General features: G+C 44.0%; 5 protein-coding genes across 6 annotated transcripts; all 5 read left to right on the forward strand.

The window, feature by feature from the left end:
* Window positions 1-269: 269 nt before the first annotated feature.
* Window positions 270-40,917, forward strand: ehd4 (EH-domain containing 4). Its single transcript, XM_061743210.1, has 8 exons — window positions 270-655; window positions 12,364-12,540; window positions 19,116-19,213; window positions 30,452-30,618; window positions 30,687-30,820; window positions 30,895-31,006; window positions 33,373-33,537; window positions 39,438-40,917. Exons 1-8 carry the CDS (start codon window positions 426-428, stop codon window positions 39,993-39,995), a joined length of 1,641 nt encoding a protein of 546 aa, XP_061599194.1. The 5' UTR covers window positions 270-425; the 3' UTR covers window positions 39,996-40,917.
* Window positions 40,918-44,098: 3,181 nt separating this feature from the next.
* Window positions 44,099-58,281, forward strand: LOC133462070 (amino acid transporter heavy chain SLC3A2-like). Its single transcript, XM_061743186.1, has 8 exons — window positions 44,099-44,608; window positions 50,317-50,507; window positions 50,703-50,876; window positions 51,145-51,242; window positions 53,929-54,071; window positions 55,584-55,899; window positions 56,090-56,149; window positions 57,513-58,281. The coding sequence occupies exons 1-8, from the start codon at window positions 44,232-44,234 to the stop codon at window positions 57,849-57,851; spliced, it is 1,698 nt and encodes a 565-aa protein (XP_061599170.1). The 5' UTR covers window positions 44,099-44,231; the 3' UTR covers window positions 57,852-58,281.
* A 1,092-nt stretch (window positions 58,282-59,373) lies between these two features.
* zgc:109986 (uncharacterized protein LOC553566 homolog) lies at window positions 59,374-70,836 on the forward strand. Its single transcript, XM_061743707.1, has 8 exons — window positions 59,374-59,553; window positions 62,696-62,817; window positions 66,517-66,655; window positions 67,783-67,904; window positions 69,421-69,531; window positions 69,604-69,710; window positions 69,790-69,880; window positions 70,354-70,836. The coding sequence occupies exons 1-8, from the start codon at window positions 59,457-59,459 to the stop codon at window positions 70,465-70,467; spliced, it is 903 nt and encodes a 300-aa protein (XP_061599691.1). The 5' UTR covers window positions 59,374-59,456; the 3' UTR covers window positions 70,468-70,836.
* A 1,654-nt stretch (window positions 70,837-72,490) lies between these two features.
* Window positions 72,491-106,032, forward strand: baz1a (bromodomain adjacent to zinc finger domain, 1A). Of its 2 annotated transcripts, none has more exons than XM_061742954.1 (30): window positions 72,491-72,620; window positions 72,855-72,977; window positions 81,003-81,281; window positions 83,490-83,639; window positions 84,476-84,577; window positions 85,148-85,235; window positions 85,316-85,438; window positions 88,037-88,279; window positions 88,357-88,452; window positions 89,638-89,776; window positions 90,068-90,199; window positions 93,614-93,934; window positions 94,162-94,327; window positions 94,745-94,846; window positions 95,131-95,204; window positions 95,363-95,466; window positions 95,768-95,994; window positions 98,361-98,578; window positions 98,654-98,772; window positions 98,854-98,984; window positions 99,091-99,233; window positions 99,763-99,834; window positions 99,948-100,033; window positions 100,126-100,290; window positions 102,619-102,821; window positions 102,896-103,009; window positions 103,084-103,217; window positions 103,404-103,588; window positions 103,840-103,927; window positions 104,268-106,032. In XM_061742954.1, exons 2-30 carry the CDS (start codon window positions 72,865-72,867, stop codon window positions 104,441-104,443), a joined length of 4,293 nt encoding a protein of 1,430 aa, XP_061598938.1. In that variant the 5' UTR covers window positions 72,491-72,620; window positions 72,855-72,864; the 3' UTR covers window positions 104,444-106,032. The 2 variants fall into 2 exon arrangements, with proteins under 2 accessions (XP_061598938.1, XP_061598939.1); XM_061742955.1 differs by having other exon boundaries at window positions 98,854-98,972.
* A 1,909-nt stretch (window positions 106,033-107,941) lies between these two features.
* Window positions 107,942-117,002, forward strand: cfl2 (cofilin 2 (muscle)). Its single transcript, XM_061743533.1, has 4 exons — window positions 107,942-108,056; window positions 112,705-113,012; window positions 115,861-115,937; window positions 116,038-117,002. Exons 1-4 carry the CDS (start codon window positions 108,054-108,056, stop codon window positions 116,148-116,150), a joined length of 501 nt encoding a protein of 166 aa, XP_061599517.1. The 5' UTR covers window positions 107,942-108,053; the 3' UTR covers window positions 116,151-117,002.
* Window positions 117,003-126,772: the final 9,770 nt, after the last annotated feature.

Genomic DNA, 126,772 nt, shown 5'->3' on the forward strand with positions numbered 1-126,772 from the left:
GGCTCTGTGACGTCTAGAACTGCGGTTCAGATCTGCTGCTCAGATCTGCTGCCTCCGGGTCTGCAGCCATACCCTTCTCACCCTAGGGGCCACGCAGGAGCAGATCTCCACACATCTGTCAGTCAGAAAGTTAAATAACCTTAAAAAAAAGGAGAAAAAAGGTCTGTCAGAAACATGATCCCGCACTTCCACACGCACACCTCCCAGACAGCCCAGGTCCGCCGGGGGGCCGCGGGGGCCGCGGGGGCAGGGCGGGGCCTGCAGGTGCCCACCTCAGCGAGCAAACACCCGCACAGGAGCAGCAGTGTGTCCGCGGCGCTCCGCAGCACCAGAACACGCCTCCATCCCTCCCTCCGACCCAGCCAGCGTCCACGGAGTGTGGAAACACCGAAACAGGGAAGTCGGAGCGGCGGGGATCAGCAGAAATGTTCAGCTGGGTGAAGCAGGAGCAGGGAGGACGCAACAAGGAGGGAGAGATGTACCAGACGGTGACGGAGGGCCTGCAGTCGCTCTACAGCAGGAAGCTGCTGCCGCTGGAGGAGACCTACCTCTTCCATGACTTCCACTCCCCGGCCCTGGAGCCGGCCGACTTCCAGAGCAAGCCCATGGTGCTGCTGGTGGGCCAGTACTCCACCGGGAAGACCACCTTCATCAGGTAGGTCGGGGTGGGGACGCAGAGCCTACGGCGTAGGGTACGGCGTACGGTCTGCGTTGGTGTAACGCAGAACCAAAAATCAGCCTTTAGACGCGCATCGCTCCCAGATCAGGGAAAACATGGCATTTCTTTTCATCCCATGGGTAGAAAGTCTGAAATGTGGAAAGCTTTTCTACTTTATGTGACGCATTTGGAAACGATTTCCAGGAAGATTTTTAACTGTGAATCTGTCAAAGGAGGCTTCACTGAACTTTAGTAGCCTAAGATCTCTTTTTGTCTGAATGACATCATTGGGACCTTTTCCATATGATCTCTGACCTTGTGACGATCATGTCTGGACCTCTCACTGGAGAATATGTGCTGACAGAGCTTAAAGGGGACATACCATGAAAATGAATATATGTTCTGTACCTCAAAGCATATATTTTGGTGTCTGGAGCGACTATTAAATCAAAACCCCAGGATCCCCAAATCGGAACCCAGGAAGACTAGAGGCACATTTGTGTGCTTCTAATGGGGATCCTTAAAAAAACTAAACTAAACTAAAACGGTGATGAAACTCCCCCCTCGGACTTTGGTGTGGCCAGTCTGAGCCCGTAGGTCCACCAGTGGTTCAGATTTTAATGGTAGTGTGACATCACAGACCCAGCCTCCCCAGATCATGTCTCTTTTCATCTGAAATGGGTAACTGAAAGCTGTGACATCAGTTTCAAATCGTGCAAACTCCTCAGAAGAGGGCTGGGTTAGATCAAGAGTCTGACTCCACCCCCTAACAACAGTTGCTATGGAAGGAAACAGTCATCCCCTTCTGTGTGTAAACCTGTGCAAGCAGAACTGGATAAACGCTTGCTGCATTCTAACCTATGCTAATTAAAATTACTTTTAAAGTCTTTGTAATCAAATCAGACCAAACATTCTTATTGCAAATGTCATTACAAAAATGGGTGCTGGCAGAGCTGAATGGAGAATTAGCAGAGGTCTAGTCAGACCTGCGACCGCTCGGCCTGCTGGTCCACTTCCGCCAGCAGCTGGCTGAGTGACCGTGAATCTCCACTAGCTCTCGTTTCAGACTTTGCTGGTTAGTGTTAGTCAGCTTAGAACAGTCCTCAAATGATCTGAAGCAACTTAAATGGAGAATCCAGCTGCTAAATCTGGTAGAAACCGATGAGTCCAGCTGATATCCTCGGGTTAGTCCTGGCTAGCAAGCTTCCAAAGCTAGCAGAGATAGCTCCTTTGCAAGCCTTTTGTCCCAAAACTTTCCAGGCAACCAAAACTAGTCAGCACCAGACTGTAAACAGGTTTATTTCTGCTGTAAAGTTGGACGTTTTAGCATGAAGGTCAATGGAGGTTAACTCACTGTTGTATCCGATCCCTAGTGGCCAGTGGAGGCACTGCAGGGGTAGATCCACTCCCCTAGTGGTCAGGAGAGGAGCTGCAGTTATAGATCTAGTTATCTGGACCCTAGGGGTCAGTGGAGGAACTGCACTTTTCTGTAACTCAGGCGGGTCTTAAGCAGGAGGTTCCCTCTGTAAAATCAGACAGATAGTATCAACACATCATAAATTTCACAGAGCAATCCATGTTTGGTTTCCGAGCCGAGCTTAAGAACAGCCCTCGTTCCACGAGTCGCATCGTCTTCCTGCCGAGTCCAGAGGAGAGAACCGACACAAAACCACAAAAGGAGTATTAGCCAACCACATTATTTCAGTTTTCATATATTTACTGACAGTAAAAGTTCAGCAGTGACTAAAGTCACTTTCACATCACGTCGTCATGTAATAAATCAGCTGACAGCTGTCATACATTATCATGCTGGTGTAGTCATGAACTCATGTGGGCTAAATGCTGCATGGCAGATGTTCCGGCCTCAACGTTGGTGTCATATGGTCAACATTCATTATCTCCGTCGTTGCTATGATTCCGTGTCAGCAGCCTCCCGACTGGAGGTGAAATAACCATTCATGACGTGCACTGACACTTTATGGTCTAAGTGTGTGTTTGCACAGCTGGATGTACCTGGTTATAACCTTTTTAGCTTCACTGCACACCTTTAATATGGCTCTGATGCACTGTTGTGTAGGGAAGATCCCAGATTAGTGTTGCCTCTCATTATATTAACAGTAAACCAATTACATGTAACTCTTTAACACGTGTGTTTCCATTAAAAACCCTTGAAGGAACTCTGCTCCTCCAGGTGAGGACTGAGTGAAACTTCAGGTCTGGTGTGGTGGGACTGAGGGTTTTCTGCTTCTCTGAAGCTCTGAAGCTGAGGCTCCTCCCTCTCCTCAGAGGTTCTGGCTCTAAACTGTCAGCATGAAGCAGAACAACACCTGCCATAACTGAATGACTACAAACCAGACTTTCAGAAACTCAGAGACAGATGATATTTGCTGAACCTTCTACTCCAATATACAAACCACAGTCCTGGAGTCTTATTAGACCCCAGTTTGGTTTCTGCACCGCGGAATGTGGGAAATGAAGAATCCTGACGTTTAAAGTTGACTCAACACCTCCCAAAACTCTGAATGATTAGATAAGCAACTTCTTAACTTATCTTACAAAGGCATACACAGAAAAAAGAAAAACGTATCTTTTGGATGTAGGATGGGACAGAACCGGCTCAAACCCATGACCGGTGTCTCCTGTCAGGACCAGAACTTTTACAAACATGAAACAGTTGACATTCACGTGGGGATCCTGAACATCCCATCTTTAAAGACTTCCCGGTCAGGATCCCACACTGAAACTACTTGTTTAGTAACCTTTGTTCTTTCTCCAAAACACGTTTAAAACGAGTCACCGTCAAACTTTCAATAAGGAAACACGTCTGCTAACATTATGTAACACTACACATCACGTTATCTTCTTGTTAACTGCCTTTAGTCTAAATTATGGCTAAAATGCCTCTGTTGTCTTTTGATTTTGATTTTCCATTACTAATGAAATGAGTGCTAGTTTCTGCTGGCATTGAATTAACAACATCAGAAGAAGAGAGAGCAGCTGCATCTGCAACTCTGAAAACTGGCCCTGACAGCTGTTTCAACAACAGGACACATCTACTAACATTATCCACAGCTTCGAAGCTGTGGCAGATTACTTCTGAATCCTCCATGTCCAGCAGAGATCTTCTTTCATTAGACCTCATTAAAACCAAAAGCAACCCACAATTACAGAAAAAGTGCAGTCCCTCCACTAAGGTCTGGATCCAGACCTGCAGTTCCTCTACTGACCACCAGGGTCAGGATCCAACAGTGAGTTCATCTCCACTGACCTCCATGTTAAAACGTCCAACTTTACAGCAGAAATAAACATATTTACAGTCTGGAATAAGAACAGATTTGGTCTCCACAGTTAGACTCCACGGCCATGACAACTGTACAGGGGAGAATGTTTATAAACCTCATCAGTTAATATTATATAAAGCCACAAATGTATGCATATAGAGGGGTGTGGTCTTCTGATTGACAGGTAGAATTGGTTGGTCAGACTGTGGCTCATGTCTGGCTAGTGGTGAATGGATGCATTGGATTGGATTGCGCTCCAGCAGTCCTCGTTTCAGATGTCACCACCAGGATATTTGTTAGTGGTTCACGACTAGGAGCTGAGAGCAGGTGGGCGTGTCCGGGTCAGCTGACAGACACGTTGGTGCTGCTCGTTCTTGGATTAACCCGTTGTGGTTGGACAGGGTCAACTCCTGACAAGACCATGTCATTGGTCTCATCATAAAGTGTGTGAGTCTACCGCTTAGTGTTTTTTTTATTTATTTATTTTTTCATGAACTAGTTACAACATCAGTGTGAGATAACTAATAGGTTTACGGGTCTGCAGTCGTTCCATGTCTGTGCTCCGCAGGAAGAAGTGAACCATGATGTTGGACTGAGTTCAGCGAGTTCCAGCTGCAGCTCAGCAGGCGACGCTCATGTCTGCTGAGGCGTGCGCGTGTGTGTGTGGGCGCGCATGCGGGTGAGCGTGTGCACTTCAGGACAAAAATTCCAATATTTTGGCATCAAACAAGACCAGCAGATCTGATCTACAATCAGCTGCCTCAAGCGTGTGTGTGTGTGTGTGTGTGTGTGTGTGTGCCTTTGTTTTACATAGACTCTTTTCTCCATTATAGGCCATATAAACCTCCCAGTTATATAAAATAGTCAATTTTCTCCTTCTGACGAGGGTTTCTTTTTTTTTTCTTTGCACGATCACCTGGCTAGAGTGGAGGTCCAGAGGAGCCCAGGGAAGCTCCAGAACCATGTGTCCTTCACTTGAGTAGGAATGGGAATCGAGAACTGGTTTTTGTTCAGAACCGGTTCCCACTGTTTCAATTCCTGTTTCCCAAAACAACGATTTTTGCAAACGATTCCATTTTCGATTCCAGTAGGCATGAAGGATGTCATCATGCACGTTGCTATGCAACGTACATAAGCCAGCAGTCAATAGTAAACATGGCGCCCAAGCGATACAAACACTCAAAAGAGTTTACATTTCAGTAAAAAAGACGACAACAGGGCAACTTGTAATACTTGCCAAGTACAAACATACAGAAATATTTGCAAACATAATACAATAACAATCAGTGAATGTCGCGTTTTCGATCTGCTCTGGACTGACATCAGTAATGGTAACTAATTAACTAACGAACGCTGCCCATCATATTAGTGCCATTTGCCTCATTGTTGTCCTTTTTTTCCAAAGGAAGTGGAATCCAAAATGGAATCGGAATTGTAAAAATCAATTCCCATCCCTACTCTCGAGTCTGGTAAAGGTTCTCCATAGGCTGGCGCTCATGTGCTTCCAGTCTACCGTGGTGTACCGTGGTGTACCGTGGTGTACCGTGGTGTACCGTGGTGTACCGTGGTGTACCGTGGTGTACCGTGGTGTACCGTGGTGTACCGTGGTGTACCGTGGTCTACGGCCAGGTCCCTCTCTGTTTTGGGGGGCTTTAGAGAACTCCATATGGGCAGGAGCGGACTCCGCCCATCTACAGTCAGTCCAAATGGGCCGAGCAAACAGTCATGTGTGTTGGTTGGAGCATGCCGTCTGTACCTCATGGTATGCAAAGAATAAAGTCTTGGACAAAATCAGGAGGTCCCAGATCGGTTTGGAATCCGAATCTAAGATGGCTGTTCTCCGTGTAAACAAGTGAGAGATCTGCTTTTATGCATTTTATTGATACCACTTGATGTGTCCTTGTCATTACACAAGAAATACTTGGATGCATAAAGCACCGAATGGTGAACCTTTATTTATTGTTAATGTTGTTTTTAAGTATAGCTCGGCTTCCAGTGCCAGCAGGTTGAGATGAAATAAAACACAAAATGTAGACTTTAAGAGGTCATACGTCTTGTAGTTTGCCAATGAGGCTGTCTGTCTACCTGGAGGGATTATTCATGTCCATTTTTGTTGGCAAAAGCTTGATGTGAACAGATAGTTTAGCAGCTTTAAGAAAGATTCCTCAGCCAGGAATCCAGCCTCTGGATCCAGGTTTGATAATGTTGTAAGATGGTTGATCCTGTCAAGAACCGTGCTTGGAATGGAGATCAATAAACTGAAAAAAGAAAAAAACCTAAGCAGAGGAGGGAAACATGGGCCGCTCGGTGGCTCATATACTGAGACTACAGTCCTCCTGCAGTGGTCGCAGGTTCGAATCCCGGCCTGCGCACCTTTGCTGCATGTCATCCCCATTCTCTCTTTACCCCTTTCCTGTCCGCATCTTGAATAAAGGGCCACTAGAGCCCAAAAAAATCTTTAAAAAAAAAGAAGAGGGAAACATGAATTTAGGTGGAGTTCAGTTTATTTTGCAGGTTTAATATAGGATATATTTGCTGCGTTAGGGGTTTGAGAGGACAAGACAGACATTATTCCAGGGATACCTGTTACGAGACAATAATGAGAACACAGAGCATCATGGGAGACCCCAGCAGTCTAGGCTGATATCAGCATAACTAAGTCTAAACAAAAAAGAACTAACAGAGAAGAACCCAGGTGAATCCGAACCAGGATCTGCTGCCAAGCACGGGAACAGTCGTGATGGAAGAAAACAAATCCTAGGTTGGAGGGGCTGGAGAAAGTAAAACCTGCCGGGAATCAGGAATAAGAAACAAAACTCAATGAATGAAGAGAAAACCACATTAACCAATAAAACAGGAAGTAAAACAGGACAGAAGTCAAATACAGAAATGATGATAATGAGACGCATGGCTAGCCTGGAGACAGAATAAACACAACACACAGATAAAAATAGTAGTCTCTGCTGTACGACAGTGACTTGTTGGTGTCTGAAGGCAGCATTCCTTTTCATTTTTTATTAGCTGAGAATACTTTTGTTGTGAGCGGGAGAGAACGACGCAATGGACCAAACGGGTGTAAGGAGGAGCCCTCTGGAGCTGCCAGGAATGTCCATATTTCTTCCTTTCGTGAACATCTTCTATGATCTGATAAACACTAGCAGCTGCAAACAAAAGGACATCTGTTTTTCTCGTGCAGGATTCTTATTTTTATTTTCATTTTTTTTTGCATGTGGACTTTGGAGATTTGCATGTGCAGCTGGATTTTCTCAGGGTGATGCAGCAGGGAGGCCCGTGAACTCATTTTAAATGTTGTTTTAGTGGCGTTTAATCGTCCCATGTGCAGTCGCTGCTCAGTGAACCCTCCCACAACAACCAGTCACAGTGGTCTGGTAGTAAAATGAATAACACAACAAAGCATATTTTCTTTGAAGTGAGAATGATTATGGTCTGTTAGGTCTTTATTCACAGCTCAGAAGTTAACACAGAGCTACTGTAAGTAGCTATTACAATGAGAGTTATCATTGGCTGTGGTAATCAAAAGACCACTCTAATTGTGTCTAAAGTTTTTTATGTAGTAATTGTACCTGTTGAGGTACATAAAATACCCCCGCATACAGTTTCTGGATCCCGATCCTAGTGGTCGGTAGAGGAACCGCAGCTCAGGATCCAGGCCCTGGTGGTCATTGGATGAACTCCAGGTCTGCATCCGGACCCTAGTGTGTTTTGTTTAAAGGGGACATATTATGGCATTTAATGTATATTTTAAACAGGCCTTGAATGTCTTAAAAACAATCTAAAGCTTGTTTTTTCTACATAAATCAGAAATTCAGTCTCTGGGCCATGTTTTTATTTTTTCCGCTTCTAAAGCCTTTTTCTGTGCTTCATTTTCAGGGCGGGGGGGGCTATGATAATGAGGCTCTGCGCTGATTGGCTGCTTGAATGACGTGTAGCAGGGGAGGAGACAAAGCGTCGCTCCGGGGAGAATAGCAGCGGCTGCGTAGCAAAGCGTGTCCACGGTTCTGCGTTAAATCGACACGTACCCTACGCCGTAGGCTCTGCGTTGGTGTAACGTGGAACCATAAATCAGCCTTTTGTCACCTCGTCTTCAAACGGGAAGATTGAATTTAATTCTAAACAGGTACACCACGGTTATTTACTCCAATTCCTCATCATTTCACTTCTTATGTTACAAGACAAATGAATCATGTTAACTGTAAAGAAATCACAACACTGAATTTTCACAAATGGCAACTTTATTGTTAAAATATATAAATAAAATGTATGCACTATTGCTGGCTCAAGGAAGGACTGCGCGTCTTCTGAAGGTGTCTGAACAGCTCCAGGTGCTTGAAAGATCTGAAACCACTGAAGAAAAATGTATTACGGTACTAATAGAGCCCCGAGCCCGGACCCTCCGGGTTCGGAGCTCCGGGTTCGGAGCTCCGAACCCGGAGCTCCTCGACGGTCCGGTCCGTGAGCTGCTCCGGAGCTAAGCTAAATACTTAGCCCATGCAAAGATCATACAAATATAAATAACATAAAAAAAAAAGGAACTTACCGCTGACTCGTGTGCAGTTGCCGGGTCCGTGCTGTGGGAACTGATTCTTTTATGAGGGTAATGCGTATGATTTGGTTTGCATTTCTACTCTCCCTCGCTGTTCAAACAGCCACCGCTTCTAAACAATGGAGGAGCTCGAGCCGGCGGAGAGAGCTGGTTGTGGGCGTGGTTTCAGCAGCGGAGGCCGAACCTCTGCGCCTCTGGTGACGTCACCCTAGGCGCAGATTCTAATCGGCTCAAAAAAAATCACGTAACACTGGGGGATTCTGTCGGGGGGGGTCACAGACCTTGCAGAAATTCATGGGATTTCGTCTCCCCTGTGCTGGCAGGGTGAGGGGAGACCACTTTATATATGTTAAAACAAGAAAAAACGTGTTTTTCATAGTATGTCCCCTTTAAATTTTAAATCATGCTTTTTATTTATGTCTTAATGTCTTGGTAAAGCACTTTGAACAACCTTGTTGTTTAATTGTGCTGTAGAAATAAACTGGCCTTGCCTTGCCTAGTGGTCAGTAGAGGAACTGGATCCAACCTTTGCCACTTCCAGGGTGGTGTCAGTTTAATAATTGTGATGTAGCTCTTTGGATCCTTTGTTTGCAATACCGGTAGTTCTTATTCTGGGAGGTTGGAGGACGTTGGGGGCTGAGAGGGTTTTAGATGTGCAACAATTTATCGAGATGTCTGTGCTACCTTTTCCAACCCTGATGAGTATATATATCTTAAGTAACTACAAGAAAGGTGTACTTAATTTTAAAAAAGCCACTTACCTGTGCATTGTGCATAAACTTGCATGACTCGCCTAATGCGTCAACATGACAAGTTTCAAACTGTAGCCGGAGGGAAAAATCCTTGTGCGTCTCAGGCTCACATAAAACTTGAGGACATGAAACCGGCTCAGCAGCTCCAGACGGAGTGAACAACCACCCAGCGGTAGTTTTCCACCCAACGCTGTTGTTGCTTCTTTGATGTTCATGCCATCCTGAGAGGAAGGAAGTGAAAGGACAGAAAGTCAGCAGCTTTCTTCGTTCTTTTCCTTCCTCTCACACTGTTATTTCACAAGGAAAAGTGTGTGAGACGTTGATGAGGTCAGTGGTGGGGAGGGGGAAGAAGACATGTTCTTTAAAGTGTGTCAAACTGACACAGAGCCTCAGGTATACTGTTCGTTTGGCTTCATCCGTGATATATGGAAAAAATACAGAAAAAATTTAAAAGGAAAAGAAATATGTATCTATGTATCTGTATATGTAATATATATATATGTATATATATGTTCAGTCTCTGTATGATTTGGTTCGCATTGGCGGCAGTAAGTCAGATTTGTTGGGAACCACAGGATTTCATCTCTGCTTTTTGCAGATGATGTTGTCCTGTTGGGTTCATCAAACCGGGACCTTCAGCATGTGCTGGGGAGGTTTTCAGCCAAGTGCAACGAGGCTGGGATGAGAATCAGCACCTCCAAAACCGAGGCCATGGTTCTCGACCGGAAAAGGTTGGCGTGCCTTCTCCGGGTGGGTGGAGAAGTCCTGCCTCAAATGCAGGAGTTTAAGTATCTCTTGTTCACGAGCGAGGGAATGGTGAAGCGTGAGATTGACAGATGGATCGGTGCAGCGTCCGCAGTTATGCAGTCGGTGTACTGGACCGTCGTGGTTAAGAAGGAGCTGAGTCGAAAGGCAAAGCTCTTGATTTACTATCAGTTCCCACCCTCACCTATGGTCATGAACTTTGGGTAGTGACCGAAAGGATACGTTTGCGGATACATGCGGCCGCGAAGAGTTTCCTCCGCAGGGTGGCTGGACGCTCCCTTAGAGATAGGGTGAGGAGTTCGGTCACCCGGGAGGAGCTCGGAGTCGAGCCGCTGCTCCTTCACATTGAGAGGAGTCAGCTGAGGTGGCTTGGGCATCTGTATCGGATGCCTCCTGGACACCTCCCTGGTGAGGTGTTCCAGGCATGTCCCACCGGGAGGAGACCCCGGGGAAGACCCAGGACAAGCTGGAGAGATTATGTCTCTCGGCTGGCTATCCATGGTTATCAGTGCCTTGGTGTCTTCTTGTTTAGACTGTGTTACAGTTTTTTTTTCTTGTCTGAACAAAAAAGTCCCATCTGCAGCAGGTTCAAAACTGCTGCGAGGTTGTTGTCCGACACCAACAGAAGGGCTCATATTACTCCGATTCTCAAAGCCCTCCATTGTCTCTCAGTCACATTTCGGATCAATTTTAAAATCTTGTTGCTGACCTTCAGAGCCTTGCATGGTCAGGCTCCCTCCTACATCTTGGCTTGTTGTGTCCCTACACCCCCTCTCGGAGGCTGAGGTCACTGGACCAGAACCTCCTGATGGTCCCTCGTACCCGTTTCAGGACCCGAGGAGACTGCTCTTTCCAGGCTGTTGCTCCCAGGGTTCTGGGATGAGTTTCCCCTCTCCCTACGTTCCTTGGACTCTGCTGATGCTTTTAAAAGTAATCTCTAAACCCACTTGTTCCTCCAAGCATTTTAACTACGGCAGAATAGGGGTTGTTTTATGACGATGAAGTTATTTTAATTATTAATCTTATTTCTTCTCTGTGAATGTAATTTTCGGAATAATTTATTCTTATTGTATTTGTATTTTATTGCTCTTGTGTGAAGCACTTTGTGACATCTGTCTGCGAAAGTGTTATATAAATAAACCTTTTACTAACTTACTTTTAACCGGTCTGCAACACATCATTACTTCTCCAAGTAACACATCAGGGCTTGTTTATGTGGATGTTGACAAGACCAACCACAGCTCACCTTTCTAAGGATCTTTACCAACTGTAACATCTAACCTATAGGCTTTGAAACAAGAAACTCTGAAAGAGGGATGTACTTGGTCAGTTTATTTATATGTTTATTGTTTTGCACCGCAGGTCTGCATGACAGTGATGAAGGAGTGCGATTATCTTTTCGTGTTTTCTGACCCACCTCTAACCTCGGCCTCCAGGATACAGTGCTGGATACCTTCCTGTTTTTCTTTTGTTCTGACTTGTACCTCTGGGAGGAAGTCGTGGTTATTGGATACAACTCTGCGAGCGTGTAGGACAGATATTCTGGAATCACTTTTATCTGGAGATCAAACTCTAGAGTTTGTTGCTGTGGTTCCTCCATCTTTCCCTTTGATTTTATAAATACTGTGGTTTGTCACCTGATGAATCCTTTTAATATTTTATGAGGCCACTCACAGAACATTCATCCACATCTGCATCACCCATGCACACCACAACCTTGCATAATCAGCATTCCACCGTAACATAACACCATATTACCGACATTACTCTAATTCTATATTGCTAACTCACTCCAACAACTCGCATCCCACCGCTTATCCATCTGCCGACTCAAAACTGGAACTTTCTTTAATTTCTCTGAGCATTTAATGATATGATATTGGGGTGAATATGCCGAGACATCCACTTCTGGGAAGATGAAAGTTTTCCACTGGTAAATAATCATTCTCGCTACAGTAAATGGATCTCCAGCTTGTGTGGAAATGGTTTTATAACTTTATCCAGGTTGATGTGCAGGAATAATTCCTTTTCTAAGACCATTGGCTGTTTGTTTTTTTATGTAATGTATCATGGTTTCATGTGTGGTTGTTCATGCAAAGATGAATTTACCTCATTTTAAGACCTGGACTAGGTTACTTTTCATGTCCTTGTACATAAAACTTTATAGAAGGGGAAAAAGGATATTATTTCTGGTCCACATGGCAGTTATTGTGATGTGGTGTATGACCAGTATGGGTTTCAGGACAACGCAGCCTGTGATGTGGTTGTTTCAGTGAAAATAGGTTTGAGTCGAAATGTAATGTGACATGGTGAGGGAACTAAGTCTGTCCATGTTTACCTCAGGTACCTGTTGGAGCAGGATTTTCCTGGGATGCGCATCGGTCCAGAGCCGACCACTGATGGCTTCATCGCGGTGATGCACGGTGAAAACGAGGGGGTTGTCCCTGGCAACGCCCTGGTGGTGGACCCCAAGAAACCCTTCAGGAAACTCAACGCATTTGGAAACTCCTTCCTGAACAGGTAAAAGCACACAGCGTCTAAGGCTGGTTTCTCAGCTGCTTTACAGCTGCAGAAGATGGCCAAAGAGGGGTGAACAAAACATCTTTAGAGCTCCACCCAACCCTCAAAACCAATGAACCTTTAAGCTGATTGAGATAATTCTGTTTAGTTGCAGCCTCTGCCATGTTTGATTAATTTCTGCTGTTGTAATACTATTTCTTCAGTATCACACTCACTCCAGTGTGATGGCTGTGGGTGATACTTCTACTTACCCAGGAACCAGAGCTCCATATGTGGATAATCCAGGTGCCATGAAGTAAAAATCCTGTCCAGCAGTTGTTCCAACCAATCACCCCACAATCAGCCCTGTGGGGGCTAAAAGCTTGAAATTTACAGGTGTATGAACTGGTGACTGCTGGGAAATGGATGATTTTTGCTGATCGATTGGTAATTGGGTGATAACTACTGATGGTTCCGTGGTTTGATGGTAATATGTAGAAGAGTTTCCCATCCATGAACGCATCGGGGTGTCACCATTACCGGATGTTCATCACTGTGAGCGCAGAATACCCCAATAATCAGTTTGTAGAACCGGTAAGGTGAAAATATGTCTTGAAGGAATAGCAACAAAAATGTTTGGAGTAATAAAACTGGACATAGTTCAACACAATTTAGTTCGTTATAATGCCAGATCTGATTCTTGAGATTCATAATTAGAAATAAAACAATTTTTTCCCTGCAAAATGCCCTTTTAAAACATAGGTAGTTAGGCTGCAGATGTTCAGCTAAGTGATGAGGTGCAACGCTTTCAGCTCCAGACAGAGCTGCTCATCCAGTCCTCTTCAGTCTACTTCTACTTCACAACAGTTCTTTCAAGCCACTTGAAACATAAAGCACTCAAGCTTTTCAAAGTTTATAAAGTTAAAGGACAATGGTTTCAACATGTTGCCAACTCCATATTACCCACATAATGCTTGTGCCACCTAGCTCAGTCCAACAACTCAGGCGCCACCGTTTCTTGACCTGCTGACTCAAAACAGGAAGTTGCTTCCTGTGCTGGCCTGGATTCAGTTTGTAATATTTATGTGGTATTGAACGGCACACAGATGTAAACACTCACAGATAACAAAAGCTTTATTTTTTGAAAAATGATTTCCAGTACGTAAATGGGAACGTCTTCTCTTACAACAGCAGAACTCTGCTGAGCTTGTCTAAGGTTGTGAACCTGAGAAGCTAAAAACAAAGCTAGTAGAGCACACGACCTCCAGCCTTGGCTATATTTAATTGTTTATGTGGATGTATGTGGTTAATTATAGTTCTTAAATGACACATATTGTGCTTTTCCCAACTTTCAAAAGATCAGAATCATCTTAAATCGTAATATAACCCGTTTTCAGGTTGTCCCGTTGTTATTTTAAGAGGTGCATGACTGATTAAGCAATAAATAATAGTTTTGAAAAGTTGCTCTTGTAAAAATGCCTCTCTGCTTCTGCAGTCACTAGTTGCATCTGGAGGTTGGGGATCTAAACCCCAAACCAGCTCAAGCATTGTGTGGGGTCAGCCCGCCCCCCCCCCAGATTCATTTACAGTAGATCAGAGAGATTAAAAACACCAGAGTGAGCAGGGAGCAGCGTAACAATCAAAGGAAAATGACCATTGTGGTTCTGATCACTATGAACAGCATCAAAACTGGAGAATATGGGACCTTTTTAAAACCCAACGGGTAGGACAGACTGCTGAGACAGTAGAAATGAGAATCAGCTGGTGGTCTAAATCGGACTCGACCAAAACAATTGTGATCAGTGCGCCATTTAGTAAGAAGAGGTTTTCTGAATGTGAACCATGATGACGATAGAAGGCTGGCGATGAGTAAATGATATTTACACATACATTGTTTTGGGGCTGTTCAGTTATGTGGGCAACTAACACATAAGTCCCCAGACCAGGCCTCCTCCCAGTTGGACATGTCTGAAACACTATTGGAGCCTCTCATATCCTCCCATAATGTCTAAAATCATAGAATTGATTAGATGGTCTATCAACGAAATTGACCACATTTTCTTGATGCGAAGACAGGGCAGAAGGGAGCCCTCTTGCCTCGACGGGATGTTTGCTGCTGGATACACGGAGTCCTGGGTGAAGTGAAGGGTCATGTGTCTGTCCACACTGTCGGTCGAGGATGCTGAAGATGCCTACATAGTTGGATTTTTGATTCCTGCTTTTTGGAACTGGCGGTTACCTGACATATTGAAAAATTCGGAAAATGTCAACAGCTATTCTGGCCCTTTAAAGGCTGCCTAAGATGTGATAAGATGTGCGATCAACACCCAGACTGAATCACAAACTGGACGCGATTCTTGAACAGAATCTCAGGCTAGCTGCGGTTTCTGAACTCAATGGCAGGATGGAAAAGACCTTGGAGAAGTTGGAAGCTCGGCTTGGCGGAAAGTGACCACAAATTCAGCTCTTTGGAGTCGCCATGGAGATGAAACAGAGACTTTGAGGCAGATGGGAAAATAACTGGAGTCGGCCTGACCCAAATACAATTGTTGATACTTCAATTTTGCCTTGACAGATCTGGCCCTGGCAGGATGCTCTAGTCACAATCCCCCCCACCCCGAATGTTATGCTAACAACATGCTCTGTTCCCACCAGCCCTCCCCTCATGACACCTGTGGAACTGATCAGGACCAAACGAGACGGGCTGATAACATTCCATCACTATCAGGGTATATGAAAGAACTGAACTGAAAAGAGGACACAGACTGACCCGTACACACACACACACACACACACACACACACACACACACACACACACACACACACACACACACACACACACACACACACACACACACACACACACACACACACACACACACACACACGTTCACAACTATTAACACACCCCAGTTGAACCATTCTCCACATCCCTTACCCAGGAAACAAATTCTATTGTAAAATGACTAATACAGGAATGTCATCATCATCAAAGAGCTTGTTAACCATCTGAACCACCTCAGCTGTCTGTCTCCTCTGGTTGTGGAGGAGCAGGGACTCAACTCTCCTGGATGAGTAAACTTCCCCCATCTCTCAGGGAGAATCCAGCCACCCTGCAGAGGAAACTCATATCACCCGCTTGTATCCTCCTTCTGATTCTTTCAGCCACTACCCACAGTTCCATAGGTGAGGGTCGGGACATAGATCCGCTAGTAAATGGAGAGTCTTGCCTTTCAGCTCAACTCTCTGTTCACCACTACACACCAGAACAGAGTCAACATTACTGTATAGACACTAATCCATCTGCAGATCTGCTGCTCCACTCTTCTCTCGTGAACAAGACACTGATATACTTAAACACCTCCACCTGAGGCAGCACTTCACTCCTGACCTGGAGAGGACGTCCCACCCTTTTCTGACTGAGAACCCAGGTCTCACATGTGGAGAGATGAAGGTCCCTGCAGATGCTTTAGTTGTAGTAAAGTAACACCAGCACATCAGTTCTCCGTGGGCGCAGCCCTAAAGAATCATGGCAAAACAATGACTTAGAAAGGCCAGTTGTTCTATTTTCCTGCAGTGATAAAATATCAAAACAGTGATGAAAGTTTTCTGGCAAGTTATTGTTAGTCTGAAAGGTGACCTTGCTCTCTTTTTGTCATTTTAGCCTCTGTACATAGAAAGGTCCTGGCACCTCCTCCCTCTCCTGTCACTGCTTTCCTCAAAACATTTTCAACAGGGGAAGTGACTCCTGTGACCCCACGCGACATATAAACACACACTGAGAGGTGTCAGATTCCAGAAGAATCAGTTTGTACTGGGAGTTTAAATTTAGCCCAAAAACTAACCCGGATCCACACATTTCCTCAGTCCGCTGAGGAAGTGGAGGGACAGTCGCCTCACTGACTCTGTTATTATCTGTACCTGAAGCACTCCTGAATCTGGAAGTCCATCTTGTCCCAATGTGGCGTAGAAACCTTCCACAATAAGTTATTGTTTCCAGTGGGAAGTGTGTGTGCGTCACCACGTGTCAGCTCACTACCTTTTGTTTAGTCCTGCCGCCAATCCGAGATTCCGTTGCACCCAAACGATTTATTGTGGTCTGTCGACTGAGGGAGGTCTCACGATCCCCTCAGTGCAGCCTAGCAGAATTATTTTCTCTGTGCTTATGCAACAAAAATGATAGTTATCTGTAAAACTACACGGTGAAGACATGAAGTATAACACGATAAAGGGATGGCGTAAATACAAATTTGATCAAAGTTAAAGGGGACCTATTATGTCATCTAATACCTATTTTAAACAGGCCTTGAATGTCTTAAAAACAAGCTTTTGATTGTTTTTGCAAAATAAATTAGAAATTCAGCCTCTGAGGCATGTCTTAATCTTCCCATTCTCTAACCTCCTTATCTATGCGGGATTCTGAGTGGGCGGGGAGGCTATGATAATGAGGCACTGTGCTGATTGGCTGCCTGAATGACGCGATACACCGCTATGAAAAAATGGCGGAAGCTCCGGCCGGCGGAGTTAGTTGTGGGCGTGGTTTCACGCATCGGAGGCCAACCTCTGTAAATCGCATTTTGGTTAGGTAACAAAAATGTGCAGAATCTGAACGGCTCGTAGAAGCCACATCACACTGGATGGCTCATCCGGGCGGCTGTACAGACACTGCAGAATTTGGTTGCTTTCCTCCTTCTCTGAGTTGGCAGGCTGAGGGGAGACCACTTTATATATGTTAAAGCAAGAAAAAACATGTTTTTCATAATAGGTCCCCTTTAAGACCGGCAAGCCAGAAGAGCCACAAAAGGACAATATTTTGTATTGAGCGCTTATAAAAAGAAATAGTTAGATCTAAATAACACCAGTCTTGAAACAGTACTGGCTTTGGTTTTCTAGCCTGAGATGAAAAAATATTGATGTTTGTGTAAAATCATTCAAACTAATTTCAGTTTTCTTTATTTATATAACACTAATTCACAACAGAAGTATTATCTAGGGACTTTACACAGTCCAGATAAATACAGTCATTTCGTTTTGAAACAGGATAATGCCAATTCCTAAAGTTAAAATATTCTGGCTAAGGAAACTTGAATTCAATTCCCCATCCTGAGCACAAATGAGGTGACAGTGGAGAGAAAGAACTCCCATTTAGCCTCAAGAAACATCCATCAGAACCAGACTCCAACATAATGACTTTTGTCATATCAGCACTAAGAACAATTTTGAAGAAAGTAAGATTCAGAGAGAAAGTCAGCGTGAACCTCAGGTGGGCAATGACCCACAACAAAAAGAAATGGTTTTGGTGATTTCAACACTGAACAAGAGAAACTGAGGGTCAGACACTCGAGAGTTGTGACTAATTCTGGGCAAAGGGCTGATTGATAAAACGGAACGGTAGACGATTGACCCTAACCTCCTCCTGTGCTTCAAGGAGAGTGGAAATTCAAATAGCAAAAAGGCATTTCACTCCTTACACCAGTGCAGGGCCCACTAGAGCACACAGAAAATAGAGGATTTACGATGCCTGATGTAATTCAATTTAGTTCAATTTTATTAATTTAGCACCTATTATAACACAAGTTGTCTGTAGAATCTTTCCAGAGACCCAGAACATGACCCTCGAGCAATTATTATATAAATATAAATATAAACATAAAAAATGGCAAGTAAAAACTCCCTTAGTGGGAGAAAAACCTTAAGCCAAACAGTGGCAGGAAAAACTCCCCTTTTTGGAGGGAAGAAACCTTGAGGAGGACCTGGATCATAAGGGGGGACCCTGGAGGGGGGGGCTGCAGGTCAGGATGTTAGCAGATATCCAACAAACATCCATACAGGCAGGTGGAAGCAGCAGTGGGATGATCAGAGGGGGGACTGCAGGTCAGCATGCAGCTCCTGAAGCTCTGGCCTGCAAACATGTACAGAAGAGAAAAGGAGGGGAGGGGAGGGGGGCAAGAACAATGGAGAACAATGCTGCTGATGAAATACTTATAATTAATAACAAACCCAGATGGTTCTCAGCCACAGCCAGCATAAAATAACTCTCTTGCCATGCATGATGCACACTCTTATATGATGCACTCTCTCAGTCTCTTATGTATTTGCTTTTATATTTTATATTTGTATTGTATTGCACCAATCACCACAACAAATTCCTTGTGTGTGTTTAACAAATTTGGCAATAAACCTTTTTCTGGTTCTGATTCTGATCAATATGAATGGGGATCAATACTGAAGATCATGTGACCTTTAAACTTTTCTTTTTATTTGCGTAGCAGTCACACCGATGGGCTATAGAAACACAACTTTGTTTAAGTCTGTTTCTTGAAAACAAGATGAAGTGGCTGAAACTGCTACTGGAGCAGATTAAAACTTACACACTCAGTTCTTTTTTTTTTTTTTTCCTAATGAAGTCTAAAGAATAATTGAAATCCACATGTGCTGTGGTGTCCTGTTCTGAGATGAACAGAATTGTACTGAACAAACAGAAAAGCTTTAGGTTTATTATGTTTTCCAGCCGTGCCATCATCTTGATATCTTTTCACGTTGAAGTATGATGAATAAAGATGAATAAAATGTGGTTCATATTCGTGTGTTCAGGTTCATCTGCTCTCAGATGCCCAACCAGGTTCTTCAGAGCATCAGCATCATCGACACTCCTGGAATCCTCTCTGGAGAGAAGCAGCGGATAAGCAGAGGTAAAAACTCAGACCTTGCATTTTCTCTAAAGATTCTGGTCAGATGTCACCTTCACAAACAACATTTTTACTGATGACATGATCTAGTTCCCATCTTTTACGTCCTTCTTTGTCCCCCATCTGTTTCCTGTCATGAATCACTGCTGCATATCTGAAACCAGAGGCTTCATAAATGCAGATCTGAAACCAGAGACAGTTATTGTCAATATCAGCCAAAGTCAATACCCATCCTGACAAGGACAAACAATTGTAAATGTCATGTCAGTAATGTAGCGAATCTGTATGTAGTAATATGTTTAAACTCAGACAAAAAATTCTCCCGAGCAGTAATTTATGAGTCTGAATTTTGCCTGTAAGATAAATTATTTTAAACTGAAATTGAGTTTCATTTCACAAGAAATTGCGTTTCCGCTGCTACGAGTGAGTCAATTCTGCTGAAGCTGTTGCAAGATTTCCAGCTGAAAATGTTTACCAGTGTGGGGACATTTCTCACATTTTGAGTAAAAATAAGCCATTTAATACAGAGCTTTGCATCAAAAATTAAATACAAACCCATAACATCAGTTGAAAAACAAAGTAACACTTTGAGTAACTTTTTAAAACTTGGGACTGTTTCCCAAGGCTGTAATGACACATCTGTGACATGTTTTCGTCCAAGTACCACAGAGATGCAGTACATTGTCCAGGATGGATGAGGATGGATGGTTGGATTTGATCAGAATGGACATAACCTATATATAACCCTACCAAACCTAAAACAGCTAGTCTGTGGAAACTGAGGTAGAGTGGGCGTGTCCCAACCAGCTTTCATGCTTGGCTGTTCTGTCCATTATCTCATTACTGGATTAACTGGTTTGGTAGAGTCAGCTCTTGCTGAGATGGACTCCACCAGGGCTTCCCAGTAGGGCTTCAGCAGTTTTCATGAACCTACCAGGAGCATCACAGGTATTTCCAGGTCTAACAGAGTGGTGACTGGACTAACTTCAGGTTTAGAAGATCCTGGCGGGACATTGAGGTCACATGTAAATACATGGCTCTTTGTTGTATAGGTGACATAAATGACCTCCCCTCTGAATTAAAATCAACATGGTGCATATGTGTGATCATCTAGTGTACTCCAGTCCAGGGATTGAATGAACTTGCTCCTGCAGTTGAGCTTTGACCCAGTTTCCTTCAGCCCTAATATTTGATGGTGCTGCAGAGAGATGCCTCTCTTCGGTGTTGCTCCTTTGTTGAGTCAGCCTGGATGAATGACGGCATTGCTCGAATGTCTCTGCTGGGCGGGTGGAGGGAAGAATGGACTGAGGGAAATGCGGGATCTCTGTCCATCTGGAAGCTTTTAGAGCTTCTCAGCCCAGCTGAAACTCTTGAAAATGTGTGAAAGGCCAGCTGAGATCAGCATCACTGTCAGATGCTGAGAACTCTGTGAGCTCATCCCTGTTTCAGCAGTTGTCTTTGAACTCCATATGATGTTTGTGTGTCCTGCAGCTGTCCTGCATGGGACGTTCGTCTTTGTTCTGTTGAGCTGCTCTAGAGATTCGTGACAAGAATGTGCAGTGGTGAGGAAAAGATGTGAATCCTCTGGAACGAGCTGCTCTTCTGCATGTGTGTCTGTTATTGTGACTTAGATGAAGATCACATCACACTTTATGGCAATAAAGTGTGATGTGATCTTCATCTGAGTCACAATAACACACACACGATGTGTTTAAACTGAAAATGTAAACCTCCGTCTTTACTGAACACACCCATTAAATGCTTACATTCCTATGGGATAAAGTACGTGAACCTTTGGAGTAACCGGCCGGTTGAAGCTCCTTCAGCAGCAGCAACTTCAACACGAAGGATCTCTACATCAAAGCTGCTCAATGTTTGGGAGGAATTCGGGATCATTCCTCTTTCCAGAACTGTTTCAGAGCTTCAGACCACCGGACATGATCCTGGAGGAGATTTTGGTAACGTTGGGAATTCATTTTCTGCTCCATGATGGGAACGGATCCAGACCTTGAAGCAGAGAAGCAAGTTATTTGTATGACGTACTAGCAGATTAGCTGGATTGAAAAAATGTACTCGGCCCTCGCTACACAGTCCTAACCTGATGGCTGAAGCCGTTGCTCTGGCGTTCTGACCATACTAGGAAATTCTGTCCTATTTGACCGAGAGCTGATGTTGGGAAAAACCTCCCCAGAAAAGCTTTCTCAGCTGCATGAAGAACGTCCCTGTTGTGCCTCATGCGGTTCCGGTCATGTCCTGTTCACTCAGGTCTACTAACTAGCCTCTAGGAAGTAATCACGGAGGACGGCTGTAGTATCAGTCCCGCGTGAAAATGCAGACTTCATTCATCTGGTATGAATGCACAGCGCTAAACACAGCCACTGGGGGGGTGTCGTTTTGAAAAAGTGCAGGTCCCATGTTAACGGGGCTTTATATGAGACCTGGTCACCTATATGGTGTATATGGCCACCTTTAAAGACTGCTGCAGGTAATCTCGCTTCTGCAAGACGGACAGGATTCATGTTAAAACACGCTGGGCGGGGGTGGGGGTGGGGGTGGGGGTGGGGGTCGGGGTGCAGCAGCTGCAGTTTCATGAGCCCTGGTGCATGTGTGAACTAAAACACATGCGCAGCAGAAAACCCAGATCATGGTTGTGGGTGCAAACGCGGGCTTTTTGAAATCCTTTCTATTATATAGTAATGTTTTGTACACAAGTTTAGCAAAAGAAGCAATTGTTGAACCTGCAACAAACGCTGAAGGATAGATGTCAGATAAATATGTCATTGTTTTAATTTGGGTGGATTGCGATTGCGAGCTGTGTGCTGCATGGAGGCCGTGGTAGGCAGTGCCTGCAGCTCGTCAGCAGGGTGGAGCTCCTGTTTGCCCTCTGGCTCTGCTCCAGAGTGTTGAGACGGATCTCCTGCCACCTTGATGTCAAGGTGGAGTCTCCATGAATTTGCAGTGTGGGGTCAACATTTACTTCCTCCTGCTGACTTTCGGAGGACTCTGTGGAGCGACCTCTATGAAGACAAGCCAGGTCCATACAGAAACAGATCCCTGCTGAAGATTCTTATAATCAGAAAATGTGGGAAAGATTTGGAAATTGCAAATAAAATGGAAGAAATGTCACAATTATTATGTTTACTTTTAGTTTTCAAGGTGATACAACCCAAGGTTATCCATTATTTATAGCTCATACCTAAGTGGCAGAGGTGTCGATGATGCCCTTTATCATCGACACTGTTCACAAAACACTCAGAGCTTCTCAACACATCGGTCAGGCTCCTATTTTCAGACTTTTCCTCCCCCTCTGGCACTTTGCAACCCTACATCCTTGCAGAAAGACTACGTGAGCAGTCATTTCAGACTCTGGTTCTTGGGCTTTCTGACTAACAGAACTCAGCATGTCTGGATTAACAGCAACCTCTCTGATATCCTCACCACCTCCCCAGACTCCCCGCAGGGTTGCATGCTTTCCCTGCTGTTATTCCTACTTGAAACCGACGGGTGCAGCTCCCCACGACCTCACAGGCACCTGGTGAAATTGCTGACGACACAGTTCTCCTGTCCCTCCTGTCCGGCTCTTGCCTGCATCACAGACCTGCTCTGCAGCAGTTTCTGGAGTGGTGTGACACTTCCCGTCTGAAATTGAGTGTCAGCAAAACTAAGGAGATAGTGGTAACCCGCTCCAGCAGCCGAAGGGGACTAGTGGCGGCTGGGAAAGTGCCACCAGAGATTGTACCTGCTCGAGAAACTGATCTCCTTTTCTGTCAGCAGGAACGTCTTACTAATATTCTGCTACACATTCTTTTAAGGTGTTTTATCTTTCTCCCTATGCTGCTGGTACCACTCCATAAACCTGTAGGACAGGAACCACCTGCACAACACTGTGAAGGTGTGTTCTTGGATGATTGTACTTCCTGCAGCCTGGAAGACCAGGAGAAGGAGGGCGACCTGTATCCACAATGCTGTTCTCCTGAGCTCTAAGGATACTATTGCCTTTAGTGGCTCCACAGCAGCTGCTCGTAATGTTACTGGTGTTGTGCAACAACGGAGTGCTGGTTCAGTTATTAGAGAGTTATAATATACTTGTTTTACGATAGTTAATATTAATAATGAAGATGACTTATCAAAATGAGTGATCAAAATGAATACATAAAAATGGGGCACCACCTGATTTATCAGGAAATAATAACTACACATGTTATTTATATGCCTGCCACACTGTTGCCAGGGGTGGCGCTATAGAGTAACAGAAGGAAGGAGTCCGAGCAAAGGCCTTTGAAACCAGCAGCTGTGACAAATACATATAAAATAAACACAAACAACTTCTCTCATTCAAATGAAAGTGTTATAAGATAATGAAACAACACTTGGGATAAAGTTCTGAAACCAAAACTACACATAAACAACAATTAACTAAATATTAAATACAAACTTCAGATCATCTACGTGTGTGTGTGCGTACGTACGCGTGTGTGCATAAGAGAGAAGAGGACTTAGGAGAAAGAGAGAGAGAGAAAGGGGGGAGCCTGTTCTTTATAGCCCAGCCTGGGCTGCAATAAATAGGCAGGGGCCCCTCCTGTGTTTTGGGGTCTATGCCCAATGAGGGTGCTATTTCTTATCGCCGAGGGGCCACAAATGCAAAGCCCGCTGGCTGTGAGTCATTATGGATGTTCCTTTGTTTCAAACCATGTTATCAGCTGTAAGAAATCGAGGCTTGCCTCAGAGTTAAGCCTGAATTAAGGTTCTGTGTTAAACCAACGCAGAGCCTACGCCGTTGCCGTGACGCCGTCGTGAACCCTTCAGACTTCTCCGTCACTCCATTTCGCCACGGTGCAATACCCCCCCAGAGCGCTAGTTGATACTTTGTTTAGCTTCCGGCTTTTCCGGTCACAGTGAATCAAAGAGATAAGGACAACTATTGTGCAAAAAAACAAAACAAAAAAAATCACACACACGCAAAGAAAAGAGCGCTGAAAAGTTCACGACTGCTTCACGAACCGGAACCGGAAATGCGTTGCTACCAAGCAAACCAATAACAGCCCTCTCGGCCTGCGTTGGGTCTTCATCGATTTAACGTGGAACCATAATTCAGGCTTTAGGCCTCAGAATTGAAATTAAGTCTTCCCATGTTCAACACAGGGCTGTGGCCCAACACTGGCATTAGGCGGGCCACTGGACATAACCTGCTTCTTTCACCCACCCACTTTTGTTTTTTTTTTCTCCCCTCTTGCCCTTTTTATAGTGCCACTCTTTGCCCACTTAATTTAGTTGTCAGTTTGCCCCATTCTTCCTGCAATAACATTTTAAGGTGTACAACAGTATGCAGGCATCATGCATTGCCAGATTTTTGGTTTCAAAACTCTATTTTTGCTGAGGACAGCTCAGGACAGCGTGCGGGTCAGGATTGCAGACAGGTCGGCACTGCAGGCAGGTCATGACTGCAGACAGGTCAGGACCACGAATCCTCTTCTTCTGCAGGCATCTATGTGTTTGTAATGTGATGTACAGTAAGATGTGGTATGCAGTGAGGTTGGTGACACTTTTTCCAACCTGAAATAAGGGTCATGAATAAATGAGGGTGTTGGTACAGACAACAGTTCAAGTTACTCCAAAGGCTTCAGGTGTTGGCTTCAGTTGCTTCTCATTTTCGTCCCTGGAGGCCTGATGCTGAGCAGTAAATACAACAGGGAGGTTTCCTGCATGTCTGAGACTTGTGACAGTCCACGGTAAACACACGTAAGGGACGGAAAACAGGAGTCCTGCAGGTTTAAAAAAGGAAAAAGAAGGAAATTCCAGTGATATGAGCTGCAGCTGGTTCTACGACACGGTAAACCATTACTTCACATGTTCCACTTCCTTTAAAAAGGGAAACGCCTTCTGTCTAACAATACTACTTCCCCTGCAGGGCAGTAAAATACCTCTTTCACCAAGTCAGAGGTCGCCCTTGACATGAGATGCTGAGGCTTTTTAAAAACGTATTTAAGTACATGCTGGAAGTCTAAACGTGGCCCAGGTCCTCCTTTTCCACTCACAGTGGAAGACGTAAACATTTTCAACCCATTCCACTGATATAATCATCACCCCAAATAGCATCTGTTTCCAGCCTCTTAAGTTCGAGGATTTCCTGCTTTTATTACATTATTGGTTGCTTTGACTAAAGCCGGACGACATCACTTCAACATGTTTGCTGCCTCACATCACAAAATCAAAGCAAAAATGGAATGAGATATCAAAAATTCAAAAATATTGCCTGATAAAATAAAAAATTGTATTCAGTACTCCACAATAATAATAATAATAAAAATAATAATGATGATGATGATGATGCCGATCATGCATTTAGTTTATGCTTCAACATCAAACCGACAGCGTGTGTTCACTGCAGTGCATCTCCAAAGATGTTACTGTTGGTCCTGTGTACCCGACAAAACTGATTGATCGGCTTGTGAGTTTCCCACGACAACGTCTTTGTCATTTTCAAGCAAGCAACAAGATATCTTTAGTTTCTACTCTCTGCAGAGAAATAAAGGAAGTACAAGTAGCTGTGAATTTAGCTAATTATCTTGACTTTGTCTGAGTTGGGGTTGTAGATGCTGTCGAGCTCTGCAGCTCTGAACTACGATGACAAATTTACAGCAGTGAGGCTGCAGCCCAGACCTCAGGACCCAGAGCTCAGGACCCAGAGCTCAGAGCTTCAACTCCACAAACCTGACGGAGTGCTGTCTTGGCTGAACGTCTCCGTTCGTGTTCAGTTTCCACATATGAGCTCAGTCTTGCCCGTTTCACAACCACACCCACACCGCCCTCCCAGATCCTTTACACAACTCTCACACACACACACAGTTTAAAGGCATAGACCAGCAAATATGCCCTCAGTGCTCTTTCTGGGGCTGCAAATCATTTACAAAGCTGTCTACACCCAAAAAAACAACGTTGACATGTGTGTCTCCCCTCAGAGCTCTCATTATCCCAGATTCCAGTCTGAAACACTCTCCCAGCTCTGAAAGTCCACCAGTTTCAGAATCCACTAGTTTGTCGGTTTCTGCTCTGTAAAGCTTGTTCCCTTGTTCAGAAACTTTAGTTTTTAAAGGTACACTACGTGATCCTACCACTTCAGACCAGACGGGGGCAGCATATAAAGATGAGGTGTAAAACACAGCCAAGTGCACAGTAACCCCTCTCCCCAAAATGCCAGTCAACGAATCAGATTCTGTGTTCACAAGAGTAAATCTAGAAAGACTTTGCAATAAGCGCTTACATACTGGCGTTCTGCAACATGTCCATAAAAGTCAGCCACCAATTTACTATACACAATAATACTACGTTGACTCCTACATACTGGCCCAAGGGAGAATGTGTGTCCTTACATACAACCGGCGGTAGGAACCCAAGTGCGACTTGGCGTAGTGTGTGTGAAACGAGAGGGATAGAAGGTGTTTAGTTTATTGTGCTCATATTAATAATACGGTACTTTCTTTTTAAAAACAGCGGAGAAGAAGATGTTGTCAGCCTTGTTCATGTGGTTACGGTCCTTTTATCAGGGGCATGTGAAAGCATGCATGCACAATTGCGCAAGAAAGGCACGTGGGAAAAAGGTGTGTGGCGCTGTGATGTGTGGAGAAGTTAACCGCGAAGGTTTGAACAGTGTAACGGGACAGATTCAGCTGCACATCCAGCATCGGCACAGTAGATTAAAAACATGGTGGCTCCTATTGCTGGACGTGTCTGGGTCTTCCTCACCAGCTGCTGTTTCATCTGTGAGCGGTTTTTACCCACGAGCGCTCTCATGCCTGGAGCGACGTGCGGCTTTCTGTTCAAACCACGTTCCGGAAAGGCATGAGATTAGATCACCTCTGTAACCAAATTGGTTTTTCGTGCATATGATTGGCAGTAAATGTGATTGGTTCCTGAGGTCACATGACTTCATTGGGCCAGAAGTCCTATGGACTCCTGAAGAACTTAGTATTGCCTTAAAAGCCCTCAGATATGACATATGCACAGTTGACTGACGCATTGACATCTCATTATCAGCCCAGGTCCTTGCTCACTGGAGAGAGACTTTGTTTTCAAGACAGTGATGAGAGCGACGGACAGTCAGTAACCGAGTACTTAGTTACCTACTTATGGACAATCAAACGATTGTGAGTATGGAGATCCCTTGGATGAAGCTTTAACACACCGTTTTGATGCTGGGCTAGCCTATTAATTCAAAGAAAACTGCTGGCAGAAGAACAGCTAACATTTTCCAGAGCATGGGAAGTAGCATTAGCAATGGAAATGGCATCCAAAAATACCCATAATATTGGGAAAATCACCAAATGCAGCTCTGAATTAAGTTTCTAAATCCAAGTTTAGAAACAAAGGAAAACAGCAGTTTAAAAGAGGAAATGGGAGTACAAGCCAGAATGCTGAATGGGAAGTGGAACAGTGAGCAGCGATGCCACCTTTGTGGGGGAGGGAGGCGCTCGCCCCGGGAGGGAGAAATGCCATGGCTGCTCCAAGACGGGACATATTTCCAGAGCATGTCGGACTAAGAAACAGATCGCCAAAGCTTAGTATGTGCAGGCCGAGGATCAGAGAGTAGCCAGAGAAGATGACCCTTCAGGAGCATTTACAGTCTACATCCAGGGGGGTGGAGGCATTCAAATTCATGTGAAAGTGACTTATGAGGACATTAGCATTGTTGTGGGTGAAAAAAAAGTTTCTAATACCTCTGTAGAAACACGTTTTAACCACTAGGTGACTGCTCTACCCGAATAAGAGTGAAATAATATAATAGCACTCTTAAATAAAGTCTTGGCAGTATGGCTCGAATTAGTGGATTATTTTATTATCTTTTGCATACAAAAGGATCAATATGGGCGGTGCCCTGTCAGAGTCTGGCAGAGGAATTATCTATATTTCGCAGAGAAGGACAGGCAGTACTAACAGTCCTTCCAAGGGGTTGGAATCTCTCCACATGACTTCCACAACATCAGGTCGCAACCTCTTGGTTGCACATGGTCCTCCAGAAGGCAAGGCCGGTTTATTTGTGTAGCACAGTTCAACATCAAGGTGATTTACAGTTACATTAAAACATCACACAGTTGAGATAAAAAAGCAATAGAATAAAACAAAACAGGATTTACAGGACTTGAACCGGAGGGACTCCAGCCCAATCAGGATTCAGCAGTTTAGCAGAAGCCGTTTCTGTCCAAAACCGCTGGTCCCACCGCATCACCCAACCTGTAATGGTGCCGCTGAGAGGGCTGTGCAGATATTGAAGTGTATAGCAAGTCCTAGATGCAAATGGAAGAGAAATGGACTGCCGTTACACACATACGGCCCAGTGACATTCATTGTCTGGGAAGGGGACTGTCCATGTCAACCACATGCTGTGGGAAAGACAAGAACCCATGCACACTATTTGAGGACAGGAACTGGACACCAGTTGCTCCACCAGTACTTGAGCCAGCATCGCCCAGTGGAGAGCAACCGTCGGATAACGCCTCCGGACTCACCTACAAACCCGAGATGACAAATAACACACCTTGTGTTTACATAAACTAACGCACGTTAAACACACGACAATAGTGGGATCTAATCTAAAAATGCCTGCAGAGATGTGCTCAAAGAGACTGAATTATGAGTTAATATGAGTTCAGGGGGACTATTGTTATGTGAAGAAGACCTAGTACATTTTAGTGAATGTTTGGAGTTAAGATAGGTTTAAAGGATAGACTTGGATTCTCATGTGTGGGATAAGCAGTAATGTGATTGGTTCCTGCAGTCGCACGACTCGGTGTAACGAGAGTCCCGGAGTGGACGGTGAGGGTGTGTGCTGATCAACCAAAAGGCATGAAAAGGAGAGACTGGTCACATCCACACAGGTCCAACTGGGATGTTAACAAGCATGATCTTAATTTCATTCTGATCAGATTTGACCATCCATCTTCATTTTTGTCTCACTACCAAAGCAACGTTTGAGGTGAGTGCTGCTGAAATAAGGACTGGTGGAGATCTGATCCAGGACCAGCGGAACCCCAATGGGCCAATGCTCAGCGTTCTCACATGACATGCAGTTAGGCAACTAACTCAGTAGATGCTGTTAGAGGTAGCAGTCTTCAGCAATGATGCATAACAAGTGAGAACAATTACCAACATAGTGTCACAACCAGCTCTGGGTCGTCCTTGTAGGATCCAGGAAGCGAGTCTGGGCTGCAGAGAGCAGAAGGGACCTGAAAACGAATAGAAAACCAGTTGCTTACTAGTGTCTCCCGGGACATCAGCTCATTCCCTGCTCTCTCATTGGCTGGAGCTGACATGAACTCCGTATGTGGTGAACAGTTTGCTCTCAGCCAGCTTAGCTTCCTTTTCTTTATTGAATATGTGAAGGTGGACTGGTGTCTGCAGCGAAGTGAAGTTGCACTACATGATGCGCCAATCAACCGTCCTCATGCGTATTCTCTGAGGCTCTTCCATCCCCACACGGGTCTTTGTGTTATAGCATCTAAATATGGATTCATTTGCTACTAGGGCTGTTCGATTAATCGATTTTAAATCGTAATCGCGATTAGGTAATTAGAACGATGTTAAAACGTGAAACTCGTAAAATCGATTTTTCACTTTTTTTTTTTTTTCCTTATCTGCACACATATTAATGATTGATACCATATTAATGATTGATGGAAATACCTCTCAATACCTGCGACAAGTGCCCCATCAGAGAGGCTCTTTAGTGTAGGAGGGGGTGTTGTAACATGCCACCGGGCATCCCTCAAGCCAGATGCGGTAGACCGGCTCGTGTTCCTTGCAAAAAACTTGCAAATGTGAATAGCAAATGTAATGACTGACATTACACACCTCTACCTCCTTCATGGGTTGCATTATTATTTAGCATGCAAAGACCCAGTTTAGTTTAATTAGAACATGTCTAATGCACTTTATTCATTCATTTTTGGTTTAATAAGAGCAAAGTTTGCACTTAAAGCCCAATGGGGCAAATGTTCAATAAAAAATCAGCATATTTGAAATCATTTCTTTGCCTTTTGTCAATTCACAAAATAATCGTAATCGAAAATCGGATTTTGAGAGAAAAAAATCGAGATTTTATTTTTGGGCAAAATCGAACAGCCCTATTTGGTACTGTCATGGCAGCTTTATATGAAAAGGTGTTTAATGTGGCAGGTGTTACGTGTTGACACCACCACCACGGGCTCAGAGCTCCCTGCTGCTTCTCACCTGTCCCTCCATCACCAGGTTATGACTTTGCGGAGGTACTGCGCTGGTTCGGCGAGCGGGTGGACCGGATCATCCTGCTGTTTGACGCCCACAAACTGGACATCTCTGATGAGTTCTCCGAGGCCATCAGAGCGCTGAAGGGACAAGACGACAAGATCCGGGTGGTCCTGAACAAGGCTGACCAGGTGAGGTGCGGCTGCTGACACCAAGCTCTGCTCACCTGGGTCTCTCTAACCTCCCCACTCGTGCTCAGGTGGACACCCAGCAGTTGATGAGAGTCTATGGCGCCCTCATGTGGTCACTGGGGAAGGTGATCAATACTCCGGAGGTGGTGAGGGTTTACCTGGGCTCCTTCTGGGCCAAACCGCTGCAGAACACCGAGAACAGGTCAGTCATTCACGCTTTTATTATCTTCTTTCATCAATTACTTGCTTTATTCCATCCTTGATCGTCCTGTTCAGGCGCCTGTTTGAGGCGGAGTCCCAGGACCTGTTTCGGGACATCCAGAGTCTTCCCAGGAATGCTGCGCTCCGTAAACTCAACGACCTCATTAAGAGAGCGAGGCTGGCCAAGGTGAGACAGGAAGTCACATGTTGTGGCTGGAGTTGACTTTCAGACCCTCAGGAAACCCAGGAATGTCGACGCATGTGTGACTGAGCATCTAAAATAAACACACATCTCTAATGCTGTCGGGCAGTAGTTAGTACCCCAATTTTCCATTCAGTTTTTTATGTAAGCGAAGGTAAACTTTATGTGATTGTAGTCGGTCAAAGTATGACCCAAATACAAACTCTGACGCACAAACACAACGTTTTCACTGTCATTTACTTAAAAGGAAAAAAAGGAAAAAAAAGGCTATAAGGGGGGAAAGTACCCCAGTACTGCTTCCATAGGATGTACGTGATGAGTTTGAGCCAGGTGCTGCCAATCAACATTGAGGAACTGATCATCAGCTGGTGTTCAGACCCCAGAAAAGCAGATTATTTAGGTGTGTGGACACCTGGGCAGCTCTCAGTCAGGGGACCATGAACTCCTCTGTAGATCAGTCTTCTAGGGACAAATGTGGGGACATCTGACTGACAGATAAAGGCTGAAACTGACAAAACACAGAAGCAAATCTGAATGAATAAAAATAAAAGAATCCAGGTTCTGGGATGACCTGGTCCAACTCCAGACCTGAACCTGGTCCAACTCCAGACCTGAACCTGGTCCAACTCCAGACCTGAACCTGGCTGAGATGCTGTGGTGGGACCCTCAGAGAACTGTGTAGACCTGCAGTCCCTCGGCTGGATTAGACCCGTACCTGTCATGTGTCGTGGGGTGATTCAGCATGTCTCAGCAGAATGTTGCGGGGAGGATCATGAAGTGATGCTCCTGTTGCTCTCATCTTGTTCAGCTGATCCGAGTTTCAGAGCTTCAGAGAAAACTTCAGCCTGGAAGTTGACCTTACTTCTGCTCTCTTAGATGTCCTGCTCTCCTGTTGAGCTCTTCTTCTTGCCTCCACGCATCTTCTGTGTGCATGAGGGACTTCTGCTTTCAGATTGTTGTGAAACCGCTCAATCAAAGCTTCCAGACAGAAGACGCGATGCTGACTTTGCTGCCACTGTCACTTTGGAGAGTAGGAACTTCTGCATCAGATTCAGTTTCTGTGAGTTTCTGGCTCTGTTGCTGCTCTTTCAACAAGAGACGCGATGCTGACTTTGCTGCCCCTGTTACTTTGCTTCCTCGCATCTCGTTGAGAGAGACTAGACATTCCTCTTTTCACAGTCTCCAGCACAGATCCGGCATTCTGCATCAGCTTCAATTTATGTTAGTGGGGAAGGTGGCTCACTTGGTAGAGCGTTTGCACATGAACCTGAAGGTCAGCGGTTCGAACCCTAGTTCCTCCTGTGTCCACCAAAGTGTCCTTGGGCAAGACACTGAAACTCCCGGTTGCTCCCGGTTGTCAGGCCAGCGCCGGATATTAAACCGGACTGGACTGAAAATACTGACGCCCTCTACAGGAAGGGTTAAGGTGGTCTGTATTTTCTGGGCCAACTGAGGTCCTTCAACATCTGCCGTACCATGCTGCAGAAGTTTCTTATGAGTGTGTGGTGGCCAGTGCCATCCCCTATGCTGCTGTGTGCTGGGGCAGCAGACCGAGGGTTGAAAGAAGCCATTAGACTTAACAACCTCATCCGTAAAGCCACGTTGTGGGAGAGGGGCTGGACTCTCTGACATCAGTGTCGGAGGGAAGGATGTTGTCCAGAATAAGCGCTGTGACGAAAGAATTTCCCACAAGGGACAAATAAAATCTATTCAATGCATTTCAATGAAATGCTAACGGCAGGAACTGGTACTCTGTCATTACCTCTTGCTGTTGTTTTCTTTCCCCTTCACATGTTGAAGGTTTCCCAGTAAGACAGACTGGAGGAGACGTGTGAAGGGGGGATGTTACTGCTGAGTCCTCCAGGCTCTGCAGTGCAGCTTCAACCAGATGAGTATGATTGTCAGGATCAGAGATGATGCCGTCCCGTCTGTTTTCAGCTTCCCATCTTATCTCCAAAGAGTCCTTTATTTTTGCTCTATATGGCGATGTCTATGATTCATCCGTAAAACAAACGTTAATATCACACTTTGCTAAACATGTTTTTTACCACCAGTTCTTTTTGGATGTTTAGGGATCAGTGATGTTTTGTGTATTATGACACGCTGCGGGGTACTGAGGCAGGTTGTTTCATGTCATGGTGATGGTTGAGGTGTGTGGGGGGGGGTTGGGTTGGGTTAGGCTGAACGAAACGAACAGACGTCAATGCAAAGTACTCATAAAGATAGCTGCACAAACCATATCACAACTGCATCTCCAGGAGGTGGAGGTGGAGGTGGAGAACCAGTGTGGTCAGCTGTGTCCCCAGGTGGTGTTTCAAAGGGCTGATATCCTTGGTGTTGTCTCTCCGCAGGTGCACGCTTACATCATCAGCTACCTGAAGAAGGAGATGCCCTCTCTCTTTGGGCGGGAAAAGAAGAAGGAGGAGTTGATCATGAGGCTGCCGGAGATCTACTGCATCCTGCAGAGGGAGCACCACATCAGCCCCGGAGACTTCCCCAACGTCACCAAGATGCAGGTACGATGAACTGGGCGAGCGTCTGAACACAAGAGTTGGTCAGCATGTGGCTACTTTAGCTGCAATTTAACACCAAACTACCTGGCACACAAGATCTATGGCCTCGTGGACAAGAGGTGTGGCGCACAGAAAATGTGTATACGCCACTTTCCACGCACACGTCGGGATGTTCAAAGATCCACTTTGCTTGGACCTACCAGTCCTTAGGAGAGATTTTATCAGACTAAATGTGAAGTCATAGGAATTGGCATTATGTGTAATCATGAGCTAAGTCAGCTAAGCTAAAACAACAAGTGTTTCAGCTTCCAGGCCTGTTACTTTCATTTGCAACATGGCGCTGTGCAGCACCAGGAAACGAGGCACAAGGAGTGCTCTTCAGAAACCCGTGGAGAACCTCATGCAGTTAATCCAATCATTTCACAGACATATGCTTTGATTAATAATCTTTATGTTTTGGTTTGGCCTGGAAACAAATGGTGGATGCTGGCTTCAACATAGCTCTTTCACTGAACAGGATAAGCATGTCCAGAGGCTTCAACCCTCATGTTGGTGGTTCAGGTTTGAGTCCTGCCCTGGGACCCTTCCTCTTTACCCCATCTCCTGTTAGATTACTGTCAAAAAAGACCGCTAGAGCCACAACAATGAATAAATACATAAACATACCAGAATCTTCAAACAATGGCACACACTTCACTTGTAAATGACCCCCCTGCTGATACAACATACAAACACTGAGATCTGAGAGAGAAGTGTTTTTGGGGAATTACATCTCTTCAGAGACGGAGAAAGAACAGTGTGTGACACTAAAGGATGAATTGTTTTCCTGACGTCAGGCAGGCGCTTTAACAGTCGGGACAGGATGACCTGAGCTGCAGCTGCTCTGTGCGTGCGTGCATGTTTTCCCAAGATCAACTTACATTTGTCAGATTATTGGTAAGAGTTGGATGTTGAAGATGTTTCGGTCCCTGGTGAGATATGTGCACAACTACATGCACAAAATGTCCTGAGAAGGACTTTAAAGTCCATTGTTAACAATCTCAGAAATGTTGGTATGTTAAAGCAGCACCAGCATGGAGTGTGTGAGGACCTGGACACGCCTGCTGCCATGTCTAGAGAGGGCGTTAGTCTTTCTGCAGGAAGTGCTAGGAACTTTCAATGAGCAGCCTTAAAAGCTGACTGGAAGACACTCAACTCAATTCATTAAGCTGTTATTTTAGTTTGGCTGACTTAATTACGTTAACTTAAAATGATAACTAACTCAACTTAAATTCATTCTGATCAAATCTCTCATTTCAGATGTAAATGCCAAAAATGACACCCTAAACTAGTCCTGTCAGAGCTGAAAAGAGCTCCAGTGGGACCCATGGTTGCTTAGTCGCTGAGCCCATTAGCATCCACCTGCGGATATAAGAGGCCTTGACAACCAAGCAGTTATTCAATCTGATCACACTTCGCCGCGCTCAGCTGCTCAGTGGTTGGTTGTCTGGTTGTAAGAGTCCAAAATGGTTCAAGGAAACCGGAGGACCCAGGTCCTACAAGAGGTAGAAGCTGATGAGCTAGCAGTAGTCTATGTGGCTGCTTACCTCTGGTTAGGACTTCAACCAGGGGCTGCCTTCCTAAGGTTCACCACCCAACCCTTCCAGAACAACCCAGATCTGGTCACGTTGGCCTCTTCAATACACTTAACAAGGCAGATGATCTGTAATATCTATATATATATTCTCTATTTCTGCTTTATAGTTGGACAATTGAACATGATTGTCAAGGGTGATAGACTCACTGTTGGATCCAGACTGCACATGTTCTTTTCTTCAGACGTGGAAGTTGCATGGAGCTGCTTGAGCTCTGCATGACTTTCTTTTCTCTCTGGGGCAATCGGCAATCCAGCTGTGGTTCAGCACTTTTGTAAAAACAGAAAGTTAATGTACTGAACTTTAGCCACAGATGGTGAGACGTGTGAATCTGAATGTCCAAGAGCGTCCAAGTGCATAACCGCAGTGAATGCAGTGGTGTTGTAGTGGATTATTTAGTGCTCAGTGCTGTTTGGTGGGAGGTGGTGTGATGGAGGCCACAGCTCTCGGGGAAAAAGCTGTTCCTCAGTCTGCTGGTTCGTGATTTGATGATCCTTCCTTCTTTAGCTAGATGGGAGGGGGACAAACATTGTGTGGCCTGGGTGGGTGGGGTCTTTAATAACCTCCTCCTTGTGTGGCCGGCGAGCATAGAGGGTTTTCCAGTCAGTTGTATTCAGCAGACCAGAGGTCTGCACCCACAGCACCGAAGGGCCAGTTGAAACCATCACAGTTGCCCTCCCAAATGTATCTGTCACATCAGTGTATAAACCCTCCAAAGTCCGTTCCTCAACTCTGAACTGCCAGACAAATCAGTCAACAGTGAATATGTTGAGTTGATTTTTTTTTTTTCCTTTTTTTGTTAAATGAGTTATGTTTCCAAGAATGTCGGTACCATGTGGAATCAGAAATATCTGGACAACAGCATCAAAAATGATTTTTTTCAAACTCATCTTTATTTCTAGCAAAATACTGTCCTTGAATTTTGAGTTCTTAAAAGTTTTTTAAATACGCAACAGAAACTCACACACTTACACACACACACAAACACCACACACGTGTGTTTCAGTCCAGCTGCAGACAGCAGGAACTGGGGTTGTAGTCTCTTGACAACAAATATGTCTCAGTTCATCTCGGTTCATCTGTGATTCTTAAAAAAAAAACGGACAAAAGGACAACAAACTAGAGAATGTTGTGGTGTTGACTCTGCCCTTAATCTGTTCCTGTCCTCTATCGCCCCCTGTCAGCAGACCTGCAGTAAATCACAGCTGGTGTTAGATTTATACCTTTTCTTTTTCCTCCAAGAACTTTGTGAAAGCAGCGATCCGCAGCAGAGGTGCAGAAGGAATACATGTTTGAACCGTTAATAAACAACTGAAGTTGCAGTAGTGAAGATGAAGAGAATGCAGAGAGTTGTTTGATCTTTAGGAAGACGTGTAATGCTAAAATATTTTTACATGTTTGAAATTCATCTGTTTGACCATCATTCCTGCTCAGTCCTAGAAGAAGAAAGAATGGCCACTGTTATGTTTTTATTTCGGGCCCGTTTACTGAGGACCACTTGAGAATGCCCCTTGGTGAATTTCATTCTTCTTTTGGTTCTCTGGGATCAACGTCTCTCCATCAGTAGCCACTGGGGGCAGTATATTATATATTTAACATTAATAAGTGAATGTCCTCATAGATGGCAGCAGCCTGGTACATCAGAAAAAACCCTCACATGAGTGATTAAGAAAATTCACCTCTCTTACGTCCCGTGGTAAATAGTGTGTGTGTGTGTGTGTGTGTGCGTGTGTGCGTGTGTGCGCATGCGCGTGTGTGTGTGTGTGTGTGTGTGTGTGTGTGTGTGTGTGTGTGTGTGCGTGTGTGCGCATGCGCGTGTGTGTGTGTGTGTGTGTGTGTGTGAGTGTGTGTGTGTGTGTGTGTGTGTGTGTGTGTGTGTGTGTGTGTGTGTGTGTGTGTGTGTGTGTGTGTGTGTGTGTGTGTGCTTGTGTGTGTGTGTGTGTGTGTGTGTGTGTGCTTGTGTGTGTGTGTGTGCTGCTTTACAAAATGAGGAAGAAGACACCACTCAGTGCCAGTGGGTCAGCTGTAGTTGGTGAAACAACCTGCACTTCCCTTGAGTGGAGTGTGTGTGGCTTTGGGTATGGTAAGGCCCTTGTTTTTGGTTAGTTATGTTAATCATTGTGTTCTTGTTTACAGGTTTGGGTTTTGGTGTTCCTCTGGGCTCCGCTTGTTTTAGTTAAACCTAAATAAACCACAATTGTCTTCACGTGTCAGTTCTCCTGGCATCATTTCCTCAAATCCGGGTCACATTCTTGTTACTTCGTAAAGGTCGCCATCACATACCAGCTATCCATAGAAACAACTCTGTGTTTGTTTTGATCAAATAAGCCTGACTGCACTTGGCACCACTCAGGAGTCGGTCGGCCTCCAGAATGTCAGCATCACCCAAGAACTTGGTTCTGTTTAGCAGCGTTATCTATTCAGAAATAGCAGATACTAACAACAGAAGTGTCACATCCTGCTGTAATTTCATGATGTGACTGTTGCATGATGGAGCTCCCATTGAGCATAGTAGTAAAATGTTGTCTAGATGTCTCCTTCATCACCAGTAAACCTCAGTTTCAACCTCACAAACTGCCCTGCTGTCAGTTATTGAGTCACTACGGGCTGCGAGATCTGCTGGTCTATCGTCAGTCCTCATACTGCTTGACCTGTCTGCTGCCTTTGACACACTCCACACTCTCAAATCTTGCTATTTCAGGATCTGTCCTCTTGTGGTTCATGTCTTACCTCGCAGGAAGATCCTTCAGAGTATCATGGCAAGAACGAGTGTGCAGATTGCATGAGCTGGCAACAGGGGTGCCACAGGGGTCGGTGCTTGGCCCTCTTCTATTTTCACCATACACCATAGGTGAAATCATGAGGAAAATCAGACCCAACCTGACAGAACATACAACCCAGGTCTTGGTTCAGGCTCTAGTCATGTCATGCTTTGACTACTGTAATTGCTTGTTGGTCGGCCTTCCTGCGTGCTCAGTCCATTGTTCCCCGATGGTGGAACGACCTACCAAACTCCGTCCGATCTGCAGGGTCTGTACCTACTTTTAACCGCAAGCTAAACTCTCAGCTCTTCTGCATCTAGTAAACTTCTCTGCTCATCAGAATTAGTTAGAAGATCCAGTTCTTTGCAGGACTCAGCACTGAGTAACCTGCATGCACTTATGACAAGATGATCGTATGTTGGTGTCTTTTTAAGATGCAGCTTTCTTGTATAAAGGGAATTTTGAGTTGGGCGGGAAGGGAACACAAAAAAAAAACCTGCACTAGCATGGCAGCACCTGTGTCCAACTGGACTCACAGCAGTCTGACCAGCACTTACCCAGCTGGACCCCGCTGGATTTCTTGCTTGTGTTGTTCCGTCAGTAGTAGTGGTAGTAGTGGTGGTGGTGGCCTTAAGGGCATCCAGCTCCCCTTTGGTCTCATCTGTCCAGGGGATATATGTTTCAGAGGTCTCATGGGTTGTTCAGATGTATCTCGATAAACTGTTTCCATGTTTTCTTCGTTTTTTGTGGGGATTGGGGGAAAGAAGGTAACACGCTTTTTTCCTGGAAACTCCTCCAAACTAACTTGCTCCATCTTTCAGTTGTGCTGTCGTGGACTTGGAAAGTGCTCGTGAGGCCTGTAGGTTCTCAGGTGTAGCTCTAGGTGTTTGCACGGCCTGATCTTGCTATTGTGGTAACACACACCTGAACGCTCCAGGCCAGCAGACTTTCAAAACAAATGTTTTTATACAGATCTGCACACCTGCTTATGATCAAGTGATCAGTGATGATGATTAGCAGCAGCCGATCGATATGTGCAGACTAAGGTCTGGCAGGAGTGGGTGGGGCTCCTGTCTAGAACAGTCTGTTCATTTGTTCAATAGTGATGGTTCATCTGGGCAAAAAAATCTGACTGATTATGACTTGATTGGCCAGTTTCAGCAACCATCTGATCAGTTGGGTGTTTTTGTGCCACTCGTGGCAAAGTAGGGGGACAGGAAACAGCTAGAGAGACGGGGGAAACACGCAGCAAAGAGCATTAGGCTGGGAATGTGCAGGAACCTGCACTGCCTCCAAGAGGGCAGTGGCCTCCCAACCCACGAGCTACCAAGGGGCCCCATCAGGGTTTTAGTTGAATAATATACAGTAATTGTGAAACTGATTCTGAAATGGTTAATTTGAACAGCAGTAAAGACTTTAACTGGATTAGTTATTAGGTAAAGACGGATCTGTACATGTAAAACGGCTGAATCTGCTGTGCTGAGCCGTTTCTCTTCTTCTCCTGCAGGACATGCTGCAGCACTACGACTTCAGCAAATTCCCATCCCTGAAGGTGAAGCTGATCGAGTCCGTGGATAAGATGCTGGCTACAAAGATTGCGGTTCTGATGTCGATGATCCGGGAGGAAGAGTCTAAGCAGCCTCCGGCCATGGTGTCGGGCGGCGCCTTCGAGGGCTCCCAGGACGGGCCGTTCGGTCAGGGCTACGGCGAGGGCATCAGCGCCGGGGCTGACGCCGAGGACTGGATCGTATGCCGAGATAAGCACCGCTATGATGAGATCTTCTACACGCTGATGCCCGTCAATGGGAAGATAACCGGCGTCAACGCCAAGAAGGAGATGATGAATTCGCGACTGCCCAACACCGTGCTGGGAAAGATCTGGAAACTGGCCGACTGCGATCGGGATGGCATGCTGGACGATGAGGAGTTCGCGTTGGCCCAGCACCTCATAAAGATCAAACTGGAGGGCTACGAGCTGCCCACCGAGCTGCCCCTCCATCTTATTCCTCCGGGCCACCGCAAAAACCCCACGGCAGAGTCCCTATACAACCACATGGAGGACTAGAAGAGACTGGTAGAGCTGGGAAGATGTCTAGATGTAGAAACCCAGCACTGGTCAAGAAGGACGGTCAAAAATCCAACTTTTATCATCAGAAGAGTTTAGTTACTCAGCTTTGTAGCTGCAGCAAAGACACGAAAGAAGAAAAGCAACAAACTCTGGTTTTGTTTGGACTCTTATTTTGAAAAGTCCTCTTTATCTTCTGGAAAATACTTTGTGCCTTAACCTTTCTTGATATATGCCTTTGGATAAAAGTTGAGGTTTTTATGTGTGAGGTTTATTCATATCCCTGCTCTGATAACAGACATTAGATCTCCTGAAAGTCTGTTCTAGTCATGTAAAGACGAACACGCACATTAGTGTTTAATTCAATGACTTTATTAACGTCTTAAGTAGCATTGTTGACATTCCTTAGTGCTTTAATAGAAAACTTGCCAAAGAAACAAAAGATTGACATTTGTCCTTTTTTCAATCATTGTATGCATTTTATGCCAATATATCACAAATCCCTCACGTACTTCTGTTGGTCATCCTTAATCTTGAAAGGATTTTTTCTTCTTTTTAATTTCAATATGCACTGATATTAAACAGAGAAGCCTTGAAACCCCTGTGTCATTGACATGGAAACCCAGGTTTGATGTATGTCCACCTTCTGTGTTCATTTATGTGTTGATTTCTTTGCCTCACATCATAAATTCATGTTTGAAGCAGTCAGAGCTCAAAAATCCATCAACATCCACCATTCAACCTTATAAATTGCCTTTTATTAATAGGGATATATGAAAAACTGAAATAAAGCTGGTTATAAAGTAAGAATGTCCCAGGAAATAGTGGAACTGGAACCAGCAAATGATTCTGTATAAAATGGCTGAACTTGTTAATCAATTAAATGAAAACGTATGTGATTAAAGTATTTCTGATCATCTAATCATTATTACAGCACAGTTTTGACTGATTATTCAGTTGTTATCACTGATGGTTTCAGAAATATGATGTGAAAAAACCCAGAAAATAAATGCACTCTGATCTTCATCTCAGTCACAATAATCAGCAAACATAACGTCTTTACCTGATAATTCCCAGGTAAATACTTGGTTCTTGTGTATTTATTGAACCATGATTCAACCATGATTGTTTATTACAACAGAAGTTGTATTCAGTATCTTTCCAGAGACCCAGAACATGACCCCCAAGTATTTATTACATAAACATAAACAATGGCAGGTAAAAACTCCGCTGGTGGGAGAAACACCTTTAGTGGCAAGGAAAAACTGCCCTTTAGGAGGGAAGAAACCTTCATCAGGACCTGGATCATAAAGGGGGGGCCTTCCTGCCAAAGGCCAGCTGGACAAAGCAGGAAAAGAGAGAACAGACAGAGAGAATGAAGAACAGAGAAAGGAGAGACACAGACACAATGGCTAACTGCACTATAGGGATGACTATATAAGCAGATGTAGACGGCAGACACTGAGGTGGCCAGAGGGGGGGCAGGCCAGGATGTCAGCAAGCATATAGCAGACATCCACACAGACAGGTGGAAGTAAGCAGTGGGATGATCAGAGGGTGGACTGCAGGTCAGCATGCAGCTCCTGAAGCTCTGGCCTACAAACATGCACAGAAGAGAAAAGGAGGGGGCAGACCAGCACAACAAACTACAAGAATGATGGACAAAAATGATGGTTATGAGATACTTCTAATTAATAACTGAGAAAGGAAAGAGAAGGAGGGTGATGGGCACCGATGTTGGTGTCCCCATGCAGCGTAGCTCTATAGCAGCAATTCTAGGATGAAGCTGTTTCAGACCAGCTGCTCTAGTCTGGTCCTGCAGCTGCAGCTGCTGGCCCATTAGACACATTAGAGTTTACACTAACTAGAGGTTTACTAAACAGAAACTTTTTAAGTATTAAAAGTTAATATCTGTGAGTCTGATTTGAGAGTCTGATCTGATCAATTCTTTGTGTGTGACACTTTCTCAGACTGCAGGCTTCACTTGAATGAAACACTTCAGCTGGTGGACAGAACCCCCTCAAGTGATCCTGGAGGACATCTTGGTAATCCTGGACTTTGATTTTCCCTCTATGATGACAGGTGTTTCAGGCCTGAATCATGAACCTCCCTCCCCCATGCTTCACCATTGGAAGGACATTTTAAGGTTGATAACTTGTGTTCCTTCATCAGCATACATAGTGCTGAATCTTCTGTTTCATCTGTCCATGAGATATTTTGCTAGTAAAGTATTGGAGTACCAAGTTGTTCTTTATCATCTCCATATCCCATGAAGATCCTGTCAGTTCAGAGTATGTATGGTATGGTAGACTCAACAGATATGTTTCCAGTTGCAGTGATGTCTTCAGGACTTGAGCTGTTCCTCGCGAGTTCTTCTTGACCTCACTGAGGATTCTGTGTTGTGTCTTTCGAGTCATCTTGGCTGGATGTCCACTTCTAGGAAGAGTAGCTACACACCTAGACTGTCTTCAATTCTGAACCATTTCTCTAATTGTGGACTGATGGATGTCTAAATTGGGTATTTTTATAAAATATTCTAGTGAACGAAAACAAAACGGCACTGCAGGTAAACACCTGAACAGTCACGGCTGTCTTCAGCCTCCAGTTTCTGGCACTTTCAATATTATGAAGCCTCTCATCTGGCTTGGAAAGACCTCAGTGTTTCCTTGGAGTATCTGGATGAGGTGGCTGGGAGGGAGGTAGCTACTGTTAGCAATAAAAATTCAAAATAACGCTGAATCCAGTATTTAGCTGATACAAACAGGGTAGCCACGTGTCAGGCAATAAGATGTGCTTGCCTGACTTTCTGTTACTAAAGTCAAAAAGAACTGTTATAAAGAATAAAAGTTGCAGAGTTTTTACTTTGTTGATGCCAGCAGCCATGCTGCGTTCTGAAGTCGGAGGATGATTTTCACAAGATCATCCTAAATATCCAGTACTGCGGAGGAATAAAACAAACTGTTGGAGTATGGATGAGTCAGGATTTAACGGTGAAAATCTTAATTACGTCTCAGATGTGTCTGTGTTGTGATCCCAAAAGCATTTCTAGCTAATTCTGAGTTTTCTCTCACAACTTCATAAATATGAAGGGAATTATTATTTTCTCCTCTTCATAGGGGTGTGGTAACATAGTGGTTACAGAGGTGGGCTTGGGTCTGGAGGCTCCCCTGAGCAAGGCCACTAACCCCCAACTGCTCCCTGGACACCAGAAACATGGCAATCCTAGTCTACCTAGTGATGCTTTAAAAGCAGAGGACTCGTCTCAATGTGTTCCAGGCAGAGGTGTCAAGTAACGAAGTACAAATACTTCGTTACCTTATTTAAGTAGAAATTTTGGTTATCTATACTTCACTGGAGTAATTATTTTTCAGACGACTTTTTACTTTTACTCCTTACATTTTCACGCAATTATCTGTACTTTTTACTCCTTACATTTTAAAAAAAGCCTCGGTACTCTATTTCATTTCGGCCTTTAAAAAAAAACTATCCAGTTAAATTGCTTCATCCGGATAGAGTGAATTTGGTTGTGGTTGTGGCACAGATGTTCTTGTCTAGTTTTGTTCTTACATCCGTTGCCCTCAGATTCCTGCAACTAAACTTGGATGTACATTCCAATAAAGGTAACATGCCTCTGAAGTATGTTTTTGCACCATTACAATACTTATAGGCAACTAGTCATCATATCTTCTGCTCTCTGAAACACATGTTAATGCTCAATAGTACACATATATGGTTCTTTAATATATTTGCATTATACTAAGATGCATTCATTTTCAATGGCTTTTGTCCATAATGGCTTTTGTCCCCGTTACATGACTTTTACTTTTATACTTTAAGTAGTTTTGAAACCAGTACTTTTATATTTTTATTTGAGTAAAAAACTTGAGTTGATACTTCAACTTCTACAGGAGTATTTTTAAACTCTAGTATCTATACTTCTACCTGAGTAAGGAATGTGAATACTTTTGACACCTCTGCACAAATTTGTCCTGTGTAACAGATTAATGCATGGTCATAGACTATATGTGATCTTAAATGGGTCACACCCACACCCCCCACTCCACCGCTACGGCGTTAGGACCTCGACACTCATATGTCCGACGGCATTTAAAGGCAGCATTTTACCGCAGTGGCATCAGCATCACAGACAGAGCCAGCGCATCCACGCTGCACACGGACCGCGTCCACACACAGTCCGGGGTCTGGATCAGGTCTAGGGCAAGAACAGGGGCAGGTATGAACACGGAGGAGACACGCGTGGAGATGAAGGATGCTGAGAACGGGATTGCTCAGCCGCAGCCGCCCGTGGATGAGGCCGGGGACGCGGACCCGCCCGCGGACCCCGCAGACCCCGCGGACCCCGCGCCGGCCGCCCCGGATGCTGATGCCACGGAGGCCGATGTGAGCGAGGGGGATCTGGACCAGGAGGAGCAGGAGAAGCAGCCGATGGCCGCGGACGGCGTGGAGGCCGGGGCCGCCGAGACGAACGGCGCCATGAAGCTGAAGATGCTGGATGATGAGGAGGAGGAGGAGGAGGAGGAGCGGGAGCAGGTGGCGGTGAAATTCACCGGCCTGAGCAAGGAGGAGCTGCTGCGGGTGGCAGGCACCCCGGGGTGAGTGGGGGCTCACCACAATAGCATGCAGCAACATCTCAAATAAGGTTATCCAACCTCTTTCAGCAGATGAGGCGAGTAGGGTGCACTAGTCTCGTGTTTTTTTCCTATTACTCCTAATGACTGGAATTCTTGCCCGGTAAATTCTGTACCGTTATCAGACCGTATGTATTTAACTAGGGGTGGGATCAGTAGCCTACTGGAGTTCAGGGAGGATGAGGGGGGATGGCACCCCCCCCCTGAAATAAAAACGGTCAACATCATCCCCCCTGTAAAACTGCCATCCTCCCTTTCTATCCCTTATGTCATTTCATCAATGAATGTGGTATTACTGCTATTTCAACATTTAGAGTCATCACCAGAAAAATAACACCATAAAATAACTTATTTGACAATTTTCACCTGTTTCAAGTACATTTTCACTTAAAATAAGTAGGAAAATCTGCCAGTGGGACAATATTTATCTTCTTATTACAAGCAAACAAATCTTGTTCCACTGGCAGATTTTTCTACTTATTCCAGTGATGAGTCTTGTTTTAAGTGTAATGAGATTTGTTTACTAAAATGAGACATTTTAACTAGAAATAAGACAAATATTCTTGTTAAGATTTTTTGTTTTTCAGTGATCCATTTTACTTATCCTGTGAAGGACAGAGGCATATTGATAAGTTCAGAAAACTGTTATTTATTGTTGTGTTTTGATGTATTTGATGTAAGCCCAGTGGATATTTAAAGCTTACAGAAGGCTGCATTTAACTGCTGCTATGTCATTCCTGCAGTATTTCTGCAGGTGTTTTGGTCAGTGCTATTATTTGTAATATATTATATTATTTGTAATCAGCACAAATTATCTGTCCCCATATGATACAATCCACCATCCCCCCTGATTTTTTTTTACAACTCGAGTACTGGGTGGGATGATACGGGTAACTCACGATTCAATAACGATAATATCACGATACACGCTATCTACAATATTCAATAAATTGTAAGAAAATTTCATCAACGATATATCACGATATATGTGACTGAAAAAGAAAAAGTACCCATAAAAAGGAAAACATCTGTAGTTATGCATTTATTCAATGCCAAAACTTCATACAATGTACAAAGAAAGTGCATTTGTATAGTGCCTCACTGCCTCCTAGGCTTGTAAATGTAAACACTGTACAGCTGGACAAATTAAAGTGCATGAACATTAATAACATGTTTTATATAAACCGGGACAGTGCACTGCTTTGTTTCTAATACTGAAAAGTCAGTAAGCAACTTAATTTTGCATAGTACCTCACTGCCTCATAGTCTTGTAAATGTAAACACTGTACAGCTGGACAAATTAAAGTGCATGAACAATAGTGCGGTGACAACCGCGTAAATCCATTGTGTGTGTTGTAATAAAATATCGATATTTGCCGTCAGTTTATCGATTATTTATTGCGACAGAGAGCGCAACAATATATTTCAATATCAATTTTTTTTCCCCACCACTACATTTAATCTTTCCATATGGAGCTACATCTGCTATGAATTTTTCTGGAGCTTTTCTCGTGTCACTTTTTGCTTTGATAAAGTATGGAAAAATCATGCCACTGTAGTCAGTAAATGCTATTGCATATCTGTACCCATCCTTGTCTGCTGGTTCTATAGGGCCGCATAAATCTGTGTGTACTAGCTCTAGTATAGCTGTAGCTTGAGCGTCTGCCTGCCTGTTTCTTGTTTGTGTAAATTTACCCTGTATGCATATTTCACAGCTTTGACTGGACTTGTCATTTTTCCCTTTTATGGACATCCCTTCAACCAACTTTTCCAATTTTGCAACATCATCAAAATTACAATGACCAAGTATCTTATGCCATGTTTGTATGTCATGACAACCACACCCTTTCTCAACATTTTCATCATCAAGGTAATCAGAATCAGAATCAGAATCAGAAAAGGGTTTATTGCCAAGTTTTCACACGAGGAAATTGTTATGGGGATTGGTGCAACACAATACAAATATAAAAAACAAATATATAAGAGATAAAATAAAATGACATGTATAAACAATAATAGAAAGTATAAACAGTGAAATAAAATGTAGACCGGAAATGTACAAAATGAGGTTTTAAAGTGCCGGGTGAGTCTGTACAAAAGTGACTTAGGAACTTAGGATAGGTAAAAAGTATAGACAGAAATGTACAATGAGGTTTATAAAGTGCCGGATATGAGTCTGTGCAAAAGTTACGGGATTGGAGTTTTTACGTTAATGTAACGTAGAGTGGGATGGGGGGGCAGTCCGTGGTAGTCGGGGAGGGGGGGACCGGGGCCTTGTTGATGAGGAAGGCTGCAGACGGGAAAAAACTGTTCTTGTGGCGTGAGGTTTTGGTCCTGATGGACCGCAGCCTCCTGCCAGAGGGAAGAGTCTGGAACAGTTTGTGTCCGGGGTGAGAGGGATCTGCTGCAATCTTTCCTGCACGCTTCAGGGTCCTGGAGGCGTGCAGGTCCTGGAGAGATGGGAGATTGCAGCCAATCACCTTCTCTGCAGAGCGGATGATACGCTGCAGCCTGCTCCTGTCCTTCACAGTGGCAGCAGCATACCAGATGGTGATGGAGGAGGTGAGGATGGACTCAATGATGGCCGTGTAAAACTGCACCATCATTGTCTTTGGCAGGTTGAATTTCTTCAGCTGCCGCAGGAAGTACATCCTCTGCTGGGCTTTTTTGGTGAGGGAGGTGATGTTCAGCTCCCACTTGAGGTCCTGGGATATGATGGTCCCCAGGAAGCGGTGGGACTCCACAGTGTCTGCTGGGGAGTCACACAGGGTGAGGGGGGCAGGTGGGGCTGCGTTCCTCCTGTAGTCCACTATCATCTCCACTGTCTTTAGAGCGTTGAGCTCTAGGTTGTTCTGACCGCACCAGGTCACCAGCTGGTCCACCTCCCACCTGTAGGCGGACTCATCACCATCAGAGATGAGTCCAATGAGGGTGGTGTCATCCGCAAACTTCAGGAGCTTGACGGACTGATGACTGGAGGTGCAGCTGTTTGTGTACAGGGAGAAGAGTAGAGGAGAGAGAACGCAGCCTTGAGGGGATCCGGTGCTGATGGTCGGAGGGTCAGAGACATGTTTCCCCAGCTTCACCCACTGCTTCCTGTCAGACAGGAAGTCAGTGATCCACCTGCAGGTGGAGTCAGGCACGTTCAGCTGGGAGAGCTTGTCCTGGAGCAGAGATGGGATGATCGTATTAATACAGCCTACCATACACATCCATTTTGAACTTGGTACCATCTTTGTGGACCAGCCAGTCATCACCGTTCTTGAAGTGGACCTCAGCTCCGTTGTCGCTGCTTTGACCGAAAAGATGTTCCGTGGAAACGATGGGATGTAGAGCGCTTGCTTGAGCGACGTTTTCACCTGTCGTCCGTCAGTGTCCAGCAAGTAAACCTCAGCGTCTCCCTTCATTTTGGCCATTTCGCTCACTTTGGTGCCGTCGGCTAGCTCGATCACGTGTCCCTCAGGTTTGAATCTCTTGCCGATTTTCGTGAACTTTGTGGCGTTGTTGATCATGTGTGATGTGGCGCCGCGGTCGACCATGAGACCCTTCTTGTTTCCATGTCGTGTGGGGCAGTCATTCAGCTTGAAACAGAAGGATGTTGATGCTGCATCCTTCTCTCCATCAGCTTTCCTCACATGGTCACCGCCTCGACCTCGACTGCGCCCTCTTCCACGTGGTGGCATGCTCCATCTGCGATCCTCTCTCCTCCTTTGAGTTTCATCAGCCCTGGACATGTGTCCTTTTTTACCGCACGTGTAGCACTCGACATCTGCTAGGGCCATTTTCTTTTGTCTCGTCCTCTCCCACGGGACCACGTTGCACTGCTCTTTATTACACTTTCTGCATTCACGTCACCCTTTCCATATTTTTCAGTACTCTCATAACTTCACAGTTTGGTTTTAAACTCACTGAATGTTAAAACGTAATTTGCCTGTGTAACGTGCACGACAAATGGCTTGTATGAGTCAGGTAGTCCTTTAACAACCATGGCTATCTGAAGCCCATCACTAATCTGTTCGTCTGCTCTCCTCAATGACGTGAATATATTCTCTGCCCTAATAATATATTCAGTGAATGTTTCATCACTAGCCTTATAGAGTGAGGACAGTTTACAGTACAAACTCACAACGCGTGGCTTGTCTTTCCCTGCGTAGTGCTCGCAGAGCATCTCCAGTGGTCTTCTTCCATTACGTTTGGCGTCTCTCATCACCAAAGACAAACTCTTGTCGTCTAGACATTGCACCAGCCTCTCCATATGCCTCTCCATTCTTTGTCTCATCTTCATTTAGAGCATCTTCGTCATCCTCCGCAATATCCGGATCCTCCGCAATTACATCTCTGAGGCCACGCAGCTCCATGTGCGCAAGAAATCTAGTTTCCCAGAGTGTGTAACTTTTTTCATCACCGTCGAATAAAAGTCTCAACCACCTATGTCCTGCATGACTGGGCCCATAACCTGTAGCAGTAGACATTTCTGCACCAGTCTTGCGTTTTAGCAGTCACCAGAGATGGTTAAATAGATTACCTTCACGGACAAAAAGGCTTAACACACGTCTTCTTTCTTGGTCGAGAGAATCCAGAACTTTCGAGAACTTTCTCTCAGACCGTTTATTCTTGCGCATTCTCAGGACAACAGTGCGCACAGGCACGTTATGATGTCATCCCATCATGTACTTAGTTAGACCAACATGGCTTTGCAACTGGTAAATTATCAAATATACTTAAAACCAACCATGCTCCAGTTTAAAGTGAGAAAATTAACATCACCAAACATCAGTTTAGCAGTCACTGCTGCTAGCACACAAACCTTTCTGACACTGTTTGGACTGTAACACCCTGGTTCCTCTACTGACCACCAGGGTCTGGATCCAGACCTGCAGTTCCTCTACTGACCACCAGGGTCTGGATCCAGACCTGCAGTTCCTCTACTGACCACCAGGGTCTGGATCCAGACCTGCAGTTTCTCTACTGACCACCAGGGTCTGGATCCAGACCTGCAGTTCCTCTACTGACCACCAGGGTCTGGATCCAGACCTGCAGTTTCTCTACTGACCACCAGGGTCTGGATCCAGACCTGCAGTTCCTCTACTGACCACCAGGGTCTGGATCCAGACCTGCAGTTCCTCTACTGACCACCAGGGTCTGGATCCAGACCTTCAGTTCCTCTACTGACCACCAGGGTCTGGATCCAACAGTAAGTGACTCTCCATCAACCCCCATATTAAAATGGCCAGTAGAGGAAGTGCAGCCTTTCAAACTTCCTGATTAGATGTCGCTACAGACGTTAAAGTGTTGGCGATTGCTTCCTTCTGAGTTCTTGCAACCGTGAAGGAAGTTAAACATCTCCAGATGAATATTATGCTGTTTCTGCCAGTCAGCCAGGTCTATAAATAATTTACAAATTTTATATCAATAATTTCCCAGTCCTGGGATCAATAAAGTACATCTTTATCTTTATCTTTAAAGCCTAGGCAGTCATTGTGGTGGGTTACGACTGTTGGCAGGGGATATCTCTTGTTGTGTTGTAGTGAACCAGATAAACATGTAAACAGTTGTTTAATAACTGTTTTCTACAGTTTAATATTCTTTTGAACTTGGGAGGTTTTGGGGGTTCTTTTCAACGCAAGGGACCTGTAAAGCTGTTAATACAGCCTTCATGTTCTGTCTCTCAGCTGGGTAAGGACTCGCTGGGCTCTCCTGCTGGTGTTCTGGCTGGGCTGGCTGGGAATGCTGGGAGGGGCCGTCCTCATCCTCCTGCAGGTTCCTCCCTGCAAGGAGCTGCCTGCCACCAGATGGTGGAATTCTGGACCCCTGTTCCAGATTGAATGCAACCAAACCTCCGGTGACACGCACTACCTGAAAGGTGGGCTCATCCATCCATCCATGCATCCATCCATCCATCCATCCATCCATCCATCCATCCATCCATCCATCCATCCATCCATCCATCCATCCATCCACCAACACACATACATACACATAGTAGTAGTATTATAAAAAACACAGCTCTCTTGTTGTTTTGCATTCATGAATCCTCATCTGTTATTTCTCCCACCAGGTCTGGAGCAGAAGGTGGACAGTCTGTATAAAATGAAGGTGAAAGGTTTGGTGGTTGGACCGATTCACGTGGCTCCCCCCGATGAAGCCATGAGTCTGAGGTTGGAGGAGATTTCACCTGAGGCTGGAAACCTGGATCAGTTCAGAAGTTTCACCCGGGCAGCTCACAAAAGGGGTGAAGAAAGATGCAAATTAAACAGAAAAATGAATATATGCTGCTTCGTAACTGTCAAACATGTCATGTTGAATCCAAGCTTTTTCTCTGAAACATGGTTAAGCTTTTAAAGTTGGATTTTAAAGCCACATTTCAAATTTTGTATCAGAACAATTTCAAAATAATTATTTTCCTCATCATTATGAATATACTGTAATAGGTAAATGTCTGTATTTTTTATTATACATGGTAAGTGTACTGTTTCCTGACGTTTCTCTTACCTTTGCAGGTATTTCAGTGGTTCTGGATCTGACTCCAAACTACCTGGGATCATCTGGACCTTGGTTCTCCACCGTCAGTATGACAAACGTAGCAGAGAGACTGAAGGTACGGACTCTGTCACTGCTCTGAGTATCCATGAGAAAGCTGAGGCAAACACCTGAGTCAGAGCTGAATCTACAGACATTAAGAAGATCAAATCAAATCAATCTTTATTTATATAGCGCTTTTCATGCATATATAAAAATGCAACACAAAGTGCTTTACATAAAACGTTAAACAAACAGAACTTATTATTGCCTACTAAAACAAGCATAAGAAAAACTTAAGACCATAAGACCTGGGTTAAAACAAGAAGAACAGCTAGTAAAACAAGGGTATACGATAAAAAGTCAAAAAAGGAATCAGCTAAAAGCCAAATTAAAAAGGTGAGTCTTGAGCCTGCTTTTAAAAGCATCAACAGTCTCTGCGGCCCTGAGGTTGTCCGTCAGGCCGTTCCAGATGATGATGTGTAGAAGATCTACACATCATCATCTTGATAGTTGATCATATGTTTTGTTGTGTTGCTGACCATGCTAACAGGCTGCTCCAACGTGGACCTGCTAGAGCAACCAGCAGCAGCTGCCTTCACCTCTGGCTGATGGCAGCTGACTGGTCAGGCGCTTGGCTGCTCTGTCTGGGCCACCTTTGTCTCTGGACCCTTCCAAGTTGGTCTGGACTTGAGCCAACGGTTAACCAACTGCAGCCGGTCCTGAAAGACAAGAGCTTGGCCAGAGCGCCAACATTTCTCATGTTATATGTTGTCTTTGAAACCAAAACAGTGAAACATTAGATAACATCACTGGTTGTCATGAACAAAGCTAAAGGCTCAGTTATGGTTCTGCGTCAAAACGACGCCGTGCACACGCCGTCGCCTTGACGCCGTCGCCATGACGCCGTTGTGAACCCTTCGGACTTGTCACTCCATTTCGCCGCGGTGCAGTACCCCCCGTGACCGCTAATTCGCGATCTTTTCCTGAATGGTTTATCCGACTTTTTCCGGTCACAGTGAATCAAAGAGATAAGGACAACTATTGTGCAAAAAAACAAAACAAAAAAAAAATCACACATACACGAAGAAAAGAGCGCTGAAAGTTCGCGACTGCTTCAAACTGGAAACCGGAAATGCGTTGCTAATATCGATTATGAGTTTGCTTTGTTAGGAAAAATGCCAAAAGAGATAGTTAAAACTGAGGATAAGTACCTTATAAGAATTTTAAGAATAACAGCTCTTAAACTCATAACAAAAAACTGGCTTCAGAAATCAAGTCCAGTTTTAGAGAAATGGCGAGACCTAATGGAACAAGTAAAAGAAATGGAGCAGTTAACATGTAAAATCAGAGGAAATCTTGGGATGAGACACATGCTGTGGGCTAAGTGGGAGAGCTATATAAAAAATGGGGGTAAAATGCTAAGATAGCATAAGACATGAAGAGATCTAAATGCACCTAAAAGCTTACTACTCTTAATACTGAGGCGGTCAATGGATTATTTGACGGATATGGAGGAGTATAATAATAATAATAATAATAATAATAATAATATGGAGGAGTCAACAACTGAACGGGGAGCACTTAATGTTTTTTTTTTTTGTTTTTTTTTGTTTTTTTTTTCTCTTTAACTTAATTTAATTTAATTTATTTATTTTTATTTATTTATTTATTTTTATTATTATCTTTTTATCTTTGGAGGTACTGTTATGTGCTTGTTTGCTTACTTGCTCTCATGGAGCGTCTCTCTCCCTCTAGCTGTATTGTGTTCATGAAATAAGAATGGAAATAAGGATTTGTGAAAATAGGAATTTTGGCTAATACATAAAAGAGTGAAGTGTAAGGGATGTATAGGGGAGGGAGGTAACAGGGGGGTTAGAAGGTATTTAAAGGCATGTTAGGCCTCTCTTTGCTTTGTTTGTGTTTGTTGTTTAGATATGTCCTTTTAATTTTTTTTTTTTTTTTTTCTTTTTTTCTTCGTGTATATGTTGAGGTTGGTGTCTGTCTTATGTCTATATATGTATATTAGTTGTTGTTTTTTTTGTTGTTATACTGAACGTCACTATGGTGTGGCACATTATAGAAAAATAAAGTACAAAAAAAAAGGAAATGCGTTGCTACCAAGCGAACCAATCACAGCCCTCTCGGTCTGCGTTTGGTCTGCGTCGCGTTGTTACAATTTTTGGGAGGTGCACGTCAGTGACGGCGTCAGTGACGGCGTGTGGTCTGCGTCGACGCGTACCACACGCCGTAGGCACGGTGTCGTTTTGACGCAGAACCATAACTCAGCCTTAAAAAGGCTGATTTATGGTAACTGAGCTAGAGTGGGCGGGGTCCAACAGTTTTCAGACCTGCTTGTCCCGCCCCTTTATAACATGATGCCGTGCAGAAAAATGAAAAAGAAGCTTCCAAACTCACACTTCAGGAAACTTGTAGGTGACATCACAGGAGGTGTATCCAGTTATTTTTCTACAGTGTGTGGGCACACCTCCTGTGAAGTCACCCCTCTCCCTCGCCCCCTTACACCAGCTACTATGAGCAGAGCTGTAAAGACGTGGTTGAACAGGGGGCTGTTGTCCTGTATCTCTTTGGGATTTTGGCCCAAAAAATGACAGACTTTCATAAACACCTCAGGAAATAGTATAATTTGAAGAATAAATAAAAATGAATGTCTCTTTTAGAGCTCTTAGCATCAGCTGCTGCAAAAACATGTCAAAACAGTAAGAAAGTAAACTCTACAGTGAAATGTCTCCGTGTCCTGTCAGTCTGCTCTGGTGTTCTGGCTGGAGGAAGACGTGGACGGCATCCAGCTGTCGGGGGTGGAGCATGTGGCGGCCCTGGTCCCTTCCCTGTGGTCCGACATTCGAGCCATCATCCAGAATGGGACAGACAAGTATCCAAACAAGAGGTCAGAGCCATAACTGAATGATTCATCTTGTGAACGCGCCACAGAAACAAAGACATGTTTCCCCAGAGCTGTGGAACGAGTACGAGTATGAATGTTTCCTCACCAAACACAAGATTGACTGAAATGTTGTGAATCTAAAACTCAAGAGGAAGTTGTGAAGCTGAGGCTAGTTATGCTAGTTTTAGAGCTATTTGAGGGGTAATGGATGGTGATACAGTTGGTAACATTTCAAGAAAAAGGCTACGATTTCTGAAATTTGCAAAAGAAAAAGCTTTCACAAAACAGTTCATATCTAATAAAGGATTTAAGTGTTTAGAAGTGTTTACGTAGGCTGCTCTAAAGCAGACATGTTGTTTCAGCTCTGCTGGCGCTTTCTTTGATCTTTTCCTGAGACAGATGTTGGAGATCTTGAGACATGAATGCAGGACTCAACCTGGCCAGCCATTCACATTCACCTCACAAAAAGCTCTATCTGGGGTAATTGGTCTGGTTCTCCTCTCAAGAGCTGCCTTTCCACCGGTGCAGAACGTACCAGACCAATCACAACAGCGAGGGGGCAGGCTTTGTGTGATGAATCATACAGGAGTTCAAAACAACCAAGACGGCTGCAGAATCACTAATAACAGCTTGGATCAACTAGTTTTAACTGTAAAATCAACAGTTATTCAGTAGGGGGCCGGCTCTGCTGCAGACCTCCTGGAAGATACTAGTCTTACATCAAATGCTTACTTTTCCTGATGTCTTTTCTGGATGTATATCCAATGGTGTCCAGGGACAGTTTCTCCTGCTGCAAAACAAGCCCAGACATCATCCTTCCACCACCATGGCTGACAGTTTGTATGAGGTTTTTGAGGTGAAGAAGATTTCTGCTCCGCTTAGTTTTCTCCAAACATGATTCTGGACATGAAGACCAAACATCTCCACTTTGGTCTCATCTGTCCAGAAGACATCGTTCCAGAAGTCTGCTGGTTTGTTCAGATGCAGTTTTGTGAGGACTGTACGAGTACCTTGTCGTGGTAAACTTGCTGGGACGTCCACTCATGAGGCTGACAAGTGTCGAGAATGTTTCCTCATCGTGAATAATCTTTGTAGAACATGAAACTGTAAATATTCTGGATATTATTTTTTATAACCCTTTCTGGATTAATGTGCAGCAGGAGCTGCTTGTCTGAGACCATTGCTGATGTTTTTCCCTTTTGGCACTGTTTTAACAACCACCTGAATGCTTGGCTAGAGATCTGCACACGTGCTGATGATGATGATTCGTAGATTGTGGCTGGAACTTCACTCCCATGTAAGCAGTCAGGTGAAACTTAGGATTCAGTTTTTCCCCTTCAGGCTTCATTTTTGTAGGTCACTGACATTTGCTTCACTTCTTCTCAGTTTTCCTGTATGTATTCAGAGTCTGTGCTTCTGAGTTTAAAAAGATCCCAGATATTAAAACCATAAATGTCTTTCATTTCCATTTTAGATTTTTATAAATAAAGTCAATCCTCTGTGGATGTCTTCCAGAGTCCTGATCGGTGTGACGGACAGCTCCTCCGCTGAGAATGTGTCTGCCATCCTCTCCTCAACCGGAGTGGACCTGCTGATCTCCAATCTCGTCTCCATCAAGTCCATCCTGGGTGATCCTGTAGAACTGGCTCAGGCCGTTCAGCTCTTGTACTCGTCCCACGGCCAGTCCCAGCTGGCCTGGAACCTGGGCCTGCAGCCCTCTGACCTCCCGCTGGAGAGCCGCTCTCTGATGAGAGCGGTCCAGCTGCTGCTGATGACACTGCCTGGGACGCCCGTGCTTCGTGATGGAAGAGGGATGTGCCCGATGAACCTTGTGAGTCCTGATGTTAGAGAGCATCAACAGAAAGGAATCTCATGTTGATGTTCTCCACTAACCAACAGATGGTTCTGAAAATTGTTTTATATGAAGCAACATCAGCAGTTCAATGGGAACTCGTATTAAATCTGCCTTGTTGTTTTTTCTTTTTTGACATGTTTTTTTTTTTTTACCATTTCAATCAAAGGTGAGCGAACTTCCCATGAAGAGCTGGAACTCTGAGCAGGAGCTGAATGAAACTACGACGGTAAACGTCATCATCATCAACAACCTAAATATGAAATAATCATCTCACATTCATTCTGATCAAGTCTGTCCAAACATCCTTGTTTCTGTTGCTGCGGTCTGAAATGAGTGCTGTCACAGCTGAAACCAGGACTAGCAGACCTGAAACCAGGACTAGTAGACCTGAAACCAGGACTAGTAGATCTGAAACCAGGACTATCAGATCTGAAACCAGGACTAGTAGACCTGAAACCAGGACTATCAGATCTGAAACCCCCCATACTGGGGGTCCGTGGGGATCAGTCTGGATCAGTCTGTCAGAGGCGACTTCATAGAAGGACAGAGTTCCAGCAGGAACGTGCACGTACACTGCTGCTCTGCCAGAGAATGAAGATGAAGATGAGGAGATGATGGATGTTTCTCTGTTATTGTGGCATTTTTAGCCTTTTTAGCAGGGCGAGCCGTTACATTCGACGTGACCGCCCGACCGCCAGCCGGCGGTGAAGCCGGGAGCGGCAGGGGCCCTCCGATGTCAGGCCGCGGGAGGAGCTGGGGGGGAGGGGGGGGTTACACTGGGACACTCTGAGCCGAGGAGGACCCGTGGGAAGTGGACACGGGGGCTGGAAGCAGAGTGCGTGCATGGGACGGAGGGGGGCGTGGGCGGGACTTAAAATGAAGGCATCTGATTGGTTCTTTCCCCCCCCTGCCAATCCTCTGGTCCTCTGACCAATCCGTTTCATTCGGCCCGCAAAAAACAGATTGGGCAGAGTTTTTACATGATTAAAGCTGTCAGAGAGGTCAGATTTTTTTCTTTCCTTTTTCTGAACACATTATTCACTTGTTACTCTCAGGATGGAAGGACCATTTCACCCAGTATAACAATATATGTTTTTGAATACGATCACAGACTATACCTTTAAGTCACTGTTGGATCCAGACCTTAGTGGTCAGTAGAGGAGCTGCAGGTCTAGTGACCTGGATTGGGTCAGATTAACAAAACAGAACAAGTTTCTTGGTGTTTGGGGCTGAATCTTAGCAAAGCAGCTTGCAGCTTCTCTTCTCCCTGGTTGAAGGCTAACAAGCCAGAGATAACGAGAGAACACCGGCTGGACTTCCTCTAAATATCACAGAAGATTCGTCCAGTTCTCTCTGTGGTCATGTGCCTTCTTCTTCTATTCAATGATGAAACAATAACACCGAACAGCATTATGCGCACCTTGCGCCGTCGCTACACAGACATGCAAATTGCAGGGATTATCCTCACAAGCTCATTTGCACTTGAGGACCACATTGTTTGAACTTATGAAAACTTCCAACTCACATGTCTGGGAGTGGAGGGCTTTCTGTCCGTTGGGTATACTGACGTTTCCTCTCTCTGTTTGCAGGAGGACCAAATGTCATGTAATGACTTTTTCCAGACTGTGAGCAAACTTCGGGGTAAAGAGCGTTCCTTGCTATACGGAGACTTCATGTTCCTCCACAACTCATCATCCTCCCTGGTGTACCTGCGCGTCTGGGATCAGAGCGAGCGGTACCTGGTGGCCTTCAACCTAAAGGGGAAGGAGACGGTGCTGCAGCTGAGTGATAAGGCCCTGCCACGTCAGGCCTCCGTCACCCTCAGCACCACCAGTGGCGTACTGCCTAAAGAAAGGACTGTGGACCTGAGGGACCTGCACCTGGGTCCAGAACAGGCTGCACTCATCAAGTTTCCCTACAGCGGATAAAGAAGATTCACACAGTTCAGATTCGGTTTCTTCTCCTGTCTGATCAAAAGTTAAAGTCCTGGTTTTGGTGTAGTAGTCATATTTCTGTGTAATGTGAAGTAAAACACTGTCGTGGATGAGGTGAAATGAATAGCAGAAAATACTAAATCCACTCACTTTCCCAAACTACTATTAATGATCACAGGTTCTGGTTGGTAACAGTGAAAACATGGTTGTGGTGTGTGTTCTTATCCCAGTTCTCCCAGTCCTTCTGGTGTGCGATGTGAATGTAAATATTGTCTCTTGCATTCTGTTAAAATGAGAGAAAATAAAAACATGGTAAAGCAAAATTAAAGAAACATCTGATTGTTCTGAGGGAAATCATGGAAGACTGTCTGCAGTTCTGGTATCAGAGGACAAGATGGTGCTGTAAATGGTCCAGGAGCAAAAAGATTACATGGCCACATGCAGTTAGGTGAAGAACTTATCTTTGCAAGGGTCCAAAGAGCTCCAGTACACTCGTATGGCCAGGAAGTGAACAAAATTGTAGTTTCTCTACTGACCACTAGGGTCTGGATCCAGAGCTGCAGCTCCTCTACTGACTACTAGGGTCACTGCATGTTAAAATGCCCAACTTTACAGCAAAAATAAACATATTTACAGTGTGGAACAAAATATTTTTAGTTTCTATTAATACACTTCACATCCATGACAACTGTTCAGGGGAATTGTGTGTACCTCACCAGCTGAAATTATTTTAAACCATATGTGCATAATTACGGTTGTGGTCTTTTGAATGGCAGCCAGCTATGGTTCATGGCTAGTTGCCATGACTTTAACTACTTAAACCCATCCCAGTATCTACTGTACCTCTGTTGGATACCTGCTGACATCCAGACCTGCCTTAACCCTTTTACTTACAACCCACCATGATGGGTTGTGGGTTGGTCTGGAAGGATCTAAGGATTTAGTGGTTAAAGTGATCTGATTTTACATACAGTCTATGGTTTTAGACTATAGCCCCTTTCACACAGAGATTCCGCAATATTGGTGTAAAGAAGTCCTGCCAATACGCCGCCTTTGTTGGTTCACACAGAACCATACAACGCCGGCATAACGCCGCTCCCGTCTGTAAATTCACACAGCATGCCGGCGTTCCGCAATCAGAGGCGTGACGACAGCGTCAGTCCGACCGTCATGTCAGCGGCATGCCGGCTGTGTCATTCACACAGACCCCGTTTCGTCTCTGTGACGGCTCTGTGACTACCTCCGCTGCCGGCTTATTGGTGGGGCCACTTGGCCCCCCCATTCCGCCTCCGTGACTTTCACACAGAACAGCGAGGCGGCTTAAAGGCGCAACGTTCCCGCCTCGAACTGGCTGTGTGAAAGGGGCTTATGACACCCGAACAAACCCCCTGTTAATAGGGCCTGCAGGAGCTGGAAGCGGCCTGACTGGCTGTGAAACCTTGTCCGTCCAGCAGATGGCGGCAGAGCAGCTCTGGTGATGCAGGCTGCAGCAAAACCGGAGAAGAAGAAAAGCTCCGCTCTCAAAACAGACCAGTCTGTGGACACGTGTGGTCTGTCCATCGGAACCGGGTCGGGTTTTCCTAGTTTTATTGGTCCATCATGGACTTCGACAGAGCGAGGTCGGAGCTGCAGGAGCTGCTGAGCAGAGTGAAGCCGGCGGAGCTGCCGAAGCTGCTGGACTGGATGAGGAACTCAGGTAAACACACCTGCAGGACGGGCACACGTGCGTCACAGCTGGATTACAGCTGTTACTGTTAAGAGCTGTGACAGCTGGATTACAGCTGTGACACAGCTGGATTACAGCTGTTACTGTCAAGAGCTGTGACAGCTGGATTACAGTTGTGTGACAGCTGGATTACAGCTGTTACAGCTGTTACAGGTAGGACATAGCCGGGTAAAGTAAAGTAAAGCCTTTTCATTTCATGACTTTTCTGAATGAACTATGATTTTTCAGTCATAGTTCATCCAGCATACAACGAGATTGGGTTTGCTCTCCATTTGGTGCATTGGAATAAGATACAATAACATTTAATAGCAGGATAGAAAACAATAATACAATTTATATTAAGTAAAAATAGCAAATGTATATATACAATTTGTGTGGGGCACACGATTTCCCAGGACTGTACAAGTGAGTTTATTTGTTGTGGTCTTGTGGGACTTGTGGCTCTGACCAGGGGTGTGAGCGGAGCGGAGTGGGGTGTGGGATGGGTCTCTCTGACCATGTCCATCGCTCTGCTGAGGTAGCAGAGCCGGTGTCTGCCAAAAAGTGATTGCCTGCCAGAATCTGATTTCTCCCCTGAAAATGGGTCTTTTTACCTGCCAAAAATTGATTGAAGGTCAAATACAGTTAATGAAAGGTTGTTTCTACCTAAATATGATTTGATCTCATTCTTGACCTTCATAATATAAACACTTGAGCTCACAGGATTGCTTTTAACTCTTTTAAAGGACCATTACAACACAAAATAGGGATTTTCACCTGCCAAAAATTGATTGAAGGCCAAATATAGTTGTTTCTGCCTAAATATGACTTGACCTCATTCTTGAGCTTCATAATCTGAAAATCTGACATTTTTTGCCAGACCAGAAATCAGATTCTGGCAGGCAATCACTTTTTGGCACGACACCGGTGTTCTGAGATTTCTTCCTACCCATAATTTTTTCCTACTCGAGTTGACTGCGCATGCGTATAGCCGCAACTTCAGACATCAGAAGGCCATAATATCCTGCTACCTGATCGCCGCGGAAGAGAGAAGGTTAGTTTCTTGTATTTTAATACTTTGTATGGACAGTATTTAATGCATATACGTTTGAGGGACAAATCAAATGCATGTCTTTATGCCTGTGTGTGAGTGAATGTGCTTTTCCAGCTGTATTAAACAGCTGGAAAAGTTATTCAGTTTTGTGCCAAAAGCAGTGATGGAAATCAACAGGTAGAGCAGGAAATGGACAGACCACCAAAGGTTAACTGCAGCATCCAGCAAGAAGGTTTGATTGATTTTATTTATTATAATTTTTTGCTACGGTAGGAGAAAATTTTAGGTAGGAAGAAATCTCAGAACACCGGCCATGTCCCCCAGGCAGGGGAGGGAGCCGCCAGTGGTCTCCTGGGTAGCGTTGATCCATCTCTGCAGCGTTGTCCTGTCCGCTGCAGAGCATCCAGCGCACCCCACTGGGATTCTCTAGACCCAATATATGCTCTCTACGTGGCTCTGTCGAGGGTCACCAGCAGCTTCTCCTCCAGGTGGGTTTTCCTGAATACTCCCAGGAAGTGGAGATGCTGCTGGGCTTTGTTCACCATCACTGGTGTTGACGGTCCAGGAGAGGTTGTCAGAAGTCTGGATGAGTGGACCTTGTCAACACAAGCCCCGTTGATGAGAAGCAGGGGCTGATCCATGCTGCATTTGCAGAAGTCCAGTATGAGTTATTTTGTTTTTGTGGTGTTTAGTTTCAGGTTGTTGTCAGAAACAACACTGAGAGTACTTAACCTAATCTCTGTAGGCCGACTCATCTCCTGAGATGAGCTCAACCACGGTGGTATTATCAGCAAACTTGATGATGGAGTTGGAGCGATGGGATGGTGTTTTGGGAGAAATCTCAAATAGGTTCTAGAGTGGTCGGCTGTACCCAAAATGAATCACACACACACTCGCCTTTGCTATAAGATATGAATACATTTATTAGCAAAAAAGCAAGCATTACATAGAAGACATCCACAAAACTACCCGTTCTAGGATAAGTGTCGAATTACCCCCCACAACTCGGCAGTACACACAATATCACTCGTTTGCCAGGGTGACGCGACAAGCTATCCCCCGCAAAACAGTGGCAATCAACACAGTTTCAATCATCACACACAGGTGAAAGGGTTAAACAGGCCTTCTTACCTCGACACGGGACTGGAGAGCCAAGGCAGTCCGGTTTTGAATAAGCCAAGGAAAAACCCAACGCCGGGCGTTTTGCCAGTACCCACGGCCGACTCTGGCTATACTTCCGGTTTCCCTGTCTTTTATACCTTTCCCTCAGTACCTTGCGGAGGGGGGGAAAAGGCCTATTCGCCCCCCCCGTCCGCAAGCTCTCAAAACAAGTTTCGGCTCCCACGGGACCCAAAATCCCGTGCGAACCAGGCTCTTTCTCACAGAAAAACAGGCATTTGCTATGATAAACAGCAGGTGCGCGGCTAACTAAAAACTAAGGCCGTGTTTTGAGAATCTAGGGCATCTTCAGGACACAAAACTTATTTTTTCTCACTTCAGATGGTCACATGTCATGTCATGTGTGTACAAGGAGTCCAGTAAGCGACTCAGTACACAACCTTGTGGGGAGCCCGTGCTGTAAGTTAGGATGGGGGAGTAGTGTGGTCCGTATCTCACAGATTGTGGTCGTTCTGTGAGAAAGTCTTGTATTCCCTGCAGATGGGTGTGGGAGAGTTTTTTTGATCAGCATATCCTGGGTGGTGTTAAAGGCTGAGCTGGAGTTGATGAATAGCATCCTCACGTAGCTTAGACTGCGTTTTGTGCGTCCTCTGAAACAGAAAGTATAAAATGTAACCCCCCCAACAATGGGGAAGGTGTTTGCCTTGAAGCTTGTTGCAGGTGATTGTTGATCACCAAGACAATGTCAATGAGATTATTTTCCTTTTTCCAGTCACGTCGACTTTCTCTCATCTCAGATCGTAAACGTGAAATATGTCTGATATTTATCGTTCCTGCACCACAGCCGATGAGAGCGAGCAGACGAATAGCCACACAAGCTGCATGTGTGTACGTTTATAGCTATATAACATGACAGTGGACGTCACACAATCTGACGCAATTGTGCATCTCCTCTTCCAGACGACCTGGATCACCTCCTGGTGGACAACAAGAAGGTGATTCTAGAGAGCATTGCAGACGACCTCAGAGCCAGACTTCCTCTTAACGCCATGCTGCCCTCTGAGACTGCGGCCCATCACAAGGTACTGTAAAGTACTGTCTTCAAACACTACACAGCGCTACATGGGATAGCTCAGTATTACTTCCTGCATTCAAGTTCTACTCCTCTCAGGCTCCATACTGCTTGGTGGTGGTAGTGCACCATTTTAGATGTTTGGCAAATGCCAATAGATAAAAGAAGAAGAAAAATGAGGAAAAACTAAGTGCATTGACGACAACATGGAAGGAGCAGAGACGGTTGCTGCGTTTCTATTTGCATATACTCAAAGGCAGTGGCGGGTGGTGCATCTCACACTTAGGCCTTCAGTGATGTCCAACTTAGTCAATAAAAACCTGCTGTATTTATAACACCAGGACTGGAGAGTAGTTAGAAACACACTGAAGCACTACTAGGCACGACCTCAGTCGTGTACAAAATGGGCTGTTATCCGGCACATTTTAAAAATCAACAAACCCGCATCAGCAATTAAAAAATATATGGTATGCCTCTGTGAAAACGTAAAAATGAAAGGGTCTTGGGCCGCTCCGTGGCGCAGTGGGTTAAGCAAACGGCTCATATACTGAGGCTACAGTCCTCCTGCAGCGGCCGCAGGTTTGAATCCCGGCCTGTGCACCTTTGCTGCATGTCATCCCCATTCTCTCTCTCTCTACCCCCTTCCTTTTTTTTTTTTTTTAAACTTTATTTTTAAAGATTTTTACATTTTTGACATTACAAGTAAAATGTAACAATTGCATAAAAATAAAAGCAAAGCAAAATAAAAGAAAGAAAAATAACAAAAGTGCACAGATTGTAACAACAGGTCAGGTCGGTGAGCCACTCTGAAATCAACAGTAAAGGAAAAGCCACATGGCAAGCATTGGAAGTGCACCTCCATCAAAAGTCCCAAACATAAAGTCCCCGGCCATCAGCTACACATACATTCTCTACCCCCTTCCTGTCTGCAATTTGAATAAAGGGCCACACTGAGCCACAAAAAATCTAAAGGGTCTTTAAAATTATCTTTAAAAAAAGTTTTATTAAGCATTTAAGCTTTAACATGATTGTACAATAAATTGCAAAATCGCAGTGTAATATCAGGAAGACACTAATAAGATGGCCATACTTTGGCGACAGCGACACAATAAACAAGTCTCTTTGTGAAAAAACTTTTTCATGTCAAAACGTGACATATCGCGGCTTCTGAGACCTGTTGCTTTGAATACAATCACACAGCTGCACCAATGAGCCAGATTATTTACATACACTGCAGAAGGGCAACATTTTTTTGTTCCATATTCCGTATATTTGTCATTTTAGTTCGTTATTATGGATTTGATATGAACAAAATAAATTATAAAAACATTAAACGTGGGGGAAAAACTTTTTTTGCACTCACCAAAATGGCTGTGTCCCCCAAAACAAAGGTGAGTGAGTCAAAGCTGAGAAGAGAAGACCGTCTCCCAAAGAGGTCGTTTAGATCAGGGGTTCCCAACCTTTTTTGTGCCGAGGACCAGCAGAAGTATAAACAAAAAGCTCAGGGACCGGTTGACAATTTATGTCAATTTTAATAAACATTTTAGAAAAAAACAATGCATTTTAAAATGCAGGCTATCATTGTTTTACTAACTTTACAATGGTTTCAGGTGCATATATTTATCCACCAACAGGTGGCGACTCATTTTACGAAAATAACAGCCTATTTCAATTGCCAGACAGCTGCAACACTTTGCCAGCTGCTTTTTCCCCCAAAAGTTCGAGGCAGATGTCTTTTGCAGCGGGCTGTATTAGCTCCTCTCCAATTGTAAAGGGCTTTTTAGCTTTTGCAATCCGGTGAGCAACGAGATATGAAGCCCTCGTTGCAGCGACGTTAGCTGATGTTGTGGCCTTTAAAACTTGCTTCTGCAAATCTAACTCACGTTTTTTCCTTTCGAAAAAATCCACTGGTTTGTCTTTGAGAGAAGGATGTTTTGTATTTAGGTGTCTTTGAAGCTTGGATGGGTTCATTGCTTCGTTGGCGAGCGTTTCTCCACATAAAATACATAGTGGGTTTGGCGCCTCCAAATCGCCAATTGCAACAAATCCGTATTTTATATACATAATGTCGTACTTGCGATTAAAGCTTTTGCTTTTCTTTTTGGTAGGATTTTCCACCTGTTCATCACTATTTCCAGGGGCGAAAATCCTGTTTCATAGTTGGGGGGGACAATAAACAGTAAAATTTTAGAGAATAAATCCAGGGGGGGACAAGGAATAAAAGTTTTAGCCTTCCTTTAATACAGCATTTTGACATTTTCAACTTTATCTCGCAAACAGGCAGAAGACCTTTCTTAGAGTAATACAAAACAATGGTATTAGGTGGAAGGTGGCAATAATACAGCACATCTGACAAAATACACTGCAAAAACCCAAAATCTTGAGAAGAATATTTGTCTTATTTCTAGTAAAAATCTCATTACACTTAAAACAAGACTCATCACTGGAAAAAACAACAATTTTCACCTGTTTCAAGTAGATTTTCACTTGAAATAAGTAGAAAAATCTGCCAGTGGAACAAGATTGTTTTGCTTGTAATAAGAAGATATTAGTGTTGATGTGTGTGTGTGTGACAGACGTGTGTATGGGGCGTTAATGAAAATACGGGACAAACCAATTCCGTATTTTACGGGACGGGTGGCAACCCTACTTGCAAGTGTTCTTTTTATTCGCCGTATCCAGGCTAAAATGCTCCCGAACTTTTGAAGTTTTGTTACCCGCAGCTGCGCTGGGACGCAAAAAAAAAAGAAAGAAAAAAAGGCTGCGCTGAGACGTCCTGCAGCGCGGCTGTCGGCAGAGATTGTATGAGGTGAAGTGAAGTAAGATGCCTCACTCCATTGGGAAAAAAAATGTCTGGTGACAATTGCCGACAATTTTGATTATCCCTTTTTTGTCGACAACGTCGGCGAATCGTTGCAGCCCTAATTATGATCAGAACACAAGCCATTCCACGGCCCGGTAGTAACGGCTCTACGGACCGGTACCGGTCCGGGGACCGGGGGTTGGGAATCACGGGTTTAGATGACTGCATGTCACTTCCTAACTGCAGCACATGCACTCAGCACAGACTAAATACCTTACCAAGCAGTTTCTCTGTCACGGAAACCGCAGTGGCTGGGATGTGTTTCAGCCCCACAGAGGTTCCAGGGCAGCTCCTGGTTGACGTGAGGCCTCTAGACCGGCATTAATGGAAACACGCCTCCACCTTTCAAAGGAAACCTTACTGTTTTTGTCTGAGCTGCATTTTTCTGTCAGCTATAATTGTAAATTACTTTTCAGATTCATATTTTATCTTCTCAGAATTAAGGGAATCAATGTTTTTGCATGGATGCTTTTATTAATACACTGTTGGCCATGAAGTTCTTTTATTGATATGTTTGTTATCTTCTTATGAAATGAGTCTTAATAAAAAAAAGAGTGAAGTTTCTGAAAAACACAATCTAACGTTATGGGTAATTAAAGGGACCCTGTGTAACATACCACTCTAGACCTGATGGAGAGCAGAATGTCATTTATTTAACAATTTATTGAGTTTTTAAAGCATTTTAGTAACTGCTTAGATTTAAGATCATATTTTAAGACTATTCTTTACATAACTGATCTCCAGGTTATTCAGGATCTGGATCAAGGGCTGCAGTTGAGACTCAGGGATTGTATGTGTTAGGTGCAGAAAGACAAAGATCTTCAAGTTTTTTTTTCTGTGGTTCAGATGCAGCAGCTGGCCAAGGCAACGGTCCACGTGGACAGCTTCCTGTACAGCGACGATCAGGTGGACGCTCTGTGTGAAGAGGGGTCCATGAGCAGAACCTACTGCCTCAGCTGTGGATCCGTCAAGACCGCACCTCTGGGTGGGAGCACATTTCTGCCATGACTTCTGCAGACACAAGCAAACTGAAACATGTACAGTACTTGTTTAGCTTCAGGATCAGAACTTGAACCCAATAACAGCGGAGGAACAGAGATGATTAGCAAGTCACAGAATAATTATATTTACTTACTTAGACTTATGTCTGAAATATTTGGACCAAACATATTTCAGTTAGTCTTACTTGACCAGAAATGTTCTGAAGAAGTTTGGTATGGGTGCCAGTCTGCAGAAATGCTACAATGAAAACAAGAGAATGTAATTAACAGAGAGGGGAGGGGCACAATCAGCGCTTACAAACTATTGTTCTGTGACATTTTCATAAAATGGGTCACCACTTTTACTCCGTGGCCCTTAAATACTGGCCCAAGGAAGAGAGGAAAATGAAACCGGCGTGTGACTCCACTAGTGGGCATGAAACGAGATGGAAGGGGCCAATCACATTCATTGTGCTCATATTGATAATAATCTTCTTTTTTTTAAACAGTGGAGGAGAAGCTGCTGTAAGCTTTCTTCATGATTTTGCGTCCCTTTTTAACAGAATCACGTGTAAGTGTGCATGCTCAATTGCGCAAGAGAGAAACAAGGGCCAGAGAGTGATGTGTGCAGCACGCTGGTGTGTGGAGAATTTGAGTAGGAAGGTCTGAACAGTGTAACTAGATGGATTCATCCCCATTTCTGAGGCTCCTCCGGCCGGAAGTGTCCGGGTCTCCCAACCAAGCTGGAAGTGTCCGGATCTTGAAGCATGAGCACCAGATGTTTGTCCTGAAAGTACTGATGTCATTTTTTTTTTTAAAGATATATGTTATTACTGAAGGTAGAGATGGATGCTCCTGCTCTGACGGTGGTGGCTTGTTCCACCATTGTGGACCCTCCAATGAGAGCAGTCTGGACATAAAGGCATGGCAGATCCAGATCACATTCCTCAGAGGAACATGGTGGTGGAAACAAGTCAATCATTGTTGAATCTGACCACTGCCTGGTCCCGTCTGGTCTCATCTGGTCCGGTCTGGTTCTGTTCAGTCTCATCTGGTCCCATCCGGTCCTGTCTGGTGCATGAATCCACTTCAGACCGCATGGTCATTGTTGTTGTCGTCTTTTCCCCTGCAGACTTCATCTCCCACTCCTTCTCAGTGTCAGAGCTTCAGTTCCTGTTCCAGAACGTTCTTCCAGACTTAAGTGGGCGGACGCTGGTGGACGTTGGTTCCAGACTGGGAGCAGTCCTGTACGGGGTCAGAGGTCTTCACACAGACATGCACAGGAAAACAAATATTTGAGAGAACTTTACATCGATTCACTTCCTGTTGACTGTTGAAAAATTTGAAAATTGGTAGGTTTATGTAGTTCGGCGACCCACACAAAAAAAGTATAAAAAATTCTTAAATGTAGGGCAAATCCCCTGTTTTTGATTGATTTGGTGATTTTTGGCCTGATTTGTATTTTTTTTAAAGGCTTTGTTGCTGAACGAGCTCCTCGGATTTCATCGGACAGCCAATTTCAACATAAAAATTAAACTTAGCTAACTTATTTACCTAGCTCTAATTCAGTTCTGCATTGTCCAAGAGGCCTCAGATGTTCTGTGTATCATCAGAATCCAGCTCTGCACAGGTTTATATGGTGATATTTACTCATACTCATAGCGCCTCCTAGTGGCAACGGGAAGTGACTTGTTTGAAATTTTGATGTGGCTGTTCTGACATGATGGTCAAAGAGATGTCAAATCCATGCTTAAGAAGTTGATGAAGCTAATCATGACATAAAATTGAGTTTTTATCAGAGGACCTTCCCATGGTGACGTGGTGAATTTTGATGCTTCACCATGAGTGGAAAACTTGTTCTAACTTGCCCTGCGTTGTCCAATCTGAACCAAAGTATACTTTTTCTGAAGCTCCCATGCTGAAAAAATGGATATGAAAATTTAGTATGAACTCCATAGCACCACTTTTTGGGTTTTTTTGCCACATTATATCCCGTAATTACGCTTCGCTCATCCGATCAGCCTGAGATTTGTGCTGAATGTACCCAAATACTGTCCTCCAGCAACACAGAGTTTCAGGGATGGAGGTCTCACAGTGCCTGTGTCATTCACTGCAAAACAGGAAGTGGGTGGTTTTGACTTGTGTATGACATAAATTTATTAAAATCGCCCTTTCATTCTTGGGAGGGGAGATTCAAGGATCATATCCCTTTCACAAAGGCAAACGTTTCATACACTGCAACATTGGGTCTAATAAAAACTTAATCACTCTATATTTTTGGAAATAGGAAATTATAACCGATGAACGTATCTCTAGCATACTTTGTCTGACCAGTGGGCTGCAGGTTGTGAGATGGGGGTGTTGGGGCTTTTTTAATATTTACACGGTCTGATCTTGGAGTAAACTCGCTGGGACATCGACTGGGTTGAGACATTTGGATAGTTTGTTTTTCTCTCCTCTGATATGGATTCCTCTGCTGTCTACTGAACCTCTACCAGTATTAGTTTGAATTATTACCAACTAAACAAACTTTTTCAATTAAAATCAAATTATAAAATTGTGTGTTTTTGTTTGTTTTTTTTTAATCAGCCTTGAAAGTCAGTTAATGCTAGATGACCGTCTTCTGTCCAACAAACCACCTGTCGCAGCTTCTCTGCCCGGACACTTGAATCTGGAAGTTGTAGGGCACTCACAATGAAAATGTTGAGCTGATTGCCTTAGCTTTGATTTACCTCATTTTGAGACCTGCTGTGTGTTTTGATCTGTTCAGGGTCATGTGTACAGCTCGGCGTCTCGGATCATTGGTCTGGAGCTCAGCGAGGAGTTCATCAGGCTGCAGAACGAAATGCTGCTCAAATACGGTCTGAAAGACAGAGTTCAGGTTGGTCTCTAAATGTTCCTCAGCAGACAGATGCCTGATCTCCATCCAATCATGCTTCCGTTCTCTCTGCAGGTTCTCCACGCTGATGTCTGCATGCAGGACGCTCTGGTGCACAGTGCAGACGTTCTGGTCATGAACAACGTATTCGAGTACTTCCTGGAGCCCAGCGAGCAAGTCAGGTTCGGACTCTCAAAGAACGTAAATACTAATCACACATTTGGCTGAGCACTCGCCAGAGAAATGTTTGTGTGTTTCCAGAGCGTGGAGGTTCATCATGCAGACCTTCAGGAGGACAGGGAGTCTGCTGGTCACAGTTCCCAGTCTGCAGGACAGTCTCGGCGCTCTGCAGGTAAAAAGAGGCTTAGCTCCAGCAGCTTCATGCAGTACAAGTACAGGAGGTGTTTGTGTCTGCAGGGATCTGGTGTCCTGTTGAACTCTGTAGACGTCTGTGAGGAGCATTTAGCCTTGGCCTGGGTACAGCGTGTGCAAACTGATACTTTCTTCATAAAAGATCAGCCCCTCTGACGTTACAGTGATCTGTTTATCAGAATCGTGTGGATGAATAATCATCTGTGTTTAAAAATCATCATGCATCTTTTGTTCGGTGTCATTCTGCATCGAGACGCCTGATGTATGTTATGACCCATTTGCATGCAACTGCTTAATTAAATCTACTGAACTCTGGCTCATCTCTCAAGTCTTAATCTTGGTAGACTTGGATGCACTCAGTTTCAGATATTCACCTGGTGGGGAAAACATGTTATACAGACGTATCAATGGGTTTTTCCGCAACACCGTCCTCAGCATTGACTTCTGTTTCAGGTGGTGATGGAGCCCGGCTGGGTGGAGGAGCTTCCTGTGGACTATGATGTCTACCTGGGCAGTGATACAGACCCGGAAGCTCTCAGACTGATCCACCTGTACAGGGTCCTGTGACCTCAGACTGATCAAATCATGATGACAGACGACAGGAAGTGCTGTGACATCAGGAGTACATCAAAAAAACGCTTGAGTGGAGCTGATGATGGTTCAACGTGAACTCTCAACATGAGCAGGACTATTGGCTAAAAAATGGTTCTCAGACGGGACAGTTCTGATTTATCCCCACAACTGTACTGTTGCAGGGCCGGCTCTTGGCATAGGCGATATAGGCAGTCGCCTAGAGCGCCATCTGCTGGAGGGGAGCCACCAAGCACTCTTGACTTCGAGTGGGAACATTTTTTTTAATAAAAATAATTTTCTATGCCCATGCCAGTTCCGATGTGTGTTCTCTCTTGAAACGGATAAATATTAACCACTGAATTTAAAAAAATAATGACGTTTCTAAAATAAGGACAGGTGACAGTTTTGTTGTTTTGTATTTGTATTTCTGCAGGTCAGGATGTCCGCAAGCAAACGTTCCTTTGCTCATATCTATGCCCCCAAAAATGCTTTTTTCATAACTTCTTCTCATTATCTGATTCAACAACTGTGTTTATCGCTGGAGATGATGATACTGTTACTGATCCCACGCTAGACCGATCACACTTCCAAAGTAACGTAAGAAACGACAGAAGGCTGCGTTTTGACTAGAATTGTGACTTAGGACCTTCCAGGTTGGCCTTGAATGGTCTTGTGGTAAAGGTGGGTCATGCATAGTAGGCAGTTGATGCCTGCAGCGACCAGCCCACTGGTTCTCTGCAGTCACCCCCAGCAGAGGACCAGTTTGACTACAACCTCAGCTCCAAACCAGAGCAAAACAAGGGGACTTGGTGACCTGTAAGTGGCCTTCTCTCCAAACACATCCAGGCCAAGTCGGAGCCGGTCACAGCTGCCCGTTAAGTACAGTTAAAACCAGAACATTGAGCAACCAGATTAACTTTAAATGAGAAGGAAAGTAGCTAAAGTGACAATGGCTAGCTTTGAGCTGTCATTTAAAAAAAAAAACTATATGAAATTTCTCACTTCATATACTTAAAAATGTGTAAAAAAAAAAATAAAATCCTTTTGGTATTAAAATTTGCAATATAGACTGAGAATGTATATTTTGTAAACACAAAAATGTGCAATAGATTCTCAAAGTATTTCTTTTTAAATGTCCAAATCTGTAAAAAATCTGAAACTGTAATTTCATAACCTTGTAAAATTAGTAAGAGGAAACCCAGACGTTGCCTTTAAATATGTAGGGAAAAAACACTCAAATCATGACTATATAATCTCAAAAATATGCGAGAAAGTCATTTTAATCACCTCAGAGATGTGCATATGAGACACGATGGATATGGATGGAGTATAATATACTGAGTATAATATACTGTATATTATACTCCATCCACATCCATCATTGAGGCTTGTTACTTGGGCGCCCCCCAGTGGTGAAACACGTCCGTTGCATGTAGCGGTAGCACCTCCCGGTGTTCTGCCAATCCTTGCTACCCGCCGAGAAATGCTACTTTGTGGTTCTGCGCATGCGCACAGTCGATTTTCAAAGTTACGACCATCATTTCTTGCACGATGTAAAATTGATAATATGGGATGTTGAGTATTTGATCCTTCAAAATACACTACACATGACATGAATTGCATTACACTTTGTGAACATTATACGATAAAGAAGAAAAAAAAACTTCTATCGCTTTATTTGATATTCATTAAGTCATTCGCCTTTATTTAACTAGGCAAGTCATTAAGAACACATTCTTATTTACAATGACGACCTGGCAAGCGACAAGAACAACTTGGGGGGAAAGGAAGTGGTTTAGGGAGTAAAACAAAGTAAAATTGTAGCTCTACAAAGGTAGAAAACCATTAGGAAACATTTTTTGGCAAAGCAGCAGAAGTTGGCAGAACACCGGTGTTCTGCCAACTTCTGCTGCTTTGCCAAAAAACGGCTCTGCTGGCAGGTGGCGGTTACACCTCCCGGCTCTGCCGGCAGGTGGCGGTAGCGCGCCTCCAGCAGTGTTTGTCTGCCGCCATTAAACCCGAAGAAGAAGCAGGAGTCCGTGAAGTGGGATCAAAGTTGGTCAACAATCCGCCAGAGAGCTGACTCCGACCCGTCCAAACTCCTCCAGCGAGACCCGCAGCTTCCCGGTTCATCCACACACACTTCGGTAAACACCCCCACAAACTAGTTATCTCAGTTCCCCGCGAAGTTTGTGCGGGGGACGGCCGTGTTGTCGGTGTTTAGCGGTGGGAGCGTGTGTGAGGAGGAACTCGTCCATGCGGCGGATTATCGGCTCGTCGAACAAAAGAGCGGCTCAGCCCGCCGCTCCCGCCGCGGGCGGCTCCGTTTGAGCGGGACGGCAGGTCCCAGAGTCACCGCTGTCCCTTTCTTGTCCCTCCAGGAGCCGAGAGATGCCGCTGCTCCACAGGAAAGCCTTCGTCCGGCAGAAACCCCCAGCGGACCTGCGGCCGGACGAGGAGGTGTTTCTCTGTAAAATCACCCACGAAGTGTTCAGGACCTACGAGTGAGTAGTTTCCCCCCGTGGGGGGTCTGAGGGGGCCGGACAGGTGGCACACTTCCACACAAAACCTCAGGACTAACTTTTTTCGAGAGGAGAGGGAGAGGGGGGTGCAGGTGTCCGGGCATGGGACAGGTGGGACAGGTGGAGGCCGGGAAATGGGATGTTGAGTGTTTGATCCTTCAAAATACACGACCCATGACATGAACTGCATTACACTTTGTGAACATTATACGATAAAGAGGAAAAAAAAAACAATTCTATCGCTTTATTTGATATTCACCTTTATTTAACCAGGCAGGTCATTAAGAACATTCTTATTTACAATGACGACCTGGCAAGCGACAAGGAAGTGGTTTAGGGAGTAAAACACAGTAACATTGTAGAACACCGGCACTCACAACCGCCCTGACGGCCGTTAAAGTGAACGTTTAAACTGTTTAAACACCAACACGGGCCACTTTGACACACGCTGTTTCACCCCAACGAAAGTTTTAAAGATAATATACAGAGGTGTCAAAAGTATTCACATTCATTATTCAGGTAGAAGTATAGATACTAGAGTTTAAAAATACTCCTGTTGAAGTATCAACTCAAGTTTTTTACTGAAGTAAAAGTATAAAAGTACTGGTTTCAAAACTACTTAAAGTGTAAAAGTAATGTAAGGGGGAAAAAGCCATTAAGGACAAAAGCCATTGAAAATTAATGCATCTTAGTATAATGCAAATATATTAAAGAACCATATATGTGTACTATTGAGCATTAACGTGTGTTTCAGAGAGCAGCAGATATGATGATTAGTTGCCTATAAGTATTGTAATGGTGCAAAAAGTCAAACTTCAGAGGCTTGTTATCATTTATCCTAACCTTTATTGGAATGTACATCCAAGTTTAGTTGCAGGAATCTGAGGGAAACGGATGTAAGAACAAAACTGGACAAGAACATCTGTGCCACAACCATAACCAAATTCAGTCTATCCGGATGGAGCAATTTAACTGGATAGTTGGCCGAAATGAAATAGAGTAACGAGGCTGTTTTTAAAATCTAGGGAGTAAAAAGTACAGATAATTGCGTGAAAATGTAAGGAGTAAAAGTAAAAAGTCGTCTGAAAAATAAGTACTCCAGTGAAGTATAGACAACCAAAATTTCTACTTAGTAAGGTAACAAAGTATTTGTACTTTGTTACTTGACACCTCTGATAATATATTATTAAACAAATGGCTTTCCCGAAGCTGATAACTTTGATTTGACCGTTAAAAGACTTTACAAACTTAAATATAACCCAGGTCAGCTTGTTTCTAGTAGTTTATATCTGAAAACGTCCCATTCTCTGTTAGCCAGTGAGATGAGAGGGGGGTCTGTGACATCACAGGTCCAGATCAGTACAGCTGGGCCATTTGTCAGTTTGCTTACTTGGGTGTACTTGCGTCCTTGTGAACATCATCATCCGTACCTGAGGTTCTCAGGTTCAGTCGGGTCCAGCGCCAACATCTCAGTCGTATTAGGGGCTCATGAACTAAATTGTGTTGGAGTTCTTCGACTGACTGATAGAAGCTGGCTGCTAAAGGGAGTCTCATTGACTTCCATGTTAAAATGTCCAACTTTAGAGCAGAAATTAACATAATAAACAGCCTGGTTCAGAAAAAAATTTTCCTCATCTGTAATCGTCATGCTACCACGCTTTGCGAAGCAACCACCTGTTTGTGTTAACCCAGTGCCGGCTAAATGTGACAGAAATTTTGGATTTTACCGTCGAGTTGACATGTTCAGCGGTATATTGAGCTGGAAACCTCACGGCACCTGCAGATCTTTTGGCGGGGTTCTGCTGAAGGAGCTTGTAGCAAAGCTAAATTTCAATTCAATTTTATTTATATAGCGTCTATTATAACAGAAGTTGTCTCTAGGCGCTTTCCAGAGACCCAGAACATGACCCCCGAGCAATTATTACATAAACACTGGCAGGTAAAAACTCTCCTAAAAAAACCTTAAGCCAAACAGTGGCAGGGAAAATATCCCCTTTAGGAGGGAAGAGACCTTGACCAGGACCTGGATAATAAGGGGGGACCCTCCTGCCGGAGGCTAGCTGAGTAGAGCAGAAAAAGAGAAAACAGACAGAGAGCATGAATAATGGAGAAAGGAGACACACAGACACAATGGGTAACTGGTGTACTACAGGGATGACTATATAAAAAGGCTAGGCAGACCAGCACAACAAACTACAAGAACGATGGACAATAATGATGGCTTTGAGATACTTATAATAAATGGAAGAGAAGAAGGGCGAGCAGCACTGCCCAGTGGATCATGTCGGTATTGAGTGACATGCAGTTGGGATGCTCCACTGCATGTCACTGCGAAGAAAAGATGGCCTCAAAACCTGTCTTCAGAAAACAACTGGTGACTTTACAGAATGCTTGGTCCATAGCTACTTAAAAAAAAATTATATATATATATATATATATATATATATATATATATATAATCGCGCGTCTTTAATGAGAACAGTTAGGCAGTGCAAGATCACGAGCAAAATACAGATATGAACGAGACGATCCAAACACAGATTGAAAAGAAAGAAATAACAATTTACAAAGACAAGCGAGATAAATGTAAATTATGAAGAGAAAATAATTTAATAGAAGTAAAAACAACAGAGAATGAACAAAAATGAAAACGGTAGTGTGAGAGCAATTTTCATGTAAACAAGTTTAGGGATTTACAGATGCTGAAGGTCACTACAGCCTTTGTGTTTTTCAATGAAGAGATTGTTCTCGTATATTCAAGTTCTTTTAAGGTAGTTATGAAACCAAAAATAAAAAAAAGTAATAAAACCAAACTAAAAATAACATTATAATAAAGGTGAAAATAAGAAAAGATGGAGTCGGCAATAAAAATTGCCGACTCCAAATTCAGGATGCTTTTGGCAAAAAGTACAATTGACATCTTATTCTTAAAATTTGATAACTATTGTTTTGCAGGGTAGACTTTATCAATTTAAATTAGAATTCTTTGACTTTGTTTAAAAAGAAATCTTTGGGGTAACACCCAATCTTTTTTCCCAATCAATATCGGTCACAAAGTTGACCCAATAAAAACATGGCTCTTGTTCTGGGGTTCTGATGCTTACCAGATGAAAAAGAAGAAGAAAAAAAAACCACTGTCAAGAGCCACCACAGAAAATCCTCCAGGTGTTACTGGCACATTATCTCATAAGAAATTCAGAGTAGTTATACAGCAACCCATCTCATTTGAACAGTCGACTAACTAAAACAATTCTGTAGTTAAACCATTTATCCAGAAATAGTGTTTTGTTTTTATAAATAACATTACAGTTGTTCCAAATGAAGCAACTATGCGAGGAGAAACTGTTTGTGAATCAAAGTCCATGCTTATAGAACCTGTTGGTGGAAGTGAGAAAGTTTCAGTAGTCATTTTGAAAAGCTGTAATTACAGAGCAGAAGTAAGGCCAGCTACATTTGAAAACGCATAATGTGAAGTGAAATTCCACATAGATGTGGGGGTTTTCAAATACTTATTTATCCAGTTTATCCTGAAGGTATTAAGTGTGCCAAAATCATTTAAATTTAAACCATCTTTGTCACAGGCACTTAAAGTGACAGGTTGTTGTAGGTAGTGTTTGTATCATAAAGCATCATAAAACAGGTTTTGTCTTTTCGCAAGAATCAGTGCTGGTATCTTATAATCATTATTAAATAAGGAAATTAGTTGCCTATTTAAGAGTAAAGAGTCTTCTTTTTGGTTTGGGAATGACAGTGATTAGTCCCTCACATGATGTAGGAGGGAGCGCACCCCTGTCGATGCTTTCCTAAAAGAAACGGAGCTACGCTGTCAGAGACCTGTTCCTGAAGCTCGGGAGTAAGGCCATCTCTCCCAGGAGACTTGTTCACTTTTAGATACTTTATAGCATCTGTAGCTTCATTCAGAGAAACTTCCCTGTCCCAGAATTCACTGTTGGCTTCACTCAGCTGAGTAATATTATCTAAGAAATTAAAAAAGCAGTGGCAGTGTGAGGGCAATATTTGGAAGAAAAAAGTTTACTACCTACTTACTGAAAGTCTGCACAATATTTTGCTATGGTTTTTATATCGTCAGAAATTGTTCCATTAATATTCAGATGTACAATAGAATTAATGTTAGATTAGCGTTTTTCAAGCCTGAAGAATTAATCTGAGTGTTCTCGTCTTTCTTGCCACTTTTTACAAGAGCAAACAAATGCTGCTCCAGCCGTACGCTTGTACATCTCATCTGATCTATGCTGCAGGCCATTTAGTTCTGTCTTATCAGGTTCATTGAGAGCCTCTATTGGTTTGGAAGTAAAACAAGCTATCTTATGTATTACTACTTTCTCATCAGTTCTTCTTCTCTTTGCTAAATCAGTACTGTATTTTCTAAAAAATATACCAAGTTCATGTTTCAAAAGCTCCCAGTTGTTGCGTGACATATTTTCAGCTCGAGCTTCATTCCAATGAAGCATTATCAATCTATGAACTTCAGTAATGACTACCTCATGATTCTTTGGGTGCTTCCAAAGGAAGATGACAGAGGAACAGTTAAATGAATTACTCTGTGATCTGAAAGCAGCGTCTGATAAATATCCGTTTTTAACTTCTTTCAAGTCTTTTGAAATAAGCCAATAATCACTGTGCGAGTGTCTGGTGCCTGCTCTGTCTTCTTGCACCATGTACATGCTCTTTGAGCAGGATGAGAACCCCTCCAAGAAGTTAAATCTTTGTGCAAACCTCCTTACAGGGGACTTAAAAGAATCTGAACTCCCAGAAGGCCGCCTATCCATGCAGTTATCAAACACAAGATTAAAGTCTACACCACAGATTATAAAAGAATCAGGATATTTGGATAACCAGTGTAGTAAACGCTCTTCCAACCTGTAGAAATGGAGATTATTCTCTGTTTGACGATTGAATCCATATACAGGACTGTCTCAGAAAATTTGAATATTGTGATAAAGTTCTTTATTTTCTGTAATGCAATTTATAAAAAAAAAAAAAAAAAGCCTTTTATTTTAATATTGCTGATTATGGCTTACAGCTTAAGAAAACTCAAATATCCTATCTCAAAATATTAGAACATTTCCTCAGACCAAGTAAAAAAAAAAAGATTTATAACAAAATCAAACATTTGAAAATGTCCATTAATGCACTTAGTACTTGGTTGGGAATCCTTTTGCACGGATTACTGCATCAATGCGGCGTGACATGGAGGCAATCAGCCTGTGGCATCGCTGAGGTGTTATGGATGCGCAGGATGCTTCAATAGCAGCCTTTAGCTCATTTGCATTGTTGGGTCTGGTGTCTTTCAGCTTCTTCTTCACAATAGCCCACAAATTCTCTATGGGGCTCAGGTCAGGGGAATTGGCAGGCAAATCGAGGACAGTAATGCCATGGTCAGTACACCATTTACTGGTGGTTTTGGCACTGTGGGCAGGTGCCAGGTCATGTTGGAAAATGAAATCATCATCTCCATAGAGCTTTTTAGCAGACAGAAGCATGTAGTGCTCTAAGATCTCTTGGTACACAGCTGCATTTACTCTGGACTTGATGAAACACAGTGGACCAACACCAGCAGCTGACATGGCTCCCCAAACCATCGCTGACTGTGGGAATTTCACACTGGATTTCAAGCAACTTGGATTTTGCTCCTCTCCAGCCTTTCTCCAGACTCTGGCGCCTTGACTTCAAAATTAAATACAAAACTTGCTTTCGTCTGAAAAGATGACTTTGGACCACTCTGCAACTGTCCAGTGCTTCTTTTCCATAGCCCAAGTCGGACGCTTCTTCCGTTGTCTTGAGTTCAGAAGTGGCTTGACCATGGGAATACGGCTATTGTGGCCCATTTCCCGGACACGTCTGTGAACAGTGGCTTTTGATACCTGGACTCCAGCTTCAGTCCACTGTCTTTGAAGCTCCCCCGAATTCCGGAAGCGACTCTTCTTCACAATGCTGTTAAGGCTGCGGTCATCTCTCTTGGTTGTGCAGCGTTTCCTTCCACATTTCCCCCTTCCAACAGACTTTTTGTGGATGTGCTTTGAAACTGCCCTCTGTGAACAGCTTGCTCTTTGAGAAATGTCTTTTGGTGTCTTACCCTCCTGATGGAGGGTGTCTGATGGTCCTCTGGACAGCAGTCAGATCAGCAGTCTTCCCCACACTTGTGATTTAGTTTACTGAACCAAGCTGAGGGTTTTTCAAGGCTCAGGAAACCCTTGCAGGTGTTTTGAGTTAATTAGACGATTCAAGTGATTAGTGAATACCCTAATAGTATACTTTTTCATGATATTCTAATATTTTGAGATAGGATATTTGAGTTTTCTTAAGCTGTAAGCCATTATCAGCAATAATAAAAGGCTTGCAATATTTTGGCTGATTTGTAATGAATCCAGAATTTATGACATTTGTTGTTTTTTTTTAATTGCATTACAGAAAATAAAGAACTTTATCACAATATTCTAATTTTCTGAGACAGTCCTGTACATTGACTAAAATATAGATAGTGTGCAGCCTCAAGTATCAGAAACATATGACCTTAGTCCATAGTTACAGAGAATATAGTTGTTATAATATTATAAATATATTTGTTGTAAAGTTAAAATTGCTTCAGTTTTTTTTTTTTTTTTTTTTCCAGTTTTGCTTCCACCAAACTATAATGTGGCTGAATTACAAAAGCATAAAACCTATTAAAAACACATGGTAAGATGTTAAAAACCTTTAAGCCAGAGGAGTCGATGGAATTTTCATAGTGTTTATTTTATATCCAATTAAACTGTAGACATTTTTCAACCCACGTTTGCCTGTTAGCAGAGCTGTGATGTCATTAACTACACAAATGTACCAGCTGCAGAAGGACTGACGTATTTTCATGTCATCCAGAGTACATTCTCCTGAGTCATACTTACCAAGTACCAACTACACAGGTACACAAGTTCAGACTTGGCATACTTGGAACTTAGAAACAGCCCTAGATTCAGGCTTGTCTTGTTACGCTGCTTTGATTTCGGGGGAAATCTGCCTTGTCGGTAGATCAGCAGGAGAGGGTGGCTACAAGACCGTTTATCTATCCGGATTTTCTTGCACCCGTCAGGTATGTGGTTATGGTTGGATGCTGGTGTGTGGCTGACAACAGAAACGCTTCACACAGACACAATTGAACAAAAATAGAACAAAGGGCCATTTTTCACCTCTTTTCTGTCCAAAGCATATACACATGAAGATGTAAAATTGTTTGCTGGGGCTCTTCACTCATGAAAGTGTAACAGTATAGTTCTGTGAATTACTGCACTGTTGTTCAGCTGCTTTACACTTCCATATGTTTACCATGTTAACTTTAAGACTTTCTACATAATGTAATGACTAAAAAAACTCAAAACAGCTCTTTGTTTTTGCTGATTGGTCATGATTTCTGCTACAGTTTCTCCATTTGCACGAGTTTTGTCAACAAGCTGTAGACAACTTTGAAAACAAATTTCAAATACAAACAGACCTCTTCCGAAGGCCTTGAAGGTTCGTCAGTCCTTCACCCATCCACTTGTAGATTACAGATGTGTAACACCTGAACTACTTGTCTGTGTCAGGTGGAGGTAGCGGGTGGGATCAGAGCTGTAGCCTTCAGGCTCACATGGATCTAAACCAGCGCTGGGAAATATAGATTTTTCTTAGCTTTAGACTCGTACAGGATCCATTATTCAAAGCTGCCAAGATGGCTGCTGTCACATCCTTTGTTTTTATGGTTGATAGTATGTCTGTCCAGTGGTGTCCAGGGTCAGTTTCTTCTGGGTCTGTTGGTAGTTTAATCCAGAGGAACCAGATTAATTTGGTGTTTTAGTGAAAAACTGTAGAAGTTTATTTTTCCAGTCCTTTAAAATCATTATGTATGTGTTGACTGAGTTGTGGAGTCTGTGTACGTTTGTAAATGATGTGAGCTTTGTAGTCAGATGTTTGAGTGAATGTATACAGTGTGAGGGGGCTCTGATGGTGTCTAAATCCCTCCTCCACCCACAGTGAGTTCTTCGAGAGGACCATCCTGTGCAACAGTCTGGTGTGGAGCTGTGCGCTGACTGGCCGAGCGGGCCTCACCTACCTCGAGGCATTGGAGAGCGAGCAGCGGGCAAAGCAGAGTCTGCAGAACTTCCCTCAGGCCCTGGTGGTGCCGCTGCTCCACCTGGCGGCTCTGAGCCACCGCTGCCGGCTGACGGAACTCTGCGAGGACGTCTACGGCTTTGTCAAAGATCGCTTCTTTCCTAGGGAGATTGTGGATGTCAGTAAACGCAACGGAGCTAGGTGAGCAGCAGCAACTCGCTCTTTAGTCTTTACATGCTCTGCTTCCTCTGAAGCGGCACTTATCACATGATTCTGTTCAGATACCATCATCACCGGTGCTCTTATACTGTTTTTTTTTCCACATCATTCCCAGACATGCAGTTCTCTAAATTGTTGTGTTATGCCACTTGTATCACAAGCGTCTATAGTCTTCAGACTGTTTAAAAGTCATCACTCATAGCGTCAAACATGATACCATACAGTACTTTGCTGTTTGGTATCATGGTGTTCAGCACACAGAACATGCACAAGAGAAGGCAACGGAAGGTTGTCTGAGGAGATTAGAAAGAAAACTTCAAGGGTTGCATTTCCTTTTAAACATCCAGGTGTGAATGCTGAGAGCTGAATGTGAACTGAAGTCCGCCTTGCACACTGGCTGCAGTTTATGGTGCAGAAGCTTCACCAAGTGAGCTATCTGGCAGCCCAATCAGGACAAAAATAAACAAACACAATTCTGCATATACACAATTAAAGTATGTGAGCAACGCCTGATGATGGAAAAAGAACTGGGTTTGAAAAACAAAAGCTAAGAACAAAAATCTGAATTAAAAAGGATTTCCAGAAAATAAAGTAAATTATAAAAGTATATAAATTGTATTAAATCGTATAACTAGAAGATCATTAGCACCAATGCTAACGTACTGATTTCTCCATTCAATTCCTATGGAAAAAATATTAATGTTTTAAAAACTACAAGGGTTTGCGAAACCAAAAGTCACAGCACATGCGTGTGGACATATCTGAATCTTTTGTTACCAAAATTGTTGAAATGGCACAAAGCATGGAGGAGTCTTTGAGCTTCTTGGAAGAAGAAAGCATCATATATGGTGTAATGCTGTTTCTCAGCACTACACCAATTCTAGACCAGCATGTGAAAGGTAAAGACAAGAAGACCGTCTCCAAGCAGCTGGATGTCCCTGTGACGCCAGCTGGACAATTCATTCAGAGTTTGAAGGTCCACAGGACTGAGGACGACCTCCCGGGGACACAAGAGGACAACTGATGGGTTTTGAAGAGAAACTGAAGAAACGGATGGTACAAATGGAAACCAAAGTAGACGGAACAAGTTTCAAGGTGAAGTCCAGGTCCATCAGTGTCGGATCACAGCATCCATCAATGTTTGGACCAAATTGGAGGACCGAGGAAGACTCCACTGTTGGAAGAACAGAAAAAACGTATTGACAAACCACAAAGCTTCTGGGAGAATGTCCTTCGGACAGATGAGACACAACTGGAGCTTTCTGACAAGTCATATCATCTCTACGTTCACAAACACAAAAATGAAGCCAAAGAAAAGACGACTGATTCTTCTCTGAAAAATGGAGGAAACCCGGTTCTGTTCTGGAGCTGCTTTGCTGCGTCTGGTACCGGGTGTCTTGAATCTGTGCAGGTTCAATGAAATCTCAAGACCATCAAGACGTTTTGGAGACAAATGTGCCGCCCAGTGTAAGAAAGCCTGGTCTCAGTGGCAGGTCCTGGGTCCTCCACCAGGATGATGACCCAAAACACTCAGAACCAAACAGTGGACTATTCTGAAGAGTCCTTCCTTGAGTCCTGATCTACATCCTGTTGGACATCTGTGGACAGATCTGTAGAAGAAACCCTGCTGAGACACCTGGAGACGGTTCAGATATAATAATTCTGTCAAACCACTGTTCAGAAGCAATGTCGGATTGATGTCATCAATGTTCAGTGAGTTATTGGGCCACCAGATGGCTCACTCCTCTAAGCAGGAGAACCTTGTATAAAGACTTGAGTCCTCATGCAGTGGGGTCACTTGAGGCTCAAGTTAAAAAGATAAATAAATAAAAAATGTTGGTTGTTATAATTAAGACGTTATTCAAGTCACCATTGTGGTATTTTCATTTGTTGATGGAGGGGTACCTGTGGATGTGTTTTTCTATTGAGTATTAGGGGGTTCTGAATCCGTTGCAGAACCATGTTGGTGTTTTTGCTGCCCAGACATTTTTGGAAAGGGAAAGAGCCAAAGTAATGATCCTAACAAAAACGGTCTGCCTGGACCCCTGATGAGAACTTTCATTTAAAAGACATTATAAAGTTCTCTGCAGAACCTTGAAGAGTTTATGAGGTGCTGAGGGTTCCAGTTGTTAAGGTTACTGTATGGAGGAGTGTGCCCTTTTTAAAACGGGTCATCTGTGCATGTTTCAGGCACGTGTGTGAGATCCTGCAGGTGATCTCGCCTTATTCCAGTGCCAATGGTGCTCCGGTCTCTAACGGCCACCCCAGTCCGGCTGACGTGGAGACCATCGTCATCAGTGACAGCGACGACGAAAGCAACGCCATGCAGAGTCTCAACGGGTGAGTTTGTGTCAGTTCATAGTGTTACAGACCACAGCGATGCCTCAGACTCATTACGACTACTACATAATCACCTGAAGGTAGTAATATCTGCAAAACGATCAAATTCACCTGCAGTTTGTACCTGAGACACTTAAAAAGAAAAGAAAAAAAAAAAAAAGTCACATTTGCACTGAAGTTTTCAGCGAAAACAAGATCTTTTGATTAGTTTAGCTGATAGCATGGTGGAAGGGTTGAACTGCGAGTGTGACCATCCATATAGCTTTATCCAAAGCAGACATTTTTCCTAATTTACCGTTGGTTTTGGGATGAAATGTATTCCTGTGATTCTCTCTGGGTAGCGGGTGTCACTTTTACCAGTGCCCTGAGCACACCGCTTAACCATTTTAAGATAAAAGCTTTTTGGGTTGTAGATATAAGTTGTAGCCTGCTGCTGAGTTGACTATGTTTTGCCAGTACGGATCGGAATTCTGCAAGTTTGGGGATAAAAATACGCTTCACCCTCACTGCACTGCAGTGTGTTCCTAGGTGTTCCTTTTACTAATACAATGGTTTTTTTTTTTTAAATAATAGTGATTCAAATTTTGACACAAGGCAAGTAAAAACTACGCTTTTTCCATTAATGTGAACGAGAGAGACGGCTGTTTATATTCTGCCTGGATGTAGCAACCGAGAATGATTTTTTTGATTGGCCAGTAAGGGACCAATCAGAAGGCTAACAAAGGGTCAATTAAATTCGTTTGTCTTTTTTTTATATTATCAATATTTGTCAACAACATTGACTATTGTTTCACCTCTAATAGAAAACTGTTTTTATTTGTTTGTTTGCGGATCAGCAAGAAGAAGAAGCATCTGAGTCCGTCAGCATTTAAATATAAAGTGAGGGTGATGAAGGATGAACACGGCGAGCAGTTGACAGTCAAAGCCAACCAGATGAGGTGAGAGACTCAACATATCCAGCTCTTAATCTGTTGAAACAGTCAAGTTCACGCCCAGCGGTTTTACAGTGCTGCTCATTGTTGCAGTGAGTCAGATCACCTGATTTTTACTTTTGTTCCAGTTGTATTTATCAGAAACTTGAACCTGTTTGTTTTTTTGGTCTCTAAAGTACTTTTCCACATAAAAGTTACGGTGGGACCACTCACAGTTTGCTCCAAGATAATTTTCTGGCTTTAAAAATGTTCAGGTCATGTATAGTCATGGAAACTTGCTGCCAAGTCATGAAAATGTGTATGAACCCTGTTTTAAAAACTTTAAAGTTTTTATATCTTTGAAATTGAATGCACACACACACGTTTGAATGTGGTTTAGCTCAAACAGCCTGATTCACAAGTCCGGGAAAGACACTGCTGCGCGTGTTTTAATACGTTTTATTTTTGATAAAGAATAGAATTAACTATAAATCATGTGAGGGGGCGGGGCAGTCGGAGTGGTGATGAGTCGTACTGTCCATGATGATCTTCACGTCTCAGCTGTTAATCATCTGTAAATGTGATGTTTGTTTACAGTCGCAGGAAGTCGACTCTGTCCAGAGAGAGACTGAAGCTGCTCTTCAAGCAGCACTGTGAACCTCAGAAGGGGATTATCACACTCAAGGTAAGAATGACATCACTGGTACCTCCTGAACAGGTAACTCCTCCCACACGCACCATTAACAACATGTGTGTCCTTCTCAGTCCTCCACAGTGAAGAAGTACCGGCTCCACGAGCAGGCCTTCTCCCTGTTCTTCCCTGATGAGCCGCCTCTCTTCCCCTTCAGCTCCCCCTCTAACGGTGGGGGCCGTGGCTCACATGGACAGGTCAGTGCATCAGTTTAAAGCCAGTTCTCTAGTAGTTCACAGTTCACAAAAAAACAACAGAGAAAATATATTGTCTGTCGTATTTGTACTAAATGAAGACAATTTGCAGAATAGGAATAAACAGTTTTATTTTAAAGGAAGGACTCAGGCAGAAATAATGTTTTTAAGAAAAACGAACTAAAATTTGTTTTTGTTTTTTTTTCCTGAACATTGACACGTATTGACAAATATTATTTTTATACTCAGCGTTTGTAATAAAATTTAACAATATTTTTGTTCGTATAAAATTTCAAAATGCTGTAACTTTTACTAATAATAGATGTGACAGGAGAAGGTGATGTGCTCTGGATCTGCAGCCCGGGTGGTGGTTCCTCTTCTTAGGAAGGGGTGTCGGAGGTTGGGTTCTAGTTTCAGAGGAAACCCACCCTTCAACCTGGTTCTGGTCTGTGCTGGAGAAAAGAGTCCAGTCGTGGGTCGAACCTCAGATTCAGGAGGAATGGTGTGGGTTCTCTTCCTGGCTCTTGTTGTACTCGTTGACGATAAATGAATCTGAAACATAATCACATTCAGGTTACATGTTGATCAGCTCACTTGATTTGAGCAAGTTTACCAGATGTCTCTTACCATATGTAAATGGGATGTTCCTCATCCACCACAATCCCTAAGAGATTGTCTCAGAGGACCTTGGTATCCAACGTTATCACCGTGTTCCTCTGCGGAAAGCAGGATTCAGGGCTGCTGACTATCAGCTGGCACTGGGAACTTCCAGACTCTGCTGGAGTCAAAAGTCCAAATTTGTTCATCCCTTTCACTTGGTTGTCCATCAGGGCAATCAACTGGGAGATGACAACCACCAGTGGGTTTTCACTAAGTCCCAATTAGCAACCAGTGGAGCTAAGTGGTGAAATAAACTTTTGCTGCAGCCTGTTGGCAAAACAGCAAATACATCTGCCTTGCAAAGGAACGGTTTGAGTGGTGTCTTCCGTAAAATCTTTGGAGGAAAAAGTCGAATCATTAAGTGTTAATGTCGATGTTCAAACAGCCGGTAATCCTCAGCTGTAGCAACACTGTTTACATCACCGCTCTTGTTGTCATCGTGTTAACCCCGCCCAGGGACTCTCTCTACAAGGACAGACTGATTTTAATTGGCTCCCCAAGACTTTTTGTTATAGTTAATGAGCTCCAATGGATGGTAGCTAGATGTATCAGCAAAGCTAATTTAAATTTGCTAGCAATATGTGTAGATCTCTCGGCCATGAGAGCATGGTTCTCAGTCAAGGGTCGGGAGGTCAGGAGTGAGGTTCTGCCTCATGTGTTGGCGTCCTGTCCAGCAAGACAGAGCTGACAGAGTTTACTGGTGAATCTCTGTGGAAGGGAAAAATAGAGGGTATGCATTGACGTCACTTCCTCACTGGCCCACGCCCCCTTACTCGCACTGAGTGGCAAAAACGGCTGCAACTAGTAGGGGAAACTGTGGAAAAGAAGGGATAACAGCCGATTATCGGCTTAAATTAAAGGCAGTTGGACTTGACAGTGACCTGTAGTACTTAATTTTCTATGCTGGGGATATACACAAAGCAAAGCTTGAAGGCATACAAAGGTCTTGACTCTTGGTCCTACTTTAAGGCAGGATTTGTTGGCAAAATTAAAATGATGAGGACACCGAACTTTATGATTTGACCGTTTAACGTTAGCTACCCAAAAATCCAACATTACCTGATACAAAATGGGAACCGCAAATCCACGTTTTGGTGCCTGGAATCCAGTTGTTTCTACGAATTGCAGCGATCCATTTGTCTTTTGTAAGCTTATTAACTCCGATTTCTTGTTTAATCTATGAGTACAGTTGATCCCACAACAGCTCTTTCCCATTTTAGATGTTTTCGAGTTGCTCAAACTGAAAGTTTACGATGCCACTCAGTCTTTCTGCCACTCAGTGGGCGTAACCTGCTGTGAAGTCGCATCTGTGATGTCATGCGCATTCCCTCTATACCTTGTGTTTTGTTCCATGTGAGCTTCTTGAAAATCAGATTTCTAGAAATACTAAAACCTTTTGTGCTTATTTATTAAAAAAATAAATGAGTGACAGTCTTTTTGGGTTTTCTTTTTTTTTCCAAAACCTGGTAAAGACATTCAGAAGCTGTCATCTGCAGACTGATCAGTAGATTCCTGTTTTTGATGATATTGTGGTCGTCAGTGTCTGTTGAGTCAGCAAGCTCGTTTCCCTGGAAACGTTGAACCACGTAAGGGGAAGTGCTTTTTCTTTCTTAACAATTCATCAACCATAGTGACAATACTGAACAACCTTTCACTGTGACAAAAATCTGGTATTTTCACTTCAGTTTGGTAATTAGTATTAACATTGTTTTTATTTTTCCATTTCTTTTAATCTGAGAAGTCGGGGGGAAAAATTGAGGGCATTCTGGTATTTTTAAAATGTAATATATTTCAAAATAGAGTCCTGACAATCATGTAGTTTGAGTTTAATCTGAAATCCAAAAAGGTTTTTACGTGTGTGTGTGTCTGCAATTCCCCCAGTTTTTATAAACTGTTTATAATTGGGAGCAACAAATCTGAAAACTGAAATGTTGTTTGCAGCCAAGTCTCATGCCTCTAAAGGCAATGGAGGAGAAGCTGAAGCTGCTGCAGAGGAAGGAGGAGATGGCTACTGCAGCTCACGACAAGGCTCGACTGAGGCGGGAGAGGGAAGAGTTGCAGGAGGCCAAACGGAGGGAGAGGGAGGACAAGGACAAGCTGAGGGAGGAGCACCGGCGGAGGTTTGAGGAGGAGAAGCAGAGGAAAAGGGAGGAGAAGGAGCTCAGGAAACTGGAGCGGGACAGGGTAAGTAGGTTTCGAGCACAGAATCAGAGCTGTAGATCAGATAAAATCAGTGTTGATCTCACAAATCTGATCCACAGGAACGAGAGAAACTGAAGGAGGAGAAGAAGAAGTATGCTCAACGACTGAAGCTGTGGAACAAACCCAGAGAGGACATGGAGTGTGAGGACCTGAAGGTCAGTGACCACACCATCCTCCGCTGAGGAGACTCTAGCTCAGACAGACCTGATGACTAAACATGTCTCTAAGCAAAATTAGCTATCAGGAAGCCCCTGGCTCCCTTAGTTACTGTTGCTAACAGATGGTGTTTACAGTTTTACAATGTTAATTTTGTCCCAAGATGATGTAGATTAACTTTTGACACAAAAGCATCACTTTTTATTGAATTGGAGTCTGGACTTAAATATGCCATGGAGGGATATGTAGAAAACCTAAAAATAGATCATAGTAAGGAGGATTGGAGCTGAGGGTTTACAGAAGCCTCATTTTACTGTCATGGTTACAGGATGAATGCTTTGTTTGCTGCAGGGGAAGATTAATTTAGTTTAATGTGGAAAGACATAACTTCAGATCTACTATTAGCTACCTAACGCTAGATTTAAAGTTATAACTGTCTGGAGCTCGGTACATCCATAGTCTGAGATTAATTCATGACACTAGTAGAGATTAACATTAGCTAACTCATCAGAGGTGTTTTCTACATCACGATTGTGATTAAATAAGCTTAGACTAATATTACATTAGCAGAGTTAAAATCAGTGTTTCCTGATTTACCTAATGGATGTCTACATTTGTTGCCAAATGCAGACATCCTTTTTGATCATCTGGACGTTATGTTTGTAGCTTTATTATTATTATTATTATTATTAATAATTATTATTTTACATCACACAGGCAATCACTAAGGTAAACAAGGCTTTCTCATAAAATCAAAGAGTAGATAACCTTACTCAATATAAAGTGGGCGTTGCAGAAAGCATTTTTTATTTTGTCCTCATTCCAGTCCACACGTTTAATCGCCTGCAGCCACAAACGCCACTGGTTGCTCTGAAATGGTCGAGATCCTGTCGGAATCCTTTAAAACTTTAGTCCGCCGGTGGAATAGCGATTCATACAACCGTAAACGCAACAACCAGACACGCTGATGCTGGGAACAGTTTGTTAAAGTCCTGCTAACCAGTTGCCACCTCGTCTTTCAGTCACAACTGCTGGAGAACAACACTTCTGTTGCCAAGATGCGTGCGCAACAGTATATGACGTAGGCTGAAAAGGGGGTCTGTTCTGACCATATAAGGCATGTGATAAAACGTATATAAAGTGAAACAAAACACTGATTCGTGGTTGTTGATTGCTTCCACCAGGAGCTGCCCAGTCCGGCTCCAGTTAAAACCCGTCTTCCAGCGCAGCTGTTTGGAGAAGCTCTGATGGTTCTGGAGTTCCTGCGGGCCTTCGGGGAGGCCTATGACTTAAAGGATGAGTTCCCTGACGGCATCTCTCTGGGTGAGGATGTTTCACAGATCCAGTAGGGATCCAGATGTGTATTTGAGATCCATTTTCATCTACTGACCAGATGTTCTCCTACATAATGAAAACACAGATGTGTGTGTGTCCAGTAGTTTATGGTCGCAATTCTTCAATAAAGTGGCATAAAATGGTATTAAAAGTATAGCAAAATGTACTATAATCTCTCTGCTAGCTCTCATAGTCCAGATGAGATGAGGTGACAGGCTGGAATCACCTGTTTCATCGACGGATGCTGCTTTTGTTCTGACTGCTGTGGTCTGTCCACAGAGGTTCTGGAGGAGGCTCTAGTGGGCTCGGATCCCGAAGGTCCTCTCTGTGAACTCCTCTTCTTCTTCTTGACGGCCATCTTTCAGGCTTTGGACGAGGAACAGGAGGAGGTGGCCAAAGATCAGGTTGAAGGTCAGTCACAAGCACAGGAGGGATGCCTGGGTTTAGTTTTTCTAAAATGTACATGTATCGACTGTTACAAGCAGGAAACAAGTAAGCAATATTCCAAATGTCAAACCTCTGAATACACTCGGAGTAAACTGCTGCGTTTGTATTTGCTGCTCAGTGTGAGTGTTGCTCTGGTGTGTAAGTATCATTGTGCTCTCATCAGGAGTAACGGGTGCGTGCTTTACTGTGGTTGCCGCGGAGATGTGACTGCTTCTCAAGCAGGAGTTTCTAAACCAAATCAACCCTGTTTTCCTTGTTTTGTATCTAAACTCTGAGATAAAAGCTGAGCCGTCATTGGTACCAGAGATGGACTGCCCTCAACGTCCACCACGTCAACACAACCGTGATGAATGAGCACCAAAGAGCAGCATTTTTGCCGGTTCTGGGTGCTTGTGTTCTCTCCAGGGTGCACACATTTACGCACGCAAAATAGTAAGAAGTGTGCAACTACATGGTTAGGAGTACAACCGTAGAAGTTGAGTTGACTGGCAGGAAGATTGACAAACTCTTCCCACCGTAAGACAAGTTGGTCATGTTTTTTACAGAACATTTAGTTACGCTGAACTTTTATTTAATCGACCCTTTGTCAACCCCCTTTGCTCGGTGGGACAAAACTGTCATCTCTCCCGTCCACTTCCATTGTAAAAACAGGGTTTTACATCACTTTATTTCTAACTATACCACGGTCTGTGTGAATACTCGATTCTGATTGGCTGGCAGGTGTAGGTTATAAGTGATAACCTTCACCTACAAAACAAGTTTGGTCAAATTGCCTGATAACTTTAATATCATTGCGCTGGATCAACTGCCAGGTGGTAACCACGGCAACGGAGATTCAGAGAAGAAGAGCCGGCTACCGCAGGACGGCAACATTAGTGATTTTGTCATTTCTTTTAATTTATTTGGTGAATTTGACAATTTCCATGACTGGGATGCAGAAGAGGAGAGAAAAAGGAGCTGAGCGGACTAGAATATCTCCCGTTACCAAGGAAACTGAGTTATGGCTTGTTAAAAAACTTTGTAACTTAGCTGATAGCATGGTGGAAGGTTGAACTGCGATACTGGCAGTCCACATAGCTTTATCCAGATCAGACATTTTTCATAATTTATCGTTGGTTTTGGGATGAAATGTGTTCCTGTGATTCTCTCTGGGTAGCAGGTGTCACTTTTACCAGTGCCCAAAAATACACCGCTTAACCATTTTGAGATAAATAAAACGTTTTCGCGGTTGTAGCCTGCAGCCGGGCCGACTTTGTTTTGGAAGTAGGGATTGGATTTCTGCCAGTTTGGGGATAAAAATACGCTGCACCCTCCCAAGTGTTCCTTTTACTAATACAAAGTTTAAAAAAAATAATCCAGTGATTTAAATTTTGATACAAGGCGAGTAAAAACTACACTTTTTCCATTGATGTGAACGAGAGAGATGACTCTCATGCCCGAACTGACTGATTGGTCAGTCAGGGACCAATCAGAAGGCTAACAAAGGGTCAGTTATCAGACTATGAAAATGATTTTAACCAATAAAACATGTAATTTAAAAAAAACTTGCTAAACTGTGCATAGACAAAATACTTAAACACCCAAAAAGTTTTTAATAAGAGGACAAAATCTTGTACTCAGTACCGTATTTTCACGACCATATGGCGCACTGTGTGGAAAGGCGCACCCTCAGTTTTGTGTGTCATTTTTGGTTTTAAAACACACATACGGCGCACCGACCCAAAAGGCGCCGTCTACAGAGACGGAGCTGCACACACACGCGTTGCAAAACACACACGCGCTAAAAATAGAGCGGAAGCAAAACTTAGTTTGATATTTCACTTTTCACATCAATCAAACCCTTCAAAGGTTCATATTCTGTTTCTGCATTAAATAATTTAAAAAAACCACCGGGGCGCTGCACATAAACCTGTCTCAGCCACCAGCCCTTTTCATTTCACTCTGGCTGGAAAAGTCTGTTTAGCAAACGCTTTTCTTTTAAAAATCACCATAGCGGCCGTTTCTGTCCATCAGCGTGGCAGGAGAGCACAAGAGTAAATAAACTTTTCATACCCCGTTGTGCTGCGGATCCCGACCGCGCGGTCCCGGGTCCCGCTCCGCTCCCCCCCCCGCGCTGGACCGGGTCCGCTCCCCGTCTGCTCCCTCGCGCTGGACCGGGTCCCGGGTCCCGGTCCTCTTCCCCGCGCTGGTCCCGCTCACACACACGCGCTGTCGGGGAGCCGGTACCGGGTTGTATCCGACACGAGCTCCGCTGATTCAGCTGCGCCAGTCCGAATTTCCAGACCTGTCTCAGCCACTTGATCATCGTCCCTTCATCCAGCCCCCCCTTTTCATTCGTCCTTATAATGACTCCGGCTGGAAACGTCTTATGCAAAGTTTTTCTTTTAAAAATCACCATAGGTTTCTGTCCATCAGCTGCGCCAGGCAAGCACCACATAAATGAGAATCTGTGTGTGTCGCACCGCGACACACACACGCAGATGTCGGAGATCCGGTACCGGGTTTGTAACCGACAGATTTGGCTGCAAATCTCGGAGGGTGAAGCTGATCTGACCTGAGACAGACCCCAGAAATCCCTTCTCGCAAAGCGGCCGGGAACCAGGTCATCGGACCCCGCTTGGGGAACCAGGAAGTCGGGAGGAGCAGCGCACATCACCGCGGCTTTAACCGGGGAATGTGGACGGTTCCGACCGGCCGGGACCGGAGGAGCCCACATGGACTGGTAGCAGGGACTCCCGGGGAAAGAGCACCGGCATTTCAGCCGGATCTGCCGCGGGGATGCGGCGATCGGACCCCGCAAACCCACGGCAGGTGCATCCTCGGTTCCGACATGCAAAACACACGCGCGCTGCAGAACACACTCACACAAGTGTGCTTATTTAAATAGAGCGGAGCAAAAATTAGTTTGATTGTATTTTATTTCACTTTACACATCAAGCAAATCCTTAAACGTTTTCATCTTCTGTTTCGCATTAAACAGCTCAGTGAATGGTCTCATTCACGTCGCAACTCACGGGGGCTTCACCCGCCCCCTTCTCTTTTTACCGTTCTCATGGTGGCCGGCCTTACATTACCGTAATTCAGGTAATAGACACGGCGCACTGTTTCATAAGGCGCCCGGCACATTTAAAAAAAAAAAAAAAAAAAAAAAAAAAAAAAAGTGCGCCTTATGGTCGCGAAAATACGGTACTTTTTCCTTAAAGATGCACCATGAGAACTGAGGTGGTTCTGTATCCAGTCAGTACAGCATTTATTTAATGATTTGTTATATTAGAGAGTTTCATCTGTGGAGATGGAGGTTTTTCACTGGCTAAACTTGGACCTGACGGATGTACAATGGGAGTGTCTGACGTGTGTGCATGTGTCCTGTGTCTGCAGACCTGTGGGAGGCTCTAGATGAGGACTCTGACCCGACTTGTTCGGTTCTGAGCGCCGTGGCCTCGCTGGCCGCCGCCTGGCCTCAGCTGCATCAGGGCTGCAGCCTCAAACAGCTGGACCTGGACAGCTGCACGCTGTCGGAGATCCTGCGCCTGCACATCTTGGCCTGCGGTGCCAACTGTAATCATGGCAACGCCAAGTTCCGGTACCAGAAGCAGGGCGGGTTCACAGTAATGGATGATCCGTGTGTAGAACTACAACTGACTGAACCAGGGCTGCTGAAGAAACTGTCGTGCACACCTGTGTACGACCTCACCCCAGGTACGTTGCTGATCAGACAGTCCGAAGAAAAGATACTGACTTTCCTGCAGGGAAGTCCAAACAGAACCTGCAGATGTAAATAAGTCCTAAACCCTTGAGTTTAACTGGTAATGTGCAGATGAAAACTAGAATTAAGTTTCTTGTCGTAAGCCACATGCTTCAATGTGGCGCCACAACCGAAGAACAAATGTGAAAAACATGGAACGAGTTGGTGTTTGTGTGTGTAGAGGAGAAGCTGAAGATCCTGCGGGCTCTGCTGGGAAAACTCCTGACTCTGGCCGCCAGCAGAGATCTGATCGAGGACGGAGTGGAGGAGCAGAAGGCTGCTCGGCAGGAGCTTAGAGAGGTCCGGTCTGAACAGCACCGCCGAGGCAGGGAGGAGGCTGCACACAGGTACGACCCACAAACATGCCGGTACCTCCAATCTTTTTTCTTTTTTTTAAGCACGATATTTAAAAAAAAAAAAAGGAAGGCACCCCAGCCCTACTAGACAAACCCTTTTCTGAAGTGAGAGCTGCTGGTTTCTGAAGAGTGGTTTCGAAGCCTTTCTTTCTTTGTACCGGGCACACCCATGTTGCCCGGGAAGCTGAGGGGGCTACCAGCTCCTTCAGTGGAGCCCCCCCCCCCTGCTGCCGGCAGACATGAGGTCTCTTAAGTGTTTCCTCACAGCCCAGAAGTAGCTAACGTGATGACACCTCGCTGGTTTAAAGCTTAGGTTTGCACCAGTGTGTTAATTAGATCCCTCACGCAACTGGATAGATGAATCTTGAATACCATTCTGACCTGCTGTGGCTTTTATTTGACTTTTAGGGTTCGTCTTCGGAAAGAGGAGAAGTTGAGGGAGCAGGAGCAGAGACTGAAGGAGAAGGAGGGGAAGCTGAAGGAGCAAGAGGCAAGACTCCAAACGAACGGGTAGGTGGAATTGAAATGACCTCCTGTACCTGTTGACAGTGCAGGGTAGATGTGGACAGTCCAATCTTTACAGACGTGTCTACTGGGATGTCTGGGGCTTTTATACACCTTTCAGCAGACAACATCACAAAATTAACCAATAAAATAAATTTTCTGGAGTTCCTGTTGAGCTCAAGGACTGTTTCTCTGCATTGCTCTGAGATGGGAGGATCTTACTTGGACAATATTATGAAGGTGAAAAAGTACAACTACTATGTGTTAATAGGAAGTGTGTGTGTCCTCAGTGAGATGTCTGCAGAACATCATCCTAAAGTTAACGGAGAGGGGGGAAACTCTACATCCAACACCATGATGAAAGGTGAGGGCTCAGACCTGACCCGGGTCCTGCAGCAACTTCATTCAAATAAAAAAGAAAAAAAAAGATGATGTCACCACTCTGCTGCAAACAAACGTCACACTGTTGGGAAACAGAAATGTGTGTTCACTTTGTTTTTCTATTTTATTTTATTTTTTAAGCTGGAAGCAGCCAGAAGGAAAAGCAGAAGAGCTCTGACGTCAAAGCCCCATCTGGACCTCCTCCCAGCCTGAGTGCAGAGGAGCTGGAGAAGGAACAGGAGAAGGTCAGAAGAGATGCTGGCTTACCAAAACTGCAGTCGATGTCCAGATGGCATCATTAGATTCACCAGTTTTAAGTGTTTCTATTAGAACAAAATTAAGAAGCAGAATATCCGCCACAGGGGTTCATCGTGGTCCCAGCAGGTCCACAGCAAAACCCACCCTCAGTTGAGTTTCCAACAACGCTCTCAGGGATGGGTTTCCAGAAATTTGTACATCAGGAAAAATTGTCAATGGCCTGTAAACTGCTCGGTAGTATAATGACAGCGGTTTGAGGCCTGATGGACACGGTTTCTGGTCCGGCAGGTTCGGGAGCTGCAGGAGCGGATCCAGAAGGCCTCGGCCTGCACCTGCCTGCTGTCCCTGGGAAGGGACCGGATGTACCGGAGGTACTGGATCATCCCCTCCGCCTCCACTCTGCTGGTGGAGGACGACTGCTTCGGCCTGACAGAAGACATGCTGCAGCCAAACCCACGGCCTGCTGAGGACCCCACCGCCAAGATGGAGGATGGAGGTGAAACCTCCAGTGAGAGGTGGGTTATACAGGTCACTAGTGTCTGATACATCTGCACTCGCCGTCTGCATAAAACTCAGCTGATGGATTAAGTCTTAAAGACCGAAGGATGTCTGAGCTGTTTTTGTGCTGAGTCATGTTCAGCATATTGTGATCCTCCTTTCTCGCATTTCTGCCGTTTTTCACCGATAAATTTGTTCCACATTTTTTGAGCTGTCGCAAACAATTGGTCAGGATGTCAGCAGGCATCTACCAGACATCTATACAGACTGGTGGGAACAAGCAGTAGGATGATCAGAGGGGGGGACTGCAGCTCTTGAAGCTCTGGCCTGCAAACATACACAGAAGAGAAAAAAAGGGTGGGGGGGGGAGAACATGGAGAACAATGATGGTGATGAGAGATATACCTATAATTAATAACTGAGAAAGGAAAGAGAAGGAGGGTGATGGGCACTACTCGGTGGATCATGTTGGTGCCCCCCTGCAGCGTAACTCTATAGCAGGTTATCTACCACAAAGCTATGTTTGAGACTAACTATTATAGTCTTGTTCTATAGCTGCAGCTATGACTACTGGCCCTAATACACTAGAGTTTACTAGAGGTTTACTGAACACTAACTAGAGGTTTACTGAACACTAACTAGAGGTTTACTGAACACTAACTAGAGGTTTACTAAACACTAACTATAGGCTTTACTAAACAGAAAGGTTTTAAGTTTGGCTTTAAAGCTGAGGTGGTGTCAGCCTTAACCCAGATTGGAAGTTGGTTCTATTGTAACGGTTCCTGATAGCAGAAGGCCGTCCTCCAAATCTACATTTGGATACTCTAGGAACTACGAGTAAACCTGCACTCCGAGAACAGAGAGCTCTGTTAGGAATATAAGGTAATATTAGGTCTTGCAAATATTGCAGAGCTAGGCCATTTTGGGCTTTAAATGCAAGTAGTAAAATGTACTAACATACTATATGATTTACTATCATAATTTAGCCTAGAATCTAGAAGATAAAAACGTGTGAATTAGTTTTTCAGCATCACTCTGGGAGAGGATGTTCCTAATCTTTGCAATATTACAGAGATGGAAAAACGCTGTTTTACAAACCCGATTAATTTGCTGTTTAAACCACAAAGCCTGATAGAGAATAATATAAGACAGGACCAGAACCACCCCAAAAAGAAAACAAACTAACCCCAAACACAGAAGAACCACTCCTTACAAAATCAGAATCACCCCAACAGAACCATAACCACTGCAGACAGAACTGTCTTTGCGTATGTCCTTCATATATTAGGGAAATCTTTTATTAGTTCTGGACCTCCTTTTGCAACGTATCCCCCATATGCCTCTCACAGCTCTGTGGCTTGCTGAACTTGAGACATGAGCCTCAAGAAGACTTTCTGTCCGGATATACCTCTCCATAGAAAAAGCTGTCATTTGGAGACATGCAGCAATTGACTGCAACTGTGTTGTCAGGTTTTGCCCTGCCTCTTTATTGGTCTCCATGGAAACCTTACACCTGCAGATTTTTAGTGTGTCTGACAGCAAAGTGCTGACAAGACAGGTAGTGTTAGAAATGTCTTACAACGACTGACCAGCAGGGGGAGCTCTAAGACCACGAATGCAATTCAGCCTTCTGTTCCTTTTGGAACATATTTCCTTGCAGAACTATACAGGTCAATGGGTTGATGGCGTCTGTGTATGGTGCATCTGCTCAACCAATTGAACTATCTACCACCCCGTACAAATGTATTTTAAAATAAAAATACAGATGGTCATAGATTATACTGGAGTATAGATGAAGAGAAAGTGCTGTACAGCTGCATAACTGGATTTGGACAAAGCTGATGTGACCTGCATGCAATCTCATTTCCAGTTGACAATTCTTCTACATTTTATTTCATTTGCTGCATCACAAAAACTCCTATTTTCCTCTGGTGAATTGAGGAGTGCTTGACAAACTCAAAGTGCTGCAATGTCGTTAGCTTTTCCTTCAACTTATGATGAGGCGCCTTTTTATATTGTGTGATTCATTAGTGGACAGAGCATAGCAAGCTCAACAGCACTAATTTAGTGACTTTGACGTTACATTTAATGAGTTTCTGAGGGTTTAACCCTCCACGTGGTAGTTTTCAGTATAATTATTGGGGAATTTTCTGCCCCTTTTGTAACCCCTCTCACAGTTTACTGTCACTGTAGAACTTCTGGATGAAGGTCTCATATGAACTGCGTTGTGTGTCTGTGATGTAACTTTTGAGAAGGACGGAGGAAAAAACCTCCAGATATGTGTTTACTGGTCTTTAACCGGTTACAGGAGACTTGTTTCCAGTGTTGAAAGGATTTTCTACTGATGATTAAACCTTCCGTCCTTCCTGTCATCACATGACAGTGCTGGTTCAAGCCCCGCCTCCCTCACCTGCGGATCTCCAGTGAACCGTCCCAACCAGTGGTTCTTCTACAGTTCGTTGGAGGAGGTGGATCAGCTGATCGAGGCTCTGAACCCTCGAGGTCACCGAGAGGGCGGTCTGAGGGAGGCGCTGCTGCAGGAGCGAGAGCGGCTGCAGCTGCTGCTGGAGAACTGCAACTGCAGCAAGTACACACAATCAGGTAAACACAACTACAGGACGCTAAACACGGGTATATTGAAACGGCATCAGACAGACACCGGTCCTGTCTCTACAGGTGACGCTGAGCTGTCAGAAATGAGCGCTGCAGCTAAAACGCAGATGGAGGAACGACTGAGAGACCTGCTGCTGGACCTGGAGGATCGCGTCCACCAGGGGACTCTGGGAAGTCTGAAAGTATGCACACCTGATGAGGGAGAACGGCAGATTTGACTGAGTTGATGCAGTTCTCATCCGTCTGACTCTCTTGTCGTTAAGGTGATGGATAGACAGGTATGGCGCTCGGCTCTGGAGGCAGGAGACTACGGGCTGCTCGGCTCCGACGGACAGGTGGAGGCCATGGAGGTGGATTCCCTGTTCCCGAGAGCCAGAGACAGGTGCAGTGACAGGTAAAGTCTCTCAAGTGGGACTTTTTTGTACCATTTTCACAGGTAACACGATGACCGTAAACATGACTGGTGATGTGGAACGCTAACATCTGTGTGTCTGTGTCAGACTGCAGGAGCTGAAGTCTGACGGCTCAGGTGGGACCAGCAGCAGCACTCCTCAGGTGGTCAGTGGCTCCATACGGGTCCTGGCTCAGGCCCTCGGACACATCGAGCAAGGCATCGAGAGGCGCTTCCTCAAAACTCCCCTGGGTGGGTGTCTCCAGGCCTGGAAGGGCCTAAAGTCCTGTAAATGTCCAGGGCTGTGTGTGAACACGGACCGGTGTGCAGGACAGACCTGAACATCTCAGGGGCTAAACATCAGTGAAAGACTGAACTGAATAATCTCAAAGGAAATAATATTGTTGCAGTAGAAATGTGGAATCATTATTAATGAGTTTATATGTCAAGTTAAAAATATTTGACTTATATTTATTTATATTTATATAAGATTTTCAAGTAAATAGTGTAACTGAACTCACAACAGATGTCAGAGACGTAACGCTCACCAAACCCTTTTCATCAATAGGGTTTTAGATGAGAATATTAAATATGTTTGTGAATAAATTTCAGATTTTATTTAAACTATTAATTTATGAATATGTATTTATACGTACATTTAGGTTAACCATTTTTTATAAATAACAAATTGAATAGATAAGATCTAAGTTAAGATAATAAGGATGTTTTTGGACGTGTTAATTGCATAGTATTTAATGTTTGAAACCTGGGGTTCCTGCAGGTGATGAAGACTCAAAGAAAGACCCGAGGACCAAGAAGAATAAGAAGAAAGAGGACGACCAGGCCAGTGACGGTACGACAGACCAGTCCAGTCATTATCTTATCCATTTCTGTCGGCCCAGTCTGTGTCCCGAGTCGCGTCCCGGTCCGTTGGTTGGCTCAGTCATGTTCTGGTCTGTCTCCCAGATGGCGGCAGCGACGGCGGTCGTGTGGTGAAGACGGTTTTGGAGCGATGGAGGGACTCTCTTCACTCGTGCTCCAGCCTGTCTCAGGTCCGAGCCTCTCACATCCCGGTTCTGGAGGTGTTTCCATCTCCAGCTGCTGGACGTATTTTCACAGGAGGGCTGGTGTCTTTTCTTTCCAGGTTTTTGTCCACCTGTCCAGTCTGGAGCGCAGCATCCTGTGGTCCCGCTCGGTCCTGAATGCCCGCTGTCGCATATGTAGACGTAAAGGAGACGCAGACAACATGCTGCTGTGTGACTGCTGCGACCGTGGACACCACACCCACTGTTTGAGGCCGCGCCTCAAGGTGAGCGGGTCTGATCTGGCTCAGATAATGCCACAATGCACCTTCAGACACATTTGGTGAAACATTTAAAACAAGTACAGTAAATAAATATGAACATGATGGTATACTAGGGCTGGGCGATATATCGAGGATAGCCGATGTATCTCGGCTTCTACTCTGTGCGATGTACAAAATGACTCTATCGTGCATATTCGAATATAAATGTTCACGCATTTTGCTTTTAGCCGCAGGCATTAAATAACAGGCTTTTCTCACTCTCTCGTCTCGTCTCTCCTTCTCTGAGACATAAAACAAGCGCACCCTGTTACACATGTCAGTCACGTGCTGTCGTGTGTGCATTATCATTGGTCCTGCTGGTGTCAGCGCTGCGGTCCGGGACCAGCGCTCACTTCCACCCTGCTTTAACTTTGCTTTAACTTTACTTTAACTTTCCCAAACTCGGCCTGTTTGCGCCGTGAGCTCATCTGCGCGGTTGCTACGCGCGGCGGACTCTTTTCAAAGCTAACCGGCTTAGTAAAGACGGGAGGGATGTTTTCTCCTCGCACGACGCGAACGGCTCTGAGCAGCCGCTCAGCGTGACACGCGCAGCTGAGCCTTTAGGCTGATTTATGGTCCCGCGTTACACCAACGCAGAGCCTACAGCATAAGTGCGCATCGCCGCGTACCCTACGCCGTACCCTACGCCGTAGGTTCTGCGTCCATTTAACGCGGAACCATAATTCAGGCTTTTCTCTTCATTGCTGAGAAACGTCACCTAGTGTTGCTTAAATGTGGCCACATGAAATCAATCACTATCATTGAAACAAAGTCAAACAACATTATATGACGTCATATTTCTAACAATAAGTGAAAGTGATGCAAAGTAAAGGAGGAGAGGATGAAACATTGCAGTCCCTACACCTACAATTAGTCTTAATATAAAGGTGCTCTAAAAGCCCTCCTGCTCAGAGCAGCTCATCCTGGTAAAACCAGGTAAAACCTGGTCATCCTGGTAAAACCAGGACCAGAACATGTTCTTACCAGATGTTCTTCAGACGGGGAGTCAGAGATGCAACGTGCACTTTCTATTTTGAAATGACACTTTTTATGTCTGTGCCATTCACTGCTTAGTAATTGTTTAATAAATACAGTTTTGGTAAATTTGACTTATTCCCTGTTTTTGCAGGAAAGTTTAAAATGAGCATATATTAATGCAGTATGAACAAGAATGTTTTAATGTAGACATATAGAATCATCATACTGGTGTGATTGTAGGCATCAAAGTGTTAATTCAAGGCTAAGGCAAAATATCGAGATATATATCGTGTATCGTGACATGGCCTAAAAATATCGAGATATTAATAAAAGGCCATATCGCCCAGCCCTATGGTATACATCAAATTTATAGTTTTAATATTTTTACTGAAATGTCACTTTGTTGTAATCCAGCTGAAAGTCACTTTGACTAAATCTACTGTTGAGTTAAAGTGCGTTTTAATTCTTTTTTTCTTTAGTTCAAGTCATGGTCATTTGACTGAGCTTTAACTTGGTATTCATCTAAATGTACCCTGAATTTACTAATTGCGAGTAAATCTGGAACGTACTGTAACACTAGGTGGGGCTGGAGGTGGTGGGGGAGGGTTGTCCTGTGCAGCAGCTCTCTGGTTTATTTCACTTCTTATTTCCCAGTTACGATGGGCTTTCTTCACTCCTGGTTGCTTTGGCATTGTTATCTGCTCCCTAGTATCCACTCACTAGATTCACTATTTCACTAGAAAGACCAGATCATTCTGTTTTTTTTTTTTCATAAGAACTCTGACAGAACTGAAACACGACTCAGCGGTTGATGAGTCACCTTGTGATTCCCAGCTTCCAGTGTTTATGCGTCAGTGTAAATACCACATGTCAGCTGCAAGGAGAGCCAGACCACGGCTTCAGTGTCCTCGCTGACTGTCAGTGATGAGCTGGACGCCGCTTTAGGACGACCCCAGTGACTGGAGCACTGATCCTGGAGCAGCTGCTTCACATTACTGGCCAGCCTAACCGTTTAACTCACGCTGGAACTGGAGGCTGTGTTTTGGTGTTTCTGACTTTGTAAGTGATTATAGGAAGTGATTCAGTTCAGAAATGGGGCTTTGACGTTTCTACCACAATTCATCATTATGATAACATTGCATCAGAGGGGCCATCAGCCCAACAGCAGGAACAGGAAGGAGTTGTCTGTCTGTGAACTCAGGCCCGGGGTGATCAGCACGTTTAAGCCAAGCTAGATCCATGCTGTGAAACGGAGATGAAATGTTTTATTGTGAAGCAGTTTTCATAAACCCTCATTCACCTGCTGGCTTTCAGTTTGTTCCAGAGGGCGACTGGTTCTGTCCAGACTGCCGACCCAAACAGAGATCCAGCCGTGTTCCATCCCGACAGAGGTCCTCCATCGAGGAGGAAGATGAAGACAATGACGAAGAGGAGGAGGAGGAGGAGGAAGAAGAGGAGTCTGAAGAAGAGGAGGAGGAGTCTGAAGAAGAAGAGGAGGAGGAGGAGTTGGTTGTGAGGTAAGGGTGGGAAGTTTCTCCATAAGGTCCATCGATGTCGGTAAAAACCAAACTTACACCAGTTTCCTCTGCAGCACCAAGAAGAGCCCGGCTCCGCCCCCCAAAGGAAAGAGCACACAGGCCACGCCCAAATCTCAACAGAGCACGCCAAAGAATGGCACCGCCTCATCGGGGAAAAAGCCCCCCAAGTGAGTGTTGGTGCCCCTGTTGTTCTGTTCAGGTTCTGATCAGGTTCTGATCTGACTTTACTCTGATTTTCAAGGAAAACACCGCCCACGTCCAAGGCAGACACCACCACCCAGGGCAAAGCTCCACCCCGATCAGGGGGTCGGAGCAGCGCACGCCAGAGCCAGGAAACCTCCCCGGGTCAGAGCGAGGTCCACAAGAGACCGGCAGGTAAACGGAAACATGCAGGGGAATTAAAAAGAGAGAGAGCGTGATTGTCACCTACCCGTCCACAAGGAAACCCCAGTTATTCAACATTTGAAATGCTTACTGAACGTTCCACAGGTTTCCACGGAAACCGGTTCCGATCAGAGGACAGGTAGCTGATCCTTCTTGTGTCCTCTGCCCCTCCCCCAGACTCTGCCCCTCCTAAAGTCTCCCGAGCCATCCTCCCCTCGTCACCGCGGCCCTCCTCCTCCAACCGTCGCTCGTCCGGGCGGAACCAGGGCGTCCATGAGCTGTCGGCCTGCGAGCAGCTGACCGTGGAGCTGGTCAGACACGAGGACAGCTGGCCCTTTATGAAGCTGGTGTCCAGGACTCAGGTGAGCCCACAGCTCCCCCACCCCAAGCCACTCGCTGTCCTCTCCCTCGTCTTCATCCGCCTTTAAACCACCAAAATATCCTCCAAAGTTCCTGACAACTACTCCCAAGGATAACGGGTGTTCAGAACAGCATGCTGCTCAGGTGTTAACTTCTGGTGGATGTTTCAACAAGAGGTTGGAGAGCTCCTCCTTCAGTCAGGGTCCAGGTCTGATCACAACTGAGGCAGCTGTGGATGTTGTTGTCTCTGCAGGTTCCTGACTACTACGACATCATCAAGAAGCCCATAGCTCTGAGCACCATCAGAGAGAAGGTCAACAACTATGAATACCAGACAGCAGGTGAGGAGCACCGGTGGTCATGATCTGGATTTATGTGGATTTTACTCTCTGAAGCTTTTAGAACATTTCAGGCTCGTCTTGATTCAGTGAAATGTTTTTTTATCCATCTAGAAATAAACCGACATGATGTTTCAACCTACGTTTTTGAAGTGTAAAAACACCATAAGCAGTTCCAAATAGTCCTGATGATCAAAGTAATTGATATCTGAAGCTCCTCTAATGAATTTAACGGACGTAGGATCCGCCCCAGTGAACCAATCAACCTGCCTATTTAACACAAGTTGAGTCAGAATCCAGAATGTTGTTTAATGAGACTGGCTCCTCCCCTGAATGTCTGCAGGTGAATTCATCTCGGACGTGGAGCTGATGTTCTTCAACTGTCTCCAGTACAATCCCCGTCACACCAACGAGGCCAAGGCCGGCCAGCGCCTGCAGCAGTTCTTCCACTCAGAGCTCAGGAAGCTCGGCCTATCAGAGCGCTGCTCTGCCCCACCCACCAAGCGCTCCCGGCAGTGACACCAACGCTCTCCTGCGGCCTCTGGTGGCCGGAGGACTCATATTTGTTTAGACTTGACCTGAGAACCTGAGAGCTTCATCGGCACGTTGTAGACAGACTGCTTCGTTCCAGAGTTTAAAAGTGGTCTTCCTGCGACCTGTCGGATTTCAGGGCATTTACTTCCTGTCCGTGTGGACGGACACACAGACCCGTGGTGCTGTAGGAGGGTAGAAGCAGTAGAGTTAGTTCCTCTGATGTTCTCCTTGATCCCAGAAAAGCAAAAACCACTGAATAAACTTTGCACTGACAGTAAAAATAAACCTAGAATAAACCTCAGACCGGGCCGCCGTCACCTCAGGGACAGAACCTTCCATCCCAACCCAAGAGTTTTGTATTCGTGCCGCTGCCCGTCAGGTTTAGAGCCACAGTAAGGCCGTTGCTGCTGGAGCGGCTTCATGCGGACCCAAACGAGAAAACGTGACCAAAAAAATATTGAGTTTTCTAATTTTGTCAAGTTATCGTCAAAATTAAACTGAGGCAGATTCCCTTCGTTGTATCTGACCCGACTGCTGCGGGGAGGGTCTCATGACCTGAAGGACAGAACTGTGGTCACATGACCCAGCTCCCTTCTCCAATGGTCCCAGACCGAGGAGTTGCTGGTGGTTCAGCTCAGAGAAACCTAAAGGCTGAGCAGGAACCAGGAACCGGACCACTGGTCTCAGTCCAGATCCCCCCCCCCCGTCGGTTCCTAAAGAGGACCGTTTCAGACGGCTCGTTTTTACGAAGTAAAACTTGTTCATGATCGTTGTCATTGCAGCTCTGAGCCAAGTCTTTTCTCAGGGTTTTATTACGCTGCAAATAAAAAGGAGCAAATACTGATTTAAAGTTTTTAAATGTTTCAGAGAAATTAAATTTCCTCAGGGACTTGTTCTGACTGGTGCATCAGCTTCTACAACCAAACCCGTCATACAGCTTCCTCCTCCGCCCCGGACTTGTGTAAATGTATCACATATTTGAAATGGAAGGTTTTATCACTCGACAGAAGAAACTTCTGTTGGTTATTTTTGAAAAACTGCGACTGGCAGAATAACCCGTTCATTCATCTTCACAAAGAAATGTCAGGGAACATATATTTACATGGAGGAATCTGTTACCTGGAACGCTGCTCGGCTAGTTTGATGGAACAAACCTGAAGCCGTCCAGGTGGACATTGGGTCCAACCTCACTCACCTGTCCACCTGCAGAGTTTCACAGGTGTTTATTCCACTGTTCAATCATACCACGATGGTGCTGAAGTGGACCGCTCTGAAATGTTCGAGACCGTAGGGCTACAATCGAGCTGCTGCAGCCTCCGTCCAACTGTTTTGTCTTGTTTTTGACTGCTGTAACTGTTCCAGCTTTACTTTTTCGTACGTGTGTGTGAGTGTAGGTGTGTATGTGTGTGTCAGCTGGGTGACACTACACTGGAGCTGCAGCATTCTGTATTTATTTAGTTGAAGCCTCTGCATTGTCTTTATTTATGACGGCGTCATGCTATCAGCATCCTGTTGTTATCTCACCTGTCTTCGTTCTGGTGTTCAAATAAATAACGTTTTTATAAGCAGCTGCACACTCTACTGTTCAGACGGTTTATTTTTCTAACAGTTTTTACTGACTTGATGCTCTTGAAACAACATTAGGGTTATTAAACTCCCTTCACTGAGAAGGGGAACATGTCAGTTCTCGATGTTGGATTTGGAGTGACATTTCTGCAGTGATTCCTGTTTACACTTTTATTTCTTTACTGACAGTTTGAACCCAAGATATTCATATTTTTTCCTCATTTAATTTACATCCATTTTTACATTTAAGACCTAAAAATATTTGGTACAATGAAAATTTTATGTTGGTAATATGTGATTTCTTGGTTGTGGTGTTCTCTCAGATGTAAGTCGCTTTGGATAAAAGATCTGCAGAATTACAGTAGTAGTAGTAGTAATGGTGGAAGGAAAACATGACTGCAATGATGATTTGGTACAAGATCAGTATCTGAATGTTTCTCAAAAAAAGATTGGAAGGGATGAGCATATGAATCTTTCAGACCACAACATCAGTAAACCAATGTGGAGGAATTTCAGCATGTAAAGGGCAAGTCTCAGCTGGACGCTGATCCCTCAGGTGACACTGAATCAAGAACTAGCATTCATCAGCAGACCATGGAACCACATGGACAACAGTTAGATTGATATATAAACATACATAGACAGACAGATAGACACAGATGGATACATAAATAGATACAGATGCAGATGCATAGATGGACAGATAGATGCATAAATAGATAGATGGATAGACAGATGCATAGATAGACAGACGATAGATAGATACTTTATTGATCCGAGGGAAATTCAAATGACAAATTACAGGCGCCCAAAACAGCTTGAAACTGTAGCCAAAGTGAAACCAAAGCCTGCACCAACTGGTGTCGGTGAGCGTCATCCTCCATATTAGGTATTGAAATGCCACCGTGAGGAGCTGCTCTTCCCGCCTCCAGCTCTGCTGCAGGGACGAACTCAGTCGCTGGTTCTGCTGCTCACACGTGCTGCTCACAACCACGTATCTGTCTGAAATTAAAAAAAAAAAAAATTCAACAAAGTTAATAACATAGACGCCGCATCGAGTGGTCTTGCCCGCTGCTGCGATACGTCAACGTCGCCGCCATATTGGATGTGGCAAAACTGCGCTGTAAACTTACAAGTAAATTGACTTATTTTCATAATTTATTTTTACGTCTCATTTATTCATTCATATACGCACTAATATACTTGGGAAACAGTTAGGCACCAAATATAATATATTTAATTTTCTCAGATGGCAAAAACAAGAACTTTATTGATCCCACATAGGAGTAATTCATGTTATATCAGCTATAGAGAACAAGGTAGTGCCGAAAAACAATATATATCCCCCCTCACAAAAATAAGAAAAATAGAGAAACACATTTTCTCATCAACAAAACAAATAAAAAAAAATCAAATAAAATAACATATTTGAACCATCTTTCAGACAATAAAATAACATTTGAACCATTTTCCAGAAAATAAAATAACTGAAAAAATCTGAAAAATGGTTCAAATATGTTATTTTGTTACTTGAAAATGTTTTTATGTGTTTATGTAAAATATGCTTTGTTGATGAGAAAATGTTTCTCTATTTTTCTATGGCACTACCTTGTTCTCTATAGCTGATATAACATGAATTACTCCTATGTGGGATAATAAAGTTCTTATTTTTACCATCTGAGAAAATTAAATATATTATATTTGGTGCCTAAACTGTTTCCCAGGTATATTAGTGCGTGTCTGAATGAATAAATGAGACGTAAAAGTAAATTTCTTTGCAGAAAGACGCTTTATGAAAATAAGTCCATTTACTTGTATTAGTTTACAGAGCTGTCTTGCCACATCCAATATGGCGGCGACGTTGACGTATCGCAGCAGCTCGATGGGGCGGATACGTGTGTCTGTCTATGGTTAATAAGCCCGTGCTCTGGCCCCGCCCCCTCTTCCTCCTCCTCCTCTTCCTCTCCCCGGCTACATTCCCAGTCCTTCCTCCCGGACAAGCTCGCTCAACGGAGAAACACGGGACAACATGGTGAGAACCGGCCGAGCCGGTACCGCCGGTACCGGGAGCTTCGGCCCAGCCCGGACGGGGCCGGACCGGCCCGAAGCGGGCCGGTCCGGCCCCGTTCGGCCGGCCCTCAGGCGGGGTGGCCGGTGTGGCCCGAGGCAGCCATCTTGACGACGCTGGGGCGGCCCGGCCCGGCCTGGCCTGGCCCCGTGGCCTGGCCCGGCGGGGCGTGTGTCTGCGGGCCGGACCACGGGGCTGGTCCAGGCCGGGGAGACCGGGCCTGGCCTGGGCAGCGGGGCCACGAGGCCCGGCTGGTCCGGGCTGGTCCTGGTGGAGGCCTGAGGCGGAGCTGCAGAGCCTCTTCCGGCTGGAGGAGCAGAGAGAGGCCCAGGCATGGGCCAGAACCAGAACCAGGGGGGGGACCAGGACCAGAACCAGGACCAGAACCAGGACCAGGACCAGGGGGGAGGACCAGGGCCAGATCAGCCCCCCAGCAGAACCAGAACCAGGACCCTGCTGGGGTTGATCTGGTTCTGGTGGTGGTTGATCTGGTTCTAGTGGGGGGTTGATCTGGTTCTGGACCTGGTGGTGGTTGATCTGGTTCTGGACCTGGTGGTGGTTGATCTGGTTCTGGACCTGGTGGTGGTTGATCTGGTCCTGGTTCTGATGGGGGGTTGATCTGGTCCTGGTTCTGGTTCTAGTGGGGGGTTGATCTGGTCCTGGTTCTGGTTCTGGTGGGGGGTTGATCTGGTCCTGGTTCTGGTGGGGGGTTGATCGTCCTGGTCCTGGTTCTGGTGGGGGGTTGATCTGGTCCTGGTTCTGGTCCTGGTTCTGGTGGGGGGTTGATCTGGTCCTGGTCCTGGTTCTGGTTCTGGTTGCCTCACCGGGCCTGAGATGAGGCTGCAGTTTTACAGGATTAATGACATTAATGAAATGCTCTTTTCCCGAGTTACTGCAAACTCTGGCCTTCAGTTATTAATAATTTAATCACCTGAATGAATCTGCAGCTCCCAGTGTTTTCTGCAGCCAGGCAGTGGTCCAGCAGTGGTCCAGCTGTAGTCCTGGTTCTGATACCCAGTGGTCCAGCTGTGGTCCTGGTTCTGATACCCAGTGGTCCAGCTGTAGTCCTGGTTCTGATACCGGTACAGATCCGCCCGTATAACGTTGAGTTGAACATTACTGATCCTGTAAAACAGACATCAGTGTGCTAGATTGTTGTTTTGATTTTTTTGATTTCTCGGCAGGGTTAAAGCTGAAAACGGTTAATTCAAAGATGTTCACATACTCATCCTTATGGAGGTGATTTGAGCAGCTGAGGCGTGACACAGCCTCACCGTTTGGTACTGATCAAGTTATTGAGACGGTATCAGACCCAGACATCCGTTTATAGGAATGCTATATTTGCATTGAGCTGCTCTTCACAAAACTGATTCAGTAAATCAGTTTGGTTCTTCTGTGTTTTGTTTTTATAGTTTTACCTAGTGTATTAACATGAGTGTGGATCAAGGACTTTTAGGCAGATGTTTCTGCTGGGATTTATGGGTGGTAGTAGGTGCTCATTTAAAAAAAACAAATGAATGTCAGTAAAGGCTTGAGATGATCAAATGACAAAGTCAAACTCGTGTTTGCATGTGTTGTATCGTAATGTAGAGAGAAAAATTATCCATTAGCTGCTCGATTTCTAAAAATCTGCATCACCTTTTGAGTGAAAAGAAACTGCTTTTAGTCCTGCGGTGATGACATCATTGATGTGCAGACCTTAGTGCAGATATTCAGACCCGTACTTCTAGTGGAACTTGTATTAGGAGCGTGGAGCCCTGTTGAGACTTGTTAAACTACAGAAGTGCCCTGAAAGAAACGGCAGTAGAACTTTATTTGACACAAACTGAGAAATTAGTAAAAAAAAAAAACATGAGATAAGGCTCAGTCATCAATAATCGATCAACATCGATCCTGTAGAGTAAATTGAGCAGTTCAGATTTTCAACCTCCGTTCTGTCATCATGACATCAGTCCGTGATTCATGCTACCATGCGCTATAGTGCGCTTTAATGGTCTCAAAGTGACCTTTAAACTAACTGACAGGAATCTCAAGAGTGCCGCCCACTTCCTGGTGCTGTTAATGCATAACTCAAGACATGAAAGGCCGACACGCCCAATTACAAGATATTTTGGTTTGTAGAAAATAACTTAAGACTTTGATGTGACACCCCTTCAGAAGCGGGGAACCAACCTCTGACTGGTGTCTCGTGTACATGTGGGGGGGTGGCCAGGTCGGTGCTGGTCTACCGCTCAGAGGCAGATGTTGGTTGGAACCACCTACAGAAGTTCATTTGTGTAATAGAATACAAATGCTCCGAGACAAGACAGAAGTAACTTTTTAATTCCTCCTTCAGATTCTTAACATGTTTTACATTGAGCTTGATCCACACACAGCCTCCTGGGAGCGAGTGTGTGAGTAGCAATCAGGGTTAAGACCCAACGTTGCCCTCCAGTGTCCTGGAGGGTCATTTCAACCAAAATGTTGTACATAAATGTAACTTCAAGTGGTGACCATGAGGGTCCAAGCAGGGTATCCGTCACCAGCAGCAGCCCACAGCTGGATGACTTCAGGTGCTACAAACAACCTAGTACACTAGACTGCACTCAAATGGTTCATGACAGGTCGACTGTAAGTTGTGGTGGCCTTGTTGGACGCGTCATAAAACTCCGTCATACTGAATCCTAGTGCGAGATGCCAGGTCAAGTTAAATTTGGGTTATAATATCGCAAGATATTAGAAGGTAGGGCTGGGCGATATGGACCAAAAGTCATATCTCGATATTTTCTAGCTGAATGGCGATACTCGATATACATGTCGATATTTTTTTTTCTGTGCCATAATTGGGGTTTCCCCCAAAGCATTATAGCATAGCATCTCTGTTAGCTTCATTTTTTTCTGAGGCAAACCCTTAAAAAAACAGTCAGTTTTAATACAAAGCCTCGTGCCAAATGTCACACAGGTTCCTTTATTAACAGAGGTCTGCACAATATCAAAATGTATAAAACAAATGAAATAAAAATAAACTGCCTGCATATATAGAATAAAAATATAAAATAAAATTAAACAAATATCCCTTTCCTGCATAACAATTAAATTAAAATACACTGTACAATTAATACAGTGTAGACAGTAACAGGCAGACTTTTCCACTGAGGTTGACAGTTGTGCAAATAACAAAACATTTGTGCAAATCTCAAATAAAATATTCAAGTCAATTTGTCACAAAATAAGCTATATCAAAATCATTAAAAAAATATATATATATATATTTTTTTTTAAATCGATATAAACGATATTGTCTCGTACCATATCGCGTTTGAAAATATATCGATATATATTAAAATCTCGATATATCGCCCAGCCCTATTAGAAGGTAAAAATGTGGCATTAAAACACAATATATATTATTTTGAAAAAAGTCAAATTCCTACCTTTCATGGCAATCTTCTAAAGAAAGAGAGAATGGCTTTAAAGTAAGAACAGCAATGCGTCTTAACCCCAAAAATTGTAGTTGCTAATTATGGTGCCCCTTTGTGGGTAGTTGGTTTCAGAGTTGTTTCATTCTGTGCACATGATGGACAGGTCTAGAAATGAACATTGTTCACATTTGTAATTATTGTCCTCTCAATTCTGATTGGTGGAGGAACTGGAACCATCTCAACTTCCTGGATCGGGATGAGCTGAGATGTAACTGATTGGTTGCTCAACACACCTCCCAGTCTCATCTCATCGCTGATGAAGTTACTCTTACACGTGCTGCATTATGCGTGTTTATCTGAATGCCTGCTACCAAAGATTAATTTTATTTTATTTTTCACATTTCCTTTGACTCCATCACACACCAAGAATGATGGGGGTTATTTTGTGTTAACATCTGCTCGTGTGTTTTAAGATGACTGAAACAAGAGAATTTCAAATCTTTAGTGAGACAAATGAAATGTTTCTTACAGGAGATAGTTGGCCAATGAGTTAATAGAATAGAGCTGAAGTTTAGGGTTTTAAAATGTCAGGCACAAAGATGAAACGTGTCAGACCTGATGTCTGGACAGTAAATGTATTAAATTTGTGTCGTAAGGGGGTAAAAAACGGCAAACGTTCACATGGTTATGATTGAAGTTATTTTAAGACAAAATCTCAGCCACCAGATAGATCGTTGAACACCCTGATCTCAGAGAAGACGCGAGCATGAAGTCCTGAGACGGCAGCTGACAGTTCTGGCCCAGTTGAAAGTCTGGATCCAGGATCCACAAATCTGAGCCTCGGCAGACGCTCAGCTCTCCAGTGGAGTCGCTGTGAGCGAGCCTGACCACGTGGAGCTGTTACTGGATCACCTGATGTCTGTTAGTCCAACTCAAGTCAGCTGAGGGGTTTCATGTGAAGCTGCAGCTTAAAGGACATTTCTGTAAAAACTGGAGCGTCTGATGTCACCACTACATGAAACTGTAGATTACAGCCTCAAAGAAAACAAGACAAAAACCTACTAAAGTAAAGACTTTGGATCCTGTAGCGGTTTGATTATTCTCTCCTGAGCCGGTAAAAGTAAACATTCTGAGTCCATCTGCTGAAACCTGAGGAAATGTTAAAGTATTAAATACAACAATCTCATGATCTCCCCATCTTTCCTCTGCAGGCATCAGGCGTGACAGTAAACGATGAGGTCATCAGGGTGTTCAACGACATGAAGGTGAGGAAGTCTTCGACCCAGGACGAAGTGAAGAAGAGGAAGAAGGCCGTTCTGTTCTGTCTGAGCGAGGACAGGAAGAAGATAATTGTGGAAGAGGGGAAGCAGATCCTGGTGGGAGACATTGGAGAGACGGTGGACGACCCCTACGGCTGCTTTGTCAAGCTCCTCCCCCTCAATGACTGTAGATACGGCCTGTACGACGCCACCTACGAAACCAAGGAGTCCAAGAAGGAGGACCTGGTCTTCATCTTCTGGTATGGTATAGTCGCATGACAGGAGTGAACTTTGTTCTGACGGCCACAGACCGGTCTCATCAGATACAGAGGCACCTTTTGTTTTCAGTGCATTTAAAACCTGCATGCTTTAAGTCAAAACACATAATAGAAATGGGTGTCGAATCAAAAGTCCCAAGATATCTGTGAAGTAGGAATGGGCGATATTTTACCGTTCACGATAAACCGTCAAAAGAATTCCTCACGATAAGAATTTGTCATCTCGCAGTAAAAACGATAAATTCCCATTGTTGTTTTTGTGTAAAGCTGATTTATGGTTCTGCTTTAAATCCACACACAACGTACGTGAAGGAAGGAGGGAAGGGAGGAAGGGAGAAAAGATGAAGGGAAGAAGGAAGGAGAGAGCAGGAGGAAAGAAGGAAGGAAGGGAGAAAAGGGGAAGGGAAGAAGGAAGGAGAGAGCAAGAGGAAAGAAGGTTGGAAGGGAAAAAAGAAGGAAGGAAGGAAAGGGGAGAAGGAAGGGAGAAAACAAGGAAGGAAGGGAGAAAAGAGGAAGGGAAGAAGGAAGGAGAGAGCAGGAGGAAAGAAGAAAGGAAGGGAAAAAAGAAAGAAGGAAGGAAGGAAGGAAATGAGCCTGAAAGAAAGAAAGAGAAAGAAAGAGAGAAAAAAAAAAAGGATAAATTCCCGTTGATGAAGTTTTTGTGTAACAAACATGGCGGATCTGAGAGCGAGATAGATTTATAGTTACAAAGGTGGAGTTGAATTGGTATTTTTTTTATCGTCATTTTTATCGTTATCGGGATAAATGCCAGAAATTATCGTGATACATTTTTTAGTCCATACCGCCCATCCCTACTGTGAAGTATTGATCTAAATAGAGAGGTGGAGCCTTTCCTTCGATGGTGATCAGCTTCATGCTATACAGACCGACCAGCACACACACCAGCTGCTGTGATGATGGTATCGTTTTCACAGCAGCATTGATCTTTGTCAGGTTTTTATAAAATAGCTGAAAAAAGCATCGTTCCAACCACCATTCTCATCAGTGATGTTGGAAGCTCCACGGCGCCGTTGAAAACCCCCCCAGAGACGACAGTCGGCCCGGCTTCAATAAAAATATGCATCTAGTTTATTTTGGAAAAGCAGATGAGCTTTCAGTAAAGGCTGAATTATGGTTCTGCGTTAAATCAAAGCAGGGCCTACGCCGTAGGGTACGCGGCTACGCGGGAGGCTCTCCGTAGCCTACGCCGTAGCCTGACGTGCACCTCCCAAAAATGAACTACGCGTCGAGGCGACGCAGACCGAGAGGGCTGTGATTGGTTTGCTTGGTAGCAACGCATTTCCGGTTCCACTTCGTGAAGCAGTAGTGAACTTTCAGTGCTCTTTTCTTTGTGTGTGTGATTTTGTTTTTTTTGGGGAGGGTTGTTTTGGTTTTTTGCACAATAGTTGTCCTACAGCAGCAGCAGCTGTGACTCGTACATAAAGCAGTGGACGCTGTGGGGTACACTACTCAGAGGATTCTGTTGGAGGGTGGAAGGGGGGAACGGCATGGGGTTGGAAGTAATCCTTAAAGTTTTACAAAATAAAAGTATGAATGTGGATGCAGCCTGAGAGTGTGTTCCTCCCTCATCAGCGTCACTATGGATACAAGCCAGTACAACTGTGCCTGGAATTAAAACAAAATCTGTCATTGTTGTCAACGTCTCAAACTTGAGTTGAGCATGGGCAGATAAAAGTAGCTCACTGACCTCAGCAGGGTTTCTCCATCCCCTGCAGCCTCAGATGCCTCTGGCTTGTACCTCCAGATGTTAGTGCACATCTTATCACTATTGTTCTCCATTGTTCTTGTAGTTTGTTGTGCTGGTCTGCCCCCTCTTCTCTTCTGCACATGTTTTTCAGAAGCTGCATCCTGCCCTGCAGTCCCCCCTCCCCTCTGTCCACCTCAGTGTCTGCCGTCTACAACTGCTTATATAGTCATCCCTGTAGTGCACCAGCTAGCCATTGTGTCTGTGTCTCCTCTCTTTCTGATCTCCACTTTTCCTACTCTACCCAGCTGGCCTTCGGCAGGAGGGTCCCCCCTTATGATCCAGGTTCTGCTCAAGGTTTCTTCCCTCCTAAAAGGGAGTTTGTCCTTGCCACTGTTTGGCTTAAGGTTTTTCTCCCACTAGGGGAGGTTTTACCTGCCATTGTTAATGTAATGCCACATGTTCTGGGTCTTTGGAAAGATCCTAGAGACAACTTATGTTGCAATAGATGCTATATAAATAAAATTGAATTGATCAACTTCAGCTTTTCGAGGTCATTAAGCAGCTGAATATAAAACCAGAACCAGCAGCTCAGATGATTCAAAAATCAGGATCAAAGCTTCCACGCACTCATTTCTCAGGATAGAGTTGTGGAAGTTTGATCTTGAAAACTGGATCCAGCAGGAGCTTTTTGAAATGTCTTGCAGAGTCCTTCTTCATGAAAGACTCGAAGTAAGGAGATCAGCCTCTCCTCCTCGTTTCCTGCTGTTTCTCCAGAGATGCCCAGCAGCCGAGACGACACACCAGCACGATCTGTGCTGTTGCTACTGGTTTATGTTGTAGTGAAGACTGATCTGCTGAAACTGGTCCCGTCTGGGTTCCCCACCCTGACTGATATTTAAACAGCTTTGAAGCTCAACGCTTTCCACAGTTGATGACTGATGACTAATCAGACGTTTTTTACCCCTAAAGCAGTCTGATGGCAGTGTTTTCAGCCGGACCTTCTTCAGATCCATGTCCTTGTTCTGTACCAGAAGCCGTTTCTCCTAAAACATGATGAAAAATCTTTTGCTGCTCTGAAATGTGAAAGAAGTGGAACCTGATCCCCATCTTGTCTCCTGACAGGGCTCCAGAGAGCGCCCCGCTGAAGAGCAAAATGATCTACGCCAGCTCCAAAGACGCCATCAAAAAGAAGTTTACAGGTGAGCTGGAGTCGGAGCTGCACCGGTCCGAGGCCAGCTCAAGTGTGGCACCTCGTCTGCATGTATGGTCTCCTTGGTAACGGCGGCCCTGTCTCCCCAGGTATCAAACATGAGTGGCAGGTGAACGGGCTGGACGACATCCAGGACCGCCGCACGCTGGCCGAGAAGCTGGGCGGGAATGTGGTGGTGTCTCTGGAGGGCAAGCCGCTGTGATGTCGCAGCGGCGAGCCGAGCGGAGTCGAGCCAACCGCCGTGCCATCAGGACCGAAGCAACCGACCCCCCCCACCCCCGAACACCGCCACCTCACCCAGCAGCTTCTCTCTGTACCACGTCCTGAAGGAGTTAGCGTCTCTAGGCCTCCTCGTTTTCTTTTTCGTTTTGGTTCGTTCTTGCTTTTTTCAAACATGAAGGAGATCTCATTAACATGGTTGTATGCAAAAACGCCCGCCCCCGTTCGTCACTGCGTGACGCCAGTTCACGCGGCGAAAACCGCAGAAAGGACACTACCAAACCCAGGAAGGTTGTCTCTCTCTCTCTCACAGCCAGAGTTTTGCCAAAAAGTCGATGCGAAGGAATCAGCCACGTGTGGGATGAGAGCGCCACCAAGCACTGCCTCCTGCCGCACAAGGGTCGCACTCATGCTTTTTACATATGACTTTATTTATTATTGTAAACGTTTGTTCAACCAGGCAGACACGTTGTGTTCGACTATGCATTCAGATTATCCAGCACCTTTTGTTGAAACACTACAGTTAAGACAGGAAGATCTGACGTTAAATTCTGTCTTCATGTTCCCGAGCCGAGCTCTGTCCGCCTCGCTTTTCCTTCCTGTCCCGCTCGCCATCGTTTAGCTGTCTGATCGTCGCCTTATTTCAGTTTGAATGTAACAGTCACACCAGTTAGAGTGCACTTTTATTTTGTGAAGAAGCACTACAGGAAGCAGATTTGACCCCAGCAGTGAGAGATGACCCCACAGCAACAACTACAATATCTGGAGCCTTAAAGTGGAACATTGTTTCTGAGATCACAGGAAGCCACTTTGCAATAAAAGCCTGTGGCAGATATGAAGCGTCTGCGTCATCTCTGCTTCCGCCAATCACAGAGCAGCTTGATTCACGTCGTTGGTGTGGAAATGTCACGCTCCTGGAGCTGCCTGTGAGTGAAAACGCTCCCGTTAAGTCACGTCACAAAATGGTTGTTGAAACAAAGTGACGTTATGCACAAAAAGTTTTACATTAAACTGTGTCAAACCTGATCACAGATCAGTCCAGGTGGGAAACAAGTGCTCCAAACAGGCCTGTAAGCAGCAGTAACTGACACATCGGGGGTCTTCTGGTGGGAACCGCCCTGGGCCAGTGCGTTTAGTCCCACCAGAAAAGGTTTAGGAACCACTGACTTAACAAAAGTCGGAGCTGAGCCAGTACTGCTGTCTTCAGACCCCGGCTCTGTTGACGAGATCCAGGTAGTGGTGATACTGCAACACCTAGGGAAAAAAATAAGCTCCTCCCACAACCTTCCTCTTCCTGGATTGGCCTCATTGTCACACCAATACTACAACTTTATTGTGGGCCCCAGCTGACATGTTAAGTCTAAAGAGATCTAGTTCAAACTTTTTAACAATGTTTTAATCAATTAAACAGCTAGGCAAGTTTATTTGTACATTACATTTCAGCTAAATGTGCCCCACGTTGCTGCTCCTACCCAGGTAGAACTGCAGGGCCCGGGTTCAGAAATACACCAATACATGTGATTTCCAAACAATTTAAATATTTTCACAATTCTTGGGGAGGGGGACCACAAAGGCAGTGGCCAATCCAGGTTATTTGACATTCAGCAGGTCCTCAGCTCTTGTCCAGTTTGGTACCAGACTAGGAGGCAGCACACTCAAGGCAGCAGCAGCTGGAGAGACGCCAGGGCCGTAACACGCCTGGGAATACAAAGATTCACATATTACATGTGCCCCAATGAAACTATGAATCAGAGGATAAACATTCCTGGGAGCTGGGTCACAGCTGTACCTCAGGGAGGAGGAAGGTGACAGCGAGCCACATCCTCACTGCTAACAAACCAGATGAGCTTAGTGGCCAGACAAACTAACGCTGAATACAAATTTAGAGAAGACATACCTCAAGAACCAACACCACAAAAAAAAAAAAGATGTCACAGCTGAACTACAGCCCGGTATAAAAGCACAAGCAAAAAGTGATGTAATGCCTCCCCCCACTAAGCTCAATTTAAGAACCAGCAATCACCTTACTATTCCCAGCAGCTCTGCCCCGTGACAGGAACACTGAGCCTGCAAACACCTGCTCATATATGCCAGAGCCACACCCTGTAATCACAGCACACCAGGTGCAGGTGTTTGACACAGAGTCAATCCTGCCACACTCAAATTAAAGCTAAAAGAAGAGGGGGGTGGTGGTGATGAAATGAAGACCATGGACAACCCCCAGCATCCTATTCACAACATGCTGGCACAGCAATGTTTGTATTGAGACTGCTACAGGATGTCCTTCCTCCCCTCAGCAACAAACCTCTACAGTTACTCTTTGGAGACTGAAATCATGAATACTTCAACAATTAATTTGCAGCTTTGCATTAATTGGCTGCTGGTTAAATCTAGAATTGAGCTCAAAATATGACTTGTCCGCACAAAGCTATAAACTGTAAAGCATGGGTGAAGAACCTCATAGTTCCATACCGTCCTTGCAGGACGCTGCTCTTCCTCAATCCAGGGTTTACTTGCTGGTCCTGGAGTCTGGAGGTTTCAAAAGGAGGCCGAGCCTTCAGCTATCAGGCTACACTATTATGGAAACAACATTCAGCCTTGGTCCAGGGAGGAGACTCCTCTAAAGACCACTGGGGTCTGGATCCAGACCCTAGTGGTCTGTAGGGTCTGGATCCAGACCTGCAGTTCCTCTACTGACCACTGGGGTCTGGATCCAGACCTGCAGTTCCTCTACTGACCACTGGGGTCTGGATCCAGACCTGCAGTTCCTCTACTGACCACCAGGGTGACCACTAGGGTCCGGATCCAACAGTGAGTTCATCTCCACTGACCTCCATGTTAAAATGTTCAGCTTTACAACAGAAATAAACATATTTACAGTCTGGAACAATAACTGTTTTGGTCTCCACAGGGAGGGAGGGGGGTGGTGTGTGTGTGTGTGTGTGTGTGTGTGTGTGTGTGTGTGTGTGTGTGTGTGTGGTGGGGGAGGGGGGGGGGGGGGAGGTATATGTAGGTAAATAATATAAATCTACAAATGTAGCCTATGTATAATTAGGGTGTGGTGTGGTCTTTTGATTAATGACTGGCATAACCAACAACTAACCGTTACTGGTTTAGCTTGATAGTACTTGGCACCACAGTTAGTTACATGAACATCTAAATGGAGCTATTGGCAATAATCAAGCTGAAGATTTAACTGGAGTAAATGGAGAAATCAGAGTTTACATGTGCAGAAAGAGAATCAAAGTATTGATTGAGGCGGGTTTGACTCCGTGCCACTAGTTGGCGCTGCTGCCCTGGAGCGCTGGCATCCTGCCAGTTAGTTAGGATCATAGACATATATATGTCTATGGTTAGGACCACAGCGCACAGTGAGGCGTGGTGATTTCTGAGCTGTGAATAAACACATAACAGAACATAATCACTCTTAATTAAATGATAACGTCCCGTTGTGCTGTCAGCTGCACTAAGGGACTGCTGTGACCAGTTCTGGGTTGGTCTGGACGGGTTCTGGTTGAAGGTGCTAACCAGGTTTAACCAGGAGACACCAGCGGTACTGCTGCTGGAGCATCATCCTCTTCTGGTTTCTACCCAGTATCATTTCAGGATCCAAGCTGACTCACTGGCCCACTAGTGAATGACATTTGAAACAAATGCTGCAAAAGCAGGGATCTGGCCTTGGCTTGTGGCCCTGCCGGCTCCACAGTGACTGGCCAGCCTGGGTCTTCAGCTCTTGTAGAACTTGTTTTGGATATTGTTCTGGTAGTGATGTTTGATATGAATTAATCTAAAGTTTATATAACTTAGCAGCATTAAAGGTTTAACTAAACCAGTGAAGCTAAAATGGTGAACTTGTGACAAGTACAGACTGGATACAGGGGATGAAACGCCCATCACATGACCTGTTGTTTTCTGTAGAGCCAATTAAAAGCCCCTTTTCCTTCGTGCCAGGCCCTGCCACTGTATGTCAAAGTTAGCTGTGGCTACCATAGACTATATATATATATATATATATATATATATATATATATATATATATATATATATATATATATATATATATATATATATATATATACAATGCAATCAGGGGAGAACAAGTATTTGATACACTGCCGATTTTGCAGGTTTTCCCACTTGAAAAGCATGTAGAAGTCTGTAATTTTTATCATAGGTACTCTTCAACTGTGAATGACAGAATCTAAAAAAAAAATCCAGAAAATCACATTGTATGATTTTTAAGTAATTAATTTGCATTTTATTGCATGACATAAGTATTTGATCACCTGTCAACCAGTAAGACTTCCGGCTCTCACAGACCTGTTAGTTCTACTTTAAGAACTAACTAACCTTTGCTGCAGTGTGTGCAAACCTGGTCAAGAACTACAGGAAACGTCTGATCTCTGTAATTGCAAACAAAGGTTTCTGTACCAAATATTAAGTTCTGTTTTTCTGATGTATCAAATACTTATGTCATGCAATAAAATGCAAATTAATTACTTAAAAATCATACAATGTGATTTTCTGGATTTTTTTTTTAGATTCCATCACTCACAGTTGAAGAGTACCTATGATAAAAATTACAGACTTGTACATGCTTTGCAAGTGGGAAAACCTGCAAAATCGGCAGTGTATCAAATACTTGTTCTCCCCACTGTATATATATGTTAACGGTGGCTACCAGCTCCTTCAGCGGATACCCATCACTGATAAGTAATAATGGGTGGCCATTAGCTGAGCCTACTGTCAATATTAGACATAAATGTATTGCTTTATATGAATAATTCTTAAAACTGCATTCTGTTTAACAAAAATAAAGTTATAAAAATATTTAAACCTCTCGCATCCTCTATTACTTTCCCATGTTAGCATGAAATGCATTCTGGGATACTTGGCGCCTCAAGTCTACATGCATCCCCAATAAATTGGACGGAGCTACAACACATCCAGGTGTTTCTTCTGTACTTGGTTCTGGAGACTGGAATGGTACTTCCGCTAAGTGATGATCATTCACAAGAACACAAGAACCCATATTGAGTAATGGCCTTATTTCCACATTGGCCTCTACCTGGAAGTTGGACGTGATCCAGACGGCTCCCAAGGCCTCCTCCTTCTGCCCATCTGCAACATGGCACCACACAGTGTGAAAAAAAAGCAGGATTAAAATCACACTTAAAAAAAATATGGGAGGGTTTGTCCAGGTCTTATACAGTCCATCCTCTCCCAATGCCATGATGTCTTCTAGGAATCTAGGAAGAATTTTGCTTAAAATCTTCCACAACCAATTGCTTACACAAGGTAAATACTTGACTTTTTGTCCTTGTATTAGTGAATATAAATTGATAAACTGAGTATTGTCTCTAACGTCACAAAAAAAGCAGCCAAAAGTATTTTGCATATCATTTGTTTATTGTTTATCATACTATTCTCTACTGTGACATACCATAATGTTTTCTGAGAAAGGAAGCCAAGTGTGTATTAATAAAAGAATAAAAGAATAATAATAATCCAGTTAGTTGGTCCAGTTATTGTGTTCACTGGTACTGAATGCTCTTCACAGTTGATGAAGGCCCTCGTGATGCGTGATGAGGGTTTCTCTCCCTGGCCTTCAGGACTTTCATTAAGGGTGCAAAGCTTCCTATCTCCTCTAGAGGATGTTGTTGAGTTAAAAATACAATTAAGCGTTCACATTTAGCACAGGTTCCTCACTGTAATTTAATGGTATTTTACCCGTGTAAGTGCGCACATGTGTCGCTGCAGCACTGCATCCTCTCTGTGTGGACAAAGGCTGGTTGCTGTACTGACACAACTTAGCAGGCAGATGCTCTGTGGCTGTAAAGATGCAAGCAACATGTTGTACTGTTGCTGTATGGAGGATTTTTTGTGCCAAAATTAAATAAATAAATACATCATTAATTAATTAAATTGGAAATGAAATATATCATTAATTAATTAAATGTGTCATTAATTAATTAAAATTAGAATGAAATATGTCATTAATTAATTAAAATAAATTCATTTTAAGTAAAAATATAGATTTATTGTTTCAGCATTTAATTAATTAATGACACATTTAATTAATGATTTCGTGTTGCGTGTGAATCGTGAAATGTAAAACTGCATTTAATTAATTAATGATACATTTAATTAATGATTTCGTGTTGCTGAATCATGAAATGTAAATGTAAAACTGTCAGTTTCACTCGTCAAACTCAGTGGGCGGATTCCAAACACCTGATTGGTTCCCCTGCACATCAAGTCAAGGCAAATTGAATCCACATAATGGATTGTTGCAGGGCTTGTGAACACATTCCGATAAACTAGGGCCGCGTTCAGACTGCAGGCAAATCTGATTCATATCTGATTCCTTCTCATATCCGATTTTCAGGGCTGACTGTCCACACTGTTTTTAGCAAGTGTCCATATCGGATCTGGCTCTGTTCAGACTGGGCCACATCATGACTGATCTGACGGGTTGCCGTAGCAACGACGTCGGAGCGGAGGCGTCACCCAGCGCGTGTATTGTGTGAAGTCATGTATTTCTTTTATATATATAAAAAATTCCCAAAATATCTGTACCGTTTCTGATTGGGTCGGCACTGCGCATCATTTTTAGACACAACAATGAACGCATACCGCAAAAGTTGTGTCCCGGCGGAGGGACCCGACGTCCCAGCAAAATGAGAAACAGAGAAAAGTGTTCAGAACAAAACCACCAGCAAACTAACAAACCAACCAACAAAGCTCAGAGTTAACAAAACGAACCAGAAATATATATATATATATATATATATATGATTCTGTATGTATAGTTATTATATTATATATATATATATATATAATATAATAACTATACATACAGAATCATCACTGTCTAATGTTCTATCTAATGACAGAATTATCACTGTTTCAGCAGGTCTCTTATAATTCAGATAAATTTTCGTTTACATATAATATTGTTTGTAGTCATTTTAGTGCAATTTAAAGCTTATTTCTACAAATAAAATCAGCACACTAGGCAGCGATCTTGGACCAGCGGCCACTCTGATTGGTCCAGCACGCTCACGTGACAATGTCAAAGCACTTTGTGTCAACTCCGCCTCTGGAAATAGTTCCACTTTTAAAACGTCGTTTGTGAAGCCAGTTTCCCGAGATCAGACTTCGACGACTAGATAAATGCTTGGCATCAATAGCTGTATATGTTGAAGTGAATGGCATGAGATAATAAGTCGTGCGCACGAGATAGCAATAATAATTTCCATGTCACCTCCAGAGCTCCGTACAGACCAAAACAGTGGATTCCACTAGATTTGCGTTAGCTCCGCCCGCTGAGTTTGACGAGTGAAACTGACAGTTTTACATTTACATTTCATGATTCAGCAACACGAAATCATTAATTAAATGTGTCATTAATTAATTAAATGCAGTTTTACATTTCATGATTCACACGCAACACGAAATCATTAATTAAATGTGTCATTAATTAATTAAATGCTGAAAACAATAAATATATATTTTTACTTAAAATGAATTGTATTTTAATTAATTAATGCCATATTTCATTCTAATTTTAATTAATTAATTACACATTTAATTAATTAATGATATATTTCATTCCCAATTTAATTAATTAATGATGTATTTATTTATTTAATTTTGGCACAAAAAATCCTCCATATTGCTGAAGAGATTCAGTTCTTCATTAAGAATCACAAGGAGGGAAAGATGATTGCATTGCCTGTTTCCCTAGCCTACTTCCTTGAGCAGACTGAGAGGCCTCCACTTGTTTCCTCCAACACTCAGCCTTTCAACATCTTCAGTGCTCAGAACCGGGTCCTGGAGGAGGTTGGAGAAAAGGTATTCCCACTTTCCAAATCTACAGGAAGCTTGATGAGAAAATTCTAAAACTTTGAGTTGTGCTAAACTTGACAGTTCAGAGACAGTTAGACAATCCTGTTATTATCCCCTTAACTTCTCCAGCCAAGTCACAAGAGAGACCACAGTGGACTTGAAGATCTGACCCGGTGGCGTTCAGTTCCTCCCTGAAAAGATGAGATGGAGTTGTGACTTCAGTAAAATCAAAGTGACAGGAGTATAGTTATGGTCGCTAATTATTATTATTATTATTATTATTATTATTATTATTATTATTATTATTATTATTATTATTATTATTATTATTATTATTATTATTATTATTATTATTATTATTATTATTATTATTATTATTATTTACCTGGAGCAGGGCTGACCTCTGCTTTGTCCAGGAGGGGCCCTGTTCTGCAACCAGAGGGGCGATTGAGGTTGGACAGGTTATGAGGCTTTCTGCTCAACTTTATGACAGATGTGATTACAATTAAAGCATTTACTGCAAAGGTTTTTCTTTCTTTAAAGTGCATTGTTGGCTGCTTTGCATAGCTGCTGCTGATGCGTGTTGTCACGCTGGGATGTTGAGTTCCCATGGTTTGTTTTTTCGGTTATCTGAGGAAAGTGCACCCCAGGACTGGACTAAAGGCTGATTTATGGTTCCGCGTTAAATCGACGCAGAACCTGAATTATGGTTTCGCGTTAAATCGACGGCGTAGGGTACGCAGCGACGCACACCATACGGTGTTGTAGTTCCCCGCATAGACATACGTATATATCCAGTACTCGAGTTGTAAAAAAAAAATCAGGGGGGATGGTGGATTTTATCATATGGGGACAGATAATTTGTGCTGATTATAAATAATACAATATATATCACAAATAATAGCAGTGACCAAAACACCTGCAGAAATACTGCAGGAATGACATAGCAGCAGTTAAATGCAGCCTTCTGTAAGCTTTAAATATCCACTGGGCTTACATCAAATACATCAAAACACAACAATAAAAAACAGTTTTCTGAACTTATCAATATGACTCTGTCCTTCACAGGATAAGTAAAATGGATCACTGCAAAAACTCAAAATCTTAACAAGAATATTTGTCTTATTTCTAGTTAAAATGTCTAATTTTAGTAAAAAAATCTAATTACACTTAAAGCAGCACAACGTAACTTTCAGCTTTTCTGAGTTTGGCGGCATCTTGTGGACAAAATCGGTAGTGTTTTACCAGAAAGAACACTACGTTTCCCATGAGCACCAGCGCGTACTGCAGGAAAACTCCTGTCCCGTCGCTGCATTTGTTTTGATGAGAGAACACGGGACGCTTTTCTGTTTCACCAAGTGAACAGAAGGAACGCAAAAAAAGATGTTAAACTGCTGGAAAGGAACTGGAATTTAGCGGGATACCTTAAACAAGGAAGCCAGGGAGCGGTATATGGAGAAAATAATGATTATTAACGGTCTGGATCCATATCCCTACTGAAGACCCATGTGTTTCAATAAATTTGTATAATAGTACAACACACAGTACATGTTTTGTATCCCTCTTACTTCTCTTTTCTTTTTTTTTTTGACCGCTATATTATGGTTAAGAGGCGTGAGCAATATTTTTTTTTCCTCGTGAGATTATTTTTTTCCTCTGCAGCTACAAATAGAGTTCATATTTTTTCCTCAACAAACTAGTTTTATCTGAAGATTGGGGTTAATTGCACCGCAGAGAGCTGGCCAGCAACTGGGTTTAGCTGGCGAAGTGGGGAATAAAACCCGTGTTTTGATCCGTGTTTTGTCTGTGTGAGTGTTTGTGGTTTAAGGCTGTTTATGGTTCTGCGTTAAATCGACGCAGAGCCTACGGCGTAAGGTACGCGGCGACACGCACCGTACGTTGCGCGTCGCCACGTACCCTACGCCGTAGATCTGCGTCGATTTAACGCAGAACCATAAATCAGGCTTTACTGTGTGTTTGGTCGTTACAGCCGCGATCCAAAGCGAGCCGACGACTCTTTCACTCTTTTACTCTGTTATATCAGATACTTGGCCTGCGTGGTTCTGCCTCCGAGCAGGAAACCGGTGAAAAGTTAAACCATTAGGATCCCCACGTCTGTTGTGTGGAGCTGCTGCAGCCACAACGCAGCAACAGCTTCTGCGGAGCTCTGCGCTCCACGCCCCGCCCATTTTCATCTCGACTGCGAATCAGGAAGGAGGGGGAAGTGACGTATGCCGTAAAGCAGTCAAAGTCGTAACGATTTGTAGTTTTTTAGTGTGGCAGGGTTCCTACCATGCTCCTCAAAGTTACATAGTGCCAGTGAAGGCGATACAGACCCCCTCAGACCATGACAGAGGTGTTATTAAACCTGTTGGAAGTTGATGTACCATCACAATGACTCTGGAAATATGATATTAAGGTGGAAAAGTTACGTAGTGTCGCTTTAAAACAAGACTCATCATTGGAAAAAACTACAATTTTCACCTGTTTCAAGTAGATTTTCACTTGAAATAAGTAGAAACATCTGCCAGTGGAACAAACATTCTTTGCTTGTAATGAGAAGATAAATCTTGTCCCACTGGCAGATTTTCCTATTATTCAAGTGAAAGTAAAAGCGAAAGTGAAAGCAGTAAAACCACATTCATTGATGAAATGACATAAGGGATAGAAAGGGGGGATGGCAGTTTTACAGGGGGGATGATTTTGACAGTTTTTATTTCAGGGGGGGGGGGGGGGGGGGGGATTTTGACAGTT

Source organism: Cololabis saira, chromosome 16, assembly GCF_033807715.1.
Source record: "Cololabis saira isolate AMF1-May2022 chromosome 16, fColSai1.1, whole genome shotgun sequence".
Taxonomy (NCBI): domain Eukaryota; kingdom Metazoa; phylum Chordata; class Actinopteri; order Beloniformes; family Belonidae; genus Cololabis; species Cololabis saira.

Coding starts and splice junctions, on each gene's coding strand:
- ehd4 (XM_061743210.1), top strand. CDS start 426: ATGTTCAGCTGGGTGAAGCAGGAGCAGGGAGGACGCAACAAGGAGGGA. Junction 12,541..19,115: donor GGAAACTCCTTCCTGAACAG/GTAAAAGCACAC, acceptor TCGTGTGTTCAG/GTTCATCTGCTCTCAGATGC. Junction 19,214..30,451: donor GAAGCAGCGGATAAGCAGAG/GTAAAAACTCAG, acceptor CTCCATCACCAG/GTTATGACTTTGCGGAGGTA.
- LOC133462070 (XM_061743186.1), top strand. CDS start 44,232: ATGAACACGGAGGAGACACGCGTGGAGATGAAGGATGCTGAGAACGGG. Junction 50,508..50,702: donor TGACACGCACTACCTGAAAG/GTGGGCTCATCC, acceptor TTCTCCCACCAG/GTCTGGAGCAGAAGGTGGAC. Junction 50,877..51,144: donor CCGGGCAGCTCACAAAAGGG/GTGAAGAAAGAT, acceptor TTACCTTTGCAG/GTATTTCAGTGGTTCTGGAT.
- zgc:109986 (XM_061743707.1), top strand. CDS start 59,457: ATGGACTTCGACAGAGCGAGGTCGGAGCTGCAGGAGCTGCTGAGCAGA. Junction 66,656..67,782: donor CGTCAAGACCGCACCTCTGG/GTGGGAGCACAT, acceptor TTTCCCCTGCAG/ACTTCATCTCCCACTCCTTC. Junction 69,711..69,789: donor GAGCCCAGCGAGCAAGTCAG/GTTCGGACTCTC, acceptor GTGTGTTTCCAG/AGCGTGGAGGTTCATCATGC.
- baz1a (XM_061742954.1), top strand. CDS start 72,865: ATGCCGCTGCTCCACAGGAAAGCCTTCGTCCGGCAGAAACCCCCAGCG. Junction 85,439..88,036: donor GCCGTGGCTCACATGGACAG/GTCAGTGCATCA, acceptor TGTTGTTTGCAG/CCAAGTCTCATGCCTCTAAA. Junction 99,234..99,762: donor CTTCCTCAAAACTCCCCTGG/GTGGGTGTCTCC, acceptor GGGTTCCTGCAG/GTGATGAAGACTCAAAGAAA.
- cfl2 (XM_061743533.1), top strand. Junction 113,013..115,860: donor GACCTGGTCTTCATCTTCTG/GTATGGTATAGT, acceptor GTCTCCTGACAG/GGCTCCAGAGAGCGCCCCGC. Junction 115,938..116,037: donor CATCAAAAAGAAGTTTACAG/GTGAGCTGGAGT, acceptor CTGTCTCCCCAG/GTATCAAACATGAGTGGCAG.